The sequence below is a fragment of the Oreochromis aureus genome, linkage group 17, assembly GCF_013358895.1.
Source record: "Oreochromis aureus strain Israel breed Guangdong linkage group 17, ZZ_aureus, whole genome shotgun sequence".
In the NCBI taxonomy this organism is placed as follows: Eukaryota; Metazoa; Chordata; class Actinopteri; order Cichliformes; family Cichlidae; genus Oreochromis; species Oreochromis aureus.
This window is the reverse complement of record NC_052958.1, coordinates 35316929-35460427: the sequence shown is the minus strand read 5'-3', so window position 1 is coordinate 35460427 and position 143499 is coordinate 35316929. Positions and strand designations below refer to the sequence as shown.

At 40.8% G+C, this 143499-nt stretch overlaps 7 protein-coding genes across 11 annotated transcripts; 3 read left to right on the top strand and 4 right to left on the bottom strand.

The window, feature by feature from the left end:
- The first annotated feature begins 24911 nt into the window (after nt 1-24911).
- On the top strand, nt 24912-29385 carry zgc:162331 (uncharacterized protein LOC793007 homolog). Its single transcript, XM_039600806.1, has 5 exons — nt 24912-24915; nt 26446-26637; nt 26876-27029; nt 27114-27299; nt 27907-29385. Exons 1-5 carry the CDS (start codon nt 24912-24914, stop codon nt 28256-28258), a joined length of 888 nt encoding a protein of 295 aa, XP_039456740.1. The 3' UTR covers nt 28259-29385.
- Nucleotides 29386-33206: 3821 nt separating this feature from the next.
- LOC116330944 (aryl hydrocarbon receptor nuclear translocator-like protein 2) lies at nt 33207-56563 on the bottom strand. Of its 3 annotated transcripts, none has more exons than XM_039601087.1 (17): nt 56370-56563; nt 49980-50091; nt 49803-49850; nt 49675-49716; nt 49258-49415; nt 49096-49178; nt 48931-49023; nt 46685-46802; nt 44993-45142; nt 42290-42527; nt 39473-39579; nt 39166-39316; nt 38979-39034; nt 38781-38892; nt 38500-38590; nt 37591-37693; nt 33207-35941 (listed from the first exon to the last, which is right to left on the bottom strand). In XM_039601087.1, exons 1-17 carry the CDS (start codon nt 56545-56547, stop codon nt 35784-35786), a joined length of 1998 nt encoding a protein of 665 aa, XP_039457021.1. In that variant the 5' UTR covers nt 56548-56563; the 3' UTR covers nt 33207-35783. The 3 variants fall into 3 exon arrangements, with proteins under 3 accessions (XP_039457021.1, XP_031609283.2, XP_039457022.1); XM_031753423.2 differs by having other exon boundaries at nt 49803-49841; XM_039601088.1 differs by having other exon boundaries at nt 49803-49841; nt 49998-50091.
- A 7928-nt stretch (nt 56564-64491) lies between these two features.
- LOC116330939 (serine/threonine-protein kinase 38-like) lies at nt 64492-78378 on the bottom strand. Its single transcript, XM_031753412.2, has 14 exons — nt 77986-78378; nt 70875-71014; nt 70332-70383; nt 70121-70243; nt 69941-70024; nt 69725-69848; nt 69487-69641; nt 69273-69375; nt 69095-69156; nt 68217-68334; nt 67586-67709; nt 67057-67152; nt 66877-66968; nt 64492-64965 (listed from the first exon to the last, which is right to left on the bottom strand). Exons 2-14 carry the CDS (start codon nt 71006-71008, stop codon nt 64841-64843), a joined length of 1392 nt encoding a protein of 463 aa, XP_031609272.1. The 5' UTR covers nt 71009-71014; nt 77986-78378; the 3' UTR covers nt 64492-64840.
- Nucleotides 78379-80215: 1837 nt separating this feature from the next.
- med21 (mediator complex subunit 21) lies at nt 80216-86198 on the bottom strand. Its single transcript, XM_031753428.2, has 4 exons — nt 86102-86198; nt 84026-84140; nt 82495-82595; nt 80216-80852 (listed from the first exon to the last, which is right to left on the bottom strand). The coding sequence occupies exons 1-4, from the start codon at nt 86183-86185 to the stop codon at nt 80673-80675; spliced, it is 480 nt and encodes a 159-aa protein (XP_031609288.2). The 5' UTR covers nt 86186-86198; the 3' UTR covers nt 80216-80672.
- A 142-nt stretch (nt 86199-86340) lies between these two features.
- fgfr1op2 (FGFR1 oncogene partner 2) lies at nt 86341-90214 on the top strand. Of its 2 annotated transcripts, none has more exons than XM_031753432.2 (6): nt 86341-86477; nt 87480-87616; nt 87794-87911; nt 88051-88193; nt 88279-88392; nt 89745-90214. In XM_031753432.2, the coding sequence occupies exons 1-6, from the start codon at nt 86453-86455 to the stop codon at nt 89880-89882; spliced, it is 675 nt and encodes a 224-aa protein (XP_031609292.1). In that variant the 5' UTR covers nt 86341-86452; the 3' UTR covers nt 89883-90214. The 2 variants fall into 2 exon arrangements, with proteins under 2 accessions (XP_031609292.1, XP_031609293.1); XM_031753433.2 differs by lacking the exon at nt 86341-86477 and adding an exon at nt 86931-86950.
- A 1071-nt stretch (nt 90215-91285) lies between these two features.
- Nucleotides 91286-104730, top strand: tm7sf3 (transmembrane 7 superfamily member 3). Its single transcript, XM_031753413.2, has 12 exons — nt 91286-91566; nt 95278-95432; nt 99237-99387; nt 99731-99851; nt 100547-100718; nt 100822-100999; nt 101105-101191; nt 102100-102180; nt 102283-102438; nt 102562-102662; nt 103172-103334; nt 103428-104730. The coding sequence occupies exons 1-12, from the start codon at nt 91488-91490 to the stop codon at nt 103679-103681; spliced, it is 1698 nt and encodes a 565-aa protein (XP_031609273.1). The 5' UTR covers nt 91286-91487; the 3' UTR covers nt 103682-104730.
- An 8039-nt stretch (nt 104731-112769) lies between these two features.
- On the bottom strand, nt 112770-138401 carry gas2l3 (growth arrest-specific 2 like 3). 2 transcript variants are annotated; one of them, XM_031753430.2, is made up of 9 exons: nt 138203-138401; nt 125677-125732; nt 120024-120210; nt 118957-119075; nt 118509-118650; nt 117475-117538; nt 117247-117388; nt 115349-115453; nt 112770-115021 (listed from the first exon to the last, which is right to left on the bottom strand). In XM_031753430.2, the coding sequence occupies exons 2-9, from the start codon at nt 125698-125700 to the stop codon at nt 113666-113668; spliced, it is 2139 nt and encodes a 712-aa protein (XP_031609290.1). In that variant the 5' UTR covers nt 125701-125732; nt 138203-138401; the 3' UTR covers nt 112770-113665. The 2 variants fall into 2 exon arrangements, with proteins under 2 accessions (XP_031609290.1, XP_031609291.1); XM_031753431.2 differs by lacking the exon at nt 138203-138401 and adding an exon at nt 127039-127269.
- Nucleotides 138402-143499: the final 5098 nt, after the last annotated feature.

Sequence of the window (143499 nt, the reverse complement as noted above, 5' to 3'; positions counted from 1 at the left end):
ACCGTTAAGGGTCCGCCGAGTCCACCAGTGGGAGCCAGGCCGACAGCGTCCTCCGTCGTCTCCTCGCCATTCCACTCCAACTTCCTCCCGCGAGGGCAAAGTTCCAAACTCCGCCCGCCACTGCTCCGTGCCTTTAGTGTTTAGCTGGCGTCTTGCTACCACCATGGATGAAGTCTGCCATCAACTGACCGAGGGCCCTCTTTCTTCTGCTGCCGCGCCCTGCTGCCAATTGCTGCTCCATGGCTCTCACTGCCTTTGGCTGCGTCCGGCTACGTTTCCCTTTTCCGTCCTGCCAGACCCTCTTATTGGCCTCTAGCTGCCAATAAGGGAGGCACTTCCTCTGTGCCCTCCAGGTGTATCTAATTAGTTAGGGAAAGCAGGGGGGAGGAGTCTCTCAGGAAGAAGTCCCAATAAATACAGTAAAAGCATGCAAAAAAAGAAAAATACTCTCAAACACAACAAAGCATGCAACAACTATGAAGGAAAAATCCTTCTTCCCTAGATGACAGTACCAGGTAAAATAGTACCTGCTCAGCCGGAGTTCCAAGCAATCCTAGCAGGTACTAACATGTGACGTCGTCAGACTGCATGCCACAGATTGGCTGGTCAGTAGTATCACTCGATCAGTTGTGAGAGCATCTCATTCAGGAAAATCAAAACTGCCAGGTATATCTTTGCCTCGAAGTCCACCTTTGTGTAATTACGTCATGGGATGCTAGGACATTTCTATGACAATGATCACACACATTAGGAGGTACTCAATTGTAATGGAAAACCAGTCGATTCAAGTCTATCCGAGTAGGTACTATTGGAAAAGGGGCTTAAGGTGCTCCTTATAGCTAAGGGGAAACTACAATGAGAGCTCAGACTGTCCCTTCCTGTGAAAAACCTCTTTAATGTTACACATAAAGTATTTGTTTTTGCTTTTATTAGCATTTATTTGAAAAGAGACCATGTACATTATTAACACAAATGCCTCCATTGGATGCATTGTACCAGAGTTAGTGTAACACACCCCAAGCAAGAGGGTGGTTGACAGATTATGTCTGGTTCTGAAAAGAACAGATAAATCATGAGATGGACGACAGGTAGTGTGTTTCCTCTCTCGCTTCTGCCAGATCTGAAGACAAGCAGTAGCGTCACACTAAACCATGTCACTAGGGCGGAAGTGCCTCCTGTGGCGTAACTAGGGATCACACCACATGTTGGCTCTCCAACAAAATCACAAGATTAAGGCCCTGCCTTAACAAAACTACACCTAAAACTTATACAATATACAAAAATTAAATCACATAATGTGACTACACATTACAGTGTGTCACACGCCCCCCTGACAAAATAAGAATGGCTCCTGGCATTCAAACCTCAATTTTTCTCAAAACATTGACACATACACTTATTCAATATAGCAAAGGTGTGTGTATGTAAGGTGTGTAAGCATATGGAAGGTGAGGTGCAAAGCCTGTGGGTGTTGGAATATGATAAGGAACTGTCCATGGTGGCATGTAGGGTGAGGAGAGCGTTGCAACTGTAGGATGAGGCTGGTACGATGGTTCACCCAGTGTTTGGTATGTCAGCATTTGCCTTGGTTTCCTCTCCCTAGTCGACCTTCTCATGTCGCTAGTGGAACATAGTGGAGGGGTGTGTGCAGACAGTTCATCCTCATTTGGAATTGACAGTTCATCATCTGCACTTTCTGATGGGACTGGGTCATGTAGTGAAAGCACCTCTGGAAGGTTGTCTCCTAGACTGACTTGATCTTGGCTGACTGGCCGGCCAATATAGCTTTCCTCCCTGACAGATACCTTCGCATGACTGTTTCCTTCAGTGGAGGCTGGGTCAGGCTGTTCTGCAGTAGGTATCCTATGGTAAGTCTTTCCTTTGATGGGCTCTCTTTCTTTTACAGGAAGCCTCAACCAGAATTTTCCATTGCTCTCTTCAGAATCTGAGTCACTTGTTTCAGTCTGTTGCCTTCTCCTGCCTCTGTCCCCTGGCAGGTTGTTTGATTTTGTTTGTCTCTTTGGTGTAGGTTCGGGAATCTGCTGTGGAGCCTCAACTGGCAAGTCATTCACAAGTAGTAACAAGTTACGGTGAAGCACTCTGGTCTTATCCTTATCTCCTGCTTCTCGGTAGACGACATACACGGGGTTGTCGGCTACTTGTGCTTTGACTACGTAGATACTCTTTTCCCAGTATGACTTGAGTTTTCCAGGCCCACCTCTTTCACCAAGATTTCTAACGAGGACCCTGTCCCCAGGATGCAAGACGACACCCCTGAGTTTTTTGTCATAGTAGGATTTTCCCCGTGCGCTGGACAGTTTACTATTGTCACTGGCTATCTTGTACGCCTCAGTCATCTTTTCTGCCCACTTCTCGGCATAATGTTTGTGAGACACAGTTTTTTTTCTCCCCAACCAGGCCAAACAGCAAGTCTATTGGGAGACGGGGTGATGCCCATACAACAGAAAGTAAGGGAATACCCGTTGACTCATGCCGCATAATTGTAAGCGTGCACTGTTTGCTGAAGGTGATCTTTCCAGCATTGCTTTTCTTTGTCACTGAGTGTCCTAAGCATCTGCAAGAGAGTCCGATTAAATCTCTCGGCGGGATTACATTGGGGGTGATACGGTGTGGTCCTTGAGTGTCCAATCCCAGCTTTCTCTTAAAGTCCTAAAGAGCTCGTTTTCAAAGTCACGACCCTGATCGTGATGCAGCCTGCCGGGATATCCAAAACGCTGGATGAAATCACCAAAGATGCGCTCAGCTGCTGTCTTGCCTGACTTATTTTTGGTTGGGTATGCTTGAGCAAACCTTGTAAAATGATCTACTACGACCAGGATATATTCATACCCACCTCGGCTGGGCTCTAGGTGCAGGTAATCTATGCATACAAGATCCAAAGGTGAGTTTGAAGTGATTGTACCCATTGGGGCACGGACATGTCCAACCGGTTTTTTTTGTTTTATGCAGGGACATTTCTTTGTGACGTAGTTTTCAACTTCCTGTTTCATAAATGGCCAGTAGAATCTCTCTCTAGCTAGGGCCAGTACTCGGTCAGTACCAATGTGTCCCATGTCGTCATGGAGGTATTTTAGTACTTTGGCCTTGTAAACTGCTGGGAGGACAAGTTGCTGTCTTTCAGTAGTACGTCGATACAAAAGTCCATTGTCAAGGCACAGTTTGCTCCATTCATGAAGCAGTCTCCTTGCAGCTTTACCTACTGTTTGTCGTATCTCGTTGGTCATTACGGCGTTTGTCTCTTTTAGCCGAACGATTTCTCCCACAGCTGGGTCTTCCCTTTGAGCCTTCACCAACTCCTCACTGCTTATGGTTGGAAGTGAAGTTGGGGGGTCTTGGTTCGTGTTGGCAGTAAGAGCCAGGACGGCGACCCAAGCTACATCCTGTTCCTGGGCTGCTTTGGCCCCACCCCATGTGGTTTGCATAACTTCATGAGAGAGCCCCTCAGTACATGCTGTCACGTACTTCTCAATGTCAAGGGGCATGCGGGACAACGTGTCAGCATCTATATTTACCTTTCCTGGTCTGTATTTTATCTCAAACCGAAATCTGACAACTCCCAACCCAGCGATGCCCAACAGCATTAAGCTTAGCGGTGCTCATTATGTAAGTCAGAGGGTTGTTGTCAGTATAGATGGTGAAGTGTGGGGCATAATAGAGATAGTCTCTAAACTTTTCACACACCGCCCATTTAAGCGCCAGAAATTCTAATTTCCCACTATACAGGCAATAGTTTTTCTCGGCTGGAGACAGCGTTCTGGAGCCATACCCAATAACCCTTAGCTTACCATCTTGCTGCTGATAGAGTACAGCGCCAAGGCCTTGCTCTGAGGCATCTGTGTGTAGCAAGAAAGGCAAGTGGAAGTCTGGGTAGGCCAGGACTGGAGGGTGGGTGAGCATGTCAATGAGTCGCTCCAGTGCCCCCTGGTGTTCCCCAGTCCACACCACAGGAGTATTGGAAGACAGCTGACTGCCTTTGGGTTTCCTCTGGTGAGATGGTGCTCGCGACATGTCAGACTTGGCTTGGAGAAGCTCATACACAGGCTTTGCGATACGTGAGAAGTCCTGAATATAGCTACGGTAATAGCTGAGGAACCCCAGGAGCCGCCTCACATCGCCGACAGTCTGCGGTGTTTTGGCCCTGAGTGACTGCACAGCCTCTAGATCCTTTGGATCAATTTGCACACCCTCTGCTGATACAAGGCGACCCAAATATCTTACTTGTCTGCGAAAGAGTTCGCACTTTTCAGGCCGTAGCTTCACACCGTGATGCTGAAGTGCTTTCAAAACTTTGGACGCCCTCAACATGCTCCTCAAAGGTTTTGGCATAGCAGAGGATGTCATCTAGGTAGGGAATGCAACATTCATCCCTAAATGCATCCAGCATCTCCTCCATACTCCTCTGAAAGGCTGCAGGCGCATTGGAGAGGCCGAAGGGTATTCTGACCCACTCATACAACCCCCAGGGAGTTACAAAGGCTGTGAGATGCCTTGAGCCCTCTGCCATAAATCCCTGGTGGTACGCCTTTCCTTGGTCAAGAATACTGAACCAGCAATGCCCCCAGCGTGTCGATCAGATCTTGGATACGGGGCAGCGGGTGCCTATCAGAAATGGTTTTCTGGTTCAGTAACCGATAGTCGATGCACAGGCGTAATGTGCCATCCTTTTGCGGACACATACAACAGGGGCAGCATAAGGAGATTTTGATTTGATTATCCAGCCCTTTGCTAAAAGGTCCTGGATGTACTCCTTTACTTCATTGAATAATGGCTTTGGGACTGAGCTGTAGGCTTTTTGCACAGGGATGTCATCTTTAAGATTTAGTGACAGCTCTAGACTTGTAATACAGCCTATATCATTAGCATCCTTTGCAAAAGCAGCTGACTCCTCAAACAGCATTTCCTTACAACTCCCTGCTGCTCCTCTGTGAGGTGATGTACATCAACCGGTGGATGCCACAATAGAGTGGAACAACTTGGAGTAGGTGGTGTAGTGGTAGGACTCTGAATCTCTAGGTCTCTGTTTGGGAGTGAGTCAGTCTCAACAATTTTTTTTGATAGGCTGGATACTGCCAATCAAAGCTTTTCGAGGTAGAATAATGTCATGTTTTGTCTGGTTCCCTAAAGGCAAATTCACATGTGGAGTTCTGCCCATCTGAACTTCTAAGAGGCCCTCACCCACATCTAGCTGTTGTAACTGTGGGCAATTTTCCTCAGGTTCGAACAGTACTAGAGGGTCACCAGGGTCAAACTGTGGTGGTACTCTACATTTTACCCAGGTTACGCTACCAGCTGGGATGACTTTGTCTTTCAGACCTGTTCTCAAGCGCCCCTGAGCAGAAACAGGTTTTTTTGTCTGCACAAAATGGACAATGGTCTTTGCTGTGTCATCAGGGATGGACATTGCCCCACCTAGGGAGGCGACTTAAAGTGGAAGCTAGACTATCTGGTTTTCCCTGAATCACTACTTCAACCACATTGAATCCCAAAAGAGGCATTTCTAAGGGCAACGAGCTCACCAGGAAGGGTACACTGACTGATAAATCTGGGTCCTCATTTCCTGGTAAGTTCAGGGTTATGATCACCCAGCCGTCAAGGGGATTAGTCCTCCATTGACTGCATACACTTCCAGTGTCTTTTATCCTCCATGAGCTCAATTAGCTCAGTCAGAGGACGAATGTCAAGATCAGGTAAGTACTTGTCTTTCCAATGGCGGTCTATTATGCTGACTTGGGCCCCAGTGTCCAAGAGAGCACTGACTGCGAGCCATTGAGAATACACTTAGTCAAAGCTTTCCTACCTATTAATTTGGCAACAGGTTCATTGGTAGGTGTCATGTCTTTAGGGGTCAGCAGCAGTTCTCTCACGGCTATGCTTTTTGTTAACAGCAGCTGTTTCAATAGTTGTTTTGAACCTACTGTTCCCCGTCACATTGTGGGTGGTGTCTGTTTCAGCTCCTCTGTCTGTGAATTGGGACTTGGGAAGAACTCCGGTTACTGTTTGTCCCCCACAGCAACCGGTTCACGTTTCCCTGCTGCTTAGGGTTTTTAGGCAACCCACAGCTCTGTGTCCCTGTTCGCCACAAAAGAAGCAGTGTTTACAATCTTGTAACTCCTCCTGCACACACTTTGGACAACCATAACGGCTTCCTCTTCTGGTTGCTTGTGGCTTGGGGGTAGACAGCTGTATGACTGGCTTCTCTCCACTTTCTCTGCTAGCGTGTCTACTAATTTGGTGAGCACATCTATTTTCTCTGCGAGCTTCTGTACTTCATCTGATTTAGCTCTATGCTCTGTCATCTCTTTCTTTGTATTTGCCTGCTTAACCTGTTCTCCCTCAACCTGTAGACTATGTGCAGCAGCTTGTTTTGAACGTTGTGTTGACCCCAAACGCCTTTGTCGTTCACTCTCATCACTTGTTACCCTCATGACATGCTTTAGGATTGTCTCATCTGTAACTGTGTTGTCTGAAAGTAAAGGTTTCAGCTCCCGGCGAATATCGTTGTACTTGTGTCCTATTCCCTGATACACTGTGTGTAGGAAGACATCTTGTACTGTGTCTGGGCTATACCTGATATCAGTCCCTGGCTGTTTTGACCCAAACAATATTCTTTGCTTCAGTCCAATAACACGGTAGAGGAACTGCTGAGGGGTTTCATGCTCATTTTGTTTGGCACACATTAGTTCTTGGAATAGTTCTGTGCTATTCCTCTCGCCTAAGTGCGACTGGAGGAATCCCTTGAGCTCAGCCACAGTCATGTCTTCTTTATTGACCAGCATGTCCTTGAAATCCCTGGCTTTATTATTCTTAGCACACCTCTCACGATCTCAGACTCAGTGAAATTGTCCTTTATCCCCTCCTCTATCTGTCTGCAAACACTGTTAAAGCTAATATCAGATGAGTGATCTCCAATTTGGCCTCCTTGAACTTTGAATTCACGGCGATGAATGTAGGACAGATCCTTCAATGACACTACTTGTTCGGGTCCTCTGTGTCTGGAAACGACCATCTGTGCCTCAGAGTGAGGTGGGACTGAGAGTGTAGGTTGTGCTGTGGCTTGTGGTGTGGGAATGTGCATCAGCCTACCAAGCTTTCGGCTCAACTCCTCATAGTCTAACAGCATCTTTTGGACATTCTCTGGTGAAACGTCACAGCTGAGTTCATTAGTTGTCTCAGTGATTAGCTTGGCGCTATGGTTACAGGACTGGTTACATTTGTTACATCAGAAAATAGTACATCAGTGTTAGCTGGTTGGGCTGACCCAGTAGGTGGGATTACACTACTCTGGGACTGAACAACCTCATCGACAACATCCTTTAGAGCTAGTAGTTCTCCCATGCCCCTATCCTCAGCATCTAGCAAGTTCTTACTGTACATAAAGGCGTGGATGTACTCGAAACATCCCTCGACGCCTGCACTGGAAAGCTCTGCAGCATCTTTGCCTGGAACAGGGCCGACTGTAGAAGCAATCTGGAAAAGTTCGTTGGATGACAGCGACAGTAGGCTTTTCCTGATGTCCCATACCAGGCTTTTCCTCTCCTGGTCTGCCATGACGACGTCTTTCCCAGTCTCTCGTAGTAGGTTGCTTTTGGGTCCAGCCCTCTTCCTCACTTGGTCTCAGCTTGTCTCACACTGACAGCTCACTTTGGGGCAGCCGGCATAACGCTGTCAGCTTTACCAGCACGAGGTGTTGTAGGTTGTGGGATTAGCTCATGGCAATGTGGAGAGCCAATCCCGGACGAGCCCCCAAGAATCTGTAACACACCCCAAGCAAGAGGGTGGTTGACAGATTATGTCTGGTTCTGAAAAGAACAGATAAATCATGAGATGGACGACAGGTAGTGTGTTTCCTCTCTCGCTTCTGCCAGATCTGAAGACAAGCAGTAGCGTCACACTAAACCATGTCACTAGGGCGGAAGTGCCCTCCTGTGGCGTAACTAGGGATCACACCACATGTTGGCTCTCCAACAAAAATCACAAGATTAAGGCCCTGCCTTAACAAAACTACACCTAAAACTTATACAATATACAAAAATTAAATCACATAATGTGACTACACATTACAGTGTGTCACATTAGCTTAAAGCTAGCTTAAAGCTAACTCTGCCATCCAATTGGTGGGTTACATGAAGAAGATAACAAACATGTCACATAAAAAGTATATTGCTGACTACACTTTTTATGTAAAAATTCACGTATCACATATGATATAACATGCTGCTATTGAGAAGAATTTAAACATTCACTGTGTTTGAGTTTTCCGCCAACATTTTAAGTTCACACTTGCATTAGAGGTTAAAGCTCAAACCTGAAGCCACCTTTTCTCTGTTCTAGCCACATTTTGAGATTTATACCAGCAGTACTTTTCCCATAAAAACCTGGTCTTGTTCAGCTATAATTTGATGGCTTAAAATAAAACCTTGGATCAGTCCTTTGAAGCCATCCCTGTGTCCATTTTGGCAAAGCTGTAGCTGTAAATAATGTAGTTTGCAGCAGCGGAGCCCAGTGAGTCCCCATTTACTGGCCGAACATTTGATAGATGGCAGTTTTCACAGGCTAAAAGGGCCAGATCACTCCATCGTTCTTTCTTTTTCAATCTCTTGTCGTTTTTCTCTCTCCAACTGCTTTCCTCCTCACTCTCATGTCATCGCTCACTCTGTCCGCTCCTCTCTTGCTTTTTGATCGCTCTCAGACTCTACCTCCTTTCCTTGCTCTACACATCTTGTTCTCTCTCTGTCTCATTCTCCTATTTTTGGTCCCAGATGCATCAATAATTCATATTTTTGCATGGACTTTCTGACTTGAGAGCTATCAACAAGAGCTATCAGGGTCATCATGTTACACCTGTGACATACGCTGTCCCACATGAGGATGCATGCACACACACACACAGTTAAACACAAATGGACGAGAGTGCACACATTTAGTGACGCAAGAGAAGGCAGTCAGGTACTGAAGTCACGTTTTTGATCACATGAATGCAGCAAAAAAGATAATCAGAAACAGTGATGATGAATTAATGAGCAGAGGAACTCAGTTTTGGATTAAGGCATCAAACTCACCTCATAGGCTTTAGTATCTTATTGAAATAAAGCTTTGTGCACCGTGCCACCAAAACACATTCACCTTGATGTGATTTGAACATGCTTGATGCTCACTGTTCATTTCTGTGAGAGTCAACAACTGGAGAGTTATTGGGAAATGGTGCCATATTGTAAGATAGTGACAGGCTGACCTGGGAGTATCATGCCAAAAAAGTGCGTACTTTCTTAAACTTTGCTCGAAGGTAGCAAGACACAGTGCATGCTAGATAATTTCTTACACTCAGTATATTTAGTCAGAGACTATCTGTTGTCACCAAAGCTTCAAATCTCCCTCACGGGGTAATCTAGGGCTACTATTTTTGGATTGACAGACAGTTTTCACGGCTGGATGCTGGGCTGAGTTCCTGACTTCAGTGAACACAGCAAAAGGCTTCTTTATCTTATCTTGGGAGGCTACAAACATGTGATAAAATGTCTCTTTAATATTTTGAATAAAATTCATCAAATAGGGTGCAAATCAGCCTGCTAGACTTGCTGTTTGACATGAAGGTGCAAGATTTAGAAGGTGTGCATTTTTAGATCTACCCATCTCTCCCTTTTCTGCTGTAGGTTTGCTGACACATTCATGTGTGTCTCTCTCCAGCATAAGCCAGCTAACCATAGCAGCTCCCCTTCCTGTCAGGAGCCCTCTTTAATCTGAATTGATATTATGAGACCAGTGCTGAACAAAAAGCTGGACCTCACTTCAAATCTTCGTATAGCTAATCTCACCTTCCAATTTGACCATCTGTCTCTTAAAACTGTTTTAAGGTGATGGAACTGTCATAATCACAACAATGAAAAAATAAAAGAAAAGCAGTTAAATTCACTACAGTGCAAAAAGAAAATTTGAAACAGAAAATAAACTTAGTTCTCCTGTGTTTAAGATGTTTTATCAGCCCATACATCCACCCCAACCTCCTCCCTAAGCAGACTTTGTGGTTCTGTAACTCCTAGTTTTTCCTTCTCACAGTTTCTATAGGCACTAATAAACCTAACAATGAGTCCAGTGAACCCAGGATTAATATTATTGAAGGACAAGGTAAGTGAAAGAAAAGCTGGCTTGACTTAATGTTGCCAACACGGCACATTCACTAAGCAAAAAAATTGCATAAAATTGCAGCAAAATAGTGTGTTAGCACAATCCCCAAATGCACTTATAGGTGTGCTTAGTTTTACAAACGTTGTGCTGTTTTCCAGACACAGGTTCATTTCAACATCAAGTGCAAAAAATAAGAATTGCTTTTTCTCAGCGGTAAAGTTAGCAGTAAACTGCGTGTCGCAAACATTAGTAAATCTTTTTGTGTGCTTCATTTAAATATTCTCCTCCCTGCAGTTTTGTGCTGTCACTTCATTCTCTTTGTAAATACCTACAGTATTTTCTTACGCCAAACACCATCGGTGCAACGTGTTGGTAAATCTGTCCCGTAGTCAATCAAGTAGTCTACTAACACCTGCTGTGCAGAGATACTGGTAGACTTGACCTGAGGTGTCAGCCATTCTATGTTGGGCCATGAGCTAAATCAAGTATTTGTTCTCTGTGCCACTTGGTGTATTTCACTGCCTATGTAGTTGATATGTTTGAGTTAGTTGCAGGAGCTTGTGTTTTATGCAGTCAGACTTTCTAAACACATACTGTATGTGATAAAAGTTCCAGTCTTTCCATTCTGTTTTTCTGCCAAAAGCTCGTGAAGCTTTAACTTCTCTTAGCATAGTGTAGTCTAATCTCCAGCTTGCTATCTCCTAGCTGGCTGTCATCGAGTAGCAAATAATCATCAGTCTGAATCCTTTAATGTAAACACCAATATTCAATGCTCCATGCATGCAACCTGCAAGAGGCTGAGAGGGGCAGAGAGGGAAAGAGCAGCAACCAGGAATATCAGGACTTAAGGCTGCATGAGTTACAGCTCAGCACGGCTCAGCAAGTGAGTTACTGTTATGCAAGAGCTCAGTCAGCCCAGCTGGAGATCAGGGAGAGAGAGAGAGAGAGAGAGAGAGAGAGCAGCGGTCCGAGTGAGAGCACAAGCAAGTAAGCCGAGGGACGTCGAAGAGCAGGCTGGAGAGAAAACAGCAGCAACTGAGCAGAGAGCAGGCAGATTACAGCTGGATCTACTACACACGCACACACGCACACATGAACACACTTATATCCACGCTCTCACGATCCTTTCTTCTGTTTCATGCCTCTATGCAGAGCAGCAGCATCATGAGAGGACACACAGCGGGAGTTCACCTCTCTTCACCAAGGGAGTAAGGAAAAGAAGAGAGGAGAGCAGAAGACTGAAGAAAGCAAGATAGAGAAAGGAAGAAAGAAAGAAGAAAACTTTCCTCTACAGGATCTTTCCTCCACGTTTTGAGACTTACCATGACGCTCTGAATTCTCTTCCTCTCTCATAACTCTTCTTCAGTAGCTGAACCCATGTCTCTAAAAGTGGCAGCCACCGGTAAAAGTGCCAGCACCCACCTCTGGATGCTGCTGTGCCCCCTGCTCTGTGCTCTGGTCCCTGCTGGAGGCTCCACACTGAGCGCCGAAGACTCGCGGAGCACTGCTGCCACGTTGCTGCCAGAGGACTTGACCGGCACAACAATACAGCTGCAGCCAGACCTGCAGACTGAAGCCCAGACACCAACAGAAGCACAGACAGAATCACAGACAGAGGCTCTGACAGACATGCAGACCCAGGGTGTCACCAGCAATTATACAGGTTGGTCTAATGCCTTAGTTTTACTTTTTCACTGCTTAAATATTTCAGTGTGTGTGAGGGGCAAATAGTCATTTTTGCTTATTAGCAAAACATTTTGAGGAGCATGACCAAAGTGCCAAAGCTGAATCTATGGAAAGACTGAAATCCCACACTGAATAGAACATTCATACAAATAAGACAAGCAGAACAACAAGAAATAGTGTATTAAAAATATGAGTCAATTTAGTCTTTTTGGGCCCAGTCACATTCTGTACAGACTGACTTATTAACCAGTCAGAGTAGATAATGTTGGTCACAGGTCAGAGTTTTACACATAATCCAGGAAAATTGCAAAAACTGTGAAAAAAGGACCACAAACAACATAACACAGTATGCATAAAAATCCAGGTAAATGGGGGTGTTTAAAAAGACTACAAAAAGATTTTTGCATATGTACCTCCCCTCCAGTCAACCTCACTATTGTTTTATGTGGCTCCTTACTCAACCTAACCACAAAAACCACAACAACAACAACAAAAATCCTCTAAGATCATTTTATTTAAGCAGTATTGCATTTTATCTACAAACGTGTCTTTGAAAGTCCAGTGGACTTTGGTACCTTTGCTTAAAGCTGGTTTGAAATCTTCTCCTTGAGCACCCATGAAAAAAGAAGCAACTTACTCACTCTGAAAGCTTCCCCCTTGTCTTTCAGTTCACTCAGAAAAGAAATGTAAAAAAAAAAAAAAAAAAACGAAAGAAAGAAAGAAACCAAAACAAAACAGAACATGCATGTTATCACTCTGGCTGTTATAGCTGGTGAACGTGCCTCTCAGTCATTTGGACTGTTTATGAAGGCCTGCCTTTGCTTTTGATTTATAGTAAATCCTTCTGTGTGCAGTTAAGTAAGCTTGCAGTTTGGTAATCGTGTGAACATTTGGCAGCACAAGTGCATGCAAGGACACACGTGTATGTGGCAGTAAGAAGAAAAGGAGCAAGACCCCCATACAGAACAGAGCAGGCTTCCGTCACAAGAGATCTGACAATAAGTCAGATAAACAATACGTAAGCTGTGAAAGAAGCGGCTCGCAGATTTGCAGCAAATGTTGGCAGGCTAAAACAGCCTAACCCTCTCATGTCTAAGTTATTATCAGTGACAACCGTAACTCTGACCAATCAGGATAAGTTGTTCTCCCCAGTCAAGAAAATAATCATTGTCACCTACATCAAAAGCTACTGTTTCTTTCAATGAAAGTCTGTTGTTGCTTTCTCCAAAATGTAGGGTTAGCACAGGGTTAGGGTTAGGGTTAACACCTATGATGGCTTAAGTCTCAGAGGATTACCACAGCCACTATGAGATTTGTTAATTGGATGCGTGGAAGTGTACCAGCTGAGCCATTAGCAGTTGTGGGGTGACATTAAGATTGGCAGATCTGCCCGGATTGTTTGGGGTGGACTTTGTGGCCTGCTGCAACTAACAGTATGCTCAGTTTGATTATTAGCATGAGCTGGTATACAATAAACAGATAGTACCCTCTTGTTTTGTACAGGAAACGGAAACTATTGTGTTTTTAGGGTCTAGTCTAACACAGAGTAGGTGCTTCCAAAACATGAGGAGTTTTGAGTGACGTGATTTATATATAAGTCGATTAAATGCAATCCAGTTAGCCACATTAATGACAGCTCTTAACGTTAGAGCGCACATTTACCAAATGAAAGACAGAAAAGTGAACCAGCAGTAAAAACCTGACTTTATTGAGCCTATGTGTGACAGAGGAAATACAATGTGATTTTGACTTGTCAAACCTAAATATAAAAGTCTATAACAGTCATTTTCTTCAACTTGTTAGGCATCCATCACACTGTGAAGCAATTTAAAGGAAAAAAACAAACAAGCTGAAACAGCATTAGAAGGAAATAAAAGGCTACAGCAAGAGATGCTGTTGGATTACATCACTGCAGCGCTCATATGAGCAACGTGGAAAGCAGACAGAGAAAAAAAATGGTAGCTCCCATGGGACCCCTGGAATGTTTGGTGTGAATCAACTTTAATATTATCAGTAAATACAAATCCGTGAATGTAAGTAACACCTCTGTCAAAGAGGAAACAAAGCCATTCAAATATAAATGCTGCTGTCTCCTCGCAGCTTTATAGACAGTACTACAGTCTGATGAGATAAGTGGAAAAGTTTCATGTCCAGTGATTCTACTTGGAACTCATGGATGCCACAGCTTCTGGGGAAAAAAGAAAGTGAGGTCTAATAGTGCAAGATAATACCAAACCATACTATGCATGTATTCCAAAAAAAAAATTTTTTAAAGAAAAGAAAAAAAACACAAAATACTAAGTTTCAACATTTCATATACGATGCAGTTGGATTGGGATTTGGCAGACAGCTAGACTTGCAGCATGTTTAAGTACAAACAGAGGGTTTCCATATGCGTGCATCCATTTCTGGCTCTCTGTATGCCTTTATGGGACTACAGTGGGTGCTGTGTAAGGTGGCAGGTGATGCAGTTAAAGACAGTTCATTATGTCCACGCTGGAGCTGCTCAGCCTGAAGAGAAAGCTGCAGCGCCACTCGCATGACTTCATCTCTACTGGAGCATGAGCTGCCTTTATCTTTTCCTCCTCTCCCGCTGCCCATCTAGGCTATTTCTCTTTCCTTTTCTGTCTATATGTCACTCTTTTTCACCAACCCGTCTCCTCTCTTTCTCCGTTAATTGCTTTTTTTTATCCTCTGTCACTTGGCTTCTTTCTCCATCTCATTTCCCTTCTTTATTCTATTATCATTTGTATTTTTTATTTTATTTTTTCCCACTGTCTCTCTTTCTTTTTGGTTTTCCACCATTTATTCTTACGTCCTTGCCCACCCTCCTCTCAGTCACACTGCCCATATCCTCACGTGTACACACAAATAGCCTACAGCAGATGACAAAATGCAAAGCTCACGTGGCTAATACACACATAATTCACTTTCTCTCTCTCTCACACACACACACACACACACACACACACTAGAAATGGACGCACTCAGCCCAAACGACAGCAATCTTCTTAAAGGTTTAGAGAATAAACAGTTGCTCATTTCACAACTGCAGCAATCTGTCTGACCAAGCAGGAATAAGCACTTCATGCTTTAATAACACACACACAAGCACACACACACACATACAGGTAATCAGCTGGTCTGCCACACTGCACCACATGGAGGGTTTTTACTTGACCAGAGGTTTTATTTAAGAGAGTGCCCCAAAATTTAAATCCTAAAGGTGTGATTAAAGTCAACTCTCCCAAAAGCAAAATGTGAGTGGTAGTTATGTTTATGACAAAATCAAATCCTAATCAGCTAGCTTTAAGAGATAAAAGCTGCTCTCCAGATTCGGTTTACTTACCCCCATCACTTTAAAGCTGCTTGATTTTGTACTTTAGGACCAGATTACAGCAGCAATGTTGTGTTTATGTTTAGTCATTATAGGTGTTTTAGTTTTGGCTTTCTGAGTATAAAGCCACTGTCAGGTGATAAAAATAAATTCAGTTAAATATAGGAGGCTTTTGTACATGCAGAGAACTTTGATTTAGCAGCCAAATTAAAGGCAATGAACAAGGTCAAATAAAAAGTTAAAAGAAATGTCTAGCTATAGAAGTTATACACTATAAAGCGTATAGACACGCCGGTTCACAGTGTGGATGTCACCTGTGTGCTCTGCAAAGCGCGATAGATGCGCATGCAGAAGTTGCAGTACCAGTAGGGGGAGATAATATATTTAAAGCCAAGAAGTCATCCTTCTACGCCAGCTAAGCAGCTAATATGTAATCTGTAGTCCGTAGTCTTAAACACTTTCCTATAATTCTTTTCATGTTGGCTTGAAATGAAATATCTCCTTCTTCTGTTACTGCAACTTATTATACCTGGCATTTTGGCTAATATCAGTTCTTTATATTTAGCTAACCGTGCTAACCATTTAACGAGTGCTTATAGCAAGTATTTTCAGCCATCTACTATATCTATTTCTCCAACCTAATTCTGCAGTTTTTACATTACATTTACCTAACTGTTCTATTTGTCCATTACTTTTAGCTTGTTTAGGCCACTGTTTTCCAACCAATGTGCCTCGGCACTTGGGTGTGCTGTGGAAGATTATCTGGTTCTGATTAGTAGCCTACTCTAAGCGATCGGCGTGAGTAACAGACAGAACAGTTACACTTTTTTCCACTAGAGGGCAGTACAACTACCTGCTCTAATTAAATGGGTTGCAAACTGCCAATAAAACAGAAGAAGACAAAGAAGAAATTAGTAATTGTCGTGCTCTGAGACTACGCAGCACGATTAGCAATAGATGAATATTTGAAAAGAAAAAGCAGTCAGTCTGACCTGGTCCTGGAGAAAATTCCAACCCAGATGAAGGCCCTAGCATGAGTAGTGGTCAGAAGAAAGCAAAAAATGTATACTGGGGACAAACCAAGCCAATTCACCTATACATGGTGGCAGAGGAAAAATTACCAATATGCTTCTTGAGTCATTTTCATTTGGTGGTTTGCGGTGTGATTTTTCTAATGTGAAATATGTGCCGTGGCTCCAAAAGGTTTTGATTGGTTTAGACTGTTTAACAATCACTTTTAGCACTTTCATTGAGCCTTTAATTATTTACAGATATTTCAGCCACTTATCAATTACGTTTGAGCTATTATGATCAGCTAACAGCTTTAACCATTCAGCACTGCATGACTATAAACTAAGCAGCCATGTCATGAACTCATTTATTTATTTATGTACTGCTGTTGAGCGTTTAGACATGTTCAAGACAACATGCTGAATTTCAAACTGAGTATCAGAATGGAGAAAAAAGGTGATTTAAGCGACTTTGAATTTGTGATTGCTGGAGATTGCTGGACAGTGTGAATATTCAAGAAACTGCTGACATGCAACCATCTCTAGGGTTTACAGACAATGGTTGAAAACATTTTCCACTAAGCAGGCAGTTCTCTGGGGGAAAATGCCTCATAACAATCAAGAGCATCTCTGAATACGTAACCTGTCAAAACTGAAGCAGATGAGCAGCAGCAGAAGACCACACCGGGTGTCCATCCTCTAATGACTACAGTGTACCCATCTTCATATAGCTGCTTTCAGCAGGATGTCACAAAGATCAAATCACATCTGTTCACTGTACTGAAATAATATGCTTTAAAAAATCTGCATCTATTATAAGCAAGGTCAATTCTTTTATTTATTTATAGCTATTAAAGACAAGATTTGGTATCTGAAAACACAACTGAGATGTCCTGTTAGCAGAATTCACAGTGTTAATATCGATGAGGCTGGCGAAGCAGGTCTCTTAAAGTTTAGTTCAAAGATCCTTGGAGTGTCGGATAAAACAGAGCTTTCAGACCGAGTCGATAGAAGCCACGATTCATTATGCAGCCCATCCAGGAATCCTTACCACTGCCTGGAAGTAAATTGATCTCTATTGATCACGTTATCCTCAAGTGATTCTTCTTTTACATCTGACTATGTTTACATTTCTCTTCTTTTTCCTCAGTTTTGTGAAAAGTCTCATATAATGTACATTTATTAGTTTTTACTCATGTTATTCAATTATCGATGTATTTTTATCTCAGATCAGAATCAAAATCAGATCATTGTAATTCACAATCTTTTTCATTTCACCTACCATCCAAAAAGTGCCATGCAGTATCTTTCACACAGAAGTTACATTGTATATAATGTTCATAATGCATGAAAGGAGATAATACAAGACAAGATTTCACCTGGAACTGAATGAAAGATTAATATTCATGAAGTGACCAGGAAGGTACAGATTATGAAGCTAAAACATGCAATATGTGGTTTCCTTACTGATGCTGAAGGTAAATAAAAACAATCAAAAAAGAATTAAGACTAATTTTTAGGGGAATTTTCATAAGATTCATCAAATATTTTATGAGGATTTGAAGCCTAAATGTTAAACTGACCAGTAGACTGACATTGGCAGCTCTACACCCCTTCAGATTAGCATACAGATAGAAACATAGACCAGAATAAAGTTAGAAACCAGTTGTCTTAGGGTTGGAAATTCTGGAAAGTAGGAACTTGAAGTGAACTGAACACTGCACACTTAGATATTAGCAGAAAACTGAATTATTGGTAGAAATACTTTGTTTTGTACGACTTTTCTCAGGTTTATGGAGCTTTAAATATGTGGTCAATAGCAGACTGAGCTGGAGATGGAGTGAGAAGCTGCAGCGATGCATGTTGATGTCCTGATCGACTTCCTACGGAGGAACTGGCAGACTCCTGATAAGCAGCAGTTATTTCAGCTTTAGAAAAGCCGTAAGCCTCAAAGTTAACACGGTAACACAACCTATTAACCGCGACAGAGTGTAAGAGTTAATGTTAATCCCTAAGTTAGGCCTATATCTGTTACTTGGCAGGCCTTTGGGCTATTTAATCTGAACAAGCCAAAATTGACAGCGAATCCTTTTTAGATTATCTGGGCTGTTGCTTATTTTCCCTCTAAAGACATTTCTGTCCAAAAAATCTTCATTACAAAATCTACAATTGTTTGACTAAATGAGACAACCTATATGTATATATATATATATATATATATATATATATATATATATATATATATATATATATACATATATATATATATTTAGTGTTTTTAGTGTGTTTTTAATGCAATACGTTCAAATCAAGTTAAATACTCTAAAGCAATTTAATTTTGCAAATAAGAACAATAAAGTTCAGTTTTAGACACAGTGTCTAAGTGTTGTTTGTAAGCTGCTTTTATTGACTCTGAGTTGCTTTAAATAAAAAGGTCTGCCAAAAACGTAAACGTAAAATGTTTTGATGCTTTTAATCCGATTACCTTCTTGGCAGAGCCTATTACCTTTGTCTATTCCAGGTTACATCTAGTGCAAGAAATCCTGTTACTGACACGCTTACACACGCGGACACATGCACTCATCGGTAGTAGATAAAGTCCAGTGTATTTTAACATGAGTTACTTCTGTCCACTTGAATTGATTTTTTTTCCAACAGCTAAAAATAACATACATTTCTCCCATTAGCATACCATTTTAATCTTCTTCCCTTATGTAGAAGACTGTAGCATGTTTTTAGTCTTACTAACCACTCAAAGCACATTTTATCCATACGCCATTAAATTCAATACACTTTACTCAGTTTATCTACCTTTAGCTAGTCCATCTGTGGTTAGTCTAGAATCACTAATCCCATGTTTTTGAGTGGAACTCACGCGGGCCCAGGAATAACATGCAAGCTCCACACAGAATGGCCCATAAATGGACGTGCTGTGGGGCAACATCGCTGCCCATCCAATCCAACCTCTAGTATCAGTTACCGCATAATGTTCACTAATTTCCCTTCAGCGAGAAACACTCAAGAAAGGTGTTAGATAGAGGAGCGTTTTGGCAAAGATAATGTTGGCAGTTTCTAGATTTCTGCAGTTTGATTGACAGGAATTTATTTGGGGACGAGTATGGTACATGCCATGACACACACACACACACACACACACATACACACACTTGTTTTCATATCTTAGTGAGGACATCTAATTGACATAATGCTTTCCCTAACCATCAAAAATGAATGTCTAACCCTAACCATAATTTAATTGTAAACCTGAAAGTAAAACCAAATTTGAGTCTGAAAAATCCCTTCAAATTCATTCTATGGGCATTTTGTCCCATAAGTGACTGTTGGTCCCCACAAGTATAGTAGCGCTCCAATTTTTGGTCCTCACAATGATGTATAAACACACACACACGCAGCTAGATCCAGGGGTATTTCTGTCAATGACAAACAATATCGTCACTCCAGAGCCGTCCAGCTCGGTGAGCTTCAGACAAAAAAGACTTGCCTCTGTCCCCGGCCTGTCAATCCAATATGGTGTTTGGCAGTGACTCAACTTCATTATTACCTTCCCACAGCTTAAAACTATCTCAACAAAGTCACTAAGCTGGAGCTGGAAATGAGCCTTCTCTCTTCTTTGATGGGTGAAGCAGAAGGGGAACAACTGCTCTTGCACTCTGTCATTTCTGATTTTCTTTTGTGATATAAGTATTCTAATTTATCCCCCCAGTATTTCCATTTCCTACATTTTTAAAAGGCAAGCATGAGTTTTACTTGACTCTCCACATTTGAAACAAAGTGACAGGCACCATGGTGGAACATGCACGAGGAGAAAGTGGGAATAGGATGTCCTGTTATATAAATTTGATGAAGCCTTTTTTGCTTTTTTTCCCCTTTTTTTGTGCAGAATGTACTGAATTCATGGAGCTGTCGCCAAGTCTAACAGAAACTCAAAAGACACTATTGATGTTCAAAATTCAGTCCTACTGTCAGACCTCTACCTGGAGAAATTATCCTTGGTCAGATCCAGCAAAAGCTGCTAGTTAACAGAGAAAGCTGGCAGCTTTTGGCTAACGTCTGTAGTTTTTGCACACTCAATGAATAAAGGAAAACATAAACCAAAAGATAATCCCTCATAAATGTGCTGATCACTTCACATGTTAGGAAAAAGGGTTAAACATATGCACTAATGCACAGTTGAGGCATTTATGTGTTTGCACAGGATCATACGCTGCACAAGCAGAGAGAGCTGCGGGTGTTAGGTAATCAGCTGTGATGCAGCGCATCAGCGAGGTGCCACAGAAATAGATCCACTGATGGATAGGACAGGGAAGCACGATGTTTGTTTGAGCTCAGATCACATAAGAGAGCAGCTGATCTGAGCTCAAACAAACATCGAGCAAATGGAGCAAAAAAGGAAGTGCTCAATAAGATAGAAACACGAGGGCGAACAAGATGCAGCAAGTCAGCCAGATACCCCATCTCTTATTAACATCAATTCAGAGTTTTAGCATCTGCCTGGTTCAAATGAAGTTTATTTGGAAGCATTGTGTATCCAAGGATAGGTTTTGTGGACAACTGTGGAACTACCCCCCAACTCTGTGAAATGCTTGTTTTTTTTATACACAAGACAAGTATTACAATTGCCTTTTTTTAGGTAAGAATATAAATTTGAATTTCTTTAAGTAGCTGAAATTAAAATAAAATGGGTAAAGGGCTCTATAACCCCTCTGTTAATAAAAACACACATGCATTTTTTATTCACTGCGTTTTCATTTGCTCATGCTGTGGGTACAGATAGTGTGTATTGGATGTGTTCCCTCTGCGTGTGAACGTGTGCGTTTGAATCTTTAATGTGGAGAACCTAATCTTTATTTAATCACAAACTATTCCGAGTGCTTCCATGACAGAGACAAGTGTGGGAGGTGATAAAGAAGAATACAACAGAGTGAATGTTTGGTTGGGCAGTGTGGGGTTGCCTGGTTTGGGGAGTGGGGAGGGGTGGGGGGCAGAGTTGTATTAGTACCCTGTTGGCAGCCAAACTCTTTGATTTTTTTTTTTTCTGAATGGGTCTGAAACAACTCGACTGGGCAAACACAGCACAGAGCACAGAGCTAACACACACACACACCCTCCCTGCGCTCATACAGTCTCCTCTTTGGGGAAAACACACAATACCTGAACACCAGCATACCTCACAGAAGCACACGAAGTCTGTGCTTGGAAGCTGCTGTCAGTCCCCTGCTCACACGTCCCCTGTGAGCATTCATTTCAGCTAAACTCAGATAAAGAAAAAAGTACACTACACCACAGCCAACACACAGATTCAATCTTTTCAGCATTAATTTTGCTTTTCATTGCTTCTGAGCACCACTGAGGACGTTATGCTTGTTTCCTTTACACTGTCTGCATTGTTCCTTTTCTAAAGTTAAAACCCAGAGGGAAGAAGCTAAGAATCTCAAAAGACATCTTAGAGTCTTAAATAGTGCACCCTGTTTCCTAATGTGTTGCTTAGTAAGTTCACTTTAAACATTGCTGATAAATAGATATCGGTCAATGGGCTGACTTTGACTTTGTCAAAGGACTACATAAAGCCACCATGGTAAACCTCATTGGGTTTTGAAGCTTTTTGCTGGTGAAATCTTAGATTTTTGAAACTGAATATTTGGCTAGCTAACTAATGGTTTATTATAACTGGTGAAAAGCAGGCTTAAAACAAAATAAAAACCACAGTTGATACTCAACAGTAACTTTAAATAGCCACACCCCTTTACGGTCATGAACTGCAGAAATATATAAAGAGACCATTTTTGCACCAGCAATACACATTTAACATTATATCGTGTATAGTGTTTTAACCTAGAAGGCAAATAGGATTTTTTTTATATTTATTTATTTCATTTTTTGACGGTCTTATTGTTGAACACTAGTTTTGTCACAATATTACAATTTCAATGTTGCTGTGGATACAATTTTCAATACAGCGGGGAAAAATATGACCCAAAATGACCGACTAAGCCCAGCAAGAAAATGTTTGGAGAGGTTAAAAAGAAGAGCCATTTTTCCATAAATTTCTGCAGAACCAGTACTCTGCAACCACAGCTATTGCTATCTGGTGGCCTTTAGATAGAATGCAGGTTTAAGGTACTTTACGTTGGCTTTATTTTTAATTTTTTAAATCAAGTTGGTAAACTGGGCTGCTACTGCTTCTGGCTAATTTCTGGAAGACCTTTATCACCTTTAATCTGTCCCTTTAAGACAGGGCTGGTAATGTTTGCTGCTAGCCTCTAGTCACTACCTTAATACTAACTTAACAGATAGCTAGTAGTTATCAGGTACTACTAATAGTTAAATGGTTAAGGTTAACGTGTGTGCCAGCCAGTTTAGCTTTTGTGATAACTGTTTAAAATTTTAGTGCTGTTGAAATGGGAGCTTTAAGTTCATCATTGTTTAGTGTCATGAACCACAGCTACTGTTCAGGTGTTCGACTGCTAGTAAGAGGAGGGGCTGTGAGTTTAGCATTAAACCTCAGTGTTTCAATTGTAATCACATCAAGAACCTTTTGTTCTTTGTAAACAGTCTGTAGCTCAAACCCAGTGTCCACTAGCTACACATCACACATAGCCAAAGTTAGCTGCTAGCTGTTGAACAGGGTGAACTATTTAGATGGCACTTGCCAGAAATTGTAATTGTGAGTAAGTGACGACCAAACGAGTTACCTTTTAACAATGTGATAAAATGAATGCTAATGTTGCTTTAGTCATTAAAGTATTTAAAATTGCTCCTGTCTCTCTGAGTACTACAAATCCATCCATACTGTAATAGCCTGCTGATTTAAAACAGAGTGAGTCCATTGCTGGGGCAACAATAGTAACATTGTTTTTGTGATAGTACACTGTTAATGCATGCTGTGGTTTATGGTCAGCAAACACTAGCCTCCAATTGGCTCTCTGTAAATCTATAAGTTCCTCTAGAATCCTACTTTAAATAAAACAGCTAAATGTAAATATAGTATAGTATATTTATAGTTAATATTCTGCACCAGTTAATAATCAATATGGCCATGAGGACAGTGAACAATGTGTTGTTTAGTGCGCTGCCTTTTAATAGATCATAAACTGAGAGCTCCTGGTGCCGTAATAATGTCTGATAAACTCACCAGATGAATCTCTGATGATAATTGCATTCACCTCGTTTTAATTAAAGATCATTTAGCTTTCATCCAAATGCAAATTTATCTCTTTAATATTCTTTCTGTGAGAGGTTTGCTCCACTACAACACAAATGAGCAATTACTTTTTATTTCCACAGCAGGAATATTGAATGTTGCAAAGGAGCAAAAGAAAAGAGCCAAGTATTGGAAAATAAAACAAATCGACTTGTGTGTGATCCACATCACTGATGACATCTTGAATGTGAATCATTCCTTGAACAACATTAAACACAAGGTCTTTTATAAGTTAAAGATGTGCTGTATTTCATGACTGTAAAGCAGATTGTTTGAATTATTTAAACAGATGATGTCCTTTAATGTCATTTCTTTATCTCTTAGTCCCATGTGTGCATGCTCTGCCAATACAGAAATCAGGACCTAAAAAATTCAAGCGTTTGTTTTTTTAAGCACACTATAAAGTCCTCTACAAAATATGTGATGGCCGCCAGATAGAGATATATTACATACAAACACAAAGCATGAGTAAAAGGTCTCTTAAGGGAAACAGAAGGGCTTTTAGTCGCCCGTTTAAAAAAGAACAGAGTCAGCTTGTCCTTGTTTCCCTGTACTGTAGCAATCACGCACGTGTCTCATGTGTGTGCTGTGCTGTGTAACTCTGTGTGTGTTTGTGTGTGAGGGAGAGGATGCTGTCATCTTCGCATAGGATCACGGGATCCTCTCCCTCACTGTCTCTAACGCAGCAGAAATCCTCCCATCTGTCGCTCCTAATCAGCAGAGAGCAGCTTGTATGTTCATAGGGATGATATGTCTCTCTCTCTCTCACACACACACACACACACACACACACACACAACCACAGATTACACTAATAGTGACACAGCAAAGCATTCCACGGTATCATGCACTCCTCTGCAGCACAGTAGGTGGCAGTTATTGCACCTTAACGATAGTTTCCATCCAAAGTAACACAGAAGAAGAAGTGTGAACCTGTGAATAAGCTACTGGCTACACCAACGATGGCACCTACCTGCACTAAACTGTATCGTAAAAATGGATGAGAAAGAGAGAGTAATATTCAAGGCTGACCCAGGGCCACTTTCCAAAACAGAAATGAAATCACAATAAACTAAAGATAATTTTACCAAAAGAAATTATATATTTTTTCAAATTTTTCCATAGACATATAATAATATAATGATTCTGACTTCATTTGGCCAAAACAAAGTGCAGCAAAAATTTGATAACCACGTAGGCAGAGTTGTGGCAGCGGTAGTGCTAGCATAGCATTTAGCTACCAGACACTGTAGAAACCCTAGAAACTGCGTTAGTGCGTTCCAGTAGTAAAGTCAGAAGAGCACAAAAACAGGATTTGTTTGGCGTTTTAGAAAGGTAGACACATTCATGCATCACTATAGATACAGAACAATGCTTCTTTGCCACCGCTGCAGCACCAACTGGGCTGAATCTGATGATTTTCCAGTTGAAAATTCCAACTGGCACTCAAAAACTCCAACTTCCAAGTTAATCTGGACCACAAGTCAACAGAACTCTGAGACTTCAGGTGACAATGGGTACTATAAACACTGGTGACGCAAAATGGGTGGACCAAGTTCAACTTCTAAGTGGGCAACTGAAGAAACTTGTTGATTAGTGTAGTTAGCTAACGTACTATATGACAGGGTGGGTAATTCTATTAGAGGGTTACCAGAGCCTGGAATACTGTCTAATGACCAACTGTCACAATAAACCGATGGGTGACAAGTGTCTTGCTTCCTTTGTGGACACTCCTTTAAAGTTAGGTTTACGGTCATCATCAATGATGTAACAGACCTCAGAATATCAAGTGTTTCACTAATCTTCACAATTTTTAATTTTTTGGTTGCTGAAAGTTTTCTTCAATTAATGATTCAAGTGATAATGCAGCTTTCCAATTCCATGATGAGGTCAAAACATATTTCTGTACATCTGCTGGATATCCACCATTATTAGTGTAAAAACTCTGCAGATAAAACTCAAATGTAACATTCTGGCAAAATTATTTAAAACCCAAAATTTCTGCAGTTAATTTTAAACCTGGTGACTGCTGAATCGTCACTACCATCAACTGTATGCACAACCCAGTCAGCCCCTATCATATGTTCATTTTTTCTATCATTTTTTGCAGTAATGCAATAAACAAACAAACAAACAAATGAAAATTGATTGCTTTGCTTTTCTGTAAGCTGCAGTATAAAAATGTGGCACATTTTGTGCAGTCAGTGATGCTGTATGTTTACATGAGATTTTCTGAGAGTTTCAAAAATCCCCACAGCACAAGCTAACAATAGCTGCTGTATCACAAGACCTCTCAGAGGCATTTGTGTATTGTAGCATGAGGAAGATAAAAATAGTACTGCATGCCTCTGCTTTTCTCCATCTATCTCTCTTTGCTAAGTGTCCCACCACAGATTGCAGAAACTCGGGAGCAAGCTGTGGTTATACCTGAAATGAACATGGATAAAGAAGCGGGAAAAGAAAGGGGGGGAAAATGAACCCATTAACTCTGCTAAAGATGGTCCAGCTATTGGAAAAGACATTAACTCCACAGAAATCAAATTCATGAGAAGGCATAATGTTGGTTTTAGGAGCTTACGCACACTCGTGACCTCAGTGAAAAAACTTTTAGAGGGCTCTACTATACTTAGCCTTACTCTGTCGCATACATATACTGTTATAGTATCTGAAGTTGATATTCAACATGGATAAAGGTTAAAATAAGGTCTTTGTAATGAGCTCTAAGCATCATTTTTCTGTTCTAGGCTCTTGGTGTCTTGATGGCTGTTCTGCGATGTCCCTGAGAGTAGATATCCCTAACATAGTTATCTCTGGCACACCTCTGGCTGTGAGCACAGCAGCCCTACTCATCTAGCCTTTTGTTTGAGAGGGGCTTTCAGTCAGAATAAAGTAGGTTTAAAGGAAGGTGTACCTTCCTCAACTAACTAAACCCAATCTCAGTGCCCCCTGAGGACTTTTGGAGGGCTCCCTGTCTAACTTAATCCCTTTTTCTTTAGCACAATGACCAAGTGTTCGGCTGATCTAAGTACTTTTGTCCCACATCCCAGGTCTGTCCTGTATGCCTGTCCTGCCACCACGTCGGGGTTCCTTCTACGTAGAGGGTGGAACAGGCGTGTCAATCGGGAGTGTTTTGGCCTTTTGGTGCAGAGATGGATACCAGCTGGTTGGCAGCGACAAAATCTACTGCCATGTCAGGAATGGTAAAGCGCAGTGGAGCAACTACCTGCCTGTCTGTGAAGGTGTGTAGATTTAAGTATGGAAAACTTCAAGCTTAAATACATTAGCCCACAAAGTTCTCTCTTGCATTTACTTTTTTTAGTTTTCACCATTCAAACCTCTACTTTTATAAAAAAGACTCATTGACAGTGCACAGTTCTTTTTTGTGCTCAGGGAACAAGTCTAACTGTTCCTCTCAACATGCAAGCAATCAAAGCAAAGAGGAGAGAACCTGAAGAGTAATTTCTGCTCTCCCAACAGCAATCCCCAGGCCGGAGGACCGTGGACTGAGAGTGGCTGTGCTGGCCTCAGTTGTTAGTGGCATTGTCATCCTCGCCATGTCCCTGTCCTTTCTCATCTGCTGTCTGCAGGAGCGATCCAGCCGGGACCGTTCCAAGAAAGATGGACGGAGCAGGTAGGAATGGGGATGGCGGTGCCAAAGAGTTATGTTGGCATCAAACTCTCAAAAACTGATAAATCTCTCCTGTGACCTCGTCAGACGCAGAGACAAGCGCTCCGCCCGTCGCAGCGAGTGCTGGCTGGAGAGAGAGGAGGGCGAATGGGAAGCCTTCCCTCCACCTAAGATCTTCCACCTGTCCCAGAGGATGAACCCCCGTCTTGCTCCAGACAGCCCCCTCTACCTGACAGGAGGCCTCAGTGGATACGAGAACAGAGGATACCAAAGGTAAACTGGCAACATTCACAGGAACCAAACACACAGAAAATCTTTTTTAAAAGTCACTAAAAACAAAAAAACTCAACATTTCTCCCAAACTGTGCCGAGACGAATATAGTAAGTAAGAAGGTTTACTCCTCAGACCTTTATTTTGGATACATACGACTGTTAGGAGTAAATTGAACACGCCTGTGTTGTGTTATGCATGTAGAAAAAATGGGAAATGAATCATGTTCATTTGGAACCAGACCGAGACCACTTCCTCTAGAGGGTCTTGGTGGGGTTGTTTTGGTCTGCACTTGAGTGCAATTACTGTACCAAGAGGGGACAAACCCTGCTGTGTTTAGTCTGTTTAGTTTAAACAGACAAAATACATTGAGTGAAAACACTCAATGACGGTTCTGTGTAACAACCATCTGCTGAGTCAAGTTAAACTTGGGTTATTTTATAATTGTAGCATTTCTTTAATTCCTGACATGTTTCAATAAACCAGCTGTTTGTTTTGATCTGTACTTTAATCTAATCTTGAAGTGAAGCCTTAGCCTAACATGGATACATTTCATATGAGTTCCCTTGTTTGTAACAACAGATGGCTCATTGTGCTTCTATCTTTCAGGAGTCAGGAGAGTCTGCTGAAGGCCTCCATGCCCGGGCTCTACCGCTCCGAGTCTCAGCTTTACCCGCATGTTGTGCTGCAGAGGGTACCAACGCCGACTGCACCGTCTGCTCCCTCCGCTCCCTCTGCTCCCTCTGCTCCCTCTGCTCCTCTCTACCTTCACCTTCCTGACTCCTCTTCTGCCGCTTCCTCACCCGCCCACACCATCACCCACAGCCAGCTACACGGCATGCCACAGTACCCCACCCCAACGTATCCTCCAAAACCCAATGTAGTGCCAAACTACCGCCACCCAACACCGGCGCCCATCTATCCCAACCCCAATCCAACACCACAGAGGCCATGGCAGTAAGCTACGTACTCCTGTTTCCATCTTTTCGGGGCGCTGTGGTGCTCCTACTGAAAAACAGGCACGTTCTGAGACACATGAAGTCTTTTTACTCTTTCTTATCCCAGTTTTCTCGAACAGAAGTCTGCCAGTGCCAATAATCTAAAGCAGACATGTAGAAATGGACATGCAGCCAGCATAGAAGCTCCCCCTTGTTGTGCATGCTTGATGGACTTCTCAATTTGGACTGAGCGGAAACTGAACGACTGTTTTTCCCCTTGATTCTCACTCAGATGAGCTACGTTACCAGCAGGGGGAGACTGGTGGAGAACACCCTGCTTTCGTTTAACAACCACCAGATCGTCATTACTGAAACCCTATGTAGCCTACCAACAAAGGGACACAAAGAGTTGTTATTTAGATTCCACTAATTTTGTTCATCAAAGGAAGACTTTGTTTAGGCAGCTCTCAGAAATGTACATTTTAATAGCTAACTGTTAAGAAATGATCCCCCATCAGCCATCATCAGACCTAGTTATTCTACTCTTGAGCTAAATAAATTGACAGATATATATTTTTTGACTTATCTTCCCTGGAATCTCACTCATTTGTTAACCACAGCCATGTGTGATGTAATGAAAGCAGCTCTTGTTAATACACTGAGGTATTTTCCCACAATGAATGGGCAAAACACAGTAATGAGAGGGCGTTTATTGGTAGCAAGCGTCGTTGTAGCAACCACTGAGCAAAGCCAGTTTGTGTGGATTTAACAGCACACGGGGTATTGTTAATTCACATATTCTTTCTTTCAACACTGTTAACTACTTTAAACTTTTTCTTCTGTCTGTTGTGTTTCTTTCTTGCAGCTATTTGTGTGGTACAATAAGAAAATTAATAAGAAAATCTTTAGTGATCAGCGCTGTGGCTGGTGAAACATTCCAGCATGGTTATTCTGGGGACAAATGTGGGTTACAATCAAATGATCATCACGTTAAAATTAATTCTATGACAACATTTTTAATTTTATGAAGACCTTTTGTGCAATGTTAGTGAAACATGAGGAGGTCAGGCACACTGTGAGTCTGCAGTGGGTGGAGATGCTAAACCTTTATTGTTCCTTTGAACTGTTTAAATGCATTTAAATCATAAACTCTGTGCAAGGCCCATTTACTTTTATTTTTAATAGAACACTAATAAATCTGCACTTTAACCCTTTTTTAAATGGCTAGTCTTTTACTGTAAACGATTTGTATAACAACAGGACTGCCGTAAATGCTAAATAAAGAGAGTTCAATATGTTTGGTGTGTGTTTTAAGAGTTTTTCAAAAGGAATGCATGGTCTGAAAAAATGATTACAGACCCAATTCATCGCCGTGTCCTGACAGCTGAAAATGACAAGCTGGCTGAAATTTTCTGCATGTTTTTCACATTCAGCAAATCACAACAGTTTACTCAAGACACTTTATATTGTAAGGTTAAGACCCTACAATAATACAGAGAAAACCCCAACAATTAGAAAACCCCTATAAGCAAGCACTCGGTAACAGTGGGAAGAAAATCTCCCCTTTAACAGGAAGAAAGTTCCCGTAGAACCAGGATCTGGGAGGGGCACCCATCTGCCATGACCTGCGATAACTGGGGATCTCTGATCATGAAATATGGTACATCGCTCATACCATCTTCCCTACCTTGGGTGTTTTTGGAGGGCAGGAAACCACTGTCTGTCTCAAAGGTAAAGGCAAATGTAAAAGTTTACATAGCCACAAGTCCACTAACTGGACATTTGATTGCAACTAATGCAAAACCAAGTTTAACACACCCCCCAGGCTTTTGTGTCAACATGATTAAATGTGAACCAACTGCATGGACACTATACCACAACATGAGAGACATGATGGGCCAACACATTCAATTTACTGTACAACAAATGTAATGCAGTCTTTGTAGGTGGACAAAACGTGTGAACATTTAGTTCACTCATTGAAACAACCTGATATACTGACATAGTCATTGTTTTGTAACAAACGGTCTGACTAGACTTCTGTTCTGCGTGGAAACAATGTCAACATCCATCTGCAGCTCTGTTCTTGCAGTTGTGCCATGACCAGTGAGATGATGTTGAGGTCTCAACCATGTTTGTTGGGATGTGACACTTATTAAACCATTTCATTTTAATGAAGTGTAGAATTTAAAACAACTTTAAATCCCTATTTCAGCACCAAGCTATAAGTAAATATAAAGCAACTGAATCCAAAAATCCACTTTATATCCCTGCTTTGCCTAGACTACGCCACAAAAATGTATGCTTTGAAGATGTTCATGAGAGTACGTGGTGGGAAAAATGTAACATTAATTTTTAACATGTTAAAACATCTTTGCACAACATGGGATTTATTTCCAGGAGTACCATGTATTTGACGTGTATCACAGTGTTAGCACTTCTGTTTCCCAACTTGTTGACTTTTTTAGACAATAAAGCAGTTGCACTGAACAAATGTGTGTTGGTATATTTGTTTAGGAATCAATGATGGAGTCAATTAAGAACAACATTGGTAAGCAAATGATGGTATTGGTATCAATAAAACCTTATCAATCCCCATCCTTGGTCAGTTACCAAGCTACCTGGCTTTTTGGCCCTCTATGGATAACTATCGCTAGCTTATCCCAAACTCAGATATTGCATAACGTTAGGTTGTCTGTCCAACCATCTTTCCGATATCTTTCAACTTTATATATCTTATAACAGAATTGAAAGGCCTCAGAACTATGTTAGGCCTGACCGGCTGTCCTCTGTGTGTATATGTAATGGACAATACCCAATGTTAATTAGATTCATGAAATTTAAGATGTGAAAGTTATGAGGGGTGTGAACGTTAAAAACTCTCAATTCAAGGTGTCACTAACCGCTGGGTGACAGCATGGTAGCCATCTTTTATATGAGGGGCTGTTTTTGCTGCAGTGTGGGAGCTCCTCTTATTCTTTCAGGTAAGTGCTGGATCAGATGTTAGCTAAGAAACTCTTCAGATATCTGTAACAGCTTTACAGAGCTGGCACATGCTGCAACGTGGCTCATACTTTCTGAGGTAAAAACAAGGTCTATGACTCAATCACAACCTTAGCACTCACAAACTTGCAGATTTTGAAGCTTATTCCATCAACTAAGCTTTAAGCTCACAAGACTGTGAGACCTCAGGGCTGTCCTGCTGGCAAATGTCCAAGTGCATGGGAACATTTTCCCAGATATTAAGTGTTTTTTATACACTCCTTCCAAAAGTCTGCATTTATATAGACTTTGCACAAGGGAATTACCCACAGCATAGAAGACTGTGATGTTAAACACAAAGTTGCTATGGAAACCCTTGCATTTAGAAACTAAAAAGAAGCAGCTGGTTCCCTAAAGGCTTTGGCGATGAAGAAAGTTCCAAATCTGCAAAAACACCAAGTATGTTTTGACACTGTTAGAAACTACAGTCACATTGCTACTTATACCGTTTACATTCTACTTATCCACAACAAAGCTTCAAAGTGTCCTTACAGGTGATATCAATTAGGCCTAAAAAGGTTTTGTCCCTTGGCGCCCTAAACCATACTAAAGTGGGCATGTCATGTAAGCTTGAGGAGTATAGCACTTCTCTATTGCATCATAGATCCACTCAAATACAACAGGTGTCTGTGCTTAAAAACTGTACTGAAGAGTAACAGAATATGTCAGAATGTGATGAAGTACAGCTAGGTCTATACTTTAATTTAAAATTAAATGACAAAGATGTAACTGAAGTCCAGACCTCAAGCTTTAAGGTAAAGATTTTGTTGTTTCTGTTCAACCCCTCCAACACTGGTGAATGATCGAAGGTCCTGTCCATCGTAAAAACAACCCATTTCAGAACATCCAGCTAACTTAAGAATACTTACCAGGAGAGAGACATCAAGTTTTTCCAAGTGTACCATAAAAAGAAGACTTTAGGAGAGCAAGCAGAGAGAGTTCACCACAAGATCAGCCTATACCAGAGGTTGATCTTATTGAAGATCCAACCTATACCTATACCATATGAAAAGAGGAACGTCTGCTGAAAAAATGTAACAATTGCAATCCAGTGTTTTTGTTTAAAGCCTCGATTTAAAGCAGAGTCTCAGCTTTGGTTGTGTTGTGGTTGTTATATTTTAAATCTATGGCAGAGATGAACATAAAAAATGAACAAAAAAAAATAGCTATATTGTAATCTAAGGTCATCTTGAAGTTTAGGCATAGAGAGAAAAAAATAGAACTTCTAGGTATATTGTTATAGTGTCCGATGTTCATATTGAACTGAACTGAAGTTGAACATATCTAAATCTGCTCCTGTAAGCCAAAAACTGCTCCTAACAGTATAATATTAATGATTTTCTGCTTTTGTTCTGAGACGACGTCTATATGTCACACAAAACTTTTACATTTTTCTAATAGTTCATTTCAACTTGGTGTCAGTTGTCTCCTACACAGCATATGGTAATAATGTTGTTGGTAATTAATATTGTTATAAGTAGTAGTTGACATGTTATACAATTAAATGTTATACATAACTGTAAATGAATGTGTTAAATAAAAATTTCTCGTTATTAAAAATAAAAGCTGTTCCCAAAAATGGAGCGTAATTTTTCATTTTCATGTTCTCTTTTCCTTATTGGTTGTTTTCTTCATTGTGTGCTTCCTCTTCTTTGTAAAGCAATTATTTTAAATGTCTGATAGAATACCTCTGTGGATAATATGACATCATTATCTGTGTTGTTTGTGAGATTTGAGTCCTTTTGTAAGTGGTTATATATTAATATTATTTTTTTTAAAATGAATGAAATAGTACACTGTCTACACCATATTGGCAAATTCATGCTTTAAAAACTTTGAAACATGGGTGTAATTACTGTGCAAAACCATTTTGGCACTGGTATCAAATAAAGACGTTAATTTTAAAATGAAAAAAAAATGTTGGGACAATTACTTAAAAATGCTATTTTACTGACAAAGTCTTCCCCTCATTTCTGTTACAGCAGATACAATGACAACAGTTATCACATACAAACATCAGACACTTTGTCTTTGATAGCAGGGCATGTTCACCATGCTTCAGTCTCCATTTCACATGGCACAGATGGCAAAAGTATGTGGTGAGTTTTCCTTGTAAAGCCAAAAAGGGCGTCTTACTTGTGACTTCCAACTGAACCCCGTCAGATGCGACATGCATTCAAGAAAACAGAGTCACATTATGCTTTCAAGATTTGAGGAACCAGTGGTATAACCAGACTCTACATGAGCTATACTGAGGCCAGTCACTGCGAATTAAACTAAAATTCAGCTTTACTTTCACTCTTATAACCTCAGAGTGAGCTCGGTAACGATTGTGGCTACAGCTTTTGCTCAAATCTAAACGTCCGCTTGCATTCTGACCTCTGACAGCTAATGACAGTATATCTGAGCTACCTACAATGTTGAGATTATTCACGAGTGGCTGTATTACACAAATATCACAGCTAATTTCTATTCTGGGGCCAAAACAAAGGAAATCTGTCCTCAGAGTCCTTCAAAGGAGTTCATTGTACAAGAGATCACGTTAGCATCATATTAGAACGTCTCTGTTACCGGGCAAACACTACAGGCTGACTTCAACCTCATCCTTTAGTGTAAATTCATAATAGAAACATATATTTTACCAGCTTTTTGTTACATACTCAATATAAACACCCTTTCATTTTGTTTTCTTTGTGTTCTCTTTTACTTAATCTATGGATTTTTACAAGGAGGCCATAATCACATTCATCTAAACTGTAAATACATGACTGTGATTTGTAAAATCACACTTGCACATGATATTCTTTCCATACAAATTTGTTTTGTTTGGTTAAACTGTTAAATGTGAAGCTGATTTATTACAGGGTTTAGCTTCTTCCAGTTAAATGGTGGTCAGACATTTGGTACATATGTAACAAATTTAAAAAGACTACAGAGTCTACCATTCCTACCATTCATCCAGCAATCAGAACTGTAAACAGTATTCAATATTCAAGTATTTATTTTAGTAAAAACAGTCCTGAAGTAAAGCGCTCTCCTTGAAACACATTCCCTTCGTAGGTCCTCGTAGCATTAGCGCTCCTTGTTAGTAGCCCCATCGCTAGCTAATTGTCAAAGTTGGAATCTGTGTGTTGGTTGTGCTAGATAATAATGTGAAAACTTTTAACCACATTATTGGTATAATTCTTTGATAAGCAATTGTCTCTAAGCATAAACGTAGCATCTTTGCTCATGTGGTCTGATTAGGTGATAAAAGTGCTAGGCTAAAATCAGACACACTTCTGGATAATTTGTGTACACAAATGATTAGGAATGAACACAATTTCTTTTAAATAATACAGTACGTGTGATTCAAAGCGTTGGGTGTCTTTGGCAATCTCGCAATTCTGATAGTCTGTTATCAAATAAAGCCCATGATCTGCATGTCCCCCAGCAGTGTCTGCTGAAATAAAGCAGCCTATCTAGTTTGTGTTGTTTTCTTCACTCCATTACTGCCACTACAGGTTTGTGAAGTGCGATGGAGAATGAAGAACTCACAAAATACTTAAATAATACTAATTAAGTCAATAGATCCAAAATGTGCCTAAGAAGAAGATTTTTGTAGAGAAACTACAAGGTAATTAACTTTTTTTCTTCTGCAATTATGATCTTACAAAAATTTGGCATTTGTGAATCACTGCAGAATTTTGGGTAACAGTATTTATTCGTGACACAGTATTTTTAACTCTCCCCACACTGTGTGGCTGTGCTGGGCATGTCCAAAATGAAATGTAGCTGAACCAGTAGTGGTTGTTCAAGGACTGAGGTGCCCTGATTTGTACATATTTAGCTGCAGTTCTTAATCAAGGAGCTAAAACGTAGACATTCCTTTTAACCTTCTTCAGCAATTTACTCATCAGTTTTTTCTTTTTTCTTTTTTTCTTTTTTTTTTTGTACTTTTACTTAAAATGTGTCTGATGGGAATCTTTAACATACAATAAAAAAAAATTGAACAATCAGACCATGTATGAAAAACAAGTCATTCCTAAAACTGTACCAAAGGTTCCACAAATGTCAATGTTTGAGGTTTCTGTAGCAGCACTGCACATTACAGGACTTCTATGCTCCTCCAGACCTTGGTGGCCTTGGTGACTAAGGGCAGCAGAGCAAATAGATCTCCCTGCTGGTGAAGGTCTCGTCTCCAACCCCTATTTAGGATGCACAAGTGTTACTAAGGAAGACACTGTATCACCGCAGGCTCCAAGGGATCTTCAACCAGACCTTCTTTCAAGCAAAAACCAAGTACCCGCAAGCTAATCACAGTCACAACACTTCCTGTACACTTCCTGTTCAGCAGTCCTCAAGTCTGACATGTTGTGACTTTTGGTACAAGTCCTGTAGGTTCGATTGTGCAAGGCCAGTTCAGGCATCAGGCAGATCAGAATTAATTGAACCGCCTAGTTCTCAGTTAACGGCAAGAAACGGCACAACAGCATGTGAGAGAGAGGCCGAGAGTCTGAGCACCCTCTAGAAAGGCCAGTGTAAATCCTCCAACTCCCCTGATTGACCCATGTTCACGTCCGTCTCCAGCAAGCTCATGATGACTGCCATGGCAGCCTCGTCGCTGCTGAAGCTGCTCAGGCCTGGCACCACCATGCTGTCCAGGTCCAGCTGGGAGGGCTCGCCTGAGTGAAACAGAGCAAAAAAAAAAAAAAAGAGATCTGAGAAAACAATAACACCTTTAACAGTGTCCGTTAAAGCGGTAAAGAACATAGAGTGACGTCAAGCCAAGCAGCCGGAGCCTGAGCTTCAGCAGTGATGGGCTGGAAATGTTCCTACAGTACAACTGCTGTGGTAAAAAACAATATTTTCTGTCTGGACTGGTTTACACTGCTGTTCTCTTTAAAAATGAAAAAAACAATCTAGGGCATGGCTCTGTGTCCAGCTTTTATTTATTTTATTTATTTTTATGTGCCAAAGCATCTCTAAGCAACACTAAAATAATGTAATAAGTGATGTAAGTAACATAATGCATAGCTTTAAAATAATAATAATGAATAATATGTTACTCTTTTTGAATAATGACCAAAAAGCTGGTCAATAATTTTAGTTTTAATTATAATCAATAACAAATAATAAATTGTATGAATATAGGAAATCTTCCTCTCAGTGACTGAGTTGTCTTATTGTGTCCTCATTTTTTATAGATCAATGCAGAGTAACCCAAGCTTAAGTGTTCATTAAGGTGTTTGTCACATAGATATAAAATAAGCTCAGAGATTAAGCGGTGTTATAGACAGGGTGATTAGTTTATGTCGAAATGTAGTTTGTTGTTGTTCTGGTTTATGTGCTGAAAATGGTTTTATTTGTGTATGTTCAATGTGTTAGACTTGTACATAGTTAAACATATATGATCAAATAATGCTGAATCCTGGATATGGATTTGTAAGCAATGAAATTTGAAATAAGGGGGTAGGAACAGAAAAAGTGTAAACTTCATCCTACTCCTTTTCGAGCACACACATTCTGTAGACATAGATATATACATGAAAACTGGATGATTTTTAAGTTTTGTTTTTTGTTTGTTTTTTCTCTTGTTATTTCAATTGTTTGCTCATTTTTGCTAATTAAAAAGCTAATTTTAAAGTAGCACTTTACCATTAGCTTGTGGGAGCTGCTAGGTTAGCTGGTTTCAGTTAGCTTCTTTTGTTTTGCCAAAGTTACAGAAGAAACTGGCTTAAGCTTCACTGCTTTAGCATCCTTTTTGATTCTAAGGAGGGACATCATTTATAAAATGAACATTAGTCAATAAGACTTCAAAATAAAACAATAAACAGTGCCACTGTACACATTAGTAGATAGAGGCAAAATCACTGGGAAGTGAAGTGATGAAGCTTCAGTTCAGAAACTGTTACATTTTTTAAATATGTCACTCACTGACTTTACCTCAGTTTTGTGCATGTATATACAGTATATTCTGCTTTTATAAAGTTTATCCAAAATTTGTTGACCAAATATATAGTCAATACAGCAGAATCTAGTCGTTAATTATTTTACAGTTTTATATTTACTCAGTTTGTATTTCCTTTCTTTTCTGTGTCGCATTTGCTTAAATGGATTGTAGTGCTTACATCTTCTTATTGGCCTGCAGCTGTGAAATCGCGAGTGGGATGCACACCATAAACAGCCATAAACATAAACAGAGGTATTTACTAACATAAAATATAAAGTGGCTCTCAGTTATTCTTCTCCTTCACTGCAGACTGCAGCACAGGAAAAAGAAAAGACAGAAACTGTTAACACAGTGTGTTTGTGATGGTCTTGCTGGCAGTACCTGCGCTTTCAGAAGTTGAGCTGCTCGTCCCTGCTGCCGTCCTTGAGTCAGACTGGGACTGGGACTGTGATGAACTGCCTGCTGCCTCCTCTCTGCTGGATGCCTGCAACAAGCCATTATACATGAAAACAGCGTGCAGGACCCCGCGTTCCACCTTTATCCACTGAAGTGTGTAATTAAACTCGGGAAAACAAGCTGCTTTCGTCTTTCTCAGACACATCTCCTACATTTGAAGACTTTCTTGTCTACGTGGATGATGATACACCTTGTGAGGATGCTGCGGTGAAAATACAGCTCAGAGCTTTGCATTATGTAAAGTAATGACATACTGACAAATACTGATACTTTAGACAATTATAAAAGTATTATTGTGAATTCAATCACAATATTGGACCTCCACATGTCACCATCCAGCCATCTATTCATCCATTTTACTAACTGCTTATTGAATTTAGGCCCAAGCATGCAGGTTTATTTACTCTGAGAAAAAAGCTGAAGTTGCCAGAGGAAGCACAGCGAGGACATCCAAACTCCATACTCAAAGGCCTTAGTCAACCACGAGGTTCAAACCAGGAACCTTCCTGCTGTAAGGTGGCTGCCATTAAAATGAGATGTTTATCCACATTTCCATAAAATGATCGACCAGAATGAGAAATACCCTTTAAAAACTCCTAATGTTTTAACTGAAAATGAATCCCACCATTCCTCCAAATCCAAACAGTAAAGATTCAGTATTTCAAAAAAAGTGCCAGAAATTCAAAAAAGATAAAAACTATAAACTAAAGGATGAAATATTATGAATAAATTAACCCCCAGCAGCACACCAAGCAAACTGATTCCAGCTGGTGCTTCATGGTTACTGTTAGTAACAGTAGGACAGTGGCCTGTCCTCTGATTTAGGTCACTTACACTCCTGCTGGTTTGTGGGGACACCAGTGGACATTTCTCCTGGGCTGGGCCAAACGGACTCGAAGCTCCGCTCGATGGAGATGAGTTCACCCTGTCAAAAAAATCAAAAAACATTGGATTTATCACAAACGGGCTTCCAGGCTCATTCTGGAAGTTTTTGTACCAAATGTTCAGATTTATTGGAGCATCTATCAGAAAATATGACTCCTTTCTGTGAAGAAAAGCAACATGATTTTAAATTCATCGAGCCTTTCTTCACACACAGATTTGACAGACTGTACCTGTAGGAGTCGATGAGCTCATTTGCGATTTGGGTCCCTATGCTGCCGGCGTAGATCATTGTGCCGGTGCCACTGGAGAAGCCGGGAATTACTGGTATTTGCTTTATGTCGTCTTTTAAGGCAGGAGGACAAAAAAAAGTTCAAACAAAAAGACACATGACAGCATGATGAATACACGGCTCTGTGTGCATCTCTTACCCTGGAGTGCCTTTGAGCTGCCTGCCTCCTCCTCATCTTTTGTGTGACCGGGCCCCCTGTTGGTGCAATGGAGTATTTTAACTGCTTCATCCAGAACAGCGTTGTACTAAAAACTTTATTACGGCAGCACGGTGCATATGAAACAAAAAGCAACAATTAAGTTGAAACGACAGCAATCGGTACTTACGAAATAACCCTATTTAAAGACACGATAAACTCAACTTCTTTGGTCCATGGATTTGTGAAACTAAACCACTGACTTTGGAGGGAAACGTAGGAGCCGTATTTTGTTTTAAACTTGTAGCACTGTGTCTCAATCTTCTCTTTGCTTCGAAGCACTGCCAAAAGATTTGACACATGTCATCACAAAGCAAAGCGAAAAAGGTCACTACGAGCGCTTTCCTTTTCCATTCCTTCTGACCTGAAGACAAACTGAGCTACAGTTATTTTAGCATAGATTCAGTTTGGCACCAGTTGTGGCTTTGCTCCATTACCTTGCCTGTGCTTTCCTGCGAGGTGCTGCAGGTCATCTTGGTGAAAGTACTCATAGCAGGATGTGCCGAGAACTTCCTGCGGCAAATAACCAATGACGGTTGTGGCTCTGAGGGAAAAAAAGAGAGGGAAAAAAAGGAATTTAGTGATTCTGGTCTTGCATCTATCACAGCCTATGAGGATTGTGCCAATTAAAAACAGTAGAGGAAAATGGAACAAAAGCAAATACAGAATAGATAACACTTCACAAAAAGGGACACAAAAACTTGCTTAGTCACCTGCAAACAAACAAAGAACGAATCAGGAGCAATCTGATCACTAACAAAGTTGTTCGTTAGGACTAGAGCTAACAAATTTCTCTATTTATTATTAGCTACTGTATTTGGCAGTCTAGTGGTATCAGCAATATTTGATAAATTAACATTTTGAAAAGGAGAAATAGAAAAACACAACCTTCAGCTATTAAACAAAATTCGGCATTACACAGTTTGTCCACCAGAGGGCACTCTGCCACTTCCCTGTTGGCAATATGTGTTTCAAATACTACATCGGATCAGAGCTGGACAGAGTTTGGATGAATGTTAGGGAAACATGTTTCATATATCGTCCAATAAAATCCTTTATTGGACGGGCTGTAGTTAATACTTTCTTAATAACTCCAGATCCAAACCCTGCACAAAGCCCCTCCGCCAACTATTCATCCATTAGAGTTTACTCCAACATGCGTTACTCTTTCTGTGCTGCCAAAAGAGTCATGATTCATAGTTACTGTGGAGGATCTACTGTAATAGACACAACTTAAACATTACTCGAAAATTATCAACTATTTTTGTATTCCAGGGTTACAATGCAGTTACGCGATGACTGTGTTTACAATTATTGCCTCGTTGAGACTGTAATCATCATATTTAGATACTCATATTCAATTCACCTGTGCCTAAAATTCAGAGCAAGTAAAAGTAAATTAGAAGATAATAGAAAGAAAAAATATGGTTAGACGGAGGTCAACAAAGCATCGGGATAGAAAACTTAAGCAATGTGCCTCGAAAATGCAAAACAAAACAAATGGAAGACAGAAAAGAGAAACGGACGTCTGTGTTAGTGTCAGAACTGGAAGAAATGGGCTGAATGACATGTGATTACATCCAGAAAGGCAAAAAAAAAAAAAGTAACTGCAGAAAACGAGGTTACAGTGGGCGACAGAGATAGTGGATAAGTGGATGAAGTGGATGTTCAGCGATGAATCACAAATCCACATTAGTGAAGGAGATGATGCAGGAACCTTTGTGTGGTGCTGTTTGTTGGTGATACAGTCCATTTTATCTTACCACAGAGTAAAGACTGTTAAATCCTTTTTTCAGGAAAAACATAGGGGGTCAATGACAAGCCAACAAACAGTCCAGATCTCAATCAGGCTCAAAATTTATGACGGAAATTTAAAAAGTAAATAAATAAATGGCCAATAACCATCCTGTCACCCACTATCTGAGAAAAGACTAACTTTGATTCTATTATGATTTTTCCTCTGCTTCATGTGTAAAAAAAAAAATGCTATTAATGTCATTTAATTAACGTTTCATGAAACCAAGATATTCAGCCAAATAAACACAAATTTGTCATATTTGTGGATGGTTTATTTGCTACATAGTAAAAACTCTGACTGAAATTGATTGGAATTTTGGATAATATGTAATAAATAAGTGGTTAGATTTTGCTCAGAGTTGATCAGGAAGGCTAATGAAAAAACAGGGAGATTAGCTTCCAGACAGATATGAACAAATTCATACCTGACACGCCACTGAAATAGCATATGTTCAGTTCCGTTCATTTCATTCAAAATCAGTCGCTTCAAGCCCCTTTAAGTACGATTAAGATCCTACGATAATACAGAGAAAACCTCAATAGTCACACAACCCCATATGAGCAAGCACTTGGTGACAGTGGGAAGGAAAAACTCCCTTTTAACAGGAAGAACCCTCCAGTAGAAGCAGGCTCAGGGAGGGGCAGCCAATCGGTTGGGGGTGAGAGGAGGGGAGGAAGACAGATCAAAGACACACTGTGGAAGAGAGCCAGAGTAATTAATAATAGTAATTAGTAATAACTAATGATTAAATGGTGTATAAACATATACAGACCAGAAAGAAGAAGCAGTCAGTGCCTCACAGGCACAGCAGTATAGGCCTATTGTAACATAACTAAGGGAGGGTCAAATGATCCAGCCCGAACCATAGTTTTAAGTCTAATCTTGAAAGGAGAGACAGTGTCTGTTTTCTGAATCCAAACTAGGAGCTGGTGTCACAGAAGAGAGCCCTGACAGCTGAAAGCTAGGGTACTTTTAATTACTATAGTAAGTATTCAAGTAGATGTTGGCTTGTTTTTTAGTAAACATTCATTAAGGCATTCCTGATTCGTTCTTCAGCAACTAAGAAAGTTTTCGCCTCCCTTATCATAAAGTGTTAGCATAGTATAAATAAGCCTCTCATGTAACATTCATCAGTCACACACATGGGTAATTCATTTAATAAAGTGATTCACTATACTTGTGTTGTGAAATTACTTCCCAAAAAATGAGAAGAGATTTTCACGTGATGCCCTCAAGATGCTCAGGTCTTTCTGAGAAACAACGGCAGACACAGAAATGATTATCTCCACTGACAGTCCAACCGACAAATCTCACACTGCTGCGCTCAGAGGCCTCCCCACCACGCAACGCCTCTGCCATTCTTTTCTCAGCAGAACTGCGTGCGCACAACAAATCCATGACTCACGGCGGAAAGATACATGGTGCACGTGGACGTAGTTAGAAAGGGGAAACTCACTGTTGATCTACAAAAGTGAACTTGCCGTCAATCGCACAGCGAGTGACGAACTCGGTGGGCTTGACGTTGATGTCTTTGGAAGGCTGATGGGACGCGTGAGAGTAGAGGCGGCACATGGTCACCAGGCACGTCAGGGTCGAGCTTTCCTTGTCAGCGTCGGCCTCCAGCGAGTCCAGCTGGCTGCTCGGCCAGCTCCGCATGTACCCGGTGCAGTGCAGTGTGCAGAATCTGTAAGCGTCTGCAGGCAGAAAACAAGTCATGTGTACGATACAATATCCTTTCTAGTATTTTTCGATTGTGTTTTGGGTGAACTGTGTACATTTAGTGGCACAGAACATAAAATCAGACCCGGCGCTACTGAGGTTTCAACAATCCAGCTTATTTTTCAGGCAACATGATGACCTCATGTTGCCTGAAAAATAAGCTGGATTGTTGAAACCTCAGTAGCGCCGGGTCTGATGAAGGAAGGAGCTACTCCTTCAAATGTCACTCCATGTTAGATAAAAACAACATGCTTTAATGCATTACATTCATTCAAAGCTGCCGTTATAGCTTACCTGAAGACAAAAATCTACAGGTATTGTTTAAGTTTCAACACATGGGTTCATATTTGTTTAGGCTTTTTACAGAAAACCAAAAACTGGGTGGGCCAGTTCCTCTGGTTTCAGACAGTAAGCCTGTCAAAGAAATGTTTGACTTCTGAATTTCTGAGAATTTCTGAATGAGAACAGTGCTTAACAGTGTAACTCACAGTCATGTGAACAAGAACCACCCACCCCCCCACCCCCCCTCTTCATATCAAAGGTTTTATGTATCAGGATATGATTAAAAAAATCACCAGATCTCAACCCCACTTAAATGTTGTGGCTGTGCATAAACACATGCCTGCAAACTTCAGTAAACTAAAGTAATGTTAGAAACAAGACTGCGCCAGAATTCCTCCACAAGAATGTGAGGCGTGGATGAAGTCACACAGAAAACCATTGGTCTAAGTTATGGCTGCTACAAGTGCTTCTACAAGCTGCTGAATCACAGAGTGTGTTTCCTTTTCCACACACTGCTTCTGCAACCTATAAAGAGCAAATGGGCTTTTTTGCGTTATGTGCTGATATAAAAAAAAAAACACAAGTTAAAGACGGTGTGCTTTCCTCTTCACATGACTGCCTGTGTTTCAATAACATTGGTACATAAATCAAATCTGTCTCAGCACATCAGAGTTTGTATACACTTAAAATAAAGCAGGAGTGAAAGTGAGCCCTGTCATGAGCTGGAACACCCTGCCTCTCACCTTATGACAGCTGTGATGTGCTTCAGCATCTTCATGATAATAAATCGGATTGTCAGATAAGAAAATAGATTGATGGATAAATAATACTACTAAATAACATTAAAATATTCCTAATTATTTTAAAATGTAAGTGGGAAAATCATACCGAAGCCTACAATATACTGTAGACTCTAACGCAGCGGTTCCTAATCTTTTTTGCACCACAGACCAAAAATGGTCTGTGGTCTATGACCAAAAATATTTTCACGGACTGGCCTTTAAGGTGTCGCAGATAAATAAAAGAAAATAAAACCAGTACCAAAAAAAGAAGATTTATTCATAACACATGGGAAAAGACCCAGGGAAACCAAGTTAACTATAAAACCAATTAAAAAAATTACGAAAAAAAAATGATAAAAACCCTAAAAACCATAAATGTCACACCCGAGCCTCAACTCTTGCGGCCCGGTATGAAACGACTCCGTGGCTCAGACTGTAATGGACTGTAAGGCAGTTGCTTGGTTTTTCCACTGAGTGGCACCAAAGCTTCATTTTCTGCTGCACAGTTAGCAGAGTTTGGACCAGCTTCTTATTTTGTGGTTACACAATGGCTGACAGTGACCTACTTCCTGTGCAAAACAACATGTTTTAAATTGTGACATCTAAGACTAGAAAAAAATGTCTTCATGCAATCATGTTTGTTTCTTTATTTAAGTCACTGTTGATGTGACTTAAATAAGCTACTAATTCTACGAAATTAGTAGCTTAAGAAGCAGCTCCATAGAACTAGAGAAAAAGTGAAGAAAAAAGCCACTCTCATCCACCTCTCCACCAAATTTTAATAAGATAATTTCTTTGCTTCCCCAACATGCAAACTAGGCAAGGAAAAAACACTAAGTTCACTCCACTTGCTTGATTTCCTGCAGCTGTCTAAATTTTGGCCTTGTTGCTTACAGACATATTTAAATATGTATATATATTTATATAAATATATCGTATATTTTAATTCATTTTATTTTAATATATAATCTTTTTGGTAGGCATCTTCTAACCTCTACCTCATCTCTTTAGTTCTGCAGAACCAGGACTGAACCTGACCGTTTATACAAAGCGGAATAGTCTCAGTTTATTCAATATATAACTCACTCGGGCTGTTTCTCGCAGCTGAATCACCTTAAGAGCTCTCATCAGAGCAGCGCAAGATAAACAAAACACTCCAAAGTAGCTCTGTCTGGAGCTATGAATAGAGCCAGTGTGTGTGTGTGTGTGTGTGTGTGTGTGTGTGTGTGTATTAACTGAATCTAAATTCGATCAGCAACAATATCAGATTGCTGCGGTTGCTTGAACCTCCACGTTACACCAGCATATTCACAGCACATCGATTATTAATTGATACTTCATGTCTACATGTTGTGCCACCTCCGGAATGAACCCACCTTTCTTTTTTGAAGCTGTGGGCAGAGAGTGTTTGTCCTCATGTTTCTCTGTCAGTCGACTGTGCTTCATGCGGCAGAAGAAGGATCGCCGAGCTCCAGTGGTTAAGTGGGTCGCTCTGACAGGAGCATCCACCTGGACCTGAACCCCAGCTGCACACAGAAGGTCCACATTCGTGACTGGGACACGTAATGCTTATTCTGTTTTTCTAAATGTCACCTAATATAGATTACTATGCAAAACACTCAAGCCACCACTCATTCCTTTACATTTTCCTAAGAAAATAAATAGCAATTAACTGAAATGTGGAAACATGCATGAAAATGAAGCATATAAAGCAAAAGCAAAGGTTGTTTAATTCCAACAAGCCTGAAAGTCAATATTTGGCATGGCCACCTATAGTCTTCAACACAGCTTGAACTCTCTTTTTAAGTCAACCTTCTTTAGTCTTCATGAGCACTTCTCCAGGCTTCTTGATGTTCAAAGTTCTTCTTTAGATGTTGGCTTCCTTTTGTTCCTTTCTCTCTTAGGTTGATCCCATATTGCTTCCATAAAGCTGAAGTCCAGGTTCAGGGGAGGCCAATCCATGACTGATAGTGTTTTTGTCAGGGCTGTGACCCGGGGTTTTGAGTTTATTTTGTGTATTTTAGTTTTTCTTATGTTAGATTGCATTACTGTTAAGTTCTTGTGTTGTTATTATTAGTCAGGATTTAGTTGAGTTTCAGTCTAGTTTATGTTATCGTCCATGTCTCCTTGTTTATGAGTCTTTTTCTGTTTGTCATATGTTATCGTCTCGTCTATCGTCACAAGGTTCCCCTTGTGTGTCTCTCTCTCGCTCCCTCTCTCTGTCTTTTGAGTCAAGCTTGCGTGTCCCAGTTCATGTCTCTCCATGTTTCCTGTTTTATTTTGAAAGTCTTGTTTCCATGTTCAGTGTGTTTAGTTTTGCTTCCCCTGTGGCGTCATGATTATTTGTGTCAGCTGTGTTTCCTCAGGTGTTTCCACTTCCCTCATTGCCCTCCTGTGAATTTAAGTCTACTGGCATCAGCGTGCTAGTAACAAAGTGGCTAAAGATACAATTTAGAACTGGTTAAGTTGTCTGTATACACACTGTCACACTGTATACACCTCACCTAAGCACACTGAGTTAGGTTCCTTTTTTTTTCTTCAACTCAATTTTATTTATATCGTGCCGAATCAAAAGTCACCTCACTGTGCTTTATTATTGTAAAATTAAGACCCTACAATACTCCAGGTGAGACCCAAACAATAAAGTAACCCCCATGAACCAGTACTTGGTGACAGTGGGAAGGAAAAACTCCTTTTTAACTGGAAAAAACCTCAGCAGAAGCAGGTTTAGGCAACAACAGCCATGTGCTGCAATCAGTTATAATTGAAGGGAAAACAAAAAAAAGAAAGAAGAAAAGAGAAGCAGTGCAAAGGGAGAAAGAAGACAAAAATATACTAACATGCTGCAGCATTGTATAAACAGTGGACACTGAAAAAAGGCGAGTGGTGAAGAAGTGCCTATGGGGGCATTTCTAAGGGATGGTTCAGGGTCACCTGACCCAGCTCAAAGTATCAGCTTTAACAAAAAAGAGAGGAACTGTTCCTCAGGATCATGTTGAAAAAAATTCACAAGAAAGGCAGTCTCCTTGGAAGACCTTTCCACAATACTGGAGCTCCAGTGGACTTACTTGCTGCATCAAGAAGACGCTGACGCGGGTACATCTCTGACGAAGACAGCTGTTCCTTCACTTTGTTGATGTCTTTGGGGTGGATGAAATCAAACAAGCTCTGCCCAGTCAGTTCCAACTGTGAATACAAATGTTGTACATCTATTTACTCAGCTTTTTAATGTTTAGTAAATTCAATTTCATTTAATTTTTTACGTAGCACTAAGTCACAACTACAGTGCCTCAAGGCACTTTATATTGTAAGGCAAAGACCGTACGATAATACAGAGAAAACCCCAAAAATCAGACACGCCCCTTTGAGCAAGCACTTGGCGACATTGAGAAAGAACAACTCCCTTTTAACAGGAAGAAACCTCCAGTTGAACCAGGACCATACAGGGGCAGCCATCTGCTGTGACCACTTGGAGGTGATTGGAAAAGAAGAGCGAAATATAAAGTTTTAGTCTTAAATGCAGGTTTTTCCACTGCTCTGTATGGCCTAAGTAAGGGCTGATATCATAGGTACACAGCCTTGGCTGTGAGCACAGAATCCCCACCCAACTGCTATTCAAACGTTTTTGTTTGCAAGTGGCAGCCAACCATTATACACTATACATTAGCAGCTAAATCACGACAGATTTCTTCCATGCTGTGTCTTTTTTTAACTTTCAGTGATGTGATCTCCCTGTACAAAACCCACTGCCATGCAGACATGGAGACAGGTTTCTTTAGAAGCTTTTCTTTGCTATCCCTCCTAATCACCATTCCTCTCTACTTGCACACAGTGAGTCTTAAAGTTGAGTCTGTAGAGCAGGTGTGACTTCATCCTGCAAAGCATGCACTACAGAGATACTTTCAAAAATGTATCAAAGCTTAGAGATTACTAGCTGTGCAGAAAACATAAGGGCATTGCCTTGATTATTAACTTTTACTTGCAGTCCTGAGTCTTCATCAGAGCATCAATAAAATGCTTCATACTGAACAACAATTTATGTGAACACTGAGTTGTAAAGATTTAGTTCAGCCACAAAGGATTGTGGATAGTGTGCAACATTTACAAATGAATTTATTCTAAAAAAAAATAATAATAAAAATATAAAACTTTAAACTTCTACTCTGAGCGTCCAAAAGGCTTAAAAAAAAGATTTCATATTTTTTCCTTGATTTAACAAAAGCCAAGAGGTTGGTTACTTACACTTACTGCAAACAGGAAGCAACATTAGCCTTTATCTGGTGATGAATGCAGATCCACTTCAATCCACTTTTGTTCTGTTTTTGGGCTCCACCATCCCCTGAGGGAAATGTCTGGCTCTTCATCTTCTAAATGTTACCTGTCATTTGATGCTGGGCAAGTGCGCAACTAGCCTAACTGAAAGAACCCAGACAGACTGAGACCCATGCTTTCCACGTTTCAGTGCTGCCTTTCTTTAACAAACTAAACCAGCAGGTGCAGACAGCTTAAAGAGTTTTACATTTTTATTTTTTTTAAAAGAGATTTTGATCCTGAGATTTCATGTGAATATAAATGGTCACCATGAAGGTGCTGTCATATACAACTAACTGCATTGCTAACAGCCAACACTAATATTAATATTCTATCATAACGCATTTCTGATATTAGTGTAAAATTGTTACGGCTATAGACTCTCTTCACTTGCCTCATATATTCAGTGTAGATTATATACCAGAGGCCGTTCCTGATTCAAGGAATTTATGTTTCCAAATCAGGGATCTTTAATGTTAGGCAAATGCATTAACTACTGTGGAGCCACAACGATCATGTAGTGAAAATCTAATATCATAACAGCCTTGGTTATAACGCAGGTCACTTTGGAGATAATGTCACTGCATGAAAACAATGAAGCACTGCATATTATAGAAACCTTTTGCCAGCCACTTTTTCCACTGATTGGCAGCAGCACCTCATTTCATTTAATGCTATAGGCACTAAATAAGCTGGAGGCAGCTAAAATCAACAGCATACAGACTACAAGTTGAAATGTGGAAGACTCTTTAGGAGACGTGAGACCTTCTCAGGTCATGTTGAACTTAAATGAATAAATTATGGCTGCCATACTTTTATTAAATTAACTTGTTAAAAAAGAGGTATATAATATAGGACCTAATTATTTTACAAATTGTATGATGTACTTTGTACAGTTTTACAGATCTGTACTTTACACCTTCATTTTGCTAACATTCAGAAAAAGAGAAAGCTGCAACCAGTAACTGAATGTTGCAAGTTGTGTGGTGGGAAGGTAACACACCCGGCTAAAGTTGAGGATCTTGGAGACGGATTCGGAGATGAACAGGATTTTCGCCCGGTCACAACTTACGACTAAAAGGAAACCATCGGCAGCCTGGTAGATACACAGACAGATGTGTTAATAAAAGCATAAAAGCATGAATGAAACAGACGTACGAGGACCTACCCTCAGCAGAAGGTGTCTGAGGTCATCGTGAGGCAGGATGGAAGGCTTGCAGGTGGTTTCTGAAAAGGCGCTGCCCATCCCAGCTGAAAGCACGGGAGCTTTTAGAGTGAACAAAAATCAACATCACTGACCACTTAAATCACCACGTGGGTTAAGAAGTACCTTTGAGGGCTTTCAAGTGCTGCACAGCCTTCCGCAGCACAGTGAGTTTGTCGAGCTTTCGAGCCATGGGCTGACAGGCAGGGATCATGGCAGCCAGCTCATCAATCAGATTGTTCATTTTGTCTCTCCGCCGCTTCTCAATTTGACGGTGAGGCTCCCTGTAGGCACATTCAGCCGTCAGACAGTCTGTATCTTAGAACTTGAAAGGGGAATGCATAGCTACATTACTACCTGCTGTGTCTTTTCTGGGGGCAAAAATAATTACCTGGAAATTGTAATGGAGCTATTTTAAGACTGTCTAAGTCATTAGGGTTTTAAATAGCTGACATCTTAAACTAAATGAGACCAAGGAAAGCTACAGGAGGCTTTTTTTAAAGTCACAGACGGCGCAGTCGTTTAAAATAAAAATAGAATCACCTGAAGCATTTCATTTTGACTTGCTGATCCTCCCCTTCAGATCTGCAAATGAAAGCATCAAAAATCAAATTCTTTGCCAGCACGGTGTAACACGATGGTATGCAGATACAGCCGACGACTCGATGTACCTGCTGAGGTCATCGTCCATTTGGATGTCGAGGCTTTGCCTGTGAGATCGGTGGGACAGACGGTGTGTCATTTAGTTTGTGTACATTGTACCATATCATTTTAACTTCAGGCATAAACAAGAGTGAAATGTCTCAGAGTTTGTTTTTTCTTCTTAGACAACATAACACTGCTCTTACTGTACATGCGCGTCTGACCTCTCCTCCACATCTCCCTTTCGTTTCCTTGGCAGCTCGACAGCTGGCAGCGAGGAGCCTGCTTGGCTTGGCCCTTCATCCTCTGCAGCGGGATCTGATACATGAAAACAAGCACCACAGTGATGTGAGAAGCTACAAATGAACCTTGATCTTTCTAATAACGCTTGCTCTGTTTACACTATGAATGAATAAATGAATGGAGGCTAGGGTTTCTGATTTTAATGAGTTGGCCTTATATCAAATGAAAATACCATTAAAGATCTTAAAAAACATGTTGAGATTATTCTGACAGTCAAAAGTCATCACCCTGGTATCTGGTATATCAGTGGTATGTGACTAAAAGGAGGAGACTTTACTTAATTTACTGCAAAGTTTGTTACTTATTTGAGACTAAAGACTTGCCCAATTTTTCATCTACATGTATGAGCGAATAAATAATGCTTAATTTGAGTTTTGAAAGTTAACAAACTGAACATTTTTACTGTGTTTTACTGTTTACAAATCATAAATCACACTTTCTGTGAGTGCATTTTTTAACATACACAAATTGTTTGTCTTTTTGAAAATGAGCACCATCAGAATGACTCATATAGTTTTTTCTGCATTAATAGGCAGAAACTATTTTTAAAGGCTGAAATCTCAGCCAAGAATGCTCACTTTAAAGGCTGACCCAAAAACAATTTTATAGCTGGACGGCTCATTTATTTTTCCCATTTTGCCTTGCTTTCTTGCCAAATTTCATACACACGCTCTCACACACACACATTTTGTTTCTAGGCAAACTTTGATGCACTGGCTAAAAGTTGCCATTACACGGCGCCAAACCCCCATGCTATGCACTCCTGCAGTTTGTGAGTTTCACAGGCACGTGAGAGTAAATAGGGTTTGGCCCATTGTCTTCACTAATGCTTATATAATACTGTAACACTGACCTACTTCTTACTCGGGGATCCCATTCTACAAAGTATGACATCTATTTGTGAGGAAAAAAGTTTTGATAAAGTGACAGACCTGTATCTAGGTGAAGAAAACCAAGTAGCACAATACTCAAACTGAACAAAAAAAACATTTTATGTTTGAATCTTTAAAGTACAATGATACATATTGTAAATAAAAGTTTCTTTTTAACAGAAAACCTAGACGTGGTCACAGTGACCCTTTTCTCACGTACACATGTCCCACTAACAAACACAGCAAGCTTTTACTATCAACAAAAACTCTTACTATGAGATCAGGGCCGGACTGAACTTTAATGATATTGACATCATTTTCTTTAATCCCTCCAGAGGAGTTTAGTGGGTCATCACTGACGCAAAAGTGGAATGTGGGAGTGACACTTGCCGGCTCTCACTTTCACCCATTGTGGCTTTTCACTGCTACTTGCTGCACCACACACTTTTTTTCCCCGTTTCTTTGTTAGTCAGGAAATGTGTTCTCCTGCCACCTGCACCGGCACTATCAAGTCATAGTTAAAGCAATGCCCCTTGCTTTTATCGGTGCAAAGTGCATGTCTAGACGGTCAACACTGAGTCACGCCCAAGCCGAGAGCACCAGTCGTGACTAGAGTACTGACGAGAGGCCAAGCCTGCAGGGTAGCAGATGACATACCATATTACTGAAACGCAGGAACACAGGCCACCACCTGTGGTGGAAATGCACAGGAGTGTAACTCAGTATGAAACAGAGTCAGCATGATATGACCTACATGCACTTCTCTACCTTTAAGTGTACCACTTGAATCACTTCAAGGTATTTGGAGGTGGGGATGTTTTGGGGTCTTTTGTGAGTTCACGGTTTCTTTTTGTGGGTGTGATTTATGTTTGAGTTCTTTGTTATTATTTTTGTATGTTCTGGCTCTACACCAACCACACCAAAGGATCACTTTTTCTCTAAGTCTTCATTTGGGTCCTACCTGCGGTTGAGGGAAAAAAGTTTGTATATGGCCTGATTTAATTTGTTGATACCCTAAAAAAAACTGTAATACACCACTTACAATAGCACAGTAACTCTAATTTAATACGCTATAAACCAACACCTAGCCATTTTCTTGATGAGCCAAAAACGATGACTCTACCACATAAGACAAATAAACAAAAGATAAATGTAGCCCTAATTGTGTGGACAGCAGGGGCTTGCAGATAACTAGCTACTGGAAGGCTTTTAAGTTGTGATGACACCATTACCTAAACATATTGACACCAAACACTAACTGGGATTTTGGACTTAAGCTCAGAATATGTGGCTTTAAACAACACAATTATGGATATGATGCAAATGTATCTTACCAACTAGTAATGACAGGTTTTCCATACCATGCTGGCACAAAAACATAAAGGTGCTTTCAGAAAATGTCCATAAGTGTGACGCACAGGGGCTGTCACACCAGAGGTCAAAAACACCACACAAGAGGACAGGATATCTTTAAAACAAATAAATCAAACACATTCGAATACTTTTTATTCATTTTTGGCCACTTTCAAGACTTATAAATTCAGCAGTTACTTAAATGAAAATATTTGCTGCTATTTGGGGGGGGGGGTAAATTGCTAATGTTAAGTCATTAGAGTAAGGATATAAGCGTGACGAGTGTGGAACTTTAATCTTTTTAGAGTGTAGAAAAGATGAATGGGAGAGGCAGGACAAAACGGTACACGCAGAAAATGAACAGAGATCCACACAGAAGGGAGGCAATCCTAACAGGACAGCCAAAGGAAACCAAAATGTACCTAAAAATATCACTTATTGCATATCTTGATCAATTTAGTTTCATACCAAGTGACTGATTGACTGCCTGTTATTAAGAACAAAGAAAGGAACTATTGTTGCTTTGGTTACCTTGAAATGTTTTACACTGTTTGAACTTGTAAATAGTTGATGACATTTCATTCACAATAGACTGATTCCATTCAAATTTGAACTTGACATTTCACAAATTTAATGAGAATTACTACAAAGACACAGCTACTAAAAGGGAAACAAAATAACTACAAAGAGATGTAAAATAAGTAGAAAGAAACACAAGGTAAGTAGAAATAGACACTAAACAACTACACAATGACACAGGACTTCAAAATGATACTAAATAATTACAAAGATACATAATAACAACAAAGAGACAAAATAACCACAAAAGACAAGTTAATTACAAAGAGATATACAATGAGAAGAAACAAGCAGAAATAACTATAAAGAGTAACCAAATGACTGCGAAGAGACACAACACTATGGCAAGAAACAAAATAACTACCAAGACACAGAATAACTCCAGTTAAACATTAACTACAAAGGAGTACTAAAATACACAAAACTAATACAAGGAGGTAGCAAAACACAACAAAAACACATGCAGTGAGACTTAAAATGAACAGAAAGACACAGAAAACATGGAAAATGATGACAAGGGGAAAAAAAGCACCACCTTCTATCTCAGCTGAATACTGAAGTTTAACTTCAGTATTTTCAACCAGCAGCAGGACATGAATGTATCAGTCGTAGTCTTTTGAACCTGTAAAGAAGGGTGTGTTCTGTGGCTCAATGCCTGGTAATTTTTCCATTGCTATAAACTATCTGGTTTACACAACAAAGAGCAAGGTGATTGGTTTAAATTGGTTATTAGGCACTCATTTATTATACTGCACAGATAAATATGACCTTTTGTGTATCTTTACACAATTTTACTCATTTCAGAAATTAAACCCATTTGATTTAATACTGTGCCCCAGTTTTTTTGAGTTAACACGTTAAGACCATGTTTAGATGTTATACAGTTCGGTACACAATAACCACCCATTACATTCATTTAGATGACAAAAGCTGAAAAATGTAGAAGCTTTATTGAATCAGAATTGATAGCAGAGGTGTTTTACTGGACTGCATTTCTTTTCGTAATGTGCATAAAAAAAATAAATGTCACATTATTCCAAGGCTCAGTGTCTCTGCGTACTTCTGGTAACATAACATAATACCAGGGTTGTAGTTTTGGATGGATGCAGAGAAGTCAAGCCCTAAATCCTACAGTTACAGTGCAATATGTTCTGGGTTATTTCTGGTCGACTGACCTACAATTTCCTACAACCGCTAAAACCAGTACATGCTATTGCTGTTTTGCAATAAGAGAATATTCTTTTACAAGTGGCACAAGGGCTATTCTGTTACAAAGCATATGTGTTTTTTAACCTATACTGAGGTCAATGTACAGTTTACCAAAAAATAGGTTTATGTTCACAACAAAATAATATCTGAGTCTATGATTCTTTAATTGAGGTATTTATAGAGCAAATCACACAGTATTACTTTGATCATGTGTTTTAAGAACAGCATCTACACTATTTAAACGTACTTAGTTAATTAACTGCCTAACAGTAACTATCAGTTTGAAGATGAAATGTTGTATTTAAAAGTTTGTTAAAAGTTGCGTGTAGATAAACATTTTAGGGGCTAGATTGTGTGGGATTAGGGTAGAGAGTCAATGTGACGGCTTCAACATTTACAGTAAACGATTACAGTGCTAACAGCTGTACTTTAAAATACTGACAGGCCCATTTGAAATATATGGATTTACAGAGGAAAACTGGGTTATGTATGGCTTGAGAGGGCTTTATATTTTCATGCATGTTGTCATTGTGATAGCCTGTTAGCACAGAGCTAATAGCTTTACTACCATGAAATAAGTTAATCCACACTATTTACATGGTGATGTTACATTTGCATCCCGAATGGCTGTACTTAAGCTTAGCTTTTGTAAAACAACAAAGGGCCAAATGCATATGTGCGAGCACGAAAGACAAAAGGAGGGCGAGGAAAAGCGTTACAAAGATTTAGAAAGAAAATGCTTTGGAAAATACCCAACTGGAAATTCTGGGTACTAGAATTTTTCAGCTTAATTGTTGAAAATTGAAAATTTGAGTTGTCAGATATACATAATGCACCTTACTTACAGTGGCTATTTTGAGAGAAAATAACAAGTAAACACAGGTGTTACTAATCCATTTAGCCAGGGCTTTGACCCAAACAGAATATCACTAATGTCATTAGTAACACCTGTGTTACCTACTGTTCGTGTCAAAATAGCATACTGGGGAAAAGCGCGATACATTCACAGACCTGTCATTTAATCTGAACAAGAGGCTAATTTTTGTTCATTTTCAGTTGTACTTTTGACAATAGCTCTTTCATATTCTCGTCATAATTTTAGATTGTATATTGAATTAAATAACGTAAGGGTTTTACATCAAGTGTCTTTGCACATTTTATATAAGCTGTATGATTTCTTTTCAGTACCTAGAATTGACCTAATCTTCCATGAATGTAGCTAGCACTGAAACATATTTTTGAGACGTATTTACGTCCCGTAATCATTTATTCCTGTGCATTGTAGTGTGTTTACCAGAATGTTAGCACTTAGACCACCGTGGTTCAAGTTTTTTTTTTTTTTTTTAAAGTTCCGGTGATGGTTTAACCTCTTTGTGTTGTAATATCCCGCCGTTAGTCTGCATTATTTGAACTGAAGGGTTTGGTAGCTGACATTCCTCTGTGCTTCTCGGTACGGCTCGGAAACGGCAGGGAGCGACTGCTTCCCTCTGCTGCACACCGAAGGCAGCGCTGCTCTACTGATCTACTGACCCAGTTTCTGAAAGAAGCTGAACGAGAAAGAATGTTGGGGGGGGGCAAATCTCGAGGAACCACGTGACAATATAAGCTCCTCGAGGCCAGTTTGGTGAAGGTTAGGCAAATATTAATATTAGCACCAGGCTTAGAGAAGACGACGGCTTTTCACAAAGGAACCGCTGGCTAGCAAAGTGTAAAAGTATTTCTGGGCTTTTGGGATGAAGTCGTCGTCATGGTTACAGTGACGTGTTTTTATCGTGAGTGTGAAGTTTGCCGACAAAGCTCCCCCCTCCGCTCGCGTCCCCCTCCCCGGAAACGAGCACCACATAGTACGGGAATGAATGGACAGGTTGTCACGCGCGTTGCCAACCGACGCGTTCGGTTTTAGGAGGCAGGTGCCAGCTGCTCGAGACACCGGTGCGACGCACTATAGCGGCTGGTCCAGCAAGGCTGCTGTGACTGCTGCCACTCGGTTAAGTGTTATCGTTACTGCCGCTGTGAGGTCGTCTGCTCTCAATGTCCCTGTAAAGTTCCTTTTTTTAAGTAACCTTCACTCAATATAACCTAACTTGCCGTTAAAGAAAAAACACGTCAAAGGACGAAAGAAGTTCAGAACTAATTCGTGGAAGAAGGCATCCCACTAGTGATTAATTTATTTTTTCAGCTAATTGAAGGGGAAAAGTAGTTGCCCCAAAGAATATATTAAAAAGAAGCAAAGCTAAGCTACCCACAATAACCTCAACGTCGTCAAACCGGAGCCCCTACCTGCTGGCCTCTCCGCCGTCCCGTCACAGCCCCCAGCCGACATGCCTTCGGACTGCAGCCGGTGTGCCCGGTGAAGGCTTCGCAGCGCCGCGGCGCATGAGGAGCCACCAGCTGTAGTAGTAGCAGAAGGGAGAGGAGGGAGGTTCGGAGAGCCGGGGTGTCGTATAATTGACTTCATTTTTTCCCTCTCACCCGACTCCTCCTCCCCCCGTATCTGTTTTTTTTTTTTTTTTTTTTTTTTTTTACAAGGGGGGGGGGGGGGTAGAAACGTGAGGGATGGGTGAGAGTGGAACACCCAGGTCCTTTAGGAAACAAGGGAAGAGTTCACACTTGTCTCCTTAATCGCCTGCTCGCTTCATTCACAGCCGTGGTCACTCGACGGTGTTATAAGCTGCTCAGTCCATTCATATCAGCGCGGCTAAAAGTCATGAATCAGCGTCACGTTAGTTGGAATGGAGAAAAAAATCTGTCAAAAATAACCTTTTCGCTGTGTGACGATAACATTTGTAGGATATCGGTTATTTTAATGTACTGCTGTTTTGATAACGCAAAAAAACATTTAAAAAAATGTCAGCTTTTACTGGAAGGGGTTTTATCTTCATTTTAAACCGATGAAGCGGCTGTTTTGGCATTTGGATGCTGGGAATAATAGTGGCACAGATTTGAATTTCCCGTCGCACACCTTGGATATGTTAAAAGTCTGTCAGGAAGTGGATGGTCTGCCAGGAAACGTGGGATGACGCTGCTAATAAACGAGCTCTCATTCATACAGCCGGCCTTGGCTTGACAGGACCGGTGAGGGATTGGTTTCCCCGGTGCAGCGCACGTTTTGGTGACCTGAAAAAGTACCGAGTGCGCGTCACCGATCTGACTTTGCTACTCTCTCGCTTTCCTCCAAACAGAGCTGCCACGCGACAGATGTCTCACTCTGTACTTATTTCCTGGAACCAGCACGATCACGTTCATGGGCTAACATGAAAGAGTATATGGGATTAAACCAAGGTGGTACACTGAGATTTTGGAAACTACAAAGTCGTTTCCTCTTTCATCAGAAGAAACTGAAAACAGTGATGTCAAAGCATGAACGTGTATACACAATAAGCACAACACATTATTTATACTCTTATATGTACATACATCAGCAACAATTTTAACAACCACGGATGTTAAAATCATGGCCCCTGGGCCTTATGTCTGACACCCATGTAATATGTGATTCCCTTGTGCCCTGCTGCTGGACACGGGGTTGGGGTCTCTGTGGATCAGGCTTATCCCAGCACATGTTATGGATGCTGGATGGGATGATGGGATTGTTTGGGGAGATGTTTTTGGGTGATGTGGAAGCAAACGTTATTATTACCCACCGCTGTCGGGTAGTGCCCTTTCCATGGAATAGGGGTCCCTATTGTTCACGTCACCCATCTGTGATCTTATTGCTAGAATATGTACATACATTAAGCTAAGGTAGAAGGTGGGCTAAGACTGGGGGAAAATGTGTGTAATTTGGGGGTTTCCTCATATCACTGTTTCATAAGAATACTTTAAATAAATCTGTTTTTGTTTATTTAAACAAAGGCAGAGGCAAAGGTGTTAAATATAAACGTCGAATTATTCTAACACCAAAATTCCCCACAATTTAAGATAAAAAAAGATTTCAGTAATTCGTTATCGCCGATATCGACGATCTTCGGCTCTCACCTACATAGTGCAATTCGAGACTTTTGCACGAGACTTTACGTAAGGGGGGAAGGCTGCACGTGCGAGCGAGAAACGTGTTGACCTATATATTATATAACTGGACAGTCACGTGGCGCTTGGCTCGTTAACCCATTTAAAGCCCGTCGGCAGGGAAAGTAGTGTCCCCGTGCACTTTAGACACCCGGAAACATCGCAAGTGGACAGGAAACACCTCAAGACGCCAAAAACACACGACATTATACACGTTTAAGCAGAGATAGTGGCGGTTATATGACGTTAAAGTGGAACGCTATCACAAATGCACAGCTTCGAAAATGACTTTTTATAGCCCAATTTGTAACGAGAGGTTCTGTTGGATGTCGCTGCAAGCAGGCAGGTGTGCTTTTCAGTTGTTTATTTGTATCGTATTCACTCCTGTCACACATGGAAACCTATATGAATCCTGGCGGTTTGTTTTCGGCCCTGGACGTGTATATTTTCGGGGCGCAGTGACTTGTACTCCAGGTTTAACGTGGGCTATTTGTGCCTGTTGGCTCTTGGCTTGCTATCCTGCTTGTGACCCCCTCTGTGTCAGGACACGCTGCTCCCAGCTCTTCAGAAGGGAGCATTGTTTTAATCATAAAGACAAAAAAACATCTTTCTCACCATGGTGCCATGTTCCACCAGTAATGTGGTGTGAGTTTAACCCTCAGGTAGCAGTAAAACAACCTTATCAGGCCTCATACAAATGCAGAAACACTGCTTCGGTAAGGGCTCTTTAATCTCTAATTCAGGATGTGATTTCCAAGGTTTTGCCATCCTACTTGGTTAAATAATTAGCATAAATAATTTAAAATACAAATGTCTTAAACTTTAAACTAAAAATTCTATTTATTTAAAAAAGAAAAAAATATAAAGCAGCTACTTAACGGGTAGACAACTATGGATGCACGATAATAACTGGGTTGTGACATGTGATATCATCCCTGCATCAGGTGCACTTATGAGAACTTACATAACCTAGTTGTTGTGAGCTCTCTGCAGTAACCTGATTTCTTCATGGACACCAGGAACCCGGTTTCTTAATCGGGGTAAGGGATTATAGAAAAACCCGGTTAACACGACTGTGTTTTTGCAGGGAGGGGGGAAAAAAGGTGAATTCTTGGCTTATCTTATTCTAGGCCTGGCTCGTGTTCAGGAGTCAATAGGGAAAGGACTGTGGTGGGATGGCAGGAGAGATCTGCATCACTGGTTGTAAAACATAAAATGTACAATGAAGCAAATACAAATGTTATTTTTCGTCCCCATACAGTTAAGTAAGCAATAATCATTATGTTTTAAGCTGTTCGTGAATAATATACCTGCAAAATAATCTAAATAGACTAGATTTAGAAAGACTGCTTTTAAATGTGCAATCAAAAAGCTGTTCAATACATCCCTAAAGTTAACTTTAAGGTGGCAAATATCTAAATATCCAAACACATGGCAGCAACTCTGTGCATTTAGGCATGTAGACACGGTCAACGATCAACGACCTGCTGAAGTTTAAAGCAAGTGTCAGAACGAAGAAAAAGGGGATTATGAACGTGGCATGGTTGTTGGTGCCAGACGTCTGAGCATTTCAGAAACTGCTGATCTGCTGGGATTTTTCCCACATAGCCATCTCTAAGGTTTACAGAGAATGGGCTGAAAGAGAGAAAATATCTAGTAAGCAGCATTTCTCATGGTGAACGTGTCTTCTTGATATCAGAGGTCAGATGAGAATGGCTAGACTGCTTCAAGCTCATAGGAAGGCAACAATAACTCAACCACTCACTACAACCGAGGTGTGTAGGCGAGCATATTTGAATCTATTGTACATCAAACCGTAAAACAGATGGGCTTCAGCAGAAGACCACACTGGGTGTCACTCCTCCAGCGAGATTAGACAATATTAGATTGCCTTGTCTGATGCGTCTCATTTTTTGTTGCCAGATTCAGAGTGGGTTGTGGGGGATGTTTTTCTTGGCAAATTTTGGGTACCTCAGAACCAACTGAGCATAATGCAACACATCAGCAGCTCAGAACATCTCAAAGTGGTTTCTTGAAGATAACAGTGAGCTTACTATACCCTGAGGGCCTCCAGAGTCACCACTAAATCCAATAGAGCACCTTTTGAATATGGTGGAACAGAGTGCCCAGTGAGTGTAAACAGCTATGTATATAGTGTATACAACATATTGCTTCAGTAGCTAGCTAGCTAAACCAAAACATCCATTCATAAGATTTTGATCAGCAGTAAAGCCGCAACAAGAGCTCCCTCTAGTGGCGGCAATAATCATAGCAGGAAGTCAATGGATTGACACTGCTTGTGCCTCTATATCAGGGGTAGGCAACTCCAGGCCTCAAGGGCTGGTGTTCTGCAGATTTTAGATGCATCCTGGATCGAACACAACTGATTTAAATGGTTAAATGACCTCCTCAACATGTCTTGAAGTTCTCCAGAGGCCTGGTAATGAACTAATCATTTGATTCAGGTGTGTTGATATCTAAATCCTGCAGGACACCAGCACTTGAGGCCTGGAGTTGCCTACCCCTGCTCTATATATTATAAGAGTTTGACAGAAATGTCTTTTTGAAGTTCAAGTTTTGAAAGTTCTGATTATCCATTGTGCAGTGACCCGCTCAGTGCTGTAACTTAGAACGATGACCCAGGTCAGCACTGCAAAAGTTATAGTCCTCGCAGTCACGGACAGAAGCACACTTCTTATGTTCTTCAAGAGTCATTTTGCAGCCTTCTCCACACGCGGCACACTGGAACCCCTGCTGTTTTAGCCTTAGGTGTTTAAATAAACACTAACAATCCATTTTTGTCAATGTGTGAGCACACTTTAGTCTGATTAGAGCGCAAGCATTCATTTATCATCCAGTATGACCCCCCCCCAAACACTGAAGAAATCTTAAGACATGAAGTGTTTAATTTTATTATTTTAAGCATTTTATCAACATAAAAACTCAATGATGTGAATGAATATATTAATGAGCATTTCCTCTTCAACTCCACACAGTTGCCTTCAAGTGTCTACAACAATATGTACACATCATTACACAAAATATCGCACGACATAGTATCGGCCTGTGGAGAGTGGTTTGAGAACCTTAATTTGCCTCATCAAAGGGAAAATTTCAAATTATTTGCCAAATCACTCGGAAGCTTTCTTAGTCAATGTTTAATATATTTCTTGAAACATTAGGCAACAACGACGTGCCTGACACCAAGGCTGAGTCGTCTAGGCTGGTTTGGTCCATCAGAAGTAAATTGTCTGGCTTAATGAACGATAAAAGTGAAACATTTCCTGAACTCAACCTCGTGAAAAAGTCACAATAATTCTATTCCCTTTAGATAAAGTGACACAGTAATGGATTTCAAGTCATTATGTATATATAAGAATTGTATGGATACCAATAGAAGATTTACCCTCAGTTTTCATCCACTTCTCATGAAGAAGAAAAAAAAAATTCTATCACAAAACAGAGTTAAGACACTGAACACCGAACACCAGAAAGTATCTTCTTAACAAAAACGGCATTTTTAATCACTCGTGCAGTTGCACACACGCTCACAGACTAGCTTACCATGAACAACCTCTACTGTTTGGCTGTGAAACGGGAAGCTCTGAATACAGCACTCTGGCGCTGATACCCAGGTTGTGTCAGAGCATTCCAGTGATTAGACATAACCTTGAATGTGCAGCGGTAGCCATCAGCAAACACAACCCGCCTCTAATGTATGGGTCCTGCTCCTGACCTGTTGTAGCCAGGTCTTAGCCCCATACGTGTCAATTAAAAACAGTCCATAGGGTTGTCTGTGTGATATGATGCAGATTGTTTTGGCTTGTGTTTCAAGCGCCTCACCAATTTTCATAGGGAGTATTAGCCTCCCTTTACGGACAGGAGTATAGTATAGTCTGGTGTTTTTCTAGAGGGAGAAGTCTGAAAACTTTACTCTGATGATGTCACAGTGATGTCACCAGACTATGAACTTTAAAAACAGGCGGTACAGAGTTTGGAAGACACAAGCTTTGGGAGATAGAAAAACGCCACATCATATGTTGCATTATAGAATATGTCAGGTTTACAGTATATCCTGGCATCAAGTTTAATACCCCTTTACATTTGAGGTCAAACAACATTAAAAACAAACAAACAAAAAATCCTTTTTTTCAGTATACTGAATATTCTCAATGAATCCAATTCATCAGCATTTTAATGAAAAACAAGAAAATAATAAATAACAAAAATATACATGCATCTGCTCTCAAAATCCTTCATTAGTCATCATATGTGTCATCACATTTTCAGCAGGACTAGCTTGAAGGGGAAGGGGAAAAAATATAAATGAAATCAGTTGTAGACGTACTGTCTCCGTCATCCCTCAGAAATAAGGAACACTTTCAGTTTCGTAAAGGATTCATTCCTGTGATGGCTACGGCTGAACTGCGGTAAAGTCCTCAGTAGATTTCCCTTCCCTGCGGGTGAACCTATAGACATCCCAATTGAAAAACAATCTCCCGCACACTCATTTTCTCACATGTGTACAAATAGAAATGGCAATTTATTCCATAACCAAGTTTGGCTCTCCTGGAACCCTTTTTTCCCCCTTCTTTGCAGGTAGTTTTATGTTAAGTGCAGCAAGCGACAGCTACATGTGAATTTGTGACGTTCAGAGTTCTTTGGTAAGCATTTTTTAGCACTGTGCCTTGTCCCAACTCTGAGCACACATGAAGCTTAAATGTATTTGTTGAGAAAGTGAGAAAAACAGCCTCAGATCTGCTGTTCATGGTAAAAGGTTTCCTTTTCTAGACATTAAAAAATAAAATAAAAAAAAATGCATGAACTTGAATACACAATGATCCACTGTGTTAATCTACAACTTTCATCTTTACTTGTCAAACAAAGACAAACTGTTCATTGTGTTTTCCTTGACACATATTTTACGACTCCCCCTTTTTATTATCTAACCTAAAAGACACCTGCTTTTCTATAGTCCTGTTGTTTCTTACTGCTTTATCACCACAGATATGCCTTATCACTCTGCAGACACATCAAACCGAAACATCAGTGCTTTCACTTACTCCTTTCCACTTTGAGTCAAAACAGTTGGTTATAATGAATGCCTTCTTATTGGTCTCACCTATATATCTGGTTAAATATTTATCAGCTCTATGAAAAGGCACTTTGCATGTTTTGTCGACCTAAGAAGAAAAGAAGCGATTGGCCCGTGCACTGATCAGATTTTCAAATAAATCAGGGGAAATAACAAGTACTTTAGCACTGATCTGATCAAAACTCAGATCAGAAGGGGCACGCTCAGCAGTTTGTTTGGCAATGCAAATAGGGCAACATGCTGCAGAAACTAATGTCCAGCACAGGGTAAACTGCGTTTCATTGTTTCCTGGCAACAAGCCGTTCTTATGCGAGAAAAGCAACTGTGCTGAGACGACGCTGCAGGCTGGGTTCCCCCTGCTGAGCTGCCACAAAGTCACTGTTTCACTAGCACGAGGGTTAAAGGATGGTTCCAGCATGATTCGAGTTTTTTGCTCATTTCTTTTAGATTTTCTGTCCTTTTGATGCTGCTGATTTTGAACCAGGCTAACAGCTAAAAGGTAATAGCTAGATTGTGAATGCAAAGTCACTTTTTATATAGAGAGAGAATTTTTTTGTTACACTTTAAGTGTAAAGAATGCTCTACAGTGGTGTTACATGCTAACATCAGAGTGGCAATGCTAAAATGTTTAACGTGTTCATCACAGTGGTTTAGTGTATTAGCATGCTAACATTTGGTAATTAGCACAATAAGACATGAAAGCTGAGAATGTGAGAATGCTGCAGCTATCGCTAACTTTAGAGGCCTCTGTCGCATAAATTGTGACCCGATGATGATACTAGACGATGTTACACCTGTCCAATCATTGTTGGACCAACTATACCTTAAGCCAGCAGCACCGTTTAGCTAGCATTATCAAAACTTCAACTATCCAAACACATAGCTTGTGCTGTTAACCTCAGCCGTTTTACAGTTTTGATACCAACTGACCTTTACTTGGGATCCATTACGACTTTGTGAGCTAGTATTTTAGTTCTACAAAGACTTTTTTTTTTTTTGTTTTGACCATTGGACAGTTGGCTGCTATATTCTTCAGTTGGGGTTAACTCTTAATTACACTTTAGAAAGTCAGCAAACAAAACACTGGAAATCATGCTGGAACTTGATAACAGAGTATTGGCTACAATAAGTGAGGGGTTCCTGATCTTACCAATCATCCAGAGTTTGACTACAGTGTATAGAGCTCATTTTCAATATCAGTAATGCAGTTTGCATCCGACTTAATTTAGCCACCAGTGTAAAAACTTCTAATGTTAAAAAGTTTGAGCAGTCATTTGAATTCAAGCCTTGTTCTTGTGTAAAAAAAAAAAAAAAAAAAAAAAAAAAAAAATCTCCAGAAGCAGTATGCCGCTGAACATGCAGATATGCTGATTTAGTGTCCTAGTTAGTGAGCTGGCCTGAGTCCTATGGCTAAAGACGGCAGGTGTATACAATATCAACAACCGAGGTAATGCGGTAACGCTCTTTAATTTCCGAGTTCTTGGCTTTCTTGCCGCGGCTGAGCAGACCTAAATAACTTATGATGAAGGTTAAATTTAGACTGAGAGGCTGACAGCGCAGCCTTCAGCACCAGCGGGGCTCCGGGGCCCGACCCTGTGTCCGTAAACGTCTATTTTTCTCCACCACGCTGTCCACCCGTTTGAGTGCGTCAAGCCTTCCCTGCCTTCATGTATGTGGGGATGGTCCCTCGCTGAGTCAGGCCCTCAAAGCGTTTGTAGGTGTAGTTGAGGAACACCCAGTCCTTTGATTTGAAGTCAGGCTCCGTTGCGTTAGCTGTTTCACAAAGACAAACAACAAAAGCAATTTACCACTTGGGGGCACCACAGACTATGCAATGATAACCCCCCTCATATATTTTAAGACATTACAATATTAAATATGACTTATTTAGACTGAGCCCCTCAGTCTGTATCTGAAACAAGCCATTTTAGCTCTTCTTCCTTTTAATCCAGCTGTGTTCTGACTGGTTGCCCTTTGCAAACATAAGGTCTGACCAGCAGGTGGGTGAAGCTGCTGACCATTTTAGAGATATTCACTCTGAATGACATACCTTCAAGCCTAAGCTTTTGGCTCATAAAAACTGTGTAAAATGTAAATAAAAACAGAATGCAATTATTTAAGCAGCAATTATAAATCTAAAAAAAAAAAAAAAACCCACATTTTACTCACATTAGAACATACGAAACATGTAAAATGTTTAAACTGAGGTGTTTTAGTGTTTCATGAAAAATATTAAGGCATTTTAAATTTGATGGCAGCAACATTACTCAAAATATTTGAGATGGGGAAACAAAAGTAAATGGTACTGAAAGGAAACAGTTGGAGGAACACTTTGCAAGTAATCAGAGTAAACTGGCAACAGGTGAGTAAAATGGTGAAGACCTTGAATATCTAATTTACAGTACATGACCACAAGATTCAGAGAATCTGGAGAAATGTCTGTGCATGGGGCTACCAATCAACAGTGGATGCACATGGCAGCCCTGCATTAAAAACAGGCATGACTGTGTCATGAAAATCACTGCATGGGCTCAGGAACAATTCCAGAAATCATCGTCTCTGAACACAGTTCACTATGCCATCCACAAATACAGGTTAAAGCTCTATCTAACAAAGAAGAAGCCATATGTGAGCAAGATCCTGAAACTTTCCCTGAGCCAACGCACATTTAAAGTGCAAAGCTGTTCTGTGGTCAGCCCAACTGAAATTTGAAACTGTTCGGAAGGAACACCCAGTCCTTTGACTCCAGGTCCTTTTCCAAAATCATGGATGCACTGAGAGGAGTGGTTCTGTATTTCCAAACACGTGGGAGCAGCTCCTTCTATACTCTGAGGTAGTCATCACCATGAGTGATGACTAACCATGATTAACCGTGCCCACTCTTCCAACTTCTCAGTAGTATGTGGATTGTAAAACACACGTCAATAAAACTCTGGACCGTCTGTGTATCAACACAAACGCATAAAAAAAAAAAAGACTCTGCCCTGTCCTCACTAGGTAGATCAGACCACAAGCTGGTCCTGTTAACACCTCAGTGTGTCCCTGCAGTTCAAAGACTCCTTGTTGTCACCAAGTCTGTGGGGCGGTGGAGTTGACAAGCTGCCGAGGTGAGGCCCCGCCTGACTGCTTTGACACTACAGACTGACACGTGCACTGGGATCCAAATGGGGATGACATCAACGGCATCAACTATATAAACTTCTGATTCCATCATCCCAACCAGGACTGTGCGACGGTTTCTTAACGATCAGGATCGACAAACTTAGCCAAGCCGGCACCATCATCGGCCAAAATCTGGAGGCATTTAAGTCAGTGAGGGGCACTGAACAACAAACTGCTCTCCATCATGGACAATCCATCACATTCACTCTGTGTGATAGGAACAATAAAGTAAATGTAAAAAATTACTGCATTGTGTCTTTATTTTTGTTTCAGACAGTATTGCAACATTTCTGTAGCGTGGGTGCTTTATGAGAGGAAATACAGAAAGGTGGAAGACAGATATAACAGTTGTTCGCAGAAATGATGAAATGTTAAATTGGACTACAACTTCTGCTTTTGTTGAAAACTGCAATGACTCATCTGTGGTTTGTCATGCTCCGTCTGAATCTGACGTAAGGCTAGTTAGTGTTCCTAATCAGGATTTTCTTCTAGCAGAGACAGAAAAGATTTTGGAAAACAAACCTGGCTGAAGGATGTCCGATTCAGGGAAGTCGTCAAAGTTAGAGGTGTCGTCAATACTTTTGATTTCTATGGAGATGGCGGCTGGCCGCTCCCTGTAGAGAATCATCAATAGAAATAAGAAGGGTTTTTCACTTTCCCGAGGGGACTGCATTCATAAGCAGCAGATATGCTCTTTTGTACCTGATGTGCTCCCAATCCACCAACTCAAAGAACTGGTGGCTCTTGATCTCGTCCACGCTCACAGCGCCAATCCTGTTCTCTGCATCTGTGCAAAACCTAAAACACAGCAGAGGTTTTTTTGGCATAACTTCACCGGTTTCCAAGCTTCACGAGGAAGAGATCTGAAGAGGTTACATCCCCAGTAGTACTTGTAGGATAAGGAACAATGTTACTGCTTAACCCACACATGTTGGCTTGTAGCTTCCATCAGAGTCATCATCATAAGAACCAAAGTTGTTCTTTATGCTGCAAGTTTGTGTAAGATTTAAAAAAAATTTCTGAACATCTAAAACACACAGGCAGGAAATTGACAAAAAAAAAAAAAAAGTGTTGAAGCTTCAATGACAGAAATCACGCATTTGTTAGCTTCTAATTATCATCACATTTAGCCAGATCGACTACAGTGAAATGAAGGGAAAGAAAAGCAGCTCAAGCTGGAGTTTCTCCTCTGAGAATAAAGGCTCAGTCTAGCCAAACATACAGTTTATACCTTAATATTAAGTCTTTGGCTCTCTCTGAGATGGGAACTTCAGGTGGAAAGACAAGCGTTTCCTTCCAGTTCATAACCTTCCTGTACGTCTCCTGTGGTGTCTCTGAGCAGAAGGGCGGATAACCTGATAAAGAACCAACAAGTATATATAACATCTGTGGCAGAGCGGTTGATATTACTGACTCTTCTGACAGGATAATCCGGTCGAGTTAATGATTGTCTGGCAAGAACCTGTGGGTACTTTAGTTTTTCTTTTATTTACATCCATTTAAAAGCTGCAAAGCATGAAAGAGTCTTTAAAATATTAACCCAACAGTGGCTATTTTTCACAGATGGAACTTTTTCAAGGAACCAGAAATGTACGAGAATCACTACATTTCCATCACAAGGACCTGGATCTAAATAAAGTTCCAGGGAAATTATTTTTTTTCCACAAAAAGTCCCAGCTCAGGTTCCAGTACTTTCTGTAAGTTCAGGAAATCCTGCTCACAAAGTGCAAACAAAGATGTTTGATAATAACACTATCATAATAAGCTATCAATTTACATAAACACCCATAAAAATTGTATTTGTGTAAATGCAATTCTTGAAATCGTCCTATATTGGTGCCCTCTGTGTGTGTCACGCTTACCGATGAGCATCTCATACATAATCACACCCAGAGACCACCAGTCGCACAGTTTGTTGTACCCCGTCTGCATGAACACTTCAGGAGCGATGTAGTCTGGCGTTCCCACAGTGGAATAAGCCTGAAAGTCACACCAGATGAGAGGTGAAATGTAGAATCAATAACATCAAGTTTACTGTAACAGGGAGATGCTTTCTTTACTATTCTGCTGTGTGTAGTACACATACTCTTTTCTTTGAAAGCTTCTCATTTACAGTCATGTGAAAAAAAAATGTTTTCACACCCCCGTGATTCAACAGCCAACTTTAGCTCCAATAAGTTGAAGTACTCATTTTCAGTATGACTTCATCAGTCTCTCACATTGTTGTAGGGGAATTTTGTCTGACTCTTCTTTATAACATTGCTTCAGTTCATTTATGTGCAGCTCTACTAAGATCCCATCACAGCATTTCAATCAGGCTGAGGTCTGGACGTTGACTGAGCCACTGCAACACCTTGATTCTTTTCCTTTGGGACCATCATCCTGTTGTATGACCCGGTTAGCCCAAACTTTGACTCCACTCTGGCATACGGAGGAGTTCAAGACCCACTCACTGACTGCAAGGTGTGCAGGTACTGTGGCTGCATATCACACCACCTTTAACATTCATGACAGTTGGCGTGTGGTGTTTGTGCGGATATGCTGTGCTTGGTTTTCACCATCCTACAGGCAAACAAGCTGCCAAAACTTCTGCTTTTATAGCATTTTTTAATAATAATGATAAGGTTTTTGAAAAGTTACTTCTGTCACCGTCACAATCAGTCAATTTTCTGACTTCAATTCAGGAGTGAGTGCCATACCTCTCTCCTATAATTTGTCTAGTAAAATGCCAAAACTATACCAGCTGTCTCCGGTTCTTCTTCCAGGTCTCTGCTTTCCTCTTGGAGTTCATATTTTGAAAGGCTGAAAAATGAAGAAAAATAAACATTAAAAAAATTACATGAAAAGTTTTGTTTCTAATAGTTTCGCCAGAATTATTGTTATGTTATTTTGTTGAGGATGTCATGTTCGTGACTCACAGAAATCACTGGGTGGGTTGTGCGTCAGGTTCCTGTAAAATTCTGTGCGATGAGCCTTCTTCAGCCCAGTACACAAGCCAAAATCTGACAGTTTCACATGTCCCTGTGAGCAAATGAACGTTTGATTAAGGAATCTGCATCTTACAGATTATGATATCAGAAATGTGGAAACGTCTCTGTGAATCTGCATGTGCTTTTGTGTTTCTGTTCTCACTCTGGAGTCCAGCAGCAGGTTGTCCGGTTTGATGTCTCTGTGGATGAATCCCAGCTGGTGGATGGAGTCAATGGCCAGTACTGTCTCTGCGATGTAGAACTGAGTGGCCTCTTCAGACAGAGTGTCCTTCTTCATCAGCAGCGTCATCATGTCACCTGGCAAAAAGGTCAGACCTTTTAGATCTGAGATCCTAACATCAGGTGACCTGAGATGGTCTGTGGATTTTGCCAGTACTAACCTCCAGGCAGGAACTCCATAATGAGGTAGAGGTTTCTCTTGTCCTGGAAGCTGTAGAACATCTTGACCACCCAGGCACCATCCGCCTCCACCAGAATATCCCTCTCTGCCCGGATGTGAGCGACCTACAGGGAGAGCGCAGATACAGGATCCTGAATGCAGCAGAACAAGTATGTCTTATTATCCTGGAGAACTGTGATGCAGGCAAACGCATTACCTGTTCTTTCTCCAGCATGTCTGCTTTCCTTAAAATCTTCATGGCATAAATGTGGCCTGTGTCTTTCTTCTGTACCAAACGCACCTGAGAGACACAGCATCAGTCAAAATCACAAAGGGATACCTCTTTGGTTACACTCCTGGAGGCCCGGGTTTTGTTTTTGTATTTGTTTAAATGTACCTCTCCAAAAGCACCTCGTCCAATGACCTTTAGGGACTCAAAGTCATCCAAACCGAGTCGCGTCCTCTTCAGTCGTAAAAACTCGGTCTCCTTCCGGGCATGCTGAGAGCGCCGCATTACTTTCTGTAAAGAAAACACAGATTTGTGAATAAGTCTAAGAACGAAAAGAGAAATGTAGAAATTATGTAACTAAAGTACAAGCACACTGTACCTCCTCATCTGGTAAACCCTCTTCTTCCATGGCCTTCTCGAGTTTTTTCTGCCTATGAATAAAAACAATAGATTCCTTTAAAAAAAAAAAAAAAAAAAAGACATAAATAATGCAAATAACACACGAGCTTCCTCATGATACACAAATTAGAGTGGAGAGGAAAAAAGAAGAAAAAAAAAATGGAGATTCGATGACCTCGGACGTGTCAAATTTTGAAAATGAATCCCCCCTCAGTTTATACAGGGGTGTAAACAGGGACCCAGCCTTCTTTTTCAGAAGCCACTGAACTGTGACGCCTGGACAAAAGATCGGCTCTCAGGTAACGTGAGAACAGAAGTGGTCAGATTCCCTGTGTTGTGTTCACACCTAGGATGAAACGTGTCTGCATTGTTAGCTTTTCCAGTGGTTAGTTGGAGGGACACTTGATGCATGCATAACCTAAGCATTTAAATGGTATGATGTTCAGTTAGTAAAGGAATAAAAAGGTCTATGCAGCGCAGGTTGTGAAGAAAATGCATCTCATGACCACTCGGGCTGTTTTACCTCATCTCCCGCTCCTCGTGCTGGGTGAGCAGAGTGCTGTAGAAATTTTCCAGTGTCAGCTTGGCCACTGTCACCCTCTCTCGGGTGTGGTTGCTCATGGGAAGGGCAGCTGCAGTCCCTCCCGTCATGGCCATACTATCCTGCAAGACAACGGAAACAATAAAAGAACAAAGATCAGATTGTGTAAATCGTTCCACTGATGTGCAGGAAGTATCTGTACTATCCACTCCACGCTAACATTTCCAAAGATATGGACAGACATGTGCAACCTCCATAATCAGAGCGCCGCGAAAGTTTTCTCCCCGCTGCCAGGTAGGAGCTCAACTGACAGCAGGTAACCTCAGGGGAGGTTTAAAATATCATCAGGAGACAGGCCACACCCAGAAATTCTTTGTCTGTGTTTTGTTTTCCTTTCAATTTTAACATAAATCAATAAACTATAACAGAAACAAAGGAGTCCAAGGGCATTTCCTTTGAAACTATCACTCTGACTGCTTTCTAAACTAATTTTATGCTTCCACACAGTCAAACACAACAATATAATATGCTCCGTTTATTTTCTTACGTCTGCTGATTCGGTCCTCTGCTAAAATTTGACCTTGCAAGTCTTCATTCCATGAATTCAGCTTGTGAAGTAACTCTCATATAAACAGAATATAAGCAGATTATAAAAGCTACACTCTGCCCGTCCTGTTTGCAAACTGCTGTATTCTGCACGGCCATGACAGTGTTTCCACCACAAATACTGCAGCCCTCAGGTAACAACGAGGGCGTGGACACACCTGTATTTACATCTGAGGTACGATTACACATACTCTGAACTGGAGAGGGATCGCACACCACCACGACTGTCAAAGCAGCCTTACCATAAAAGTACTACACTACAGAAATACATGTAGAAGGATGAAAGTAACATTATTCCTGGTGTGCCAAGTGTCTGCTTTAGAGCAAACAAAAAAGGTCTAAATGTCAAAATAGAGCCAGACTATTCCATCAGTCAGCCAGTATTTTTAGTTTATTTTTAGTATCCACATAAGTGTTATCACATATGCGCCAAAATAAACAGCCCTTTAAGTCTGTGCACAGCAGCTTCAGCTCACTGGTTTACTACAGCCTCATCCCTGTCTGCAGCACCGCAGCTGACTGGATGATGTTTCTGAGTCAGGTGTTGTCGCCATGGCTGGTAACTAAACAGTTTGTTCAACACTTTATTTTAATGTGTAACCAATGGCCAGCATAATTTTTCCAATGGTAATTTTAATTCCAGCACACAGGGTGTATAAAAGAGGCATTTTCAAAAGGCTGTGCTTTTTTAAAGTAATGGACATGGAAGCTTGTGGCACATTTTTTAAATACATCTCTGAATAAAAATGTAATGGCCTGTATTTGTATAGCGCTTTACTTAGTCCCTAAGGACCCCAAAGCGCTTTACACTACATTCAGTCATTCACACACACAGGTGATGGCAAGCTACATTGTAGCCACAGCTGCCCTGGGGTGCACTGACAGAGGCGAGGCTGCCGGACACTGGTGCCACCGGGCCCTCTGACCACCACCAGTAGGCAACGGGTGAAGTGTCTTGCCCAAGGACACAACGACTGAGACTGTCCGAGCCGGGGCTCGAACCGGCAACCTTCCGATTACAAGACGAACTGCCAAACTTTTGTGTAAAAAGTTTTACACAAACATGTTCGCAAGTGCTCAGTGTGCTCCCCCTCCGGATAGTAAACTCGACTCATACTTCTGCAAGCATGTATGAAGTAACTGCAGCCACTGCTGTTGCTCCCTACCAGCAATTACGTGAAACTCATGAATCCGCTCTTTCTTATGGTAAATGTTTACAGTCGTTGCCAGGCTGACATCTGCAGGACCACATGATTCTGTTTGATACAGCCTGTGCTGTATGCACGTGTTAGTGATGCCTCATGCTGCTTTTTCATATCTAATACTGTGACAGTGAGTATCTACCAAGCTTTCCCAACTCATATATCATCTGCTAATATGCTGTCTGTGACAGAGTTACCTTTATGGCATGTTGCTCAAACTTTAAAATTTAAGAATGTAGGAAGGATTTCTCAACATCAAATCTAGTATTGTTTAGCCACTACTTCAAAGAGGATATATTATTTAAACCTCCGAAACTCTGACTCCAAACCCATCCACTGGTATCGATTGGAGTTGTAGTCTTAGAGGTTTTAATAACACATAAATAACATATATTCATATAAAATGTGAAGGTGGACATAAGTTTTGTACGTTTAACTATATTTTTTGTTTTACACTTTTTCCTGCTGATGAAAACCTCTCCCATGGCCATTCATACTACACCAAAGTAATTAAGTAATAGATAAACACATAAATGACAGAAAAAAAAAGTTTTTCATTATAGAAACTGGGAAACACTAATTAAATTGGACTTCTTTTTCTGAAATTATGATGTCTCAGGGATTAAATGTGTAGTTTACACACTGACAGAAAGGAGAGCTTCGGTGGTCCAGCCCAGTTAAAATCAAAGTATGCTGTACGTGGCCCACGAACTAAAAAGAGTTTGACATCCTTGAATTAAGTCATTTCAGCCGTTCTTGCCATGTGTCATGTGCCATAGATACCGGTGTAATATTACTGGTAATTAGCTCATATTGTCCAATTTATCAACCAACAGTTTATTGGTGTAACTGCAGCAGCAGCACATTTTATAGAAAAAGCAGGAGTTACCAACACTGGCTTTACTGTTTCAAACCCTTGCGTGTTGTAAAAGTGACCATGTGCATTCATGCCAAAGGGTTCAGCTCTGGAACAGATCCCAAGCAGTGTAGCCTTAAGTCCAGATGAAAGCGCTTGAAAATGTTTAACTACTTGGGAAGAATTTTCTCTTCAAAGCCCTCATGTGGGTGGAATGAAAAGCTCAGGCAGCAAAAGAAACATACATGCACGTGAGGCTGAGGCCACTAGTAGTTTAAACACAATCAGAGACAAATGATGATGCTAAAGAGCACAAGAAAGGAAAAAAGAAGAAAGAAGTTTCATTTTCCCCCAGCAAAATTCATAGAATATTAAAAAAAAAACAAAAGAAAACCAAAAAAAACAACAAAAAAAACAGACTGTGAACATATTATGTAACAAAGGAAGTAAGGAAGAAAGAGGAAGAAGGGGGGACGTGTATATCATCACAACATGTTAGCAGTTCACTATCAGAAAAGGTATGAATGGGCTTGATTAGCTCACAAGGAGATAAAACAGCCCTGCAGGCCAAAGATAGGACCCGTGTTTCGTCTAGTCACCGGTCCTTTTCCAGTTATGGCTCTGCGATCCCACAACAACAAAAAACATTTCCTGACTTCTGAGAAAAATCCTGAATCACTGCTGCAAACTGGGAGGAAAACTGGATCGGTAGCAAACAATGGCTTCTGAGTTAGCGAGGTCTGTGCTGATGTACCTGCACACAGCGCACGCTGGGAGCTCAGCCTACCAATAAAACAGCAACCCTGAGCATGCACACTTACACTTGTGCATTCACATGGGCAAGATGTGACGCAACTTTTTTTAAGGTTTCCATCAGCTATGACTGGACCTCTGTGTACTCTACCTGCAAGCACACTTTTCTTCATAAAGAAGTGGATACCACACCACCTCAGCAACTATTAGAAACTACTACTTTAGAGGTCACTCACTCTGGGACACAAGTTTATTTCTCTGTGACTGCAGCTAATATTTCAATTGCTGACTAGATTTATGATTTTGACTGATGATTAAGCACCGGCTAATGGCTGGGCCTTGCTTAATAAGACTGGACTTAAAAGTGCATGAATTATAGACATATACCTCCCTATCCCCACCATTAGATGACTTTATTGACATGATAAGAGCACTCTGGAGAAAAAGGATACCGTATTAGCTAACCCAAAGTGTAGGTTATCACGGAGCCATCGTTTAAATGTATAAATGGGGAGGGGTCACATCCTCTGCATGTAGTCAAAATGTCCATCCAAATATTGTGGAATCAAAAAAATGTTGCCACGCTACAACTATGCACCACTGCCTTAAATAATCTTCAGATATATAACCATAAATAACAAGTAAACAAATTACCAGCAATATTATGAGCTGGTGTAGTATTGCATGTCTACAGGTGGTTTGTTCAAGTGGTGTTGCATTAACCCAGCAGAACCTGTTGCTCAATTGCTGTGGGCTTGTATGTATACTACTGTCGTCTACTGTGCAGTCTCTCCATTTCTGACTACTGCCATCTATCCTGAGTCTCCAGTACTCCTGAAGTCTCCCATAAAGTGTTCACAAGATAAATATTTAGGGCTCAATGAAATACAGAGTCATATACAGAGCTTCAATATGCACAGCTAATGGTCACTCTTAACCAGCTAGCTTGGGTCATTCCCATCTCATGTTTCCCTATCTGAGCCGGTCCCCAGACTCTCTCATTCTGCAATCAGACAAACATCAGTGACAGCAGTCCTCGTTCAGCCCGAGAGAACCGATTTGAGCTGGAGCATCACTCTAACCAGAACCAGGAGCAGGCGGAGAGCTGATTAGTTTGACAGCAGACCGAGCTCACCGGTGAGGGAAGAGAGCAGACTGAGGACCGCCGTTTGCTGCGGTTCAAAAAGCGAAGGTGCAGCTTGCCTAGGAGACGCTCAGTTGAAAAGCAGCTGACTATTTCTTTAGTGCTTATTGTCACAAAGTAACAGTATTATTTTATGCATTTTACACAGTTGCATTTGCTTTTGCACACATAAACACTGGCGTGTACGAGGAGCAAGAGTTTCATTGTATGTTCATAATAAATGCCCTGATGGACATTTATTCCTCCCGCTGCCTCAGCAGAGCCGCAAACATCATCAAGGACAGCTCCCACCCTGGTTTCAACATGTTCAGCCTGCTTCCCTCAGGGAAGCACTACAGGTGCATCAGCACAAAAACCCACAGACTCAAAAACAGTTTCTTCCCTAAAGCCATAACCACCCTGAACTCACACATGCACCGATAACACAGCCCCCCCCCCTTGGACACATAAGTTACCATGCAGACTAAGATAAATGGGTTATACAAAAGAGCTTGTTTGCTATCTATCTATAATAAGAATAATTTTGCTTAAAATAAAGATTGTGCATTCTTATTTTATTCTTGGCTAGGAATAACAAGGTGTCATGACTATTGTGCTGGCAGAAAAAGCACCAATATTAGTTAGAGCTTGCATGCTATTGGAATAGAGCTGAACTAATCCAAGATAACATGGTGTTAGGTATAAATTATCTTGATGACAGTCAAACAGTATATTCAGTTCTTTCATTTAGTTTGATTGAGCTGTTATTTTTTATCCATCTTAGAAGAAGAAATTTTCACAACCTATACTGGATAACCTGGATTATCCACATCGAAAGGAAATGAGTGGAAAGATGTGCTTTTCGTAATATGTGAAAAGAGACTCAGAATTTCCCCTCATGGAGGTTTTTTTTTTCCTGGTTTTCCCAACAAGGTGGAAAAAGGGGCATAATTTAAACAGTTACATCATAACTGAGCCAGCCAGGCCTTAGCTCTGCCTAAAGGGGATTCAGTTGGCTTGAAGATAACCAGATCCACCCCACAGCTAAACAAACACGGCTGCGCAACTCAGGCACTTATAAGGAAGGCATTACCAACTCGGGCTTGCTATTTAGAAACTTAAGAATGCAGCCTAAAACAGCCCACCAGAACTGAAATACACCAGTGGCTCCAGTAAAGCATTCAGTCCCAATGAAAGATAAGCGTCCAACCATAGAAACATTATTTTTAGCCAGTTCTAATGAGGATTTCCCGTCTATCAAGCAGCTGTAATTATCAGAAAATAATGGAGATTTCTTTCAAACAAGCTAACACAGACTCATTTCCTTTACTCTTCACAGGCTGTTCTCGGGTCACCAGCAATGGCAACATCTATTCATTTTACACAAATCAAGTAATACATAATATATACATAGTCTCCAAAAGTTGAATCTGTTCATCTGGATGTAGCGTTTTGTGGGAGAAACGTTTCGTCACTCATCCAAGTGACTTCTTCAGTCTCAAAATATATACATAGCTTCTTACACTTAAAATAAAGTGTTGCTGGTAGCTGCCAGATTGTTTGACTACACTTTCAAGTACTAAACACCTCCAACAGAACAACATGAATGATTTTTAGCTAGTAAGAAATTATTTCCTAATGGAATTCTGAGATCTGTGGATCAGCTTGAGATTATCTGCATGAGAAGAAGCCAATGTCATACAAGCAGGCAAGCTATAACCCAGATGGACCACTGAACTTTAAAATCCAGCCTGCTGCAGGTGTTTCTGGAGAAATACTTTACTTTGAATAGAAAGAAGAATCAGGACAGATGTAGCTCAGTGTAACCGTTAACCACCAATTTCTCAGTTTTGTGTGAAAAATTCTTCAGTTTCACACACTCCACCCTTAAAGCACTCGGAGTGAGTGGACAGGAAACCCTTTCCCTCCCGAATGAAAGAACTCAGTCATGAATCAACACACAAATGTGCGCTTACGCACAGAGAAACTGTGAAAGCATATGTTCCCCTGAACAGTATGTTTATTTTAAGCTAAACAGCCAAGTGTGTGTTTAAAAACTCACAAAATGCTTCCCGGCAAGAGGAACTTGAAATGTATTAACAACTTAACAAAAGGACATTTATCTCAAATACATTCTGAAATCCAATCCATCAGAGAGAGCAGTCAGTTCATATTAGAAGTGAACAAAATGTATGGCAAAAATGGCAATTTTTAAAAAGCTTTTCACCCTTTACATGTGGCGATTAACCAGTTACCGGTATGTACACATGCACATGTTTGCCTTAGCTAATGTTTCCCGGCTCACCTACACTGACGCCACCCTGTCGGACCTCTCCTACCATAGGTCCGCCACTGCTGCATGCCTCACACTAGGGAGAATATTCACTGCTTCTTTCTTGTATTTAGCTTGTTTGACGCTATGCTGTCCGAGCTAGCTATTTGCTACATTCCCTTTGCGTGTCTGTGTGGCAGGTTCAACTATATTAATAAATTCAATTCGGACAGCAAAAAAATGGACAGCATTTTTTTTTTAAATAAATCTTTTTCACTTACCTCCGTGTCCTGCTCCAGAGTCAATTATTGGCGTGCCGCCAGGCCACGACCCAAATGAAGAAATTAAATGTCTTATATCGTTTCTGCCTAATTTTTTAGGCAGTTGGAAGCTAGAGGCTCTGGTTATAGGCTACCCCTTAAAGAAACCTATGAGGCTCCACAGTAAACATCGCCGCTATTAACCTCAAATCATAACAAAAGACCTCTGACGGTGAAAATACCCCACGCCGAAATAATTTGAAAATATTTTACCGTCTGTACATGTGGCAACCGACCCCCCCAAAAAATACACTGTTCCCCTCGGACCTTTATCGCTACAAAATATGAAATAAGCTCCGCTGCTTCCTGAGACCGTCGGGCTCATCAGACGTTCCGACAACGCAACGGCGTAGCGCCTGAATGACGCTAACGCCGACCAATCAGCGATGACTAAAAGAATCCGTGTTTCCTTCTGCCCAATAAAACGTGGCCTCTACATAAGAGTGATAGATTGGCCAATAGATCCTATTGGCCAATAGGAGCATCCAAGCCGCCCTGCAAGAGTTGGGGACGGGTCCAAGTTAGCAAGCGTTTGCAGCTATGAAAGAATATACAGTAGCTCCAGCGGTTGGAGGCTTTGTTACATAATTTTATTGGTTGTGCTTAGCGCAAATCCTTACTAAAAATAGCTGGTATTATTCTAATAATTTGTAAGGATTAAATGGTACTTTACCGTAAAATGTTCTTCACACATAATTAGGAAATAGCGTATGAATGAGAGGGTATGTAAGGCCAATAAAAGGTCACATTGGTGATCAATACACAATCATCAGGTTTCTAATTGTTGACTAAATGAAAAAGCTGCAGAAATCTTACTGCTATTCAAAATTTAAGTAGAACTGATCTAAACCACACGGATATTTTATTGGACTACGTTTATCTAGTGGCAATAAAGCAGATAGAACGTAATAAAGTATGATAAGATAAAAGTCACACACAGTCCACATTTATAACACTTTCTATTAAGGCACAATCTTAGACCTTTGCCATAGCAGTTTGAGATGATAACAGCGTGTCTGCCTCCAAACCGTTTAAAAAGTGGTCATTGTTTAAACTAGAAACCGAAATGAATGTCCACATTCCAACATTGTTACAGTAGAGCCCTTCAAAAGGGAACTGACTTGTTTCCTTAATAATCCCATCAGTGGTGCTTAGAAATGTCTTCACCCTATCTGGACTCTTTCATTTCCTTGTACGTTGTGTATCCCAAAGGTCTATAGGACAAAGAACATTAAAGGGAGAAGCTACACTAATCACATGTGAATGAAAATGCAGATAACAAAATTGAAGCACAGACAAAGTTTTGTTGACCAAACCACGGCGGCTCACAGTGAAAGGTGAAGATTTGCTGTCATAAATCTCCTCATTTGGGCGGGTTAAGTGCTTTTACTGTTAGGACCATGATGTCAACATGCAGACAGGCGGGTGGGTCCCGCTAACACGTCTGGGTGTGGTGGCCAGCAGACAAGGCTGTTTTTATATTTCTCACATCAATGGAGCCCACTGAGCTGTGACACAGCACCTATATTTAGATTTGGGCTATAAACTCTCTGGCCTGCAGCCTAGGTTTCACAAAGTTCAGTCTGAAATGGATTCAGCCAATATGAAAGCATTTGTTTTGCAAAAATCAAGATTGTACGGCATGACTTGTGAAAATATTTTAGTTGCAAATATGACAAAAGTCATTTTTGCTCTTTAGATTTTTTTTTTTATATCATGTATCAGACTGACTAGGAGTTAGAACAGAACACATGCATATACATAACTTTCCGTAATGTGAAATTTTCATGCCTTTTACTGAAACGTTTCAAACCGTCGATAGAACCAGATTGAGTTGTTTTTTTTCCCTCCTTTTAAAGTCTTTTTCTTTCACTACTGTTTTTGTCAAAACACATTATGAAATATACAAGAGCCACAGCTTAGTTCCTCAAAGCTGTGTCCATCAGAATTTCCTTTAAAGGTCACATGAACTGAAATGTGGTCATTCTTTAATTGTAATCGTTTCCTGGTAAAGGCTCGCAGTACGTCAAGTCAGTTTCTGCTAGCGTATCAGTTCAAATGAAAAAAAACGAAACTGATGCAATGCCACGAACAAACTCCAACAATTAACATCACCCATATGGTTAATGTACAAATGCTTGTGGTAACAGTCTGCAAATTATATAAAAAAGGGACGTTATTAACACTTATGTGGCTGTCCACGGTTTATTTAAAAAAGAAAATACTTCAGAGAGATGAGCTATGATGGTTTAATTGAATATCTACAAAATCAGACATAAATATATAACATATAGTGTACATAAAATCACAGAACACCTGGCAGATTGGTCTCCTCAGACCCACGGAGAAGTTTTTTTTTGTTTTCATTTTTTAAAAATAAAAATTTCAGGAAAAAGAGGATCCGTGTGCATGTAAAGACACCATCTTTCATCCTTCTTTAGCTGAGCTGCAGAAATGACGTTTCAAAAACAAACAAAAAACATAAAGATGACCTCATCCACACAGAACCGCTTCAGCATCTACATTTTCACACATTTGACATGTGAACACACACCACATTTGGCAGGCCTATTGTGGCTGAAGGCAAAGAAAAAAAAATAGCTGAAAAGACTGAAAATTGTCCAGAATCATATTATGCATTCCTCGGGTCAGGATTCAGCCGGTGACGGCTGGCTAGGTGCCCCGTTGCGGGTGCGGAGCTGGGATTGGGCGATGTCAGCCAGTGCACTCTGGATCTTCTCCAGCAGCATATCGCCGCGGTAAACCACCTCTTCCAGCCGAGCTGCTGCCTCATGGTTCTCCTCCTCCAGCTGCCGCAGACTGGCTGCCTGATGAGAGGTCACAGACTGTCAGATTTAATGAAAACAGCTTAAGTGTTTTTATTTGCCCTTTTGTGAAGCGTCAAATAACTGAGTGAAGGTTTCCTTTAATTGTGTGCAGATCATGACTGTATAACTTGGGAGCATCAGATCTCACAGTAACTGACAGAATAATAAAAGAATTCCCACCTGGTACACCCAATATCCCCACACAACGCAGGTGGTGTGTGTGAGCAACTTTTAAATAGTTGATGAGAATCACTTTGTACAAGTTCTGTTTCACGGTTCAAAAGCTGCCATCAGACTGTGACGAGATTTCATGCATGATTCACAATGTGTGCAGAAAGTCTCCTGAGACGTGGTCTTACAGCTGATCGTTTCTAACAGCTTTGTATGACAGATGTCTTTTTACTTTACATCTAAAACCAGTTGCGTGTATTGTTGGCCCTCAGAGAGCTACAGGGAAACCAGAACTTCTGGGCTGTGGAAGCCTCATTCACAAAATTCCACTGACATCTGACAGCACTAAGATCTAAAAAATGCTGCCCTGTGGCCCGCATGAAAATAGAAGTATCCTTGCAAAAAGACCCAACACCACTGATTATGCAATATTGCTCGGGTGTTTCTCAAAGACCGACGACTACTGCTCCGAGTTATAAAAAGCTAGAAATGACATGGCTTACTTTCTTATAACATTACCTAGAAATAAATATCATACTTGTTTGAGAAAGAGTAGCACCTACTCGGGTCAGAAAAAGCATGTGGAGCTTGTAATTACATTAAGCATAATTGCCTGCCCCCCCGTGTACTCAGAGTCTAAGTTTCCCAAACATTACCAATCTGGCAGTTTTAACTGGTTTAACTGAGCTTTACCATTTACTTAATGGATGTTCCTCAAAATAATCTCGTTATCGGCACACTCCAGGCGTGGTGTTTATTGTTTCTCTCTTGAGTGAAGGCCATAAAGTATTAAAAGTGTTTTTGCATTTTGTCTACTGATAAAAGTCTCTGGAAACAGATCAAAAAGTCAGCAAGTTTTCCGAGTACCATTACATTAGTAATGGTACTCACTGGCATTTGGCATTTGTGAGTAATGGTACTCACTGGCAGTACTGTGTATTGCACTCAGATATGCTTGCTGGGAAACATTCTATTCTCAATTTTCTGTTCTTTAATCTATTCTAGCCTAATCTAATAGTAGAAAGCAGTGCACAGGAAAGTGACAATTGATGTCATGTATCTTTCTATTTACAGGAGAGAGATCAACACAAGAATGATTGTTGTTGTCTTTAACATATTTCACTATAGACTATAAACAGTTTGCTTACACACAAAACACACTGACCCATCAAACAGAGAATATGGAATGTTATTCTAAAGAGTGTCTGTGCGTGCTAATGTGACAAAAATACTAACATCAAAGCAGGATTAGTAAATTTCTCCTGCTCTTTTATTTGTTTGTTTTTTTACATCAATGGGGAAAAAAATCTCTGCAGAGACTTGTGAAGTTGGCATGAAAGCAACAGTATGAACTTTTAACTGGTTCCCTCTGCTGACTGATAGCTAGAAATACTCACGGGAAAATAGAATTAATACATTGAAATATATATACACATGTGAAATAGTCAGTGGTACTTATGAATGTGCTGACCTGCAGAGCTGCTGTGGACTCCTCGCTGGGCAGAGAGTCTATGAGTACATCCACATCTTTGGCTGTTCGGGCTATAAGGGCTGCAAACAGCTGGGCATACTCTAAACAGAGATCAAGAAAAACAAAATACAGGTGAATCATCATGCAAATCATTAATATATATAACAGAACATAAACACACACTCCACATGCTTTTGAGCTACAGAAAGTAGCCCCCTCCCTTTTTTTATAAGAGAAAAATCATTATGTACCATAGTATTTAGAGTGAAAAGATAAAATGTCACTAAATATTGAGTAAAATGTAAAGAAGTGGTGAAACTAAATCATTTAAGTTGTAGAGAGACATTCATCATGAATGATATGCAGGTGTAGTGATGGAGACCCGGTGTTGTATGATCAGGGATGACTACTGTACCTTTGTACAGTAGTCATTGTACAAAGGTACTGTGTCACTGTGTGGACGTCTTCATTCCTGTTTCAGACAAATTTTTTGAAGCTAACAAGCTGTTCCACATTATGTAAGCCAGTCTGTACTGCATTTATGTCAGTTTGCATAAGATTTTGTCCATGTAGCCTGATAACTTTGGGTATGCAACCTCTACAGACATGCTTGTGTGCAGTGCTCCAAGAGATCAACAGCACATGTAGCACTGGCTGACAGTGATAATACTAGAAACTAATTTGCTGAAAAGTTCACTTTAACAGGAAAGGGAGTAACAGAGGAGTTCACCACAAAGAGGAAACAGTGGCAAAAAATAATCAACAATAAAAAAAGCAGCATGAGAAACACAGACAGTGGATACGTAGAAAATTTTCAATACCATGTTCCATTTCACTGCAAAGAAGTTATTTTTATATTACGACATATCTTTTCTGTATCAGGGTCGAAGTTAAAGGAGAAACTGAACAAATGCAAACAAGTCTAACTCTCAGACTGTTCCGCATAATTGTTATACTGCCCTCTGGTGACAGCACACAGCTATGACATGCACCAACACACAGCTATACTAGGCTGGGAATCACCAGACACCCTTTGATACCACAATTTTACAATATATTACTGTCATTTTCAACATTATGGGATATGCTAAATATTGCAATAACATATAGTACAATTTATGTCCTCAAAGTTAAACTTTATCAGTATCTGTTTTATCCAGTGAGATGAAGTAATCTCACTGCAAAATGAGATTGTCAAGCATCCCCCATCACTGTTATTAAAAACTGCCATAAATGTTACTATAAGATGGAGTCATTATGACTGATATCAGTCTGAGGTTCGATGGCTCAAGTTGGCAATTACATGCAATCTGTTTCTGATAATGTTGAGCTGGTTACTGTGTTTGTTGGATTCCAAACATAATGAAGTTGCACAGTGACCTCTGGTGGAGAAGTTATGCAACGTCACCATCTTTGATGAGTGTTTCTCTCATCTCCTCTTGAACTTTAATTTTTTTTAATATTTATCAGCTGATATAAAGTGACATAAAAACGATGGTTAAAAATAATGTCATAGTAAAAACACACAAACCTTCTGTTGGGTTTGCTGGTTGATCCTTGTTGATAGCTGTCTGGATGTTACTGAAGGATGCAGGAGGTGCACATTGTTGCAGAACGCCGATAGCATTACAAAACTGATCAGCAAGCTGGACACACAAAACAAAACCAGTAATAGGTTACGCTGTTATTTGAACAAGACACTAGCTGCTGCTGCTGATAACATAAACTTCAGACAAAAGAAATTTAAAGACATTTCTTTCATCAGTTTTACCAAAGTATGTTTTTTTTTTTTAAGATTATTATTATTATTATAAAATATAGATATTTAGTTTACCAGTGTCAACCATAAGGCCCGGAGACCAGAATCCAATTTTACCCACTGTAAAAATGTGAAGGCGCGCTTAAGTTTTGGACTTTTAACTGTATTTTCATAAGTTTTACAGCTTCTCCTGAAGATAAAACCTCCCCCAAATAATGAAATGAGAGAAAGTTCATTTTTTAAACCATCTACTATAGAAATCTGTGCTTTTTACAATGGGGTCACATTACAAAATATATTATTACAGGACAGTCTACACAACAAGCCAAAAGAACTTTTTCTGTTATTTTAGTAAGTAAGTAAAATGTATTTATATAGCGCTTTTTAAAACAGGAAGTTTTTTCAAAGTGCTTCACATGGGAATAAAAGCATATCAATCGATACAATAAAACACTATAAATAGGGTATAGTAGCATATCCAGTAAAACAGTTTGCTACACATGAATATTACCTAAATGCCTGTCTAAACAGATGTGTTTTGAGCTGTTAAAAGTAGCTACAGAGTTGATGGTGCGTAGCGGGTGAGGTAAACTGTTCCATAATATTAGAGCCAAGGCTTGAAAAGCGCAATCCCCCTTCGTTTTCAAACGGGTCCATGGAATGGTTAGAAGACCACTATCAGTGGATCTAAGGATCCGGTTTGGAGAAGCTTAGTGATATAAAGTGGGGGCCTCACTTGTAGGCACATGAATGTAAAAGTGAGGATTTTAAACTGATATCTATACTCAACCGGAAGCCAGTGCAAGGATTTTAACACAGGGGTGATATGGGAGAATTTATGACTGTGGGATAAAAGCCTTGCTGCGGCATTATGGACCACTTGGAGGCGATTTAGGGAAGCCTTAGACAGACAAGAAAAGAGTGCGTTACAGTAATCTAAATGAGAGGAGATGAAGGCATGGACAAGGATCTCCAATTTTACACATTTATTTCCTACAATTTAAGCCCAACAAGTCACACTGACAAACTTTTCTTTATTGTGTAGAAAAACTATATTACAATGTCTCAGGGATTAAATGTGTAGTTAAAGTTCTGACTGTAAGTGACAGAAAGGGTAGTTTCACTGATTGTCCCAAAGTGCATAGTGTGTTGTATGTAGGCCACCAAGCAAAAGGAGAATGACATCCCTGGTCTAGAACCACCCTTAAATAATTATTATTATTATGTTTGTTTGTTTTGGAAAATGACAAATAGGTGCAGCACTTTATTGAAATGGGAAAAAATATGTGGAAATACAGTATGTAAGGCAAAAACAGACTTTGCAATATTCTAGCAAGCTGGTACAACATGAAGGATCAAAATCTGACCTACTTTTCTCCATTCGTAATTCCTTTAAGTTCAACTTCTGTTCAAGACCACTGAAATAAATAAGAAAATTTGGTCCCTTGCAAGCCAAATATAGAGAAATTACTTTTGCATGTTAAATACTTCTGAATATCAAATGTTGACCTTCTGGGGTTACTTTCCCACGTTAGTTTAGTATTTTTCTTTTCCAAATATATTTATTTTGTATTATTTTGTTCAAGGAAGCTAGCCAAAACGACGTTTTAACACTGTAACACTTCGTTGTTTAAAATAACTGAGCTGGTTTGGTCGTTTCGTAACACAGGCCTTTAACTATACTTGCTATAATGGTTAGCTACCCCGTGTTGTTCACATGTTACTAAACTACTCGAGCCACTGGTTTGCGTTAGCTACCAACTCTAAACGACATGACGATGCATTTTATATTTTTTTTTACACCTCCTTCTACCAAAGAACGTTTAAGATATTCAACATTTGCCTTACCGAATTGACTGCGTCTTGAAGTTGTGTTAGCCGGTCCGCCATATTGTCTGTTTCTGACGTAACTGTCGCGAGAACATAAAACATCTCGCGGTATATTCGGTATTTTGGGAACCTTGGTTGGCATAGGTTGGGTTACTTACTTTTACCGTCTCACAACTGGGTTCACAGCAAACTTGAAACGCGTTAAAAATCGATATTTTCATATCAGCGGAGGTTATCTTCTATTTTAACGAGGAACGGATCTTTATTAGACCCTGTTTGTGGCTGCTTTATGAGGACTAATGTTAGCCTTTAGCTAATATTAGCTACTAAACATCAACAGGAAGTAGCAGCGGAGTTAACGCAATTCCAATGTCTTGTACTGTGGCTTCCCCAGGTATGATCATTTTTGTTTCTTTAATTCATTATCTAAAATTGCATGGCAACACCGATTTGATATACGCACCCGTTTATAATGCGAGCATGTAAGTGGATTTGCATGAAAGCTTAACTCTGATTAGTAAGTTGGCTAATAAGTGAGCCCAGCTTGTGTGTGTATGTATGTATGTATGTATGTATGTATGTATGTATGTGTTGTTAAAATATATTTTACGTTGTCAGCTAACTGAATTTGGAAAACTGAGAAACTAATTCCCTTCACGTTTTATATAGCTGAGACGAATGTGCTTCCGAAGTAATTATGTAAAGTGAATCTGACACCTAAAACACGCAAGGCTTGCTCGTAATAAGCGAATTAGCTGACACAGCAGCTGTAATGACGAGTAGGTCGAGGAGGAGAAAGCCTAGACACAATGTCAATGAATGATTTTTAGCTGGTATTTTGAAGTCAGAGCTGACGCTTCAGTTGAGGTTACTTCTTGGTTTTCAGATATTTTTAAAATTATATAATACCAATATCGTGGTGGTGGTGTTGTTGTTTGATCAAGCAAAATAGATCTAGATCAAGCATTTCTGATTTAAGTCGTGTTTAAAACATATTAAAGTGATTATCATATAGAAAAAGACAACTTTTATAGAAAAAGGCTGCTGTAACATATTGCTGCTTAACAGTAGCAATAGCTTGCAAAAAGCCACTGCATCATGGTATATACATAGGTTTTTTTAGGACTGTTCAGAGTTCCCAGAAAACTTTCACTTGACTGCAGCTGCTGTATGTACAGATACAAAGTCAGCCTACCTTTAAATAAAGAAGCTATTTTAATAAGATATAATTCAATAGTGTCAGTCATCACTATAATGAATAGCTTGCTAATGGATAATTGCTTTAACTAAATGTAATACTTAAGGGAAGAAAAGAAGGATTGACGAGGTGGATGACTACTATGTTTGCAAGCAACCTTGTCCTAGCTCCTCTTAAGAATGACTTGTATTTCCTCAGGCATGAACTGTACATTAGAGAAGGTCCTGGCAGATGCCAAATCATTAGTGGAAAGGCTTCGCAACCATGACAACGCTGCTGAGATGTTAATCGAACAGACGACACATCTCAACAAGCGAGTAGAGGCCATGAAACAGGTAGGGTGTCACATGAACTTGGGGAAATGTGAGGCCTAAAGCATTTGATGTAGAATCCATGAAGTTTATTTCAAAAGCTGGAATAACACTTTTTAAAAGTATTTTTTAATTGTTATGATGATCTATCATTTTATATTTTAGACTGAAGGTTTTTCTGCTTGTTCTTTTTATTGATAGTACCAGGAGGAGATAGACGCCCTGAACGAGGTTGCACGGCATCGGCCTCGTTCCAGTCTAGTCCTGGGAATCCAGCAGGAAAACCGTCAAATTAGGGAGCTCCAGCAGGAAAACAAAGGTAGGCAGTTTCCTTTAATGTCAACTCTTCTGTTGAGAGATCGGATGGCCGGTGCATTTTTAGTTTTGCTTTGATTTGTGGAATATAAAGCCGGAATTTGATCCTTCCCGCAAATCAAACTTGTTCATACTTCATGTAGAGCTGCGTACATCATTGGAAGAACATCAGTCTGCCTTAGAGCTCATCATGACCAAATACAGGGAGCAGGTGTTCAGACTTCTCATGGCCAGTAAGAGGGACGACCCCGCCATCGTTACCCAGCTGAAGGAGCAGCACACTACGGTCAGTATCTGGTGCAAGTACTTTTAATGTATTATTTTGCTTTTTTTTTTTTACTTTTCTTGTGCATTAAAAAAAATCTTTGCAGGAAATGCAAGCACACATAGACAAGATCAACGAAATGGCCTCCGTGATGAGGAAAGCCATAGAGGTGGATGAGGAGCGAATATGTGAAGATGAGGAGAGGATTAAACAGCTAGAGGTAAAAGCCGAGCAGCATTACTTCCAATTGTTCCAAAGCTTTCAGACCAGGGGAGGGTACAAAAAATCCACAGAAGTTACAAATCAACCCAAACAAATGTCTGTTCATGTGACACCGAGGATCACAAGTGTCAAAGAAATTGACACTTGACACAAAGGCCAATAAAAGTCATCAGTGGAAACCTAAATGATCAAGCCTCTGAGGGGTGGAGTCAAAACTGGATCACAAGTCATAGTTAAAAATGTTCATGTGCTCCGATATATATTTATTTATTTATTTATTTATTTTAACAGTATATTCAGTGTGAGTTTGGAGTTTAAAAATGAACTAAAGCTTCATGTTGAGTTGAGATGTCAAAGCAGATCTTGACAGGGCATTTAAATTAAAAATTAGCCTTTTTATTTACATTTCCTCCAAGCTTTATTTTTTTCCTTTGACCTACTTTGTCATTTAGACATCCTACCGCTCTATTTTCATTAGGTTAAACAGATATATTTGTAGGCTTTTTGACCTTTACCTCTACTACTTGAAATTATCCATAAATCCCATAAAAGTTAGATTTATGTTACTATTTAGCGAACTAGCATTGCTAGGTGGCTTTAGCTTTTGACAGTAAGAACCATTAGTAGTGTTTCCACATGTTAACCACCAGATGTCAACAGTGAGCTTTTGAACTCTTAACTGTTTCCAAAGAGTCGTCCTACTGTAACTGTTTGCTTTATATTTTTTGATTTAAAATAGTCCCCCGATCCTTGAAATGCCCAGGCAGAAACTCTGATTACTACTGTGATACTTTTGGCCCTTCATATTAACATGCTTGGAAACACAAAAGAAAAATCAAATTTCCACTCTGTAACATGTACTGTAAGTGATTAAAACCTCATAAACCCATATTTTATTCACAGTAGTGAATAAGTAGCATTTTAAGAAAAACAGTAGCTCATTTGGAACTTAATACTAATAAATAATAATAATAAAAAAAAAAAGTTGGGATGGGGTAAACAAAAAGGAATATTTTCGGTTAACTGGCATAAAGATTAATACTCAACATGATTGGGTATAAAAAGGCATTTTAAAGAGGCAGAGTTTCTCAGAAGTAAAGATGTGCTGAGGTTCATCAATCTGCAAAAAATTGCATCTGCAACTTGTGGAACAATTTCAGAATAACATTTGTCAACATATAATTCTGAAGACTTTGAATATCTAATTATCTTCAGCTTGATAAATTCAAAGGATTCTGAGAATTTAGAGAAATCTCTGTGCTCAATAAAATTTGGGTTTATGGGATTTGCAAATCATTCTGTTTTTGTTTGCATTAAACACAGCATTTACATTGTCTCCGTGTATTTCAGCTGGAGAACAATGGACTCCGAGAGCTGCTGGGAATCAGTCGGGAAGCTTTTCTGGTTCTGAAGAGAGACGATCAATCAGACAGCACGTCGCTGTCGCCACTGCTCACTAGTGCCGACGTGAGCTTACGAAAAAGTTAAAGCCCAGGACGGCCCACCAAACCCCCAGCCCCTTACTGCTGCCGCTGTAGGGTACAGAGTCTACAGCCTGTTACCACGTGACCGCTTCAGATGTTGAGTCTCCTGGTGCATTTAGAACATCGCTGCTCCAGACCTGCATCCCTGTCTGATGATTCGGGCAACAAGCAGCGAGCCACCCCCCCCCCCCCTTTGTTCTTTTTCTTGTTTCTTGGTACTGCTGTAACGTTTTGTTCATTTTGGCAGCATGCACGAGCCCGCAGTGCCTGCAACATTTTAAGGTGTAAATGAGTAAACGAAGGGCTTGAGTTCAAATAAATCTGTAAACAAGAAAATTTGTTTGTAGAGTTTGTGTCAACTTCCAAATGTCACACGTTTCTTGTTCTGTTTTGGTTGCTCCTGCGGATACACAACTTCTCACTTTCACTACTCGTGTCAGTAAAAGTGGTTTCCATTCCCACCAATATTGTCACCGGCGGGAATAGAAACCATATCCAGAGAGGATCTGCTCCAAAGGGTGAGGTGCATCTGCTGCTAGCTGTGGAATAGAAATTTTCAACACTGTCAAACCACAGTGTAGTTATACTCCACTGAAAGGCTTGTAAACAAGTGCTTCATTGTTTCACTATTGCACATTTATATCATTAGATTTATTAGTAATTTTATCCACTATTTGAAAAATATATATATATACATGTTATTGGAAAGCAGTCAGTCTGTGCATTTCAGAGGATGGAAGAGAATATTTGTGGCATTATTGCATACAAAGTGAGATGACTGTCATAATAGTTGTTCATAAATTGGCTATTATTTTAGTCCAACTTGTGTTGGGGAATAGAATTTAGACAAGCTGAAAAGTAGAAGTACACTGCATCATATTTGGACTTGGGTGCAGTCTTTAAGTTATCTTTCCCCATATTTTTTTTACTGCAGACAACAAACCACACCAGAGGGGTGTTAGAAAGCATCTACCCATTCCATGGCTTATATTTGAATACTTAATTTAAATGTAAGTGCTGGTAAAGAGCAGCTCCAGTGCTGCTTTGTGCGCACATTAAATAGTGCCCGCCAGTATATAATAGTCTCCTGTTGTGATTTGTTATGGTCTGATGGACAGATCTAATTGAAGTGAGAAACGGCTAATGAGTTAAAGTCATCATTATTTAATTAAAAATGAATTAAAATTGTAAATAAATAATTGTTTAAATGTTTGAAATGAAATGAATTTAAATTTAATACATCATTTATATATTTTATTAATTAATTGTTTAACGTTTTATTTAATTATTGACACACTGAATTAATTATTTGATGTATCGAAGTCATTCAATTTGGCACTCGAGATCGTGTGGATGGTTGGTGACGCTAAAGGGAGGTGGGGATATCGCGGGACGGAGGACGAGAATCTCGCGGAGGCTTCGTTAAGCAGTCAAAGCGGCAGAGGGAGAAGGTCGGCGCAAGCAGGCTTTCACGTCAGTCAAGTATGTCGCTTTCGAGTTTGCAGGGACTCTTACTACCCAAACACGGGACGCTGCCACATTACCAATGATTTTACGGAGTAGCAGATAGAAAAGGGTTTGTTAAAAATTCAAAATAGAGAGGCGGAAAATGTCTCGGTGGATTTGGTTCCCGCTGCTCCTGCTCCTGCTTCTTCAGTTGGTGTATGAAGTTGAAGCGCAGGTAGAAAGTGAGTAGCCTTGCAACATGATTTTTTTTTCTTTCTAATCTGATGTAAATTGACTTTCGGTTTTACAAACCTTTAAATGTAAATGGTATATAATCAAAAAGCTATCATATTCAAACTAGTGGTGCTGTGTTTGGGCTGCAGGACACTGGAGTTTCCCTCTTGTATGGCAATAGCTAGCTAATTCACGCGTTATTCAATGTAACGGACTAAAACTGTGTTTATCCCACACAGCATATTCTTTGCGTGTTTAATTCGGTTATGTTTAAAGTTTGAAACGAGTGGATGCTCGTACACAGGATGTTAAGTCGTGCCCAACCTTATTGTGAGCTAAGCTGTGCTTTTAAAGCTGTCCTTAACGAGTATGCCGAGATTTACAGGTCCAGGTAGCTTACTTACATATTTTATCTGCATACAGGAAATGCAGACAGTAATGTGTGTCAGATGTGGTGGAAGGCACGGGGAAGAGGCAGCTAGGTCTTACCATAAGAAGAGCCTTAGACGGGCTACAAGAAGGAAATCAGAATTTTAATTGCACAATTTTCATGTCAGGTACGGGAGACTTGCACAAATCGGTTTAGCCAAAAAAAAAAAAAAAAAAAAAAGTGATGTCAAGTTCAAAGCTCCTGAGCTGTTACTCTAAATTTAATCTTGATGACCCTTTAACAAGTAAGAATCTCATCCAGATGGTGCTACTTTGAAAGTAGTGCTAATTCTAATCTAAATCAATGTATCCAAGTGTAAAAAAAAATAAAAAAATAAACCTATAAATAAAGATTACATATAAAGGGCTCAATAGTTGTCAGTTAAGCAGCTCGGCTGATGCAAAAGGCAAAGATAGCAGTCAACACGATGCAAAGTGATTAAACTTGTGTCAGAAATGCCCTGAGGTTGAAGTTCTGTCTGCATGTCAGGAGTGCGTAGGCACCTTTGCAGTGTGTGTAGCCTGCTTTGAAAGCTGTGTGTGTTTTGAAAGCTCCAGAACATTCTTTGATTTTCACACAACAAGTTAGTGAATCTCGCAAAAACTTACCTCACACATGCTGAGCCACCTCTTGTCCTCAAAACACACAGTCTTCGATGTTTGAAGTCTTCCCACACAGTTCCTGCTGAGGAACTATGCAGTAATAATTAAGGAAGTGTGGAAGATTGCTGTGTGTGAGTGCAACAAAACCAGAAGTGTGGCCTAACCGAAAGCAAGTGCAGTTACAAACAGAGTGTTTTCTTTGGTTTGTTTAATTATTGCCAAGATTCAGTTTTATTTATATGGCGCCAAATCACAACAACAGTTGCCGCAAGGCGCTTTATATTGTGAGGTAAAGACCCTACAATAATATAAAAATGGCATAATCATGTTCACATTTCACTGTCTGTTCTGTGTATTTGCATTGCCTTTCAAAAAGGGGGAAAAAACAGTTGTTTTCCAATGTAGTCTGTTCTTTTTAAAGGGCTGTATGATGCCACACTTGTAGCTGTCACTCTTTGTGCCTGGATTATGCTTCATTGTCTTAATATTTCAAATACAACTGCTAAGTGTAATCAACACTGGCCTATGATTTAAAAAAAATAAAAATAACTTATTCTGATTGACTTGAGGTATGGTTAAAATTAGAGGTCTTCACCAGAGACAGCTTAGACCTCAGTGGGCTATATATAATCAGGCTAATGAGTAGGGATGGGTATCGTTTAGATTTTATCTGATACCGGTGCCAAACTGGTACTTTTGAAACGGTGCTGGTGCTTAAACGGTGCTCAAACCGGTGCTTAAAGAATGGAGAACACAAAATTGGTCCAAAAACCTCTCATGTTTAGCTGTTTTTTTTTGTAAAAAGATAACAATGTTAGCCTTTTCTGCAGCTATAGGGCATATATGGTCTCACTCTTGGCTGGAAGCAGTGCTTAAACAATGGAAAAAACACAAACTTTGTCCAAAAACCTCTCATGTTTAACTGTTTTCCACTTTTTCTTTGGTCATTTTAGCCTTTTTGGCCAGGGTGAAGGGAGTATCTGCCATCAAACAAGAAGACAGCCGCATGTAACTATGACGGTGTTTGCTAGTTCACCTTACATGCATTAATGTAATAATGTGGTTAGCGTACTCAACGTTAATTACACACGAACAACATGAAGCTACTCACGCAGAGGAGAACGGCTGCTGCTGCCATCATCATCCGTCATCATTTCTGCTACGCTGACAGGGCTAGGGGCCAGGACTCTACTCTTCGGGTTTTTGGGGGATGTTGCTAACTCCAGGTCCGATAACAGGCACCACACCCGCAGTAGATGTGCACGGTGTGAGGTCTCGCAGCAAGCTATCAAATACGGCGCATTTCTCGGCTTTAAAAAAAAAAACACTATGCGTCGCCAGGTGTTTCATCAGATTTGAGGTGTTACCTCCTTTGACAGTATCACAGTATCAGCTTAAAGCACTTGTTGCAGGCTGCTGAGTTTGCATCTTTTGCTGTGAAGTACAGCCAGACTTTTGATCGCTTCGCCTTGGGCATTTTTAATCTGTAGCTCTGCTCTAAAAGAACCTACGTACCTGGCCCCGCCTACTATCCTCAGAAACGTAAAATGATTGGCTAGAATTGGCTCAGGGAAAAAAAAGCACCGAAATAAAGCACCGAAATGTGCGCTGCTTTTTGGTCTGGTTACTACCGTTTATGTCAGAACCGGTGCCATCATGGCATCGGACACCGGTACCCATCCCTACTAATGAGTCAGAAATGGCCAGTAAGGAACCTGTAGTTTGATGTTAAGTGAGGACACTGATAAGATCTAGGCTGCCTGATCGGTTCCAGTTATTGTTGTTTTATGTTTTATTGTTGTTTTATGGAATAATGCAGATCTGTTAGAAAGAACATAAACAAAAAGAAAACCAGCAGTCATGTAAGCAGATGATCAGAAGAAGAAGAAGACATGTTTTATGAGTCCAGGCCTATCAAGCGGTTTATAAATACATTTTTTGTTTTGTTTTGTTTTGTTTTCTGAACTGAATCTCTTCATGCAGATCTTTACACAACAGGAAACATAATAAATGAGCAGCTGACATTTTACAGTTCGAGTCCAGCCATCACTCTGACAAAACCTCCAGTTTCTGAGATGTTGTAGGAGGTTTATGGTGCCATTTAACCAACGTATCAAATTGAGATAGTACACTCGATTATTTCCGTATAGTACCCTCAGCACAGAGAGCACGCCTTCATTCAGGCTTTTGTGTGATTAATCTGTTTTAAGATCTGGTTTAAGGTGGCGTGTTTGGCTTATCACCTACTGTCAAACCTGCTGCTCTGTCAGGTGATTAGCATTTTACTGTATGTTGACTAGTACCAGCTACAGCCTGTCTTCTTTTCCACAGTAACTTAGACCGACTGAAGTAGGAGAACAAATACTGTGTACAAGTACTGTGATGAATTTATCATCAACTTTCTTGGACTTGGCTTATAAAAATCAGCGCTCACATGACTTTAAATTTCATTTTCATCAAATTTTATCTGAACCTCTTTAAGTACAGTTAAAGATCCCTCTGTGGTAATCACTTCCCTTTCGACTTGTGCCTCTCCACCACTGTGTCAGAAGACTTTATTTTAAATTTTTGGAGTAAGTGGAGATAAATTTGAAAAGCAGGGTGGGTGGTGAGTGATGTGACTAAAAGAAAACCACAAATCCTCACTTGCAGAATAATTAAATCACACTTTTCCTGTTCTTTCTCAGACCGGGTGATTTTCCTGCCGGGGAGGTTCCAGAACGTGAGCATCTCGCAGAATGAGACAGTGCAGGCGGTGGTGTCCACGATCCCTTCAGAGGTCGCTTTCATCACTCTGCAGTTCCACACGCAGCATCGAAACGCAACAATGTCCTACACAAGGGTGAGCAAATGCTGAGATGATAACCTCTCGTTTAAAGAGGTGGAAAGAGGTGTGAAAGTGTGTACTCGAGTAGAAGTGCTGTTGAAATATTACTTAATTAAATGAAAAAGTACTGGTGTTATCAGTAATAGGCTGTATATGAAAGATGGCTGTACACCAGGACATCACCTTTTAAAGGCTTAGCTTTTTTGTTTTGTTCTGTTCTTCCATTAAAAACACACCAACACCACCAATATCACTTTGTCAGTAGGCAAGTAGACAAATTTAAAATTCTAATATTGCGACATTTTTATGAACACTTTGAAGCCTAAACTTTAGCTTCATGGTGGGTACCATTATTTCCCTGTACGGCTGCTATTCAAGCAGAGATAAGCTGTAGAGATCAAAACTGTTTTTTTGTAAATGGCTGTAAAAATATTAATTTGATTCATTTTAATATAATTTGCTTTGTCACTTTTTTTAAAGCTTTTGAGGCTGCCATTTGAGAATTGCTTACGTAGCCACATTCTTCAGTAAAATTGTATAGATATATTGTGTTAATATTTCACATTTGGCCTGTATTTAGGACACAACATTGAAACTAACAAAGCCACAAATACAACAAATTGTAATAGTGGGTATTTGTTTATTTTACTGTGTTCTCCTCACACGCTAAGTAAATATTAGTTCATTTAGATGGATGTCAGTGGCAAACAAGAAGTTGACAGTGATTTCAGTAACTAGCTGGCTGAGCTGCCATTGGTTAGTCCTCAGGCCTTTGTGAAACCAGAAACGTGTCATGACAATTAGTGAAGGCACTTAAAGTACAGTTTCCATGTTTGTTTAACTGTTTCTTTAAGCCAGCGGTCCCCAACCCCTGGGCCACGGACCGGTACTGGTCCGTGAGTCATTTGGTACCGGGCCGTGACAGTTGAGGCTCAGGTGTGAAGTGTATGGTTTTCAGGGTTTTTATCGTCAACTCGGTTTCCCTGGGTCTTTTCCCGTGTTGTAGTTGTGCGTCTGATTTTGAAAGAAATATTTACGCGTTACCATAGCGACCAGAGAGCATTAAAGGGCAGAGAGGTGAATGTTACACTCAAGTTTGTTGGTGCATTTCAGGAGGACGCTGCTAATAAACTTACACAATTACACAGTGAATTCGCATTTATTATTATATTTACAAAATACCACAGTTTTTGTCTTGGTCTTATTATTTTATTTTGTTGTATTTATCTGCAACACCTTAAAGGCTGGTCGGTGAAAATATTGTCTGACATTAAACCGGACCGTGGCGCAAAAAAGGTTGGGGACCGCTGATTTAGGCTGCATGCTGCTGTGTAGCTAATTGTTTAGAGAGAACACAGAGCAGGCTCTTACACTTATGCAGCTTCATGAATCGGATGAAATGTGAGACAGAGTAAGAGTTAAAGAGGGGACGTTTTCTGTTACATCACCAAATCAGATGTGTAATCTAAATTGGGTGATCCTTAAGAAGTGTGGTCACATGACACAGCAAAAATATAAACGGAAATAAACTCAATTACAGGCATATTTCATAGTGTATCACGGGCAGTTAGTTCTACATCTGGCTAATGAATGAGGGTTTGTGAGTGAGGTCATCTGACCCTCTGAGAGAACCCACAGTCAGCTGATCTACAGTCCTCTGGTCATGAGTGGCAGACGGGGCGTTCCTCGGGGGAAAAACTTCTGGCGTCAGTCCCAGAAGTCTGAGGAGACAGCGCCGTTTGGGTCCATGCAGCACACAGGAGCATGGAGAGTAGTTTAGCTTAACTTTGGTTATTTTTGTTTCTGGTGGTGGCAACAGTGGAAAGGGCCCTAAAAACAAATCCATGTGACTGAAGACTTGTCTCATCATTAAGACATGTCTCAAGTTTAAAAATCACCATCAATCACCAAAACCAAGCACAAAGAAATTTAGAAAGAGCAAAACAGGAAGTGTGCTTTTACACAGCATCAGATAGAGCTTAATAAAAAGTGAATATGCAGATTGTGCACATCACTTTCCTTTATATTCTTATCTCTCTTTTGTCAATTTCCTTTTTTTCTTCCTTTTTATAACTCTGGCTTGTTTGACACGATACCCACAAGATCCTGATTTATATTTGTCGTTATTTATCGGCTGTCAATGTTTTTGGTGACTGAATATTTCAACTAGAAGCATAAAAACAGATAAACCTAAGCATTTTTTTTAAAGGAAATGCTAAACCAAACCTACACTTAATTATATCACTGTTTTACCCGCTTCCTGTTGGTGACTTAAGTGTTGAAACTTTAACTCACTTGTGATAGTTGGGTTTGAAGCGACCCCACCTCTGCGGCTGATGACACAACTGAAGTTGAGCCTGTGCTGACTTGAGAATCTCTACATACTCCAGCAGCGTCTGTGTCACCAAGAGATGGTGATACAATGCGGTTATTATACACCAGTGGGACTGAGAGCCATGTCATGGGGGCGCAGATCTTCTATGCCGCCAGGCCTGTCACACAATAGTAATTCAGATCATTGCCTGAGTATGAGCTTTTTCCATTTGCTGTCTGTCACAAGCAAAAATCTTTCCACGTGAAACAAAGTACAGATAATGTAAAGTCTCTCGGTTTTCATTAGACTCTGCCAGCTCAGTGCTGAAGCATGTTTAGCGTCGCGCTCTAACCCGTGCGATAAAGTATTTCTTGCTTTGATAAAACATATTCTTTAACTCTAAACCAGCTTGTTTATGTGAACGCAGCGCTCACCAGGTCAGGATGTGGTATACCATGTGACACACGTCTGTGGTTTATTCATCCTGCTCAAAGGCAGTGAAATTCAAATTTAATGAAATTTGACAACAAAAAAACATTTATAGTAAGAAGTCAATTTAATGCAAAGTTAAAGGAGTAAAATGGAGTTTTCTTCTTGTCAACAATCTCTTCAATCACGAGCAGTTCTCATTTCCAAATGAAGTAGCTGTTGTATTGTTCACAAACGTAGCTCTATCCTAAAACTACAGGACATCTGCAAGCTGCTTTGCAGACCACGCCCACCCCGACACATGCTTTTAATGCTGATTCAATCAGTCTCATATCTGCTTTCTTTGATGCCTGCTCTGTTTTCTACAGGTCTTACTGCTGTGACAGAAGAGTGTGAAAATCACAGAACAGAACCATTGTACCAACTAGAAATTACAGCAGAAGGAAGTTATCTTTTTTTAACTGTAGCGGTGCTTCCTGGGCCTGAAGATCTGACTCTTAAAATAAAATGTTTGTCATTCTTCTTAGGAGCTCTATTATTGGAATGTATGTCCTTTTTTTTTTTTTTTTTTTTTTTTACATAGCACGAGTTGAGTAACGTTCTCTTTCTCTTGTTTTGGAGACAAACACCAGCATTTAAGGTGTTTAACTTTGTTAGGACCTGAGTCTGCAGTGAATCATAATCGCTGGCAAGTTCACACTAAGCCACCGAACAAAGAACCGAGTGTGTTGAGACGTTCAGAGGAGAAAGTGTTTATGTATGTTAACTGGCAGGGGATCGTCACCACCTGAGTTTGAGATCAGACTGTACATCATTTTGGTCAAGACAGAACTATCTCACCCACGTTTGAATGGAAATGTTTCATGGTCCTCAGAGATAAGGGCCTGATGGCTTTGGTAATCCACAGTCTCTCATCTATAACCACCATGAAGTTGAATGTTTGGTAAAATTTTTCCTCAAGCACCATCATGAGGTCAGAACATGAATGGGAGCACTTCTATGTTTTCTAAACAGCACAGCATGTGCCTCTGCATATTATCTGCTTACTGATTGATATCTATCTCTGTTCGGATCAGATGCCGGGCCTGGGCCTCTCCCTGACTGCGGTGGACTCGGGGCTCGTGTCGGCTCTCCGGCGGGCCCAAACGTCCCTCACCTTGTTCCTGTCCTCTCCTGATGGCAATACCGTGGCAGGGACCGGGGTCATCCTCTCCTACTCCAGCACTGGTAACACTTCGACTGTCCTTCATTACAAAATATATCAGTGTGCTTCTCTTCTGACTTGTTTCACTGTCTTTGCCTGAGAAGCACAAAACAGGAAAGTAAAAGGAGAAGAAAGCAAAAACTTTGGCCATTAACTAAAAAAAAACATGTCAGCGCAGTGTGATGGGGACTGGAGGAAACCAGAGCCGACCACGAGTGTGTACTCGCACTGATTTGGTTTACCTCCACTGGGTGTTGAAACCTCTTTTAATAAGTCATGTTGACATAGCAGAATGACTCTCAGCCTGCCTCCTATTGGCCCACCACGTCCAGTCCAGCATCTAACAGTGAATGTGTTCTGTGTCAGATCCAGTTCCAGGAGCGTGCAATATGGAGTTTAACCTGAACATTGACCCAAACATCTACATCCACTACAATCTCTATGAGACCACGATCCGGTTTGCACCTGCCAACCTGGGATATGAGAGGTAGCACATGACACCGACTCTTAATTGTTTTCTTCACTTCCTGTTCAGCCTGTTGAGCCACAGGCATCAGCGGCTCTGTAAAGAGACATTTGCCGCGCGCTATCGTCAAACCACCTCCGTTTGTTTTCTTTGAAATGATCTCGTGCTCTCTCTCTCTCTCACACACACAGCCTCACCTTCTCACGCTCTGCTTTGTAGATCAGTGCCACAGAGTTGTCCTGAAATGGTTTTGCTCACTTACACACAGTCATTTCCTGTTTGGTCTGTGGAGACTCTATTCAAATTTTGATGTGAAAGCTTTCGGGGGAAAATGTGCATCTTATTTGCTTGTAGATAATACGTTTGTTAGACAGTGTCACACTTTCTCCCTGTTTTGTTTTTGTCTTGTTGTTTTTTTTAAATTTCAAACATCATGCATGTAACATGGTAAATGGTTTCGATGTCATTGCTAGAGTGGTTTAACTTTAAACACTAAAGGTTGGTTTAGTGATGCATTAGAAACTCTTCTTGTCTGACATGTCTAACTGGAGTTGTGTTATTATATCATGTGATCGGTCGGCCTGCTGACCACTCCCTCTAACCTAAGATTCAGGTCTTAGCTGTGCGACAGGTTTTGAAAAAATGTAATACTCTGAAAAAATGAAAACAAAATTTTGGCGACCCAAAGATAAATGCATGTTCCTCCTGTCCATCAGAGATGGAGCTCCTCCAGCCTGCGACCAATCCACAGGAACCGACACACGCTGGCGGCTGCAGTACGACATCTACCAGTACTTCCTGCCTGAGAACGACCTGTCAGAGCACAGCCTGTTCACCGGCTTTCAGGCCGTGGCCGACAAGCAGGGCATGATGGAGAACGGCAAACGGGTATGCAACGTGAACACAGTGGATGCCGAAGATTAGCTGTCGAATGTGCCAGAGCTGCCTGTTTACAAGTCTCCCGCCTTTTCCTCTCTGTGTCTCCCCATAGGTCATGACGCTGAAATCGACAGACGTGAGCTCGATGGTTTTCAACTCCATCCCCGGTCAGGGCATAATCTACTCTGTGATCGTCAGAGACCCGCTGTTGAACACCTCGGCCTCTTACGTGCCCGCCCACACCTACGCCTGCAGCTTTAATTCCACTCTGGACAGCTGTCAAACTCTCGGTGAGCTTCTGAGCTCTGTCGAAAACTCGATGCTATTGAAGCATGGATTTCTGACTGTATAAATGACTGGCTTATTGTAACTGCGGTTTGTAAATGATATTTCAGGGAAGATATCTACAAAAATCTTCTTCACCATCACTGGCTTGGCAGGGCTGTTTGTCTGCTTCTTTGGGCATCGATTCTTTAAATGTGGTGAGTAGTTAGTTCTTGTTTTGTGTGGCTTTGGTGATACAGTATCCCAGTGCATGATGGTCAGTCTGTGTAGTATTATTACTACTACAGTCAGGACATTTTACAGGACGTTTATGAGTATATAGCTCTGAATGCAGGATACTAATCCAGCACGAGTCAAATTTTTTGTTGATTCGTGTCAGTAACTTTATTTGTATTGATGGGTCCACATCATCATCTTTGTAGCTGATGAAACTTCAGGTTTCAGTCACTCTTTAGTCTTAAGCCTCTAAAGCTTCCTCTCTAGACTCCAAATGAAACTCTCAGCCAGTTGTTTATTTTATAAACAAGAGCCTCCAGTCACGGTTCCTTACATGGTCAGCAGAGAGAATTATGGGGTCAGAAGCTGTTTAAAAAGAAAAGCTAACTTCATCATAGAAACTAAACAAAGACAAAGCCTCAAATGCATGCGGAGTTGCTGCAACATCTTCCCAGCACTTCACTCTTAATAGAATAGAATAGAATAGCTTTTTATTGAGAGTGAAGTGCTGGGAAGATGTTGCAGCAACTCCGCATGCAACATCTTAAGTCGGTGGGTTTTAGCAGTGGCCTGCCTCTCATGTGGTCTCCCTGGCGTGTCACGCACAAATGCATTTGTTCTAAACTAAACCCATGACTGTGATCGGCCCCCGCTGCCAGTACTTCTGATGAATCTGATAATGACAGACACAGTATGTCTCCCCGGTCTGAGGAGAATTTGTTATTCCGGAGCATGAGGCTTCATGACGTCCCAGGAGCTGGAATTTCCGTAGCTTTAATAATGTTTGTGTGAAATGTGAAGAGAATGAATTGCTGTTTGGTGTTTCTTCTCTTTCCCCCCTCTGACTTTTGTTTCTTGGGCCCTGTTTCCACCTCTCCTGGCCACACAGAGCTGTTTTGCATGGGATTCAGCTTTGCAGCCTTTTTCTTCTTCATCCTCATCACAAGGACCACAGAGCTGGACTATGACAGTAAGTGGGGTGTTTTTTTTTTTTTTTCTAGGCTCTCGGTCTTTTCACATGATGTGCAGCATTTCATGCTTTTCACTGCTGTCTGTGTCTTTCTCTGTGCAGTCCGTCTGGCCCTGTCAGCCATGCTCGGCGTGGTGGGCGGGATCATCCTGGTCATGATATGGTGGCGTTTCGGTTCAGTCGTGGCCGTGGTCGTGATTGTGGTCGGCCTGATGCTCGGTTTCCTCCTTGCCTCCGTTGTCCTCTTCACTCCATTAGGTACGGAATAAATCTGGCTTTTGTTGTGTGTCGTTGACTCTTCAGTACTGTGAGAAAAACCTACAGCTTATTGTTAAACATTTCATGTTCCATAAGTTTCTGTGTGTCGTGGTCTTTCTGCAGGAGACATCGATGTGTTCAGGAAATCCGATGCTGTGTTCTGGGTGACGTTCTGCTGCGTCACGCTCATCGTTCCACTCTTTTTCGTGCGTTGGCCCAGAGAGGTAACTGATTTAACGCTTCAGGAGCTGGAGGTGTTTAAAGGTTTTTAGCATCACCTGGTGGTCATGTCAAGAATGACATTTAGGTCAACAGCAGGTACCATAGTTAGAAAGACTCTATCATCCAGAGCCAGCTCTAGGTTCTGGACATAAATAACACTAAACATTTGTCAGCAAATAGTCATGTCATTAGTTTAAGCAATTATATGACTCTTGTATTGACTGTAAGGGTCTAATGGTGCTTAATCCATCATTATTTCATTCATCATTCATGTCCTGTTTTGGTCACCTGCGCAGCATGCTGCATTGCTGCCTGGCTAGAATAATAATTTCAGCTTTATATAACATTTAAGTTACACAGCCCAAAATGATCAAACAAGTGTGCTGATAAGATAAATTCACTATTTTTGGAGAAATGGCACTGTCCAAAACACAATTACAACACACAGAGTGCAGCATAGATTTTGTTAGCCTTCATAGCTCAAACAGTAAAAATCATGTGTGTGTTTCAGGGAAACATCACCACATGTGGGATCGTTGGCGCTTACGCTGTGGTTCTGGCTGTCAACGCCTACATTTACACAAGCCTCTCTTACATCACTCTGAATATCCTCAAACGCTTGCTCAACAACACCTTCAGCGCAGTGTTCACTGACGTGCCGTTTCAAACCATCGGTGAGTACACGAGTCAATGTCAAAAGCTCAGCAAAGTTGGCAAAGTCGAGGTACTGGCCTTCAACTAAAATCCTCTGGTTTTCCTTTGACCAGATTACGTCATGATCACAGTGTGGGTGGTGCTCAGCGTGTGCGGCATCGTCCTGCAACTCTACCGCGAGCGCTCCCGGCCGTTCTTCCCGCCCAGCCCGTATATCATGTGGCAACAAGAACGCGAGCGGCGCAAAACTAACATCCTGGACCCGAGCCACCACTTCCCCTCTCTGCCCAGCCGCCTCCTGGCCCGAGTGCGGCAGCTCACCAAGCGCACGGAACCGGCGGGAGAGCACACACCACTGCTCCTGTAAACCCAGGTCGCCTTCAGCGGGTGAGGTTACGTTTGACCTGTGGAGCCTCAGGGTGCCAAGTTACAGGTATACCAGAGAGTCTGATTGGACAGGTGCTGAGGCTCCAGCTCAGGTCAGCCGATGGAACTTGGGCCTTAGTAAAAAGCATGAGTGACATTACAGACCTCAAGCGGAAGGAGCAACTTCCTCTGACAACTAACGCCACTTTTATCAAACACTTTAAGACATTTTAAAAGTCACAGAGGAGGAACTGAAAGAATTGCCTTAATTATCTTTTTAATGTCTAAGATGTGTCTGTTTTGATGCTTCATGTTGTCGCTTCTACTCAGTTTACCGTTTGCACTGAAGTCCCAAACCACTAACAGTTCACAAAGCGGGACATCTCATCTCAAGTTACTCAGATTATTTCCATCAGCACCAGTTTGTTTTTGTTTTTTAAAGTGTCAAAACAGAAGATATGCGTGTCCTTGGTACATTGTGTAGACCTGCTGACCACTACTGGCATGGCAGACTTTAATATGGAAGTCTCATGAGCCACTTAAAGTTTGAACTGGACTCCTGAAGGTCACAAAAGACATTTTAAAACATTTTAAACAAAAAGAATAATAAATCAAGATTTAATATGTATCTAAATGTGTGCCAGATATGAATGTTTTAACCTGTTTGCTTATCTTGATTGGATGAAGTCATGCAGTCCTGTTGCTCTTTTTGTACTTTGCACACTGGATTTTACAGTTTTTTTTTTTTTTTTTAAAAATTCCTGTTGCTTTTATGGTGCTGTTTGATTTCCTGTGAATCTGTTGTGCCACAACTTTTCTCAGGGCTTCACACTCAGCGTGAAGACTACTGATGAGACAGCTGATGAACCCTTTTGCCTTTCAGCCAACAGGAGTTTGTTAGGATTTCAGAACTGTTCACATGACTTTTATTAATGGCATCGAGATCTGTTTTAAAAGATAAGGTCAGTTGTAAATTGTAATTTAATGTGTTTTGATATTTAATAAATGCCTACAGGTAAGAACGTATCGCTTGTCTGATCGTTCTCCAAACAAAGGTGTTCTGACGATTTTTTTTCTTCCATCATGTTTCTGACCTTCATCCTTATGAAGGATCAATATAAGCTCTATAGAGTAGTGATGGGATGTATCTAAAAGTAAAGACAATTCCTCTCCATTGTTTTTGTATTTTAGCTCATTTTTTAATGAGATATATATTATATTCATATATTATTAGATATATTTTGTCACAGCTGAAGTTAATTTCATAGTTCAGTCATTTCATAGTTCAGTCATTTCATAGCGTCCCAATACTGGATTGATGAAACTAGTACATTTTCTCAAGAACATTTTTGGCCAAATCTTGGCCAACTGAAAAGTATGCACATGAAAAGTATGAGCATGCACAGCACTCAATACTTAGTTGGGCTCCTTTTGCCTGAATTACTGCATCAATGTGGCACGACATGAACCAGATACTGGTACTGGTAGCTTGTGTGCAGGTGCCAAGTCCTGTTGGAAAATTAAATCTGCATCTCCATAAAGTTGGTCAGCAGCAGGAAGCATGAAGTGCTCTAAAACTTCCTGGTATACGGCTGTGTTGACCTTGGACCTCAGAAAACACACTGGAGCAACACCAATGGATGACATGGCACCCCAAACCATCACTGACTGTGGATACTTTACACTTGACCTCAAGCAATACAATGTGGATTCTGTGCCTCTCATCTATTGCTCCACACTCTGGGACCCTGATTTCCAAAGGAAATGCAAAATTTACTTTCATCAGAGATAATTGGCAAACCTTCTGGAGGAAACCTGGTCTAGTTAGGAGAGACGGCATCCATCCCACTTTGGATGGAGCAGCTCTCATTTCTAGAAATATGGACAAATTTATTAAACCCCCCAAAATATGACTATCCAGAGTTGGGACCAGGAAGCAGAGTTGCAGTCTTACACGCCTCTCTGCAGCTTCTCTCCTCCTGTTACCCCCCCAAAAACCCATCTCCATTGAGACTGTGTCAGCTCCCAAACAGACAAAATACAAACTAAAAACCAGCAATAAACAACTTAAACATAAAAAATCAAAAAGAAAGAACAATACAGTATCCACATCTGAACCAAAGAGTAAAACAGTGAAATGTGGATTATTAAATATTAGGTCTCTCTCCTCCAAGTCTCTGTTAGTACATGACTTAATAATTGATCAACAAATCGATTTACTCTGCCTTACAGAAACCTGGTTGCAGCAGGATGAGTATGTTAGTTTAAATGAATCAACACCCCCGAGTCATTCTAACTACCAGAAACCTCGAAGCACAGGCCGAGGGGGCGGTGTGGCAGCAATTTTTCACACCAGTCTATTAATTAACGAAAGACCAAGGCAGACTTTTAATTCATTTGAAAGCCTGATGCTTAGCCTTGTCCAACCCAGCTGTAAAACTCAGAAACCAGTCTTACTTGTTATTATCTATCGTCCACCTGGGCCTTACACAGAGTTTCTCTCTGATTTCTCAGACTTTTTATCTGATTTAGTGCTCAGCTCAGATAAAATAATTATTGTGGGTGATTTTAACATCCATGTAGAGGCTAAAAATGACAGCCTCAATATGGCATTTAATCTGTTATTAGACTCAATTGGCTTCTCTCAAAGTGTAAAAGAACCCACCCACCACTTTAATCACACTCTAGATCTCATTTTAACATATGGCATAGAAACTGAACATTTAACAGTGTTTCCTGAAAACCCTCTGCTGTCTGATCATTTCCTGATAACATTTACATTTACAATAATTGATTACACAGCAGTGGAGAGTAGACTTTATCAAAGTAGATGTCTTTCTGAAAGTGCTGTAACTACGTTTAAGTCTTCAATGCCCTGTACCAACATAGAGCAGAGCAGCTATCTGAACGCTACCCCAACAGAGGTTGATCGTCTTATTAATAATTTTACCTCCTCACTGCGTATGACTCTGGATACTGTAGCTCCTGTAAAAACTAAAGCCTCAAATCCAAAGTCCCTGACTCCGTGGTATAATTCTCAAACACGTAGCCTAAAGCAGATAACTCGTAAACTGGAGAGGAAATGGCGTGTCACAAATTTAGAGGATCATCATTTAGCCTGGAGAAATAGTTTGCTGATTTATATGAAAGCCCTCCGCAAAGCCAGAACATCTTACTATTCGTCACTGATTGAAGAAAATAAGAACAACCCCAGGTTTCTCTTCAGCACTGTAGCCAGGCTGACAAAAAGTCAGAGCTCTACTGAGCCAACCATCCCTTTAACGCTAACTAGTAATGACTTCATGAACTTCTTCACAAATAAAATTCTTATCATTAGAGAAAAATTACCAATAATCATCCCACAGATGTAATATTATCTACAGCTACTCTTAGTACCATGGATGTTAAGTTAGACTCTTTTTCTCCAATTGATCTTTCTGAGTTAACTTCAATAATTAATTCCTCCAAACCATCAACGTGTCTTTTAGACCCCATTCCTACAAAACTGCTCAAAGAAGTCCTGCCATTAATTAATTCTTCGATCTTAAATATGATCAACCTATCTCTAATAATCGGCTATGTACCACAGGCCTTCAAGGTGGCTGTAGTTAAACCTTTACTTAAAAAGCCATCTCTAGACCCAGCAGTCTTAGCTAATTACAGGCCAATCTCCAACCTTCCTTTCATATCAAAAATCCTTGAAAGAGTAGTTGTCAAACAGCTAACAGATCATCTGCAGAGGAATGGCTTATTTGAAGAGTTTCAGTCAGGTTTCAGAGCTCATCACAGCACAGAAACAGCTTTAGTGAAGGTTACAAATGATCTTCTTATGGCCTCTGACAGTGGACTCATCTCTGTGCTTGTCCTGCTAGACCTTAGTGCTGCGTTCGATACTGTTGACCATAATATCCTATTAGAGCGATTAGAACATGCTGTAGGTATTACAGGTACTGCACTGCAGTGGTTTGTATCATATCTATCTAATAGACTCCAGTTTGTTCATGTAAATGGAGAGTCCTCTTCACCCACTAAGGTCAATTATGGTGTTCCACAGGGTTCGATGCTAGGACCAATTCTATTTACATTATACATGCTTCCCTTAGGCAGCATCATTAGAAGACATAGCATAAATTTTCACTGCTATGCAGATGACACGCAGCTCTATCTATCCATGAAGCCAGGTAACACACACCAATTAGTTAAACTGCAGGAATGTCTTAAAGACATAAAGACCTGGATGGCTGCTAACTTTCTGCTTCTTAATTCAGAAAACTGAGGTTATTGTACTCGGCCCTGAAAATCTTAGAAATATGGTATCTAAGCAGATTCTTACTCTGGATGGCATTACCTTGGCCTCCAGTAACACTGTGAGGAACCTTGAGTCATTTTGACCAGGACATGTCCTTCAACGCACATATTAAACAAATATGTAAGACTGCTTTCTTCCATTTGTGCAACATCTCTAAAATTAGAAATATCCTGTCTCAGAGTGACGCTGAAAAACTAGTTCATGCATTTATTACTTCCAGGCTGGACTACTGTAATTCTTTATTATCAGGATGTCCTAAAAACTCGCTGAAAAGCCTTCAGCTGATCCAAAATGCTGCAGCAAGAGTCCTGACAGGGACTAGAAAGAGAGAGCAGATTTCTCCTGTTTTGGCTTCCCTTCATTGGCTTCCTGTTAAATCCAGAATTGAATTCAAAATCCTGCTCCTCACATACAAGGTCTTAAATAATCAGGCCCCATCTTATCTTAACGACCTTGTAGTACCATATCACCCTATTAGAGCACTTCGCTCTCGCTCTGCAGGCCTACTTGTTGTTCCTAGAGTATTTAAAAGTAGAATGGGAGGAGAGCCTTCAGTTTTCAGGCCCCTCTTCTGTGGAACCAGCTTCCAGTTTGGATTCGGAGACAGACACTATCTCTACTTTCAAGATTAGGCTTAAAACTTTCCTTTTTGCTAAAGCATATAGTTAGGGCTGGACCAGGTGACCCTGAATCCTCCCTTAGTTATGCTGCAATAGACGTAGGCTGCCGGGGATTCCCATGATGCATCGAGTTTTTCCTTTCCAGTCACCTTTCTCACTCAGTATGTGTTAACAGACCTCTCTGCATTGAATCATATCTGTTATTAATCTCTGTCTTTTTTCCACAGCATGTCTTTCATCCTGTTTTCCTTCTCTCACCCCATCTGGTCGCAGCAGATGGCCGCCCCTCCCTGAGCCTGGTTCTGCCGGAGGTTTCTTCCTGTTAAAAGGGAGTATTTCCTTCCCACTGTCGCCAAAGTGCTTGCTCATAGGGGGTCATATGATTGTTGGGTTTTTCTCTGTACCTATGAAGCGCATTAAGGCGACTTTTGTTGTGATTTGGCACTATATAAATAAAATTGAATTGAATTGAATTGAATTGAATTGAATTGAATTGAATTGAATTGAATTGAATTGAATTGAATTGAGAGAACATAACTTAGGACCACTCAGCAGCAGTCCAGCCCTTTTTGTCTATAACCCAGGCGGGACACTTCTGATGCTGCCTGTTGTTCAAGAGTGGCTTGACACAAGGGATTCAACAGCTGAAACCCATGTCTTGCATACATCTGTGCGTAGTGGTTCTTGAAGCACTGAGTCCAGCTGCTGCCTACTCTTTGTGAATCTCCCCCACATTTTTGAATGGGGTTTTTTCACAATCCTCTCCAGGGAGTGGTTATCCCTATTGCTTGTATACTTTTTTTCTACTACATCTTTTCCTTCCCTTCACCTCTCTAGTAATTTGCTTTGACACAGAGCTCTGTGAACAGCCAATGACCTTTTGTGTCTTGCCCTCCTTGTGCAAGGTGTCAATGGTTGTCTTTTGGACAACTGCCAGGTCAGCAGTCTTCCCTGTGATTGTGTACCCTATAGAACTAGACTGAGAGACAATTTAAAGGCCTTTGCAAGTGTTTTGAGTTAATTATCTGATTCAATATTGAACCTTTTCAAAAAATTCTAATTTTCTGAGATACTGAATTTGGGGTTTTCATTAGTTGTCAGTTATAATCATCAAAATTAAAAGAAATAAACACAGTCTGTGTGTAATGAATGTATACATTATACAACTTCCGCTTTTTGAATGGAACTGGTGAAATAAATGAACTTGATGATATTCTAATTTTATGACTAGCATCTGTATATCTGTAGCCTCCGCTTCCTCATCTCTCAGAGGTGAGCTCTGTCCATGGTGCTGATATAAATTACAGGTGTAGCTCATATGGGTCTTTGGGGCATATTGGTCCTGGAGACAAATGTATTGCTGTGATAAACTTTTTGTGGCTACACTTCATTATATACTTCAATTCAGTTTTATTCATATGGTGTCAAATCACCACAGCAACTTTAAGGTACTTTACGTTGTAAAGTTAGCAATCAGGTGATCTATGAGCAAGCATTTTGTGAAGGTGGGAAGGAAAAACTCCCGTTTAACAGGAAGAAACCTCCAGCAGAACCAGGCTCAGATTTGTTCCTCCTCTAAAGCTTCAAAACTCTCTGAATACAAAGCTGTGGTTGGCAGAAATGTGGCAAAATGTGAAAAATTTGTTCCAATACTAGACACATTTAGCCACATTTAGGAACTATATAAAACACTTGAATTCAATTCTGCAAACTTTTTTTTTTTTTTTTTTTAAATAGTGGTTTGTGTGTATTTTTAAGTTTTGTCAGGATCAATGCAAAACTTTTTCATAAATTTTTAAACACCACTGAAGAATTTGAGGTATTTTCTTTTTCAAATGTCAGCTTTTTCCCCACAATTATTTGTCTAACCACACATTTTATACTTCAAACTGCAGTTTGAAGTATAAAATGTGTGTGCCCCTTAAGAAAATGGCCTTTAAAAGGCGCAGACACTCACACAATTCAAACTAGGAGCCCGAGTGCAGCGAGTCCCTCGACCATTAACTATAATGTTAACTTTTCTCCTGTCTCTTGAGCAAAAGCAGAAGCGAAGGCAGGTTTTAAACTGCGATTTCTCTGCTAAGTTTGGTGTCATCGACACAGGAAAACATATGTACTGTTACAGTCACATGTCCTTGTGCTCGTTCTGTGAAAAGTTTTACGTGGAGAGCGAGAAGTCACGAAACGTCCAGATGAACAGAATCAGCTTTTTGGGATGGAGAGGTTCAGTTTCTATGGTGTAGGGTCTTAATTCAGGGTTTCTGTATGCTAACAGGTCACAGCTCAAATCTAGAGGTGACAGGGCTTTCTCCATTGCCGCCCCGAGACTCTGGAATAGTCCTCCCCCCTTTATAAAATTCTCCTCATCCTTGGAAGTCTTTAAATCGAATCTTAAGACCTACTTATTTTCCAAGGCTTTCGGATCTCTTTAATATCCTTTTTAATTTGTCTACCTGGTCTCTTAGTTTACTGGATGGTGGTGTATGTGTATATATGCTTGTTCACATATGTGTGCCTGTGTGTGAATGCGTACAGTTTTGTATATGTATGTGCATATTTGCACTTACATTATATGCTATATACCTTTATATGTTTTACAATTCTTTTTTAAAAAATGTTTTCTTTCTATTTTAATTCTTTCATTATATTATCCCCTGTTCAGCACTTTGGCCGACACATGATGTCTTTTAAATGTGCTATATAAATAAAGATGACTTGACTTGACTTGACTAACTGAAGAAGACGCTGCAGGTACAATTAGATGCATGTTTTGTTTTTACCAGTATGGTGGCATTTGTTTTAAATAACTTTTAATGTAAATATTTCTAATAATAAAGGGGACTTGTAGCATGAAAATGAGCTCTATTGTCATGCTGTTTCTAATTAGAGCCACTAGAGGGCAGCAAAGGAGAGCTTTTAAACTTCACCGGCAGTGGCAGTTTTGCAGATATGTACGGTACCCCTCTGATGACATGGTCCAAAAAAATAAATTGTGGCCACAAAATCGTGGGCACGAAATATTATTTCGAGGGCACGAAATAGGTATAACGTGCGCACGAAATGCTAATTTGTGGACACAAAACACTTGACCGATAACCGTGATCCTTCCCAGGCCCTTGCAGCGTGGTTGACAATAAAATCTATCCCGGAGTCCAGGTCGTACTTATGTCTGTAAAGCAACTGGGCTCTCAATATCCTGTTTAAATGTCTCTCCGTAATAATGGTTCCTTGCATTGCCAGGCTTTTCAAAATGCATTTGTAGGTCATTCCCAGCCTAAAATAAAACTCAATCATACTGTCTCTGTCCATGGTGTATAGGTTTAGCCTACTCTTATGCTTATGTCTCTACGCAGCTGTCCAGGAGTTGTATCAATATGATGTGCGCATGTTATCTATTTCGTTGCCACGTTATACCCAATTCGTGCCCACAAATTAGCATTTTGTGCTCAAGTTATACCTATTTCGTGCCCACGCACGTGCTCGGTAGATATGGCCTCAGGCTAATTGATGTTCTTTTCATCCAGGGCGTCTTTTAATGGCATAATCAGAGTTAATGTTGCAATCATGAACCACTAAGAAAAGATATCTGGTATTTATTACATTAAAAAACATTTAAAAAATGCATGACGTTATTTCTCATATATACATAATAGCTATATGTAAAGTATGTCACTTAAATGTTGTGATGACTACAGCTCTAAAACAAAAAAAATTAGACATGTATCATCAACTTTTTATTGAAGTTTTGGGAACAGATACCCTTCTAAATTTCTAGTATTGAAATAATTTCTGTCACTTTGCATTCAGAGTTTAAACGCTTTACAGGAACAAATCCCACAGTAACGTGCACCAGTAAAACATGTTAAAAACCACCAACGCAGCCAAGATTTATTGAAACCACTTTTATTAATCAAAATGACCAAAAGTAGCTGAAACAGGAGACGACTGACAAAATCAACATTCAAAATGTGAAAAAAAAAAAAAAACCTTTCTGTAAAGTGCCAAACAAGAAAAAAGCCTTACTAATGAGTTTACACATATATATACATATATATATAAAAAAGAAAAGAAACACACAAACACCACCACATAGAAAAAATTTTTTTGTGTGTATTAAAAATCTAGTTATGTCTCATTATATATATATATATTTATTTAAAAAAAAAAAAAAAAAAAAAAAAAAAAAATCTATACCAAGTAGACTCTGCTCCAAAATGATGTTGGCCTCCAGGGGGCCTGAAAGAGAGGCGTTTGATCAGTAGTTCATCAACTTGGGCTTTTCTTTGACTACCCAGAGTTATGAGTGCTCATACACATTGTGCAATTTTCATCAGTTATATTTAAAAAACAAAACAACAACAAAAAAAAAAAAAAAAAAAAACTTTAACCCTCCCACGTCTAATACATTCTAATGCCACCCAGAAACAAGGGATTTCTGATGAAGGCACACAACAGGGAGGATTGTTCATAATGAGGTCACCTCCTACCTAGACATTTATACAAAATAAAACAAGCTCTAGGTCAGACTGTCCACCAGTGGGACGAGAATTCTCATCGAGGGGAATAAAATGTCACAACTTTGGTAACCTGCTGAGGAAAACGGGGCAGAAGTGGCCTTACCTGGGTTCCCTCCATCAATAAAAACTGATCTTTATCCTGCAAATGCCTCACTCAAGTGCATTTTACTAAGTCATGATGCTGTTCTTGTGTTAAAAAAAAATTAAAAAAAAAAACAAAAAACGATGAGGTTAGTATTTGAGTATTGATTTTATTAACAAAATGTTATATCTGTAATGGCTGTACGTGCAACAAAGGTAAGAAATGTAAACATTGTGCAAGTCGTAGTGTTAATCGGGTACGATGAAATGACCTTGGAAGAGACCGGCGAATCGGAACAAAGATGACACAAACGATGCATCTTTGACCCTTTTGGATGAATAAAAACACAATATAAAAAGACAATTAAATAACACAGAAAAAACAAGACAAAAATGACAATTCATGAGGATTATTGACGATTTCTGCAGCACAAAGCTGAGTGCCACCAGCCTGCTGGTTAGGTCTTCTGCCTCCTCTTACTGATCATTTCAAAATAAGGCTCCTCGCTTTTCCCTTTCAGTTGTGGGACCTTCTTCCTGACGCTGGGCTCTGTTTTAACAGCTCTGATGTTGGGGCAGGAGTTCTGCGGTGCCCGGGCGGGTTCCGGTTTTAGAGTCGGCTTGATGGCGTTAGTTGTGGCTGCTTGTTTTCGCCCTGCCCTCTGAGCTGTGACTGCTGTTTTCTGACTGGCTTTGCTGGAAGCAGAAGGGCCCGTGTTGCCCCCTGAGACCCGTCCGGGGGAGTCGGCAGTACTGCGTGAGGGGGTGGCGGTTGCTTTGTTGAGCGCCGGTCCCTTAGTTTTGACCGTGGCCTCCTTGCTTTTTGGCAGGGAGCAGGCAGGTTTAGCCGGTGCTGGAGAGGCTGTCCGTGAGCAGGGGGTGGGTGTGCGGGACTGTGAAGGGGTCATTGCTGCTGATCTGGGAGTTGGAGTTGGAGCTCTTGAGGCAGTCTTCGCTCGCTTCACTGCCTCGAGACGGAGGCGCGAAGCCGAGGAGCCGGGACAGCGCTGTGCTAGACGAGAGCGCTGACTGGCGCCCAACGGAGGGCGGGCGTCTTTAGAGGTAGCTGATCGTACTGGTGCAGTGATAGGGCGCAGCACTGGGACCAAGGTGGGAGAGGTGCTGGGGCTGGAGGGTTTGGGACATTTGGAGGATGGCTCAGGGCAGACGGGGCTCCTGGGCTGAGAAGAGGCACAGCGAGGTGGTGGTTTGAGCTTCAATCTGGAGGTGGAGCTTGGATCCACAGCAGCAAGTGATGGAGCTGCGGCAGGAGTCAGAGCTCTACCCTGACAGCCAGGGCTAGGAGACTGCCTGGAAGTGCTTCCCACAGGCGTGTGGGGCATAGAGGAGTAACCTTTGGGGATCACGGGCAGAGGAAGCTGGGTAGGCTTCCTGGGGAAGAACCCAGTCATCTGGAGGTTCTTCTTAGGCGCACACACTAAACCCTTCCTGGGCATTGTGGGTGTGCAGGCTGGAGAGGCGTTGTAGGACCGACACGTCTGACCTACGGTGGACACAGACGCTGGCTTACAGGCTTGAGTCGAAGAGGAAGAAGAGGTAGAACAGGAAGAAGATGAAGAGGAGGATGAAGGGGACATGAGATCAGTGACAGCAGCGAGCGGGTCCATGTCAGGAGGAGGAGCTGAACTCCCATGATGACCCCCGAGGCCTGGGGGGCCTTTCTGGAAGGCCAGGATCTTCTGCTCGAGAGTGGTGAACTGCAGCACCCGCAGCGGGTCGTATTTCAGCAGGAAACCTCGGAGGGTGTCCCAGCCGCCACCGACGCGCACCATCACATGTTTGCCATGAAGCATCTGAGGACACAAAGCAGAAGAAGGGCTGCTGTAAAAATTCACTCATTTTCAGTTTGGACAGTCCAACACCAACAAGTCCTTCAGTAACTGCAGACACACAGGTGTAGTTTGGCTCTTTGGACAGCAACGTGTTTATAATGTCATCACATCCAGCCACAATTGGTTCATGAGCTTACATGTTCAGTTACAGTTAAAGCCGCTGTGACTGCCAGGGGATGCACACATTGGCAACAGCATTGTACAATGCAGTGCATTGTACTTGAAAAAGCCAAAAACCACTCATTTTAGCATTTGCCCACCTCAACTGCAGTGTGCGTTCATACTAACCCGAATGAAGATGGTCTTATCTCCGAGTCTGTAGCGTCCCTCAGACAGGTACTCGATGGACACTCTGTTAGAGCAGTTGCAGGGTGGGTTGTCCATGTCATGCTCCTAAATGAGGGAGGGAAAGATTTGGTAGAAGGCAATTAGGAAGCTAAATTAAAAGTTTTCCTGGCAGCAATGCTGCATTCCCAAGGTAATGGATATCAGCAAAGATTTAAATGGGATCTATAGAGCTCATTTACTACTACAGATCTTATATTGATCCTGTATGCAGCAACTTGGGTTTATCCATCTCTAAAGTAGAAATTCTCAAACTGTAAGGCATAGATTAGAGGGGCGCAAACATTTTTTTTTAGATTCTGAAGTGATCCAGAAAATAGCTGCACATCATTGGCTGCCCCTCTTCTGGCTCAGTATTTTTAAGACCCATCTCATCACCATGACTGTGACTGAGATGATCAAATAAGGCCAAACTGATGTCAGCTCAGCACAAGCGCTGAGAAAGTAGCTGCAGCCCAATTATTCAGAGCTGCCTCTACCTGAGCCCATACGCTCATAATGCAAAACACTGGTGATCTTTGATAATGAACCAAACAGCATAACAGGTCCCCTTTAATGTAGGGTGACCAACTGTCCCCTTTTCCCCGGACATATCCACTTTTCACGTTCTGTCCGGGGGGATTTTTGAGATTGATGAAAATGTCCGGGTTTTCTGTGGGCCTACAGAGGACGTGTGACATCATCCAACGAGTGGTTGTTCTGCCTCACAGACGGGACACAGCGCACCTGATGATCTTTAAAAGATGCCAAAGCGCAAGTGCAGCTTTTCAGAAGAACTGCAAATTAAATTTCCCTTGTACTGGTAATTCCCCCCCCCCCCTTTTACACAGACGAGACATTATTTCTGTACCATTATTTAATTCCAGAGGTTTTTAAGCTTTTTTTTTTTCCTGCACTTGTTGACTTGTAAAAGCCTATATGATATTTTTTATTTCACCACTCATTAACCACACAGAGAAGGCATCGTTTAAATATGTTAACATTTTCTTAAAAAGTTCTTCATGACTAGGCCAAGTGTCTTTTTTTTTTTTTTTTTTTTTTCCAAATCAAAATATGGTCACCCTACTTTAATGACCTCACGTTTGCTTAAGCGAGCAGTAATCCATCCACTAACTACATCCTCTGTGTCACTGAAGTCCAACACGTCTACTTTATGATAAAATTTCTCTAAAGATGAGACCAGTGACCGGGTGATGAAGGCACCTGTCAGGCAGCACAGGTTACAAGGAGCTGATTGTTGCTGCTCAAATGTAATGGGCAGACTCAGTTGGGAATAAACACACTGGGATTGTGGATGCTTTTATCCAAAGTGCCTTCCACTTCAACGAGTGCAGTTTATTTTTAGCACAGCCATCTCCTCTGGGAATAAAACTAACTGTGACGGTGTTGGTGCATCATTTTACCCAGTGAACCACACAGAGGGCTGAACCCTCCTAACACCACCCTCAGTCTCCATCAGTGAGGCAGAGTGAGATGGACCATTTCCACCCACTGCGAGTACATATGTACGACGGCCCACATGTGTAGCCTGGAGGTCACGTGTCATTTGCCGTCACACGTGACCTCAAGTGGTGACAGAGCATCACATGGTCGACTGTGATGCGTCATGCACCCTCTGGGGTGCCAATGGCAGTCCGGCGCCATTTTGGCTCAGCGTCAACGTGGTTGCACATGTACCACCTATTCAGCTGCCTCACGCCAGCGTGTGCTTTAAATTCACACACATCTCATCTCTCCACGCTCTGACCACAGCGACGTCGGTGAAGGAGGCCACAGTTTTTGCCTCAAGGTGAAAAACCTCATATCGTGTTTGTTTCAGTTTGTTTTATCACTGAACTCACCCCGGGTTGGTAGAGGCCGCCATGCTGGCAGCACACGCTGAAGGTTTTGACGGCCGGAGGTGGCTCCTCTGTCAAGAGCAGAGTCTCCTCCATTTCGATCTCCTTCTCTAGCTTCACCAGCACAGGAGGCTCCACGCCATACCTGAGACACACAGTGATTACAGTGGAACTTCAATCTTAAACCATTTCTAATCCCTCTAGAAGTGCCTTCGGTGTTTAAAGACTTACTTGGAGATGATGCGACCGATCTCCAGCAGACAGAGGCAAACCTGCCGAGGCTCCTTGTGCAGCACTGAGACAGAAAACAAAGCCAATTAGTTACAACAACAGCGGACGCTCCTGCTCCCTTTGGACGGGGTGAGGCAGACAGAACAGGAGCAACAAAGTGAACTTGCGTGTTGAACTCCAAAACATGACGCGATGAGTGCAACGTTAAAAGTTAATTATTCCCCGAGGAGACAATGAGGGATTCGGTGAGCACAACTTTAGAGTCACTCGAGGGCATTAACAAAAACATTTTTCTATGTTTACACATGCTGTGCTCCAAATCGCCCCAATCCGGTTTGCTGGGGAGCCTTTTATTTGTAATGAAGTGATCTCCCATAGAGAGTACTCCGAGTGATTGCTCTCCTCAACAGATCCTATTAAACCATTAAGAAGTACAGCTTAAAGAGCAGACTCAACTTACAGCCCGGATCTAGTCCTTTTCATCCCATTAGCATCCTGAACATGAAGCCCAACATTGGAAGTTGGGGATAACTACATGTGTTACAGCAGTTAGTACAAATCTACAAACCTCAACAATGAGATGAAAAAAGAAAGTGTGCAGGAAAATTCAAAGCTAAGGTTTTTAAATCCAAAAGCAGGAGTCAGCTGATAGAAAACAGGTTGTGTGTTCACATAGTTGCATCTAAATCACCCCGATTAAAAGATTTTTATCAACTAAGATGAAATTTTTGTGCCGTGCCAAAGTTTTAGACGGAGAACAAAGCTTAAAGTTTAATAACAGAAGAATTTTAATGAGTTATTTTGTGTTCTTAAAGTAACTCAACAGCCCAGAATCTGGCCTGAGTGTGACTCAGGTCAGAAGGCGGTCAGAGTTCAAGCTGCAGTGAACAAACTTGTATAAAGATTGACGACAAGAGAACTGAAAGATTTCTTACTTCTAAAGATAACAAAAAACATGGCTACTCCACCACAGAGAGCAAGCAGCTTATTGTTGGTTTGTGCTGCAGTGTGTTGTGTGTGTTGTAGGTCTTTACCGAGTCCTTCTGACTCAAACAAGTAGGTCTCCTCTACACCGATGTGTCGGCACCAGGCCAGGAAGTTGGCGGTGTTGTCGCGAGCAAAGAAGGAGCCTGGAGAGGCATCCCGCTTGCATGCTACCTTCCTTGTGGGAAACAGCTGTCATGAAAAGAAAGTAAACCTTTATCGTCACGAACCATGACGTCGAGGCGATTTATGTCAAACAAACGAAGGAAAAGAGTTTCTTCAATACAAAGAAATCCTGTGGTCTGAATATAATCTGGTCAAATTCTATTAAAACGTGTACCAAACACATGGCACAAAGGATTCTATGTCCAGGAAATTCATTTAGTTTCATCATACTAGGGTGTTCATAGGTCTTCCCAAACATCCCCCATGTGAGAGCAGGAAAGCTGTCCTTTGGACTGTCGTCCGAGCTATTTTCATCACTGCCTTGTGACTCACCTTGCTGAGCGCGGAAGGGCAGCTCTCGGCGATCTTGGTCTGCAGCACACCGATAAGCTTGCACAGCTTCACACCATTATTCAGGTCCTCCATGAAAACCTCGGCTCTCACCTCCTCTCCTGGAAAAGAGAGAGGAGTTTATTATATATTCTAAAATACAGAATAATCTTCACTCATCTGTACCGAGCTCAATGCAAAAACAGCCTACCTTACCTGGTTTTTTCCAGTTCTTTGAAAAGATCACGTTCACACAACAAAAGCCTTTTTTCCCCTCCTTTCCCTCTGTCGTTTGTCCTTTTGTTTAAAAAGATACCACAATGAAAGACTTCAGCTTTTCAACAAGAGCCTACTGAAGGAATTATAGCTTTCCCACGACCCTTTATTGTCAAATCACCGCTCTAGGCAACTCCACAAAGGCTACTAAGGGAACAAAATCCACGATACCATCCCGCAAAGTGAGAAAGATTGCCCTGCAAAAGTTTTTTTTCCATCAACAACACTGAGCCCCCAAGGCCTGGAACTTTACCCACCATTTGCCACCTGCTTCTGCAGCATAAAGCCTCTCTGGATTGACGATCAGTGGTCAAACAGCTTAAAACAAATCTTATAATGTGGGTCTTTATGGTCATGGTACCAATAATTTACATTTAGTGTAAGCACCTGCCCACATTCCTCATGAGAAAACTCAAAGTCTGCCTCTGAAAACACAAACGTATTCAGCAACAACAATAGAGTTACCAGTCAGCTTTGATTTCCTACTATATTCTAAAGGGACAATAGATGTCAGTAGAATAGCACACACGGACAAAATGAAAGATTTGGTTCCACTGTGGTTTCAGTGGTTTGCTATGAGCTGGTTGGGAATAGCAGCATTCAAATCCAATTACATGGGAAACCCGTGTCAATAGCGCTTCAGTACTTTCCTAGCCTGGAGGTGGAAACTGTTCACATGCAACCGTCAGCTGTTAATTCCCAAACGCACAGGTTTGGACACAGGCACGGTTCTACAATACACCTGGAAACGTTAAAAAAAAAAAAAAAAGTGATGCAGAACAGCTGATGCTTACCCAGCATGCCAGTGAGCCATATGGCCAGGTCCTCCTGCATGGGCACCAGTGTGGCCTCGTGCCGCACTGCCAGCCACTGGTCATACTGGAAGACGTCTGTGAGGCCGGGGCCGTGCCGCTGCACTAATGGGCTGCGAGGGCTCTTGGGGCTCAGTGAGGGGGCGTCAAACTTCTCCCCAAACCACACCTGGAAAACAAAGAATCGCACATGTAGGAAAAACAATTAAATAAAATCAAGAACGCAGATGACTGTGTTAAATACTGCCAACTGTTTTGGATGTCAGGGCTTGGTTTGTGCTTTGACACAAACTAAACCAAGGGTCCCCAACTCCAGGCCTTGAGGGCCGGTGTCCTGCAGGTTTTAGATCTCACCCTGGGTCTACACACCTGAATTAAATGATTAGTTCATTACCAGGCCTCTGGAGAACTGCAAGACGTGTTGAGGAGGTCATTTAGCCATTTGAATCAGCTGTGTTGGATCACAGACACATCTAAAAACTCCAGGACACCGGCCCTCGAGGCCTGGAGTTTGGGACCCCTGAACTAAACTATCGAGTCTTGTATTGACGGTGTGTGCCTTTCCAAGTCATATCCAATCAGCTGAATGCAACACAAGTGGACTTCAGAGGTACAGCAGAGCAGAGTTTGTCCTGTTTGAAAGCAGGTAGGTTACCTGTTCTCCAACTCTTTTACTCTCTTTACCTCCAGGCTTTTGTTGTTCAAACAAACGCACAGAAAATATTATCTTTTCCATGAGGAGCTGTGTTATAAGTCTGAGCATGCCTCAATCAGCACACAGTCTGTGAAAACAAGTCCACAGACTTTTTTTGGAAAACACTGAAAAACGACTAAAGATTAGGAATCATTCCACAGCCAGCTCTCTGCAACATTATCATAGCCTACCTACCCATTCAGCCCAGCACCGAGAAAATGAGGGGAATTTATGGGAGCCATCCATGCAGAGAGGACACGTCAGGGATGCCGTCACAGCACACTTCACTTCTATGTGAACACACACTCCACACTCCAACAGATCCACTGAAGCTCAGCCTGTTTTTAAACCTTCCATCATCAGTTTTACTTTAATTGATATCATGTCCAACTAAAAGCCATTATTTGCTTTAGGTCTGTGAGGAAATATTGATAAAAATAAATAAATACATGTTTTGCCTGGAGTGAGCTGCTGACCCCAGCTCGAGACAGTGATGTCCCATCATATTCATCTCTTCTGTCACACACTCCCTTTCTATTCTCCCTCACTTTTTTAGTCACTGGTTCAAGTCACTGATTTTAAAAGAAAATAGAGAAAGAAAATATTCCTGAGACAACATCTGACGGGGTTGCAAAGTCATCTGTGTATAGCATTAACCTTGATTGTCAGAGCATTAGCAATGTGTTCACTTAAAAGACACATGACAAAGCTAAAGCTTCTTCTCCCCGAGTGTGTGTGAGGCACGTGCACAAACTAGTTACCCCATTTTGTTCTTAAGTTTTTCGATTGTTTAAAGGCAGCCGACCATGTAATCTAGAAACCAGCAGCAGATGTGCACCGTGACAGCTCGTCCAGACATTACATAACTCACTTCAGGATGACACCCCCTCCTACCCTGTATGCTGACATCTGTCTAGGATACAGTCTTTAATCTTTGCATCCATCTCATACCATTGAGCAAAAAGGGGACACGGAGTCTACTGTGCTTAAAACAAACCGCAGTCTTGTTGAGGCCTTGAATGAATCGCATTCGCTCAGCAAACGCTATTAATTCACAAACAGGAAACCTTCCGGGCAGCGGAACAGAGGGACTGTTATACAGTAATGGGCTTGTACTGATACTCTGAGCCGTCCCAGACACTGTTCAGGATACTGTATGTGCAAGCTTCGAGTAGTCTTGTAAACAATGAAGCACTGAATTAGGGATATTGAATCTTTAGTAAGTCTTTGGCAAGATAAATCTCTTTATAGTAAATAAAACTACATTATAGGTTATAAGAGAGAACTTATTAGGACTGTGTGAACTTGGTCTTTAACCTTCAGTGTCAATATGCACTTTTATAATGGGGATTCCAGAGAGAAAAGTGGGAAAAAACAAAACAACAACAAAAAAAAAAAACAACAACAACAAAAAAAAAAAAAACCCCACACTCTTCCTATACAGATTAACTGTATAAAAACACAATCATGCTCTGTGCCCTCCATTTTTGCAAATCACATGTTGACTTTGAGGTTCTGCTCCGGTGATTTAATACTGCACATCCATTAAGCTGGCTCTCAAGAGGCAAGCTCATCAAAGCAGCAGAGGCCCAGAGTTCCTGAGTTTTTAAACCCCCAGTAAGGGTCAAGATTCACGACAATCATATCCTACGTTTCCCATAATTCTCTAAAATCCAACTTGAACCCTGTTTGTAGAGTGAGAGGTTTCATCTGGCAATCACATCTGATTCCACAGTGTTAGATAAGTCATAAAGTTGGGTTCAGCTGGAACAGTGCCAGCTCATATAAGCTGATAGCTCAGCTGATGAACTTCCATGCATAAATTAAATTAATGACATAATGATGCTATATGAGGTGCTATTTGAGGCTTTAGCCTACATACAAGCTGCTTTGCAACCCACCTCCAAAACAGGACCTCTTTTCTTGTCATTTCTAACTTAACAATTGTCACATTTCTTGTTGCTGAAAGCTGCTGTGCTCTGTGTCGGGGTCCCTGCCTGCAGCTTTCCAATGTCTGCACTTTAAAGAGCTGGAAGATCCAAAACAAACCCATAGAGGTAAACCTGAATGAGGGTAGATGTAAATAATCTTTTTGTGACAGTGGATCTGTCTGAATTGAGGGAGGAGATAGCATTACTGTGACAAAGCCCCATGTTCATCCATGTCATATCACCTTTGACCCCAAAGTGTTGAGGAGCTTAAAAACACGGGAAAGTGGCAAAACGCCCAATGTTCAGAATGGTCCCACTGTCTCAAGGTTGTCTCGCTTTAAAAGACACTGATTACGCAACAGCTCAGAAGCTTAACCTGCCTGCGGTGTTCTCTACAGTCACAACAACGCATGTTATTTTTCGCAACATGCAGCGTAGTGCAACTTTGGATTATCCCCAGTGGTCAGGCAGCATTTCTAATCGGCACAGCGCCTTTTACATCACTTCTCAAACTAGTACTTGCACCTGACTGTATGCAGGCTCAGTGAGCATTCAGGTTTTAAAGCTTAATGAAGGCGAATGGTGCGAGTATACGGGAATTCAACACTGACCCCTCCCCAAACAACCCTTTTCTACTTACTCATTAGGTACAGGATTGCGTATTGGTAATCCAGAAAAAAAGAAGGGGGCTTTGTGCCTGTATGTTGCCAATTACTTGAATTACTAGTTTCTGATGCTCTTAACTTAAGCCACTTACACCAATTCCCTAAAACAATAGCAAATAGTAAGAAGGTCAAAGGGGAACACTGAGATATATCTATACATCTCTCTCCATCTAGTAAGATCTTGATGTGTTCTCTTGAATAATCCTGAGGGTGGTAGAGGAAGTTGTCCCCTGATTGCACCATTGGTGGTTTGACCTCCAAGTGTCCTTGGGCAAAATGCTAAATACCAAGTTGCTCCCACTGGCAGCAGTGTGTGAATGGGTGAATAAGAATCTTTATGGAGCGTTCTGAGCACACCGAGCCAGGAAAGGGTCACGTGAATGGAAAACATTTTTTTATCTTTATTTCAATGACTCTTGCAAAAGATGTCCATTGACAACAAGAATTTAGGAGTCAATGTTCAACTACAGTTATCAAGTTAAATGTTGTGTAGCTCAACCAGATCTGAAGGATCATTTCCCAAGTCACTCTGTTCTTTTCAGAATGACTTGAGCTTTCTGATTGATTGAGTGTATAGGTGACTATTATCCTCTTACCCAAGTTTTTCAGGTTTTGCCTGTCCCTTTTATGTCTGTTTAGTGATTGTAGCCATTACTGCTAATCTATTTTCTGTTTTAGCAACAACCAGCAAATTGAGCATTTAGCAGTTGAACTTGATTACTTGGTGGTGGAGACCAAAGCAGATCTAAAAGTGCGACTGTGATCATTACTAATTCAAGGTAATGTTGCTCCACTTTGCTGCTCTAGTTTTTAGCAGAACTTTCTTTTTGACATTTTACTAACACGTAAGAATACATCTATTTTTCATCTTGGTGTGAGTTTTAACCCACAGCTACTATCACAAGAGATTTCAGAGGCAACAAAGCCTCAGACATTACATATGATAATCGCTGCATTTTTACTGACGCTGTTATAGATAAGCGCATATGCCGCTTAGACTTCCATGAGTGAATAACATCTTCAGCATGAGTGAGTAGAGCAGTCAGTGTGTGACCGGTTATTGAATGTGACTGCTCTACATGGGCAGTGAAGCTCTGAGTCGAGCTGTGGAAGTCGCTGCAGTGTTACAGTCTGCATCATCACTACAATCTGATATGGATCAATAACCTCACAGGATGACTGATTGATATTTGGAAAATAAAACCCTCTAAATACTCCGCTTCTCCATCTACACCCCACCAAAGTACATCCTCCCCAAAAATATCGAGAGTCCAAACCCCAACCTAAAGATTTTATTGCATTTACCCTGACATCTCTATAAAAGAGGGAATTTGGAAATCCCAGCTGCTGTTTTGTCTGCTCTGTGGCACTGAAGATGATTGAGATGCTGCTAAAGGTCTGAGAATCAAAGTTAAAAGTAATAAAGGAGGATGAAACACTTTACTTTCACATGTTAACAACTGATGCATTTTTTGGGCAAATCTTTTCCTTTCTACTCTTATTTACCCAGCATGTTTTTTTACATTCTAAATTTCACTCAGATTATAGTTTGGCGCTACCAAACCATAATTTGGGAAAAATAAAACAAAACCTAAAAAGATATTGTGCTACATAAACTATAAAGGAAACTAAATATCGTCTGGTGCAGGCCAACCTTCTAAGTAATGCAATCTTTTCTAAAGCCTCATCAACACATTGACATCAGCCAGAGAGCTTTCCTGCCACATGTTATTCACACAGCACTGAGATACATATTTCGCATATCTTCAGTCCAAGACGGGCGGCGAGAGCCAGGACTTTCCGAACCAGAGAAAAGGAGGTGCTGCCATGTGACAAATTTGTAATACGATACATGTGTTGTTTTGGTTTTTGGGATGGGTAACACTTCGTTGCTGGGAGGGGTAGAGGGGGGGGGAGCCAAATATATAAAAACCATTGTGCATTCCACCCACTCCCCCTTAAAAATGTGCGGGGGAAACTCCTCAGGGTCCGAGCAGTGGAACGTCAGACATGCATAACAAAAACAAGACGGCATGCTGCAACACAGGTGGGCTCGCCATAGTTGTTGAGTGGAAAGACAGATGTCTGCACTTCTTTAATTTGAACACCACAATGTGCAGTATGTGGGAACTTCTTCCCTCAGCATGGCACTGAGGCTCTGACTGGCCCAAAGGGGGCGCTACGATAAGGACTCAAAATCAAGTCAGCCCTACAGCATGTGCTAAAACGTATAGCTGCTGTACAAGCCCAGAATGAGGACAGCACTGGTTTAAACTGATACTAAACATCCATGTCTTTGTGACCTCCATGTATATCAGACTTATTGAGATGGGTGATGAGCCTACCTGGATGCCAGCCTGGACAGCCATTACTTTGATCCTAGATGATTCCCCTTTTCATTCTGTAGAAACATGAGGAAAAAAAGAAAAGAAACAGGTTTCAGACTAAATAAAGTTACAGTAGTGCAAAACGTAACATCAAATTCTAATAAGAACCACGTGTTTAAATATCTTGTGTTGTCTTTGCACCATTTTCAATTTAATAAAAATCCTCATGCTGTTTTCTTTACCTTTTACTTAAAGAATGTGAACAAGAAATTCCAGAGAGCTTCATCTGCGTTCCTGAAAACTGCTAATCAAGATGCACAGGGTATCTGATTAAAAGCTACCCAAGGGAGTTTTAAAGGAACAGTTCACCCTTTTAGCCAACTCCTGCATAAACACATCATGTTGATGCATTTAATATGGATCTGGAGGTGATTAGCCGACTTCAGCACACCATGAAAAGACATGCTTTTTAGGAGTTTCTTTTGAAACAGCAGTGGGAGCAGTATCCACTTAAGAGTCTTGAGACCTTGGTGTTGCTGGACAGCAAAGAGAAATGCTGCACAAGTGTGAGGTGGATGACTAACCAGCTTCTTTATAAAAACTGGTTTCACAATGAAACTCATTCTGAGAACATATGGTGTTCTGTATTCGTACAGACGGGGGAAAATGTTCTTAATTTATCCAACTTTTTTTTTTTTTTTTTTTTTTAAAAACACTAACATTCAGAGCAGGGTAAACTCCAGGTAAGGTAATATTATTTATACAGCACATTTCACTACATGTAAACTGTGTGTGCTTCAGGTGTGTGCCAACAAAAGCTGCAAGTTCATTGTTGCTAAACCTGCTTAATGATGAGCCTAAAAATAACAATGTGTAATAAATCTCAGTTTCCCAAACACCAAAGTGGCATCTTTGCATCCATTAATATGATGAACATAAAATACAGCTGGAAAAAGTTTGGCATGTCATTTTTATGAATGATGTAAGCAATTAATCAATTGACTAGTTGTTTAATTAGTACTTTGGCAAACCCCCATACAGCAAAAGCTAGGTGAGGATAAAATGACAAATTATGTATTAGCTGGAAGAATTTACACAGTTAGCAATTTAGCTAGGTTAAAATCAAGTGAAAGTCTTGCTAATACTACCACTTCACATGTATGACAACCTTGGACATGACCACATCATTACAAACTTTATCCAAAGTGGAAATGGCAATTGTAGCCAATCATGAGCTGCTTTTTCTTGCTGGTGAGTCAAGAAAAAACAAAAACAAACAAAAAAACAAAAACCAAGAAACATTTCATTGACTGTACAAAAAATAAATCAATAAATACAAATAATGAAGGTGCAGCCCTATAATCAATAAATTTTGCTTACTGGCTGTGGTACGACTTGACTTAAGCGGTCAAAGAAGTGCAGGAGGCTGATGCCGTCCAGTGTAGCAAGTGATTTATTCACCATTTTGTGACCCAAACAATCTTTACAAAAAATAAATAAGAAACTCAACTCCAAATTAACTCAGTTCAAATAAACATAACTGAACTCAAATCAACAGAAATTAAGGTCAAACTGCACACAGCTACACTGACCTGAACCTTTCTTCTCAAACACCTGAGTTCTTCTGCTTAAATAGTCCACTTAACCAAACGATTTCTCCTCTGGACTATTCCATTCAGTAGGTAAGATGAACATGATTATATTCAAACCTCTACTACTACTCTTTACTGGCAACATAAACTCTATGGTGTAATCAATACATATTACAACAATAGATCCATTTCTCCATAAACACTCTAAAATCAACTTTATTAAATTACAAGAGTTCTTCCCCTCCCGCACTTGGTCTCATCCTGTGACCTCAGATGAACCCAGAAGGTATAAAGCAGGAAGTAAAACTACATTTCCTCCTTTTGTTTCTGGAAGACAGGTAGGTAAGGTAAGTTCTAAACAATACAAATTAACAGTTGAAATAAATAACATGTTAACTTAACAAACTTGTAGGAATTGATTTAAACCATGATGTTATATTATATAATGTGGAAAAGTGCAAAACATAAACAAACCCGGGATAGTAGATGTTTGCCTATTGCAGATTACATGTGAAATATGGTTAAATCAAAACAAGAATGTTAACTATGAGTATAGACAAGTGGTACTCTCACCCACTTTGTCACACTGACTAACCCTACACTGGAACACGCGGACTCCCTGCAGAGCCATATGAGAGCAGGAATGATCTGCAAGCTTAACTGGTTCTAGACAGTGATTTCTAAGCTCTATTAGGACATATGTTGATTATCTCATGAAGTCCATTCCATGTAGCTCTTCTCCCCAACTTAATCTTCATAGCTTTCCTTCATCTCTCAGTCACAGAGGACCTGTTTTATTAAAGAATTAGACAGGAAAGCCAAATGTGACTGTGCTGAGTTAAATAGCAGAAGGAAGTTAAAGAAGATATAAACAGCAAATGACCTCCTGGGTTAAAGAGGAGGTCCATGCTGTTTTTGCTGGACATGCAATGAGTTTAGGAGGAATCAAACTTTCTCACAAAGGGAGTGATGCTCTCCATCTTTCCCTACACAGGATGTGAGGGATTACCCTGACCCTCCAATGTCCCCGAGGGTGTGTGTTTGACAAAGAAAGACAGTGGGTGGGGTGAGAAAGCAATCCCAAGCATGGAGATCCTAATAACACTGACAATTTGGTCAACGCAGCTGAGGCAATAGTCTGTCCACACCAACGACAACCCCTGCATTCTCCTTGGACACACAAACCTCAGCTTATATCCACCACAAAATGGAAAGTGAAATGGGTTTGTGAAACTTCTACACTGCAGTATTTCACCGTTCTGGTGTTTTCCACTGATGTTGTAATAAACAGATTGATAAAACTGACATAAACCGATAAATTCCGGCAGCTTTACATAAAAATACCACCACAACTGACACTGAAATGATTTGTTCATCAGAAGCCAGCCCAACAGTGCTGTGCACAGTCATCCAATACAACAACTGCAGCCCAGGGGAGAGGAAATGCAAGTCAGCGACCAAGGACAGGTCGGGATGGACTAGAAAGGATGACAACACGAGACAACTTACCTGAGAACAATAAACATTGGGGATAGTCAGGGAAGATGCTGCAGCAAGCAACTCTGATCAACCTCCAAAACACATCCTCAATGACGAGCCGAAAACCCTGCGATGTGTCCAGGCAAAGCGGCTCCAACGTCTCTGCTTCCACGAGTGAGCGAGGAGTGAAAGGCAGTGAGAGAATGACAAGGAGGGAGGGTGGGAGGAGAGATGGATGGGAGGAGGTGCAAAGGGAGAGCCCTGACTAATCAAGTGGCTACGCTTCGCTAAGCCCTGACCACCCCCTTGCTTCCTCCCCCCAACAATCCTGTCACAGTGGGACCCCTCTCACAAAGCATCCATTGTTTTGTTAGCCACACACACACACCTCAAAACCAGTAACCAAACGCGGAACTCCCCAATCAGGGTGCCTAACCCTAACCTCCCCCAGGCTTGTCCCACCAGAGGATCCAGACAATCTTCCAAGCCAGTACCCAGCAGAGTGTTTGAGGATGGAGGCAGGCCAACAGTAAGAACCTCTCCAGTTGTTAAGCCGCAGGTGCAAAGGAAAATGACATTAGCATCCATGTGGAAAGTGCTTCAATAAAACTGCCTCAAAGAGAGTAAACTTCAAGGCGGCAAAAGCAGAGCATGTGACGTCATCAGATCAGATGCCCAGATGTTGGTCTGACACAGCTGTTTCAAGTAGCTTCATTCTAATGACTTCAGTGTTTGACAATCAAACCCAGATTGTTGACTTGCCACAGCATCTGTAGATTGTCTAATTCTCTACAAGATATCACAACATGCTTCGAGTAATTCCTGGTGTTGCTCAAGATCAAACAACATTTCGTTTTTTAGATTTGAGATAAAGGTCAGGGGAATGCGTGTGACAGTTGCAGTATGGGTAGTGGCAATAATTGACAGATTAGGTCAGAGACAGAGCACTGAGAAGCATGATTTGTGACATCTACGTCAAGCTTAAGAGGATTTCCGTGAAGTCTTTTAAAGCACGGTTTGGACATAACCTCAGGGCTACAAAGCAAAATACCCAGAAGCAATGGAAAAACATGGCGACATTTAGAGTTCTAAAGATCCAGAATGGCTCTGCTTCTTTTCAGCATACATGCAGTCGTGACGGGTCACACTCAACAACACTGGACAAAGGGCAAATCTTTGGCTCTGGACTCCAGTTGTGTGCATCTGGGGCTCCAGCAGAGCCTGAGAGCACGATTTCCTGCAGAGACCAAAGGCACCCACACACAGTCAAATGTCAAGCACAGAGGAGGGCGAGAGCTGAAGTCAAAAAAAAAAAAAATGGGGAGGCGAAGACAAAGCACATTTCACTATGGTGAACTTTGGTGTGGCACACTGTAAAGGGCAGTGTTTAACTCTATGACACTGAGAACTACCACGCACATTCCTCCACGGTCTGAGGGGGAAAAAAAAAAAAAAAAAAAAAAAAAAAGCCCCGTCTGTTCCCCTCTTTAAACTCTGTTTCCATAAATTTTAGTGCATTTGCTACAGCGCACTTCCCTATGATTGGGGTAAAGCTTAAGGGTAGGAATGATTTGGCATAGCAGAGATAACTGGTTGGGATCAGGGTAAGGTTGGGGTCAATTTAATCAATCTCAGACTAGTTGAGGCTGGTGATAATGTCCCATTCACACTTAGATAAGAGGAAAACATCAGGGAACAACATCAGCACTCTTCAATTCATATGGAATGTGTCTTCATCACCTTACAGCTCTTGTCGACAGGATTTTTTCAATATCCTGGCTCTTAAAATTGTCTATCCATACATTCCCTTCCACTTATCCATTTCAGGGTCGCAGGGGGGCTGGAGCATATGCCAGATGTCTTAGGGCGAGAGGCAGAGTACTGCCTGGACAGGTCACCTGTCTGTCATAGGGCTAACATATAGAGACAGACAACCATGCACACTCAGATTCACTACCACGGGCAATTTAGAATTACCAATTAACCCAACCCCACTGACTGGCTGTCTTTGGACTGTGAGAGGAAGCCGGAGTGCCTGGAGAGAACCCACACAAACACAGGGAGAACATGGAAACTCGGGAAACAAAAAACTCTGGCTCAGGTTTGATTGTGTGTACAACCTGTTCTTCTAGCTATGAATAAAAAAACCTTGTTACAGGTTTTACTCCCTCGGGGTGGAATAAAGCCCTTTCAAGATGGTCCATCTACATGATGCCTGCAGTCTTCAGTGTGTATGCAGTTTCAGATAATGTGAAATATTCAGACTTTAACAGGACTTAAAGGAAATATTCCTAGCTGGAGCTGCAGCGTAAACTCAACATAGATGCCGTGTGCACATTTTGTTGAGGGTGGGGGTGAGGCATCTGTCTGCATGTTACCAACACAGATCGCCTCTCTCCAGTCGCAGCCAGTAATCATTTAAGAGGATCAACGCTATTCCAGACAGCAGAGCGCATCCACCTCCACGACGCTCCGTCACCACAACACACACAGCACGTGGCGCACACATGCTGCCTGCAGCGCTCCGGCGATTCATGCAATCACCCGTGCATAAGTGCAAAACAGAAATGAGAGCGGATTACGTAATGAGTTAAAAGTAGAATGTTTCGGGAGATGATGTCCTTTTGATTTTCCACTATATGACACTGTGTACGTGTTGGTGGGTGGGGGGGTGGAAATGGAGTAAACATGGGTAAAGATACAGGAAGTGTTAGCCATGTGAACTTCAAAAGTCCTCGAGGGATCTCTTGAGATGTAGAAAAACTCATGTCTCATTAGTGCATGACTTAAGTCAATCAGTGTTAAAAAAAATAAAAATGTGTTATGGATGCCACATACCTCCTTTTCTCCAACGTGCTGACATATCTAATCAGGACGTCAGCCTGGACATCCATAGAGATTGATTGAAGCAGACCAATACCAGTAATACCAATTATACAAGCCAGTTTGTTTCTATGACATTCAGGCCTTCTATAAATTAGAAACCTGAAATCCCCTCTACAAGGATTCTGCTGGACATTGTTTTAGTTAAGATGTTTTTAATGTGAAAGCAATGCCCCGTTTAATGTAATACCACCAGCAGAGAGAATAGATGAGTAATATCCCAGTCCTTTTTACCCACAGTGTGAAGTGGCTGTGAGCCAGTAAACCCTCTGCGGCCTTGCCTCCCTGCAGTCCAAAGAAGTTCTGCTGGACCCGACTAACCCCAAGAGAATACTAACTCCTCCCCTATTAAACTCTTTCCTGCTGAGCCCTTTGTGTCTGGACTTAATTACCCTGTCGAAGGAGCATTTCATTTGGAGCCTGGCCTCCCTCCTTTTCATTACAGATGGGGCCCAACTGCACTGTGTTCAGAAGGAAATTCATTCAGTTGAGGAGAATGAAAAAGTAAATATACTTCAATAGTCTGAGTTAACTGAGCCCTGCATCTTCAATTAAACTTCCGGTATTCTGTCTAAAGCCATTCCACCCCCCTGGCCTGTAGGGGCTTGCTAATCGTGGTTTTCCACGGTAAAAAGACTCGTCCCCTTTCAAGCTGGATTAAATCATTTCTTGGACTTGACTCCTTTGTCCTTGTTGGAGCGGCCTTTCCTTAGAGGTGAGTCAGTGGGAGCAAAGCCCATCTTAAAGGCTCAAACGAGTGGGAGCCACCTGCCAATCCATTTTGATTTGTTGATGCTAATCCATGGCTCAATACATGTTACCAGGTCAACTGTAGGATTTCAAAACCTCTTTCTGCTGACTCAGGATAAGGCTTTTTACCCAGCTTTCCACAACCTTGACCAGTGAAGAAAATTATGCAACCCAACTCCGGGTCAATAAAAAGGAATACTGAGGAATACCACATAGACACACACACAAAAAAAAAAAAAAAAAAATCATCCTAGGAGTCAAACTTTTCCACAAAATATATAATCAGTCATGTATTTATCCAAAACACACCAAGTTCAGTTATTCAAAAAGATATCTTATATTTATGAAAAGCCTTTCCGATTTCCACAGCATTATTTAGTACATTGTGTAAAATACCACCACAAGAGAACGGCAGATTGCAGACTGCAGTCTGAATTCTGTTTTCTTATCGCTCCCAATTCAAGTGCATAATCCCACCTATAGTGGCCGCTGTAGGACAAACAACTCTGTTCATCTGTAGTGAGCTTAACATTGTAACAGCTACTAAAAAAAAAAAAAAAAAAAAAATTTAAAAAAAAAAATTAAATATTCTTGGTCAAGACTCAGATCCTGCCAAAATGCAACAAGCCCCCTCTCTAACCAAGTTGTACACTAGCTGCAAAGCTTCAAACATCACTTCAAACAGACATTTTCCCCCAATTTCACAGTCGACTTTGTTTTTTTAAATCAAGTTCCTGTGTGACATCAGCGATCAGTTGGCTGCGTCAATCACCAGTGTTTAACAACGAGGCAAGGCAACACTTAAAATGCACCACACTTGGCAAGATCCCTACTCTGAGCTGTGTCTGCTGACCTCACATGTACACCAACTACACTGAGCAGCGAGCCAAACAGATTTATTAGTGAATGCTAGAACAAGCACAACACCATGAGTTCATTGAATTAATAATGACCTGGGATGTGACATTGTTCACTGAAAGTTAAACCTAGAAGGAAACAGTTGCAGAAATGTGGCTGTTTCCAACAGTCCACGTGTCTGGCTGCCAGAAACTGCCACACCATCATAACGAGTGTCAACACACCTTGTGAGGTCAGACTCAGCTTTTCCTCTGTAAACATGTTAGTTAATCATTTTCCTTACTGATAATATGAAAAATCAGGCACACAGCCATTATCTTTTGCCGTGTCCGACATCTGTCAATAATCACACACAGAGCCTCAGTGTTGCTATGCTACAGGCCTTATCAGGGTCAGTTCAGATAAGTCCCTGTAACCCAAAACATCCATCTTGGCCATTATCAATTCTTCACAGAGTCAGGCCAGAGAGATGTGAAAGGTCGAGAGGTTGTTGAGCTCAGCCCTAATTGGCTACATTTTTGTTCAGTAACAAATCAGTTTAAGGGGGCATGAAGCTTTTAAAATGTGGGGCACCTTTAACCTAATGAGCATCTCTGGTGCCAAGATGAGGTGGAAGGACTGGATGGGGAGGGGGAACCCCCCCCCCCCAAAAAAAAACACACACACACACACACACACACACACACACACACACACACACACACTCCTTTATTCATTAAGAAAAAGAATGAATTAGTCAAATGAGCTTAACGCAACTGTGAAATCATGAAACGATTGAGTTAAGCTACTTCAGAGAGTGTTGAATGTTCCAGATTTCTATGGTATGTACACAGTTTTAACAAAAAAATAAAAATCTAAAGTTCACTCTCAGATAAATCATAAACATGCACCTTTTCAAAGTCTGTGTTCCCTACAGTTATATTATATAGTATATAAGCCTGCCCACTGGGTCGCTTGCCCACTGGGTCACCAGCCCCAACACTTCTACTGCCCGTCCCAAGCCAGATAACTAACACCAAGTTACATTTTTAGGTGAGCCCCAAACAGAGCAACTGAAACAAGACAATTTTTGTCATCTGAAAAAAAAAAAAAAAAAAAAAAAAACAAAACAAAACAAAACAACAGATTTACTAACAAATGATCATCCCTGTTCAGACAGTTCACATGCTAGAAAGCAGTAATACCGGCGTGCCCTGTGTTTAACCAGAGCATGCAGCAGGCGTAGAGAAAGTTCACATTGAGCTACGCTGCACACACTAAAGCTGCAAGAGGCTTAAAGAAGGGGCGGCTGATTACTACCAATTACAAACAAAGTAAGTGGGAATTAAATACTTTTAGAGAGAGGGCCCTTACAAACAATATTATTTAATAATTCCTCAACTGAGGACCAAGTAGTTGTAGATTTTTAATAGATCTGAAGACAAACATTAATGAAGTTCTTCTTGCAGACACTAATGGTTTAACTGCTGCTCCAGCTGATCCCACCACCCCTCCAATTACTGCACAACTGAAAAACTCTGGATATTAAACACCACCTATGAATAATGCATGCATGTCAGCTGCACTCTGCACCATTTACAGACCTCCACCTATCAAACATCAACATCCCTTACACAATAAAGCGTGAATTACAGCAATGCTTAGGGAGTTGTTTTTTTGTTTTTTTTAAAGCAAACACAAGACAAAGCAGGCCTTAATGAGTTAAACATGCTGTGGACACAATAGAGATGGTAATGAAATCTTGGATTAGCCCTCATTTATTTAGGCTATAGCTTACAGGAAGGGGATGAGGGGGTTCAGGGAGCCTTGGCAGGTCCAAAACATGAGGCCTGATGCCAAAGATCAAGCAGATGGTGATTATGAAGATAGCTGGAAATGAGGTTGCTGCTCATGTGTGCACTCAATTATCAAGAGCAGGCCAACGACAGCCATGTCTGAAACAAAGTGAGCCTCTGTATTGTCGTCAATCTGGAGACAGATTACAGTCGAGAGAACAGTGACAAGGGAATGTTACATTTAGCTTGATATACAAATATCAGCTTTGAAAACAAATTTAAAAAAAAATTTTTTATATAATAAAATTAAACAAAAAGCAGTCAACGTGTTCAACAAAAATTACACAAATGAATATTTTCACTACTACTTCAGTAGTTCGTTTTATAGTTTCACTAAATATCCCAACATTAAAGCTGCTCAGCACGCTGTTCTAGAGCAGCGGTCCCCAACCTTTTTTGCGCCATGGTCTGGTTTATGTCTGACAATAGCTTCATGGACCGGCCTATAAGGTGTCTCAAATAAATACAACAAAATAAAACCAGTACCAGGACCAAAAAAAACAAAGATTTATTTATAACACACAGGAAAAGCGCCAGGAAAACGGAGGTAATAATAAAAACGATTAAAAAAAAAAAACGTTTAAAACCAATAAAAACCCTGAAAACCATAAATTTCACACCCGAGCCTCAACTCTCATGGCCCGGTACCAAACGACTCATGGACTGGTACCGGTCTGTGGCCAGGGGGTTGGGGACCGCTGTTCTATAGGACTTCAAAAACCAGCCATGTAATTGTTGTGGATTAGCAATTTTTCAGCAAAGAAACCTGTGAACACACCACTGATATACGCATTTTCAGCTCATTTTCAAACATTTGGATATTTACACATTTATCAGACATAAATCAACATTAGAAATTATCTGGATTTATGTTCGGGGCCACCTTGCAAACAAATGTAGTCATCAGTCTCCTTTTTGCTTCATTTTGGTCTCCTCCAGCATAGTATACCAAAGCTTAGATTATGGTAGGGGTGGGGCATATCACATCTTCCGTAATAATGATAAACACAGGTGTAAATTTTTATGAGATAGAAAAGTGTTCCATTATGTTATCAGTGATGCCGTGCATTTAGGTTTTCTTAGCACACCCAGCTACAAGACAAGCCCAGGAACGTCTGACAGCAAGAGCTACATGTCCGCATCGGACGAGGGGGAAAAAAAAAAAAAAATTCCCATGCAAAAACATAACGTGATAACTATATAACAGTTTGGGGTTCATGCATGGCTATGCAAATAATTCAAATTTAATTTCAAGTCAAAATTAACGCCCCCAATGATTGTGAAAAGAACAAAACTGAAATAAAACTGTTACTTTATTTCTTTTCTTCTTCTTTTTTTCTCTTTCATTAATGTGGTGATGACAGCTATACAGACTTCAGCTAATAAGAACAGTATTGGTTTCAACAAGTCCAACACTGAGCAAAAAAAATAGAAGCCCTTTGGGTTTTTTTTTTTTTTTTTTTTTTTTAAAACAAGCACTACATTAACAGTTGGATTGCACAGCTCAACTTTCAGATGCTGGATAAAGTCCAGCCTGATAACAGGATTTCATCTGGGCATCTAAGAATAGCAGCAGTGTGAAAAGATCTAAACATGGCACAACAAGTACATTAACCTGATCACTGATGCTAATCCTATTGATCGAATTCACTTTCTAAACAGACTGGGCAGGTCAAACCAGCAGCATGTTCACACCCAGCAATTACGGTGAGATTAACAGATATGATGTACTATATGGGATCTGTCTATGAAAATGCTAAAATATTCATGATCCACAGATAAAGATTGCCTCTTTTTTGTTATTGAGGCTGACGAGCTAAAGGCAGCAGGGGAAAAAAGAAAAAAAGTCTTGCTGTTGTGAGACAAAAATAAACAACCATGAACTGATTGCCAGCACCTCTGGTGCAATGTGTGAATGGTCCTTCCCTTTTGTTACACTCTATGCAGGAAGCACCTGCAGGTCTTTTACTTCATCCCTCTTCCTCCAGCAGGAAAGAAGGATTGTCAAGGACCCGAGACTTCATGTAAAAGTACTCCCTCTTCATTGTGCGGGCACAGCGGGCGCTCTTTGATCCAAAAACAGCTGCATGAGAGCCGCTAATCTAACCTACTCTTTATATTACTCTACTGTCAACAAACACATAATGCTGTGTGATACTGCAAATGTTGGTATCGATCCAATACAAAGTAAATACAGGGCCAGGTTCACCAAATTCTGAACACATTTTTAGATCAACTTATGTCTAAACGCGCTATAGGCTAAAAACAAAACAGACCTCACAGTCAATGTTTGAAGTGTATTTTTTGCATTTCCAAAAAAATAAAAAACAATGTAATTATTTAACACAGATCAGCTGGCTACATACTGAATTAGAGAATAGAAACAAAGTATCGATGCTATCAAGCTAGTATCGATGTGATACCAACACCGGTGTTGATATCGATCCACCCACATCTACAAAACACATCATCGCCTTCAGCCTCCTCACCCCTGCAACACCTCGACACACACAGTTTCCTAGGTTACATATGTACTAGTAAACTGCTAATCCAATTAACTATTTATTCCCACCCTAAATTTGGCCTTGCTCCATAACGGGAGGCGTCGCCACACACACCGCAGCAGCACGCACAGACCTGTCAAGAGGAATCTGTACAGTTCAAGGATGCGAAATGGTTTGGAAAGTGCCTCAAAACATAATTACAGTCTGTATGAAGAGAAAAGAGACAGTCCTCCTGAACAGTTAACTACGATTAAAAGAGAAAAAAAAGAAAGAAAAAAAACTAGGCAAACAACTTTTAAAAAGCAAACTTCACGTGTGCTTCAAAAACAGAATTTTCTCTCAAAAATAATTTTAAAAAACCCCGAAAAAATACAAAATAGGCACAGTCAGTAACACGTCTGAATATTTTATTTTACTTCAGAGACGTATTAAAACCCACATAATTCAGTTTATACTCTCTGGTTGTGTCGGAAAAATAACGGTGCTTTAGTCGGAACCGTGTTAGCACAGTCCACGAGGCTCCCTCAAAGATTTTCGGGAGGACCAGCAGACAACCTCTGCACAGGCGAAAACCTTCGGATACATTTTCCTTCTTTTATTTATTTATTTCCTGTGACAAAGAAAGTAACAGTTTCACACTTACCAGCGGCTAAGTAGGAAGCAGACTCTTGACAGAAAACTTCTACTCCTCCTGGAAATGTTGACTTGTGAGTGATTCCTCGCCACTAATTTTCTCCCGAGTCGCCGCTGCTGCTGGATGTTTGTGGGCAGCGCTGTTCGAACCAGCCAATCAGAGCGTTGGCTCCGCTGGGGGCGGAGCCTCAGCCTCACCTGAGGGTCATTTTACTGAAATCTATTCACAGAAAGAAAAAACACGGGAAAAGTGCATAACTCAGCGGTGAAAGCGTTCCAGTCGGGGTTTTCTTTGAAATAACTAATGATTGAAATGAACTATAGGCCCAAACATTCACTTTTTCTTTTTCTGTGTTTTTGTTTTGTTTTTTTTCTTGGTCATGTTGTATTAAAGAGTGCAACAGTTGTCTCTGGAATGAAATGGGCAAGCATTTGTGTAGTTATAATTAGTTAAAGTTGTAAAAATATACTGAACATAAGCTTATATAGTTTTCTATAATCCATTTTTTTATACTCTTAGGGGTTTTTTTTTGAGGGCTTAGGCCCATTTTCCCAGCTTCCCTCTTCAAAATACTTTGAGCAGAGTTAACATATAGAAACCTATACCTCACGTTAACTCCAATATTCCAACTCCTTTAATATTGTGATAAAATGGGCTCGCTTGCACCAAAATACAGTAACATTTCATCACTGAGTTTCATTGTGTGCATTTTTTTTTTTCAAAGATACAGACAGGTAGCAGAAATACTGGTGCGCGTGGTATTGGGCATGCGCACCAGTATTTCTGATGCAAATTATTTATGTCAGCGTCTCCACGCTGTCCCTCAGGGTCGTGTGTTTCCCTGTGTGCCTCTCCCTGTGTTTAGTTCATATAATTTCCCAGTATGGTTTTGTATTACTTTCCTTTAAGCAAATAAAGCTGTGTTTTGACTTCACGTTCCATCTGCGAGTCTGCATTTGGATCCTTTCCTGCCTGCTGCGCACAGCCGATTCTTGACAGTATCGATCCTATCGCACTAGTATCAATCTGATAATAATATCAGGATTGCTATTGATATTTACATTGATCCGCTCATAGTAAATACATTGAAATGTTGAGCGAAGCCAGCTGATTCTGTATTAAGACGGCAAGACTGAGAAGAAGATAACTGCTGGGGCATCAGTGTTTTAACAGGAAGTGATTAAACATTACAACAATAAACAAGTGTATTGTGCAGTTATTGGTGGCACATAGTGCACATGGCAGTAGAGTGGCAATTCAAACATAGAAATTGTAAGGTAAATGGTGAATGAGGGTTAATTTAAACATGTTCATTAGCAAAAAAAATACTATTTTGGAAAATGTGGGAGATGCAAAGGCAGTCGTCTAGCTTGAAGGGCCCCTGGATGTTTTGGAGTCCCTGAAAAGTGTGCCAGTCCTGGTTGATATGTGTCAAACACATGAAGAAGAAGAAAAACAAACACTGCCCTACTTTGTATCCAACAATAGGAGGATACATCAAAGTACTTCTTCATGTACTATTCAGGGTCTCCTGAGGGGAAAAGAGGTCAGGTTTGTGTTGAGTTTCAGCCACACCCTTGTCAGATGCCCTTTTTAAGTTTCCTGAAACTGAATAATGTTCAGTTGTCGAGTAGAAAACACACACGAAACTTAAATGCTACTGGTGCAATGGATTTTGACGTTTCACAACAAGCTGCTCATTTTTAATCATGAAGTTTCATGATGGCCATACAATATTTGCTAATATGAGCATAATTCAAGCCAAACCAGGTGTTATAAATATGCTTGAAACAGCCTTGTAATACTGGTTGAAGCCGAGGACAAAGTCTGTTTTCCAATCCATGTTTCATTTCTCATTGCTGAGGTCTTTCTGCATTGTGATGTTTTTTCACTGTTTGTTCAAATCTGTGTGTTTCTGTTATTACAAGTGAGCCACAGTTACTTCCTACAAACCGGGAAAGTGCCGGATGGTTGTAAGAGGGTGACTCAGAGGGTGTTCTTTTATTGCCAGATCAGCCTTTTTATGGTGGCAATTCAGACGTTTAACAAGCAATTTCTGGATTTTACTCGGGCGTGCCAGTTTCAGCTTAACACTTTATGAGAACAGAGCTGTTACTGATATTAGTAACGATTATCCACTCCAGTTAAGTCAGACTGTAAACCATTCATAAGACCAGAATATCAGGGAAGCACAGGGAAACTACCAGTGAAACACAACTGCCACCTAGTGACAGTGAACAGCTGTTATTGCATACAAACATTTTGTCTGCACTGCAACAGAGATGACGTACATTTATTCATTCTTTTCTGAGTTTGCTTCAGTTACTCCATCCTACCTACGCTTTCTTCTTCACCTCTCCTGTGCGCTGTCCATTGCCTTGGATGGTTGACCCCAGGGATTTAAATCTACCTTCAAGATCTCTGCTCCTTACATGTTCACCTTTTCATCGGTCTCCATCTCATTCACACACATGTATTCTGTCTTCAGTGCATAACTCCGCCTCTGCAACCTCTCTTCCACCTGCCCCCTAATCTCACTATAGATCACAATCTGCAAATATCATAGTCCACAAAGAATCCTGTCTGACGTTAACTGTCAGCATGCCCATCACCGCTGCAAACAAGAAGGAGATCAGAGCAGATCCCTGATATAATCCCACCAGCAGCACCTTGAACCCATCTGTCACTCCTATCACACACCTCCATACTGTCTCACTGTCCTCATACTCCTCTGCCACTCCTGACTTCCTGTCTTGGTATCCTATCATACTCTTTATTTCATCTACAAAGATATAGCGCAGCTCCTTCTGACTTTCTTATACTTCTCCATCAAACTCAAAGCAAACATCACATCTGTAGCACTCTTTCGTTTTAGGTCATACTGCTATTCACTTATTGTCACCTTTGTTCTGAGCCTAGCTTCAACAGCTCTTCCCCACAGCTTCATGATTTGGTTAAGCAACTCCCCTCTAACCCTCTTTAGTTACTACAGCTCTGCACATCAGTCAGTACACTTCTTCTCCATTCTTCAGTCATCCTAACTCTCCAAGATTGTGTAAAACAGTCTGGTTAGAAAGTCCACTGATCTCTCTCCTACAAATCTTCATCCCTCCACAGGTATGTCACCTGCACCAAAAACCTTTCCACTTTTCATCCTCTTCATAGCTGCGCTCAGCTAATCATTCAAGGCCAAAAGGGATTGCCACAATATTGTGACATTAGATCAGCGTCCAACTGGGACAAAATGTTTGTGAAGCATTTGGGATTACTGGAATTTCACAGAATTCACAAATCTAGACGAACAATTCAACTAAATTAAAAACAAATATTTTACTTTTCATGTTTTTATGCATGGAAAGGTATTTGAATTCCTGAAACAACAGCTCCTCCATAAGCTACAGAGAGTCCAGTGATCCAATAAATAAAAAAACTGTGGTTTATAGAGATCATCCCACTTTAAAAAAAAGGTCAAGCCTGTTTACTGACAAAGTTTGCTCTTTTCTAGAAAGAATGGCTGGCGTGAATCATATGTGGATTGCAAAAACTTTCACAGGACCATCGAAGAGTCCCCGCAAAAGTGGAAAAGACTACAGAAAATACAGAAAGTGAGTGTTCAACAGTCCTAATAACAGCACCTGTCTACAAATCCTACTGTCTGCTGCTAATCTCTCTGAAAAAGAGGACAAAAACAGACCAAACAACATTTGTGAGGAGAGCATGGTGGAGGGAGCATCATTTTTTGTGCTGCTTTTTCTTTTAGTTTGTGCTTCTAGAGTAAGAAATTTACTTCAAGAGGTTTGACATTTTGTAACAGCACACTAGATTCTACTTTGAACCTTTTAAAACTTTATTACTGCACTTTATTATTTCTGCAAATTGCATTCTTATTTGCTTCATGTCTACATTCACTTTCTGATGGTAAAGTTTAATGGAAGAAATTACATTTAATGTCCATTACTTATACAATTGGGGTTAGTGAGGAGCATATCCCCATCAGCCAGCCTGTCTGTCATTGGGTGAGAGGTTCCCAGTCTGGGCTAAATTTTGTGTCCAAATGCACAAGTGTTATTTTAGGACTGCCTCAACATTTCTCGTGAAATCAGATTAAAAAGCCAAGACAGAAAATTCAGGATTAAGATTCCGGTTTTGACTTTTTAGACAAGCATCAAAGGGGACACAGATTTTGCAACAGTGTCTGCCAGACTCTGGCACTTTCTCCTTCTAAGGCTGAGATCTGTGGATTCAGTGATTTCTTTTTACAAAGCACTTCCAATCTCATCTTTTTAAATTTACTTTTGGGGTAATTATCCTTCATTTGTCCACATAAAAGCTTCCTTGACATTAAAATGTATTTTTCAAGAGACACCCGGTCTAAAGGGCAGCAGACGTTGCAACATACAATAATAAGAAAACACAACTGATATTCAGTACAGATAAGTGAACATCAGCATGTGCGTCATGTGCAATAACATATCACTAAAAGAGCAGCATTAAAAGCAGTCATAGCGATTCTACCACACCTTTAAGATCTCCCCCATCGTAACCTGTTGTAACAATTTCCAGTCCTTCAAAAGATTAAAGGTTAGATGTGTAAGGAACAGCTTATTTTAGATTGTTACCAATCTAAAATGAGCTTAGACTCCTGTAAGCGGCACTAGTTTGCTTGAGGGGGGTAGTGGAGGAGACAGGAGGGTGGGCAGATAGGTGGATGAAGGCAGGGAGTGAACTAATGGGAGATTGCAGACGGAATGAACCAGCTTGGCTTCAGCAGGAGAGTAGATCCGGCGAGAAGGCCGCTCCTCAGCCACACAGAGAGCTCTGGATTGCAAGGAAACAAAGACATTAATGTCAGGAACACTCGAGGAGTCCACTTACCACACAGGGGAATGCAGATTATCTGGCAGAGGCTGGATCTAGGGGCTGGTTCAAAAATTCAGTTAAATGAGGCGGCAGGTGAGCAACAGGTGTGGTGGCCTAAGAGCGGGAAGACGAGGCTCCACCCACAGGAGGAACTATGCCTGCCTAACTCAACCTAACAAGTGCAGACCATGACCTGGGACAGTTTTCCTGTAAAACCAGCAGTGCAACCACTGAACCACCACGTTATCTTGCAAAGAGAGGCAGTGACCCAAAGGGCACAAGTTAGACAACAGCAAAATGGTTAAAAAAGAAAGGCCATGTTTTTGGATGGCTGGGTCCAAATCCTGGTTTTTAATTAATTTGAAAGGCTGTAATATGATTTGATGAAAGCTCTAACTGTTTTATAAAGAGGAATGATCCTTGTAATGCGAAAATCATTAAGTTGT

Excerpts from the sequence above, each read along its gene's own strand:
- fgfr1op2 (XM_031753432.2), top strand. The coding sequence starts at position 86,453 with ATGTCTTGTACTGTGGCTTCCCCAG. Across the intron at positions 87,912-88,050 it reads GCTCCAGCAGGAAAACAAAG|AGCTGCGTACATCATTGGAA; the intron begins GTAGGCAGTTTC and ends TACTTCATGTAG. Across the intron at positions 88,393-89,744 it reads AGAGGATTAAACAGCTAGAG|CTGGAGAACAATGGACTCCG; the intron begins GTAAAAGCCGAG and ends CGTGTATTTCAG.
- gas2l3 (XM_031753430.2), bottom strand. The coding sequence starts at position 125,700 with ATGGCTGTCCAGGCTGGCATCCAG. Across the intron at positions 120,211-125,676 it reads CTGTCCAGGCTGGCATCCAG|GTGTGGTTTGGGGAGAAGTT; the intron begins GTAGGCTCATCA and ends TTTGTTTTCCAG. Across the intron at positions 119,076-120,023 it reads ATGGCTCACTGGCATGCTGG|GAGAGGAGGTGAGAGCCGAG; the intron begins GTAAGCATCAGC and ends TCTCTTTTCCAG.
- tm7sf3 (XM_031753413.2), top strand. The coding sequence starts at position 91,488 with ATGTCTCGGTGGATTTGGTTCCCGCTGCTCCTGCTCCTGCTTCTTCAG. Across the intron at positions 101,000-101,104 it reads GGACAGCTGTCAAACTCTCG|GGAAGATATCTACAAAAATC; the intron begins GTGAGCTTCTGA and ends ATGATATTTCAG. Across the intron at positions 101,192-102,099 it reads GCATCGATTCTTTAAATGTG|AGCTGTTTTGCATGGGATTC; the intron begins GTGAGTAGTTAG and ends CTGGCCACACAG.
- LOC116330944 (XM_039601087.1), bottom strand. The coding sequence starts at position 56,547 with ATGAAGTCAATTATACGACACCCCGGCTCTCCGAACCTCCCTCCTCTC. Across the intron at positions 42,528-44,992 it reads CACAGCTTCAAAAAAGAAAG|ACGCTTACAGATTCTGCACA; the intron begins GTGGGTTCATTC and ends TTCTGCCTGCAG. Across the intron at positions 39,035-39,165 it reads TCTTTAAATAGGGTTATTTC|GGGGCCCGGTCACACAAAAG; the intron begins GTAAGTACCGAT and ends TTGCACCAACAG.
- LOC116330939 (XM_031753412.2), bottom strand. The coding sequence starts at position 71,008 with ATGGCCATGACGGGAGGGACTGCAGCTGCCCTTCCCATGAGCAACCAC. Across the intron at positions 70,384-70,874 it reads CACGAGGAGCGGGAGATGAG|GCAGAAAAAACTCGAGAAGG; the intron begins GTAAAACAGCCC and ends TTTTATTCATAG. Across the intron at positions 69,157-69,272 it reads CAACCCACCCAGTGATTTCT|CCTTTCAAAATATGAACTCC; the intron begins GTGAGTCACGAA and ends TTCATTTTTCAG.
- zgc:162331 (XM_039600806.1), top strand. Across the intron at positions 26,638-26,875 it reads CTACCTGCCTGTCTGTGAAG|CAATCCCCAGGCCGGAGGAC; the intron begins GTGTGTAGATTT and ends CTCTCCCAACAG. Across the intron at positions 27,300-27,906 it reads GAGAACAGAGGATACCAAAG|GAGTCAGGAGAGTCTGCTGA; the intron begins GTAAACTGGCAA and ends TCTATCTTTCAG.
- med21 (XM_031753428.2), bottom strand. The coding sequence starts at position 86,185 with ATGTTTTATGTTCTCGCGACAGTTACGTCAGAAACAGACAATATGGCG. Across the intron at positions 84,141-86,101 it reads TTCAAGACGCAGTCAATTCG|CTTGCTGATCAGTTTTGTAA; the intron begins GTAAGGCAAATG and ends TTGTGTGTCCAG. Across the intron at positions 82,596-84,025 it reads ACCAGCAAACCCAACAGAAG|AGTATGCCCAGCTGTTTGCA; the intron begins GTTTGTGTGTTT and ends ATCTCTGTTTAG.